The sequence below is a fragment of the Zonotrichia leucophrys genome, chromosome 6, assembly GCF_028769735.1.
Source record: "Zonotrichia leucophrys gambelii isolate GWCS_2022_RI chromosome 6, RI_Zleu_2.0, whole genome shotgun sequence".
Classification (NCBI taxonomy): Eukaryota; Metazoa; Chordata; class Aves; order Passeriformes; family Passerellidae; genus Zonotrichia; species Zonotrichia leucophrys.
The window spans coordinates 17886643-18030821 of NC_088176.1; the positions used below are offsets into that span (position 1 = coordinate 17886643).

The window sequence follows — 144179 nt, forward strand, 5'->3', positions numbered from 1 at the left end:
TTGTCTGGTTATTGTTAATTAAACATGACAGGAGGTTCCTGGAATAGATAAAGTTTTACCACAGCTTCACCTGTGCCATCCTCCCAGCCTGGAATATCCCTTCCAGTATTATGCAGGCAAAAAAACAAAACGGTAAAAACTTTTCAGTGAAAAAACCCCAACATATGCTTTAAAAAAAAGCAAAACAGCCACACTTCAGAATAACAAAGAAAACTTCGGTAGTAGTGGCATTTCTAACACAAAAAGGAACATGAATTAATAGCTTAATGACTCATCTACATTCACATGAGAGTTCCACTGAAGGCAGCAGCATTCAGGAGTGTTTCAGTCCTGAGGCACCAGACAAATCCTGGGCAGAGCAATGACTCTCTCTGGCCTTGCTCTGTAATAACATTATCATGGGAAACTGGCTGCACTTTATGCTGATTTATGCAAATAAAGAAGAATATTTCTGAGTTCCCTACCACATTCCTAGAAGCACATTCCACAAATTGGTGACCCAGATAAACAAAGCTGCCTGCACTGTGGTCACAGTCCCTCTCCCTTGAAACTGGGCACAAAGGCACCACCAGCACAGCTCAAAGGCAGCTGCAGTTGTTAAGGAAGCACTGAAACCCTGCTGGAAGTGACTTTTGTTGGGACTTACCTGTGGGAGAAGTGCCAGTGCAATGGGTGCTCCAGGCATCCAAGTCAGCTCTCCAGAAGTCAGATCCTTCAAGCTTCTGCAAGATGCAGTGCTGAGAGATTCTCCCTTACACCAGGCAGCCCAAGGCTTACCTCTTTCAGCAGCACAGCTCTCAGCTGTATTTCCAGGAATTAAGGTGGCTGCAGCTGGCAGCAAGGGAGCAAGAATGGATTCCCACTGGTCACAAAGACCATGAATATTGTTATCAGTCAGTGGCACATCCAAAGTCCATGGGAATGAAGAAATGGAAAAAACATGTCACTTTGCCCACAAGTGAGCTCACACACAAGCCAGGATAGTACCATTAAAAAACAGATGAATGCTCAGGAAGGACTCTCACTAATAAGATTACAAGTGCAGCCCTAGTATGCAATCCATATGAAATCCACTGCAGGCTGGCAATGAAGAAACATTAAATGCATGGTGGTCAAACTTTTTTTTTCTTTTTTATTTAAAATATCATTATAACCAACTGACATACTAGATAACAATGTATACATTCCAGTGGTGCACATGTAATGACCTATGGCATGAATGAGTTAAAAAAACCCCACAATGTTCTCAGTAATGCCCACCAACAGCTTATTTGGAGGGAATAAAGGAAAAGCAGAAAAAGGTATCAAATGTGGGGAAGAAAAAAAAAATTAGTTTTCCCCAGTATTTTTAATGGTGTATCTTCCCCTTCGTATTTCTTGGGACATAATAAGAATATACTTCAAGAAGGGCAGAAGGAATGATCACAATAATTGGGGTGGGATTTTTTTCTCAACTTTAGTAATAAAAGTTAAAGAACTCTCAAAAATAGACTAGATATTGGGCCTACAAAAGTAATTCATCTGTATGCAAAGCTTACCAAGAATTATTCCTTTTGTAAAATGTAAAGGATGAGCTGACATTACTAGTAAGCTATTTTTACCCTACAAAACCAGACTACAGTAATAAAATCACCAATTTACAGCTAACACAATAATCTAGATGTACATTACTGTACACAGGCTATATATACATTACACATGAACATCCTACGTGAAATAGATAAGAAACATACTGATATTGTCTCAACATTGGCCAATAGGTTTGTTTTTCTAAAGGAGGTGTATTTTCTATTCACATTCAGTGTAGTTCCAATAGCAAGGGTTAGCTTTGCTTACTTAAGAAACGTAGAAAGTTTGTGTGAGGTAGATCAAGAAAACCTAGCTTAAATTTTGAACTGCAGAAATAGAAACACAATGTGATCTGTAACACAGACATACAAAGAGAAGGGAGTGAGAGACCATTTAAAATACTATTATCCAGTGCCCTTAACTAAGAATATATTAAATTAATTGAAAATTCGGGTAGGCAGTACAGTCTTATCACATGCTTCAATAAAAACCTCTTTCTAATTCTGCTGAAAAATACAGACAGGCTCTCCTTCAACTGCTCCAAACCACTGACAGGAAAATGAAATGTAACAGTATGGACAAGCTGCTGTCAAAAGCAAATAACAATATAGCTACAGACTGTAATTCACTCCCTTTAGCAACTTGAAAAAGTAAGACAAAGTATAAGCTGAACCTTCTTCTCCACTTTTGCCCATGATCTTTATCAAAAAACATTTATTGTCATACTCTTCAGATTATTGGCTGCGTAGGACCATCCTCCTGTAGGAGGTTTTTGATGTTTTCCTTCATGCACTGCTGAGCTGAATGCTCCATCCATCCATCCCCTACAGAGCCCTGGCCCTGGGCAGCAGGGCCCTACTGGCATGCTGGTGCTGGGGACACAGGACACTCCCACCACACCACTGGTGCTGATGCTAGGTCCACCTGGAATTCCTGCCTGGAAAGATGCTGCTGCATCTCACATAGTGAAAGTTCTTCAAAGCTAAAAGCCCAAGCTTGGCCAGGGCAAAGTGCCACATCTGCTCAGCTGAGCACTGACCCAGGGATGAGCATGTTCCACCAGGCAGTTGTGCTCGGGCAGCACAGCTGCTCACACACACCAACACATCAGCTCTGAGCCACTGACTTGCACCAACAAAGGGCTTCCCAGCACAGCATCCCAGTACTCTCTAAGGGTACTAATTCCCCCCCAACCATCTCTATTTCAAGCCCTTGAACAACCTACTTCTACAGGAGGAGGGAGCTGCTTTACCCATGGCACAGCTTTGCCCATGAAAGGCAGACATCAATCTCGCTATTACTGCCCAACTTTGAACCTCACCTGAGATAAGGGAGCAGACAGCTCATGGTAATTCAATCCATATCAACTCCCAGTGGATTGGAATGGCCTTAGAAAGTTGCATGCACTTTAGTGAAGCCTGTTGTCTTGAGAAGATTCCAAATCAAAGTCTAAAATAAAACTTACCAATATTTTAAAATTGTACAGTGTATTGTATAGCATATAATCTAACAATAGACAAAGACAGCTGAATTCCAGTTACCCATTTGTTTGCTATCTGTGGCAGTGTACATCTATCTGAAAAAAATTTATATTTCAACAAATAAAAAGGGAAGTTAAGACTAGGATGCTGTTGTGATAATTTGATTACTGAATATGATTTTGTCTTTGAAATCTGCCATCACTTTAATTTGCCTAAAATGCAAACAACTGAAAAAAAAGAAAAAGCAACACTCCTGTGAAGATGGTGCCAAAAGTGAACTGTTGCCACAGGCAAAGCTCTGACCCTGCTGAAGCAATACCTTTAAGCACAGCTTGCACACACATTGCAACAGGCTGCAGTGGGCAGTTCCACACATTCACTAACTTTGCCTTGAAAGAAGAAAAGCTCAGTTCTCCTTAGCCCTTATCAGCTCAGTTCAGTTACTATATATTTCAGAAACTGGAAAGCAATAGCAAAAAATATTTTTAAGTTTCAAAATATTTCAATCATCACTGCAATCCAGTGGGGTCTAAAATAAATTTAAATAGAGACTAGATTTACCAATTTATTTTTAACAGCACTGAGAGGCATCAGAAGTTACTGTCAGTCTTAACTTCATTACACTGTGCAGACCACACTATCACTTGACCCTATAAAACAATGGAGTACTTTTGTTTGACCAAAACTTTTGGCTTAATTCACAGCTTAAACTTCGATAAAAAAAATTACAAAATAGACTGTTCCATTGGTCTCTGTTCAACATATTCTACATTCCAGTGCTAGATGAATCCAAACTTGTCCCGCCTGTTCTGAGATAATATACAATTTGGCAGGATCTTGCAAAAATAATTGCCTTAATACATGTGGCTTAGGAAGGCAATATTAAAATATTAGATATAAACAAGGAAAGCAAAATTACATGCACACAGCACTTACCAGCAGTCTAGCCAGGCCAGGAAACAACTGTGCAGTTTGTCAACTTAGTTATCTTTGAGACATTACCATTCCTTGCAACCCTGCATGTTTTTCAAAAAGACATGTTGGACATCGACATTACTACCACTTCTGTTTTTCTAATACTTACTGCAAAAACAAATTTTCCTCTTTCAGTTAAAACTTCAAAAAGATGCTTATTTAACCCAACAAGCAGAAGGAACCACACTGAAGACCACCAGTCACTCCTGGATGACCTCTGCAGGCAGTTACATTATTTGCTTATGCTCAGTGCCTGGCAAGACTTCTGTATTTTTTATGCTCATTTTTGTGAGCTTTACTAATTTGAATTCCTCTTCACATTCTAATTCACTAGACAAAATATGCATCTACACAAGGCAATCAATTATACAGCCTAGCTTCACTAAAAATCTGCATTTTCCAAAGAAATAAATTCTGAATGATTGTTTAACTCATACATAAACTTAAGTCAGTTATACATAAATCATTCTGTAAATATAAAATGTAAACAGTTAAAATACTTCTGTGAGGAGCAGCACCATCTTACATGACTATTTATTAACTGTTCTATATATCTCAATATATCTTTTGTTTAAAAAGTGTATTGAAACTTGGAGCTTCGTTAATGAAAACTACTGAATATTTACGACTTAAAATGAACCACTGCTAAGATTTCTGCTACACTGATCTCATGGTGAAATGAAAGAGATAAATATTAATTTATACAGCACTACTTCTCCCCCCTTTGGATGGCATATATTGCTCAATTAATGCATTAGCTACAGAAATCCTGAGGTTCTCCTACCACTTCATGGTTTTTAGCAATCAGTTACTTTTGGTGGAGAAAGAGTAGCTGAAGTTTTGCCCCTATTGCATTCATGTCATTCCCTCTTTGACCCAAAAAGCACTCAAAAAGTACTTGCCTTAGTAGACAAAACTAGTAAGAACCAGAACTCCCAAGAATCACATCTCACATGACAGTATAGCTACAGCATATTGATATTCCCTCTTGTCAGTCTAAACATCCTGGATGCACTTCATTTTGTGTGTACAAAAACAGGCTACGAGCTAGAAGTAAACAGTTTATTGGCATTGCAATGTATTATTCATGAAGTATCCTCATGTTTTATGGTGATCACAAGATTTGGCATGCCACAACTCTGCAGAAAACATGACATTACTCTGCTAGGCTGGATATTTCTGCAGCTTTGAAGATATGCTTTGCTTTCTTAAGTTCATAAACCCATTCAGATAATGTTACTTTGCAAAGGCTTTTTCTGTTTCTCTAAAAAAAACCTCACTAATTGTTGCTTTTGCTGAAGTACTATAGGCAAGTGGCCAAAATAAAAGAGGATTTTGTTCACTATCCAGCACCACAGTAGTATGCCTGAAACTACAGCTGGCTGCACTGAATTCTCTCCCCCTCCACCTGGGACACAGATGTATGACCAAGCATAAAACTTTGAAGGATATCATGAACAAAACATCTGGAATAAATTCTAATTAAAAAATTGAAAACCTATAAAATCTTAAATAATTCATCATATGGTAATGACCACAACATTAATATGTGCTTTGATAAAACAAATCTTACAAATTCAGTAAAAAAAGATCAGCAGCATAATAGTAAAGCAAATATGCAGATTTTAAAACGACAATAAAAATTACCAGGTTTAATATTTTACAGTTAATTACAGCAAAAAAGTGGCTGCTTATAACACAACTTACAGTTTGAAATTACAGCACTTTATGATGAATTCCATGATTATTTTTGAAAAAACACTCAAAAATACCACCAAATTTTAAAAGTGCCCTATTAATGACTAAAGGGACCCCCCTCCCACCCCCCAAAAGACCAAGTAGTCATCTACAGCAACCCAGAGGTCCAGCTGAGGTTTCTAGACTGCTGTCTGTATCAGAGGCCAATGTTGGATCTGTTGACATTGAAGACACATCGTTGACAGATGATGATGAAGATGGGTGTTGAGAGCCACTGATCACTGCTGCACCTGTGCTATGAGAAACAAAACAGCAAATCAGTTGCAGATACAGTTGCACAGTTCAGGACTTGCATTAGTCTGCCTATTCCTAATGGCTGTTACTTTTCTGTTTTGGCAAGTTTGAAGAGATGTGTCTCAATCTACCATCAAAATAAATAAAATCCACAAGTCTTTAACGTGGGGCTTAATAGATGGTGTGTCAGGAACTGAAATAAATGAAATATCAGTTATACAGGGACAATGATATGGGGATTGAACAGATCAGTAAAATGATGTCAGCCCTGAATATTCCACTCAAATATACAACGTCTCAATTCAAGAACCCTATTCTTGAGTTAGGGTTCTTTGATCAGCTTTACTCCCTCCTGACCTAAAACTCAGTGGAGCCTTGTACTGTGCTTTTATTGTAACCAACCTAAAGGGGCTGGCTGGCCACGTATAACCCCGTTCTTGGTTCTTTCCTCCAGGTCCATGACTTCCTTGTATATCAACTCTGAAAATGCAAAGAAGGAAAAAAAATGAATTTGCAACCCAAAGACTAGATCAGTAATACATCTCCTATTAAAATGTCCACTAAATTTCACAGGTCTATTACTGTGAAGAATTAGTTTTGAATAACAGATTAAACAGATTATAGGCTACACAACAACTGGCAAGTGATATAAAAAAGTACATTCTTTTCTGTTGGATCTGCAGTGGCCTGGGATGCTTGAGAACACACTGGCATTGCTCTAGGGCTCTTTTATTCAGGCTGCTTGGAGACCTGAGGCTAAGCTGAGTCCTAAGGCCCACTCAGTTTTTATCAATGATTTCTTTGGTAAGGGAAACTCGATCAGCAGTCTTTGAAGGAAGAGCCAGGACCACTTGAAGACTTGTCCTTCTAGGTCAGCATAACATACATAGCTCAAGCTTCTGCATCTTTTTCAACTGTAGCAGCTTGTCCAGAAGAGTTACCCTCCCTATAAATGCTGTCCTATGGACTGCAAAAGGTGACTGAGATGAACAGGTCTTTAGTTCACTTCAAAGGTTCATCTCCTTTGCTTGAATTGTTTGTGTCCCAACAATTGAGAGTCTGTGAAGCACTGGTCTGTTCCCCTGACATCCAAGAAGATGAAGTAAATAGTATTAAGTTGCTCAGAAGAACTTCAATAACAATAATCACTGGGGCCCAGCATATTCCCAAAAGGCTTATTATACTTCAAATGCCTTTCTTACCTTTCCACTCTTCTATTGTGTGCTCCCTCTCATCTAACTGCTTATCTGGTATCTTTGGTGGAGGCTGAAAAACAAAACTAACTCATCATAGAGTAATCAAAAGGGATATAGAACCAGTATAAATTAAAAATGAAAGTAACCATTCAGAAAATGAACCTCATTTAAAAATAATATTTACATCATTTTATATCTGCTCATACTTGGACTTATCCTGTTTTTTAGATGCTACCACATTTAAAGTTCTTCTGATTAACAAATTTGCTTACATTACTGTAACAGAGAAACAGTCTGGTAGAAGAGCTCCGAAGTACAGTAGTCTCTATCACAAGCAGCTTTTTTAGCTACTGTCAATTACTAAATTCTCTATCTAGCCATTACAGAGCAGCAGAACTATAATTGCTCTGTCTAAATCAAATAGTTTTTTCTATTCTTAGTGGCCATCACTGAACTTTTCTTTTTAAAAAAATAACTTTTCTCATAAACTGAAATTATCCTTCAACTTATTTCTCAAGGAAAAAATTTACATTAATCCCTTTGTTCATTAGTTTTAATAACTGAAAGCTCAAGATCTTGTATTCAGATTTTGCTGAAACACTTATTTCTAGTTGAAGAATAGTATCAATTCGTACAACTGATGAAAGCATTTTGCTTCCCTAAGAATAAATACCTCAGAACCCCATTAAGGGCAATCAAATCACACTGAAACTACTGAAGCTCAATACATTAGAACCTTATAGAAAAGATTTCAGATGCATGACTACATGTTCAGGAGATGATAGGCAATTATACACCAACACAGAGATACACAAACATAGAGACAGGTACCTCAGCCCATTCCTGATGCTACTTCTAATAAGCACATTTATCATTGTCAATAAAAACAATTATGGCTCAGTTAAGCTTCTAATGAAACGTGCAACTATCTTTTGTCAAGAAGTTGTTCCAAGCATCACAGCAAGATGGTTTCATACAGCAGATTGCCAAGCAGAGAACTAAACCAAGGACTTACAGCTTCTGCTTCTGATGGATCATACCAAACATTGATGTATGGGTGCTGCAGGGCTTCATCCACAGAGATTCTTTTAGAAGCATCTATAACCAGCATTTTTGATAACAAATCTCTTGCTTGACTTGCTGCAAAAATAAAATTTTCTGTTTAGATTACTCCCATATACAGAACACATAACACAGTGTTTCAAACTTTTAAAGAGAAGGGTCAGAGTAATCAAGTTCTAATTACATATCTATGCAACCCTCACATAATATAAGGTTTAGGAGAGTGGTCCATTTGATGACAAAAAAAACCTGAAGAAAATGACCCAGGTGGGAAAGGGGTCAAACATGTTTCATTATCCATTTTCAGCATACAGTGTCCCTTGCTGTGACAGCCTTATGTGAAACAGCTCAGGTGGCAGTGCAGCCTTGTCTCAAATAGCAGCAGGCAAGCACCTACTGCCCCTTTGTCACACGCTTTTAGTCACAGAGAACACGGTGAGAGATTCCACTGAGTAGGTGGCCTTTAGAACCAGAAAGTCTCTGAAGTAACTATAGGGTATCTATATATTATGAACATAAATTCTTTATTCTCATCCCTAGAGAACAAAGATCTGCTCTGCCTACACAACTTCTATTCCAACCTCCCCCCATTCTTCTCTAAACTGCTTTGGCATCTGCCATTGAGAAGAATATAGATATTTACATGTCTTTATAAAGACAGCTCCAAGAATAGAAGCTGTCTCATGAAGATATGAAAATGGAGGCAAACACATGTCAGCACGTTCATCCACTCCCATGATATAAATATGTAGAACCTAAGCAGGATGATTCTATAGTGAACAAAACCAAGCTACATTTCTGCTCAATATATCAAAGTTTTAAAACTTTTAAAACATACAACACACAGAAGACAGACCTTACCTTTAAGTTTATTGTGTTCAGAGTCAGCTGGGAAAAGGACATCTGGAAAGAGTTTTTCAAAACTATATCCAGCATATTTAGGTCTGTTCTCCACGTAAGTTCGGACTGTAGGCTGTAATTTCTTCATAAATTCGGGGCATGGTGTTCCTAGCTGCTCTATAACTTTATTCCATTGATCAATATCTAAGGTTATGCAGCTAAGAAAAACACTGTGTCTGGTTTTCAGCTACAAAGTTATGTTAAAACCACATGAAATAACCAACAGAGAAAACAGAGGAAATTATAATAAAGTATCAAGTTCATCATCATGACTTAGGACTACTTTCTTACATGGTGAAACAAAGCAAGACTATGACAGTGTAGTCAAGGCAACATGTATTTCACTCAAAATCATTATTGGCTAGAAAAGGATATAATTCTGAGAAACAGAATATTAGAAGACTCACAAAATATTTAAATACTACAAATTTAACTTAAGTCCTTGTTTGGGTCCTGGAGAACTTGCTCCCTGATCTGAACATACATTGGAAGCAGTCAAGCTACTACACATCACCAAGGCACTCCTGAGAATGACCCCAAGTGGGTGCTTTGTCCTTCATTCTCATCTTGGTACCTCAGCCCAATCCTGGGCAACCTCTCACCAAGGATGTGCAACACTCAGCACCAGTGGGCAGACAAAGGACCAAGGCCTGGCCCACACAGGTCAGTGACAATATTGTCAGGGACTTGAATGAAGTTAAAGAGTTTCAAGGATGCATAAGGAACATCTTAACTGAGAAGTTCACACACTGTAAAAGGGAGACTGACCACTTCAGGGCAGAAGTATTTAATATATTTTACTGAAACAAAAGAAGTAAAAATTGGTTCAGGAATTCCTAGTTGCAGATGGTTAAATACTGGGGAAGAGCTCAGATAAAATTTTATATATACTAATTCAGATTCTCCCCAACATTTTCTCTGTGGCTGCCATCAAAGACTGGATACCAGGCTACCCAAATCAACAGTGGGTTGAAGCAGGCCCTCTCTTATACTCTTAAAACTCAACAGCAGATCTCTATATAAGGATTCCCAAGCTCTGCTGAGCCTTAGTACAGGCCTTGACAAAAGAAACTATTTACATTGTATGGCACCAAGTCTAAATTAAAAAGCCATGCCAGCAAACTAGATGCATAAAGCAAAGCATGGTGCAGCTCATGCAATGACAGAGCTGTGTGAAAGTAAGAGTACTCTGGATTTCCTTACCATGGCTCAAAAATCTCCACCCCATTTTCACCCCTAAATGGTACTACATCAAATTTTAAACAGTAACCTGTACCAAAAGCAGGAAACATTTCTGATGACATCTAAACAAGACACTCTGTAAGTAATAATAAAACAAATAGGATCTCAAAGTCCAATGATTTTCACTAATTTTAGCAAGGATCTAGAAGTTTTAGTTCTGTTTGTTTGGAGCAGACTCTGTGTCTGAAATACTGTTCACAGGACAACCCATATAGACACCACCAAACCATTCACGGAATAGAAAGACAGAAATACCAGATATTTCTGAAAGCTCCTTGCAGGATCATTTCTGCACACAGAAAATAAATCTCGAGAATGTAACTAATGAAGATGGTTAGGAATTTTGGTAAACATTCTCTATAAACGCAAAGAATAGTAATTACTGTCATGCTCAGGCACTAAACAAGATTAGTAAATTACTACATAAAAATGAATTCCGAAGTAAAACCAATGCATGTGAACCAAGAAAACACCCTCTAAACAAAAAGAAGTCTGTCCTAATTGTGACAACATTCAAAAGTAATGAAGAGGGACTATATTACACTGGAAAAAGAAAAGACGAGGGGAAAAAAATGAAAAGAAAAAATAAGGCTGTTTGCCCAAGTGGTATATAATGAACTTGCAAACTGGTATTTGAAAAGGCAGTTTAAAACCAGTATTTTAAAAATTAGAACTACCTTAATCTTGAATTGTATCACTGCAGTATCTTTTGACCTTTTACAACTACATCTCAGGCCAAGGGTAAGGATACGATCTGTACCAGGAAATAAAACACCACCTTTGATCATTTCTCCCATGATGCACCCAACTGACCAAATGTCAACTGAAAACAAAATGCAATGATATTAACATAAAAGATAGTTATTAAAATAAAATAAATAAAAATATCTAGACACAGACATACACATGAAGTGACTATAAAAAGCATGTGCAATGAAAATGAGTGAAGGTGAATGTATGCTAACTACAGGACCAGCAGAGACTATGTCCTACTGCTAGGTGCAGCCTGAATATAAATGATTTTTTTTTAAGTGTATCACAAGAAAAATCCATGTTCATTTAATAAAAAAAAAAAATTGTACAATATGCATCTTCATGACACAACATCAATAAGAAGGTTAATGACTTCCTAACTAATTCAACCTGCTGCAGCAGCACAAGGATACAGTCCCTTCCTGGAAAGAGGATTTTGTGGCAAACCATTTCGCCCATAATGCACCCCACAGACCATAAATCCACTATGTTTGTAGCACAAAAAGAAGGAAAAGCAAAGCAAACGGTCATTTAAAATTAAAAGAAGCATAACATGACTGCATCCTATAAATTGCAGAGACAGCACAGGAAGAAGAGCAAGTCTTGTATTAACCAATGAAAACAGTTTAACATACACCATGTGTAAGGATTAGCTTTTAACTGTCTCAAATACAAGGCAGAAAAACATCCTTTTGTTTAATATAGTGCTAGAGCAAGAGCTTGAGCAGAGAGAGAGAGACACACGAATCAGGCAGAGTAAAGGTCTTCTCCAAGGCTGGAGGCTTCAAAGCTACCTCTGCCAAGGGAACAGATTCAAGCATCAAAGACAGATTGATCCCTTGAAAGTAATTCCACTGTATTTGTAGGAATAATTCTAAAAGTAACTAAGTAAATTGACTTGTAAAAATATTGCCTATTGAAACAGTTCATGCTTTTTATGAGAATTACATAGGAATTACAATTGGACATCAAGTATTTCCTAGAAGTCAGATTACCATGCATCTCTCTCTCGCTTTAAATAAAAAGCAAACAGAATCAGTAAAAGATCACTTAGAATTTTAGAGGATCAGTTAATGACAATGTTAGTATGCTCCTAGATTTTCAGTTCAAATAATTTGTTTTAAATTGTCTCCAGGTACACTGAAATAACATTTTATACAAAAGAAAAACTTAAAAGCAATTTTTAAAAAATGAAATACGCATTTTCTACATTACCTTAAAATAAATCACTCAGAAGACATAAAGATGCACAAGTTTACTTTGTACAGGTAAGCCAATTTCTTTTGCAGTTACTTTCAGAAAGTATTGTTAATTCCATATGCAAAACTTTCTTGAAGTCATAACAATGAAATTTTATTATTATAAGGACTTTTATGTCAAATATGACACTGGATTTTCAATTAAGCAGATAAGAGGGGGATTTAAGTGACAACAATCTTATAGTAAGAATTATATGTGAATGTTCTGAAGGAGCTCAACAATGTCAAGCAAACATTATTGCTTCTTATTTTTCAATATTTCTTCTCCTTTATTTATTAAAGTTCCTCTAAAATAGCATCTAGATAATATGATAGGAGATCAAAGTTGTGCATATTAATAGGTCAAAATTAAGGGCCTTGCTCATTTAAAAAATATTATCAACAGCTTAGTTTAGTGCTCTTTTTCCTTTAAAAACTTTTTTTCAAATACTTAAGTACATATTATTTGGCTTAGAGACCCAAAGAAGCCAAGTTTTGCATTTGACTTTTTAAATAAAATTCTGAATGTTGACTTTTTGATCTTTAAACAATCTGCTGCCATCACAACCCAAAATATACCCAAATCTCTTGTAATTAGCTTGTGTCCAACACGATAAAGTTACCATGCTTCTGGTATCCCTACAAAACCAAACTCCAGATGTTTTGTGGTGTTTTGACTTATTGCTTTCTATAATCAAACAAAAACCTGTCTAATTACATTCTCTGATTTTGTAGCAAGCTGAACCAACGATACTGTGAATACTTTCACAGAAGACTAATGAAGAAGGTTCTGTCATGCACACTAACAATCCAAACAAATAAATATCTCAGTCTTGCAACAGAGGTCCACTCTCATTCCTCTGAGCTGGCTTTTTTTCATTGCTAGCACCATTCACAGACAGCCTGAAGTCCCTTGCTGCAATGGGATGCAGTTGCCAGGCAGGTCTGCAGACTGTGTTAGGAATGCCGAAAAGCAGAGCAAGCTCCAATTGTGTCAGGAGGTGAGGAGCCACACCTCACACCCCCTGGAGACAGCTCAGGGCCTCCATGGAGGCCTGGCAGCAGAGTTTGAGACACACAGGGTGACCTGTGGGCACTGCCAGCCTGAGGTGGTGACAAGGCAGCAGAGTTTGAGACACACAGGGTGACCTGTGGGCACTGCCAGCCTGAGGTGGTGACAAGTGAAAGCAGGGAGCTGCCTGAGCACAGGGACAGCACAGCAGTGAAACGGCGGCCAAACCAGGCCACTCCAATGGAGCATCAGCAATGACAGCACACTTGGCTCTCCTAATGGCTACCAGAGCTGTTTCCTTGCAGGTGCAATGTATTTGATGATGTGTTTCTCTCAAATGACAGATCTTTTTTTATTTTCCTGAAGAAGATACTGAGAGGCAAACTGGTCACAGAGTGAGTATGGTCAGGAGGAAGTGTATGCAAAGTAAAATCCCCCTGGAATTTGTCATGGACCTCAAGAATCTATGATGCATGAACTGTCATCTTGACCGCATTGTCTGCATGCTTGTCTCAAGTATATTATTGAGATTTACTTCAGCAACATTAAGAACTTAGTGCAAAAGGCTTAAAGGAGGCTGATTTTAATAAGAAGCAATGCTATAGTAGGTAATCTTAACTTGTTTGTTCCTCAGTAGACTTTATGCTCCCTATCCCCTTTTATGCTCTCTACCTCCTGAAAGGCCATACCAAATATGGTTATTTAGCAACTAATTCAGTACACATATCTACTGAAGAATTACAATTTCTTCTTCACCAGGAATAAAGTCAGATGAAGATATATCATAGTACATACCACATATTAAGAAAATATACTTCCAGTTCTTCCTGGATGTCATATAATCTACCAAGGAAGTTATTTAAATTTTTAAACAAACAAGGCCCTCAATTTCTTCTCCTATTAAATGCAAACATTTTCTAATGCGTTGAGTTGAATAAACAAATTGGTGTATCCAGAATCTGCATTTTGGTCACAAGACTGATTTATAAAATTTCTACAGCTTGAAAAAAACATTAACATGTAAAATGTGGTGTGCCAAACAAAAAAAATAAAGCTATGCCAAAGAAAGACTATATTTGCTGACCGTTTTCTTTGTATCCCATCCCTAGGATGACCTCTGGTGCTCTGTAGTAACGAGTCACTACATAAGGCGTCATCATAAAACTAGTTCCTGCAGTTCTGGCCAGTCCAAAGTCAAGAATCTTCAAAGTGCAGTCTGACTTTACTACTATATTACTGGGCTTTAAATCCTTTAAAAAGAAACATCATAGATGACTGCTAAGACAAGCACAAAGTAGCCTGTGGTTCACATTTTAAAAAGATAATACTGGTAACATTAAATCCCACGCACACAACTAGGTTATTGCTATAACTGCAGCTTTTTTTCCCTTGCATCAATTTATGTGCATTCAGCAGATTACAGAATTAATTCCTTTATTGTGCTTGTAGATTTATATAGCAATTAAAGAAGGAAAATACAACCAGCATTATAAGATATGTTAGCAATGTCTGAAATAAATTGAGGTTAGTAAGAAGTGTTAGCTCTCGGGAAAGGTCTAGAAACTGCTCACTGGAACAATAATTATTACTACAGTGCAGTACAGAAGTAACATGACAATTACTTGATTCAATAATCATCTTGATACAAGAATTATTAGAATTATAATGAATGTAAAAGGTTCATTTGCTAGTTGAGGTTACATTACCTCTTTTGAATCAATGTATTTCTCTGAACAGAAATCTCCATGCCCACATGGTTTTAGTTTCCAATTTATGACTTGGTTTTATATTAAGTTTGGCAACCAAACCCAAAAAGACACCATTGAAAAACTGCCAAAAATTAACACAATCCTTGAATTGGAGTGGAAAATGCTGACCCGACTCCAGATTGTTTTGGTTAGCAACATGGTAACTATTCTCTACACTTGAACCCTATTGACAATAGTGGCTTTGCAACATTTATTTATACAAACACTACACTGGCTTTCTCTGTCATCACCTCAGCAGGATCTTACACACACCTGAACGTCACAGAGTAAATATTATAGAGTAACTTCAGAATAACTTTGCAATCATAAAATCATCCACAGCACACAGGACAACACAGATAAGACTAAGATACCTCCTCTCCACACTCTACTGAGATTAATGAGAGAAAAACCTGAGATGTGACAGAGAACTCCAGCACTTGAGCAGTAAGCATTTAGTAAGTAGCCCTGTCATTGTTTCCTAAAGACTTGAAGGTTGATTTCTGCCAGATTTATGTAGTTTTCATTTGTATTTGGATGACTTTCAGCAATCTCCTCATAATGCTAAGAAAACTGCATTAAAGATTGAGAGGAAACAACAAAAAGAATTCCAGTACAACAGAATTTTAATGACTAGCTAAAAGTCTTGCATACATACATATTCACATGCATTTCCACACAAAGACTCTGCCGACAACTTCACCTTAAAACATTCTCAAATACCCCAAATTAATTTAAGCTCTATAAGGCCTTCTGGCCATTTAATATGCATGTTTCAGATTCTGCTACATTCCTTTTTATTATCAGCTTTATTTCTACACACTTATTATTTTCAGGATGTTCACTGCAGAATGCCAGGCACATGCTCAGGGTATTAACTACACGCACCCTCCCCAAAGCAGCAGGATTAGCACTCAAAATGTTAAGAGATCTTCTCTTTGCTTACCAAATGCTGTCCATTCTTATTTCTGAACACCATGTAGCTGTCATGAAGCCTAGGATCAAAATGATGAATTGACTTACACTACATTAAAATTCATGCAGAGATGCAAAACCTGCATCTCATATATATATATATATATATATATATATATATATATATCTTCTGTTAAATAAACAGAAACTAAAAAGCTCATTTAGGAGTGATGAAATTAATTAGGATGGATAAATATAACCAGAACCTATAGCAAAAATTTTCTCACTGAACCTTGAAAATGTAAAATGTCAGTGCTTACGAAACAGATTTTGCATGGCCGTCTCTCCATTAGCCAAAGGAGACAGGGACATCTCTGGAGGGTAATTCATGGCTTCTTGGGGGCTTTTCACTTTCTAACAGAAGATTTGTGAAAGGCTTCCATAATTAGGCCCCTTGTTAAGTAGTCAAAATTGGGCAGAATTCAATGTTTCAGAGCCTCCATGCGAGACTAACGAGCCACTCTGTGTCCCTCAGAAAGTCAGTGAGGCACAACTCTGCAATGTTCATCATTCATCCTCAGACTATGAAATATAAATGAACATGTACTTCTATATTGGCTGGAAATTGCATCTCTGCAAAATGTTTGGAACACAGTAATGTTGACTGGCCAACATTTGGTAAAGTCAGTGCAAAGTTATGGTCAAATCTTCACCATTGATATGGCAACTAAGTTTGCCCCTACGACTTCAAGATGAAACTGAATGAAACTCTTTGTGTTTGATCTCTGCCTTGTTCCATGCCTCTAGCTTGCTACCAAAAAAACACTTAATTCTATAGTACAAAGAGTTACCACTGCAGCCACATGGTCTGTGTGACACATGCCCTTTGCAGGATATCTTCCTTGTACTCCAAGGTTTTGTACAGCTTCCTCCACAGAGAAACAAATCTGTGACACTTTGCATCTTGATGCAAAAAGGCACAATGAACTTATCAGGTAACTCTGTGCCTGAATATCCTCAATCTTCTAAAAAAGTCTAAGAAGAAGCTGTAAGCTGAAAATCTACCAGGAAGACATGCAAGTGAAATGTCCTTCAAAAGCATCTGCACATGTCCTTTAAAAGCATTCATGCATACATATGGTGCTATTTACATAGCAATTGTATTTAGTTTCCTTAGGACAGTTTATCCCTGTATGATAGGAAGCATTTCAAAGACTTAACCCATATTTACAGAGGAAGGAATTCTAACCTCAAAGCTGTCTTTACTCTTGCCCAACTACCTAAGTAGTTACTTCTTTTCTGTAAATGTAAAAATGTTTAAATTAATCCACAACTTCTACAGGATCAATGCCCACTTCAGAGGAGTACAAACCACCCTGAGGCAAGCACACTTTTAGAAGCTCCCTTAAGCTTGAGCTAAGATCCACAGAGAGACATTCTTACTTTACTTACTGTAGCATATCCAGACAATACACTGTTTTCTGAAACTAAAAAAGACCTAGGAAAATCCACAGCATTAAACCTGCACACGTAAATATTGAGGAGGAAATGTGAAACTGTATGCAAACCATTATTTCAGACCTACAGGTACATGACATTAAAACAGGTGAGGCTGCATATTTTCAGTCATAGGCAATATGGTACCACAACAGTAAGTGGAACAATCTAGTTTTGCTGAGCATTCCCAGAACAGGGCAGAAGGCCCAAGTGACCTATCTCAAATGCCCAAAAGCAGACCAAGCAACCATCATTGTCTGGTTGCAGGCAATGCATCTCCCTCCCTTGCCCATCTCTTCCAACACAGTTCAGTGAAATTGCATGCAAGAAGGAAGGTTTCACCTTCATTCCTTGAGCTCCTCACTGGAATGAAGCAGCTAATGAGTACTAGAACTAGCTGAGCAAAAGGAAGCAGCATTGGCTCACTCAAGCTGTATTTTCCATTCAAATAATCATCCCTGTTTCCCTGGGGAAAAGATGGCACACTGAACAGAAGTGTCAGACTGCAGATCCAGCTTGCAGACCATTCAACACCCCAATCCCAATGGCATCCTAACATAGCAATTCCTGTGGCAGTGCACAGGAAGTTATAACCAGAAAATCTCAAGCAATTTTTAATCTCTATACCATTACATACAAGATGCTCACTTGAACAAGCAACCTTAAATTCAAAATTTCTTGACTAGATTGCAACATACACATGCCATTTAAAAAGCTGTAGTCAGTTTTGCCTGTTAACCATCTGAGTGAATAATTTGTGACACACAGGTATTATCCAAGTTCCAAAGACAAGTCTTTATCTGGAGATTTCAGATAGTTATTCATTACTCTGTTAGTAAAGAAGAAATAAAATGGGCAGTTCTTTCCAAAGATGGAATTTCAGGTTTGGTTACCAAAACAATAAAGGCAGAGACACTTCCAGATATCCTTTCCTGCCATGACTACTGAAGTAGAATATTATACAGAATTAGAGGAGGTAATGCAACTCACTGCAAAAATCTTCAGTGTGCAGATTGTTACCAAATCATTTAAACATTCAAAAAGCTCATTACAGAATTATCCTGGAAAAAAATGTGATTTCCCTTCAGCTTTCTCTCCCTGCCTATGGGACAGGCTATGAAACACCCTTCATGCTTCTATTTCTAACTTCTTTTACCTTTTAAATACTCAAGAAAAAAACAGAACAGGTGCAATGCAAATTATACATTTTAGTTTGCTTACCCTATGAATAATCCCAGCTGAATGAAGATGTTTGATACCACACAGCATTTGATATAGCAGATAGGACATTCGTTCATGGTCCAGCTCCATCTGAATCACTTGGCAGAGATTTGCATCCATGAGCTCCATCACTATGTAGCTTACCAAGAAAAAAAAATAATCAGATAATACTGCCATTTTGTATTCTCTCTCTTAATCATCTTTTCATAAAATAAATTCTCAGCTTTAGCTCAAATCTGACTTACACATCTTGAAATTCTTCCAGGGATTTTTGTGGTGTGAACACATTCAGTAGGCCGATTATCTGCAGGAAGGGGGAGAGGAAGGTAATTGTACCACAGCAATAACAAACTTGCAGAATCAACATTTCAAAACTGGTAACTATTATTCTGATATGAACCTCCTGGCATACACTGAAGCTCAAATGATTTTGAAAGAAGCATTTTTCCTCCACAAATGACATAATCTAAAGACACTCCATGTGTTAACAAGATGATATTCAAATCTTAAAACCTAAGTAGCTTAGTCACTCTTTCCCTTCTTCCTACTTTCAGTTTGAAGACCTGGTAAGATTTTTTTTGTACATGAGGAATAATAAAATTAAAATCAATGAAGACTCCCTAAAAGATACCCCATTGCCACTGACAGAGGTGAAGAAACAACTTCATCCAAACAGAAAAACATGTTCTTACAAATGCTTTAGAACATTTTGCATTAAGAATGGATAGGACATAGAGAAAGAGGCCAAGCTACTACTCATCAAGAATCAGGCAGGCTTGCAATAGTTAATCATCATACAAATTATGCTGTTAGGTGGAACATCCTTCAGTGAATCCACATATAAACCACCTGTGTAAGAAAAATTACAAAATTTTCCCAAAAAAGCCAGAAGATCAAGCAAGTTTCCTATGACACTCTCCCTCCCTAGCAGTCAGGAGAAATTTTATCTTCCTGATGGGGGATTAAAAGAGAAGGTAAAATAGGCTGCACACATCTGACTCTGAAGGAAGAAAATGGCCAACATCAGCCTCCTGCAGTTCAACTCCAATGAATTTATCACCTATTCGCTTCCCATTTCTGTGATCTTGTCTACTGCACAGCTTCATAAATGCTTGGACAGCAACTGCTGTCACAATATATGCATCTAAACTCATTCATCCACCAGGGGGAGAAAAAAGAGGTATTACAGCCTATTTCTTTTTTCTCCTATGTGTCTAGCAGCAGGATGCACTTACCAGCCATGGTACTCTTACTTGACAGCTGCTTGTAAATTTTAGCAATATAACACTGAGTCCCTTGCTGAGTTTGAAGGGGGTATTTAAAGACTGGGCAGGTATTAAAACTAGTCAATAACAGCTCTTCTGCAAGACCCTTCTGTACTTATCATGGAGATACAGCTGTGCAACGGAAATCTCCTCTGAAGTCACTTTCCACACTTTTACAAAAGATAACCTCCCAGTTAATTCTTCAAGATGTGAAGGAGGACACTGCACTCACGTTTTTGTGATTAACACACTTCATAAGAACGAGCTCTCTGTAGGCTCTTTTAGCATGGGTTTGGTTCTGAAACGGTCGACTTAACTTCTTGATTGCAACATTCCGCTCCAGGATGGCATCATAAGCTGCACTGTAATTAAAAATAACATTACTACATCTCTGGCATCAAGGTCCTTTAAGCTGTGGCAGTTGCAAACATTTTAGCTAATTTGTACCATGTCTGCAGAAACCCCAAATTTTCAGTGTTATCCAGCTTTAGGAATGTGATATAGCAAAGTGCTCTTGTATGCTGAGTGATTCAAAATTTAAAAATATTTCCCAGCTTCAGAGCAGCAACACATGACAATCTCTACAATATAATGCAGTATTTCTCCTTCCAAAGATACCGAGTTCTTGCCACTCACTGGCACTCAAGAACAGACCATCTACAAAAGATCCAAAACACTTCAAACATAAAAGGCACATCAATTTTACATAAAATCTTCACACTAAAAGGGAGAAGGCAGGAAAAGTAGGTTATAAAAAGGCCCCATGCTTTAAATTATGTATTTGCTTAATATCTTGATGACAATGACAGCATCAAAGTCAAGACAAAAAAAAAAAGCTAAGAAAGCTTTAACCTCTAGATGTCACTGGCTTTAACTTGTTGGAAAAAAACCCAACACTTTGTTTACAGACTAATGCCAACATTGTCATACGATTCAGTGACAGAGGCTGTTTAACTGATGAAGACTGTTATTGGAGACAACTCCCTTACATATCACATTTCCATGACAGGAAGTCATGGCTTGTTTTTCCTGTAAGAGCTAATATAATAGATGACTGCCATGCAGACTCGGGAAATATTTATCAGTTACTAAAAAAGTCTCAATAGAGAAAGTATTATTTTCTTGTCTCTTCTCAATAATGGTACTCCAATCTAATGAAGAATATCTGCCAGTAAACAGTAGGATCTATTAAATCCAACTCACTACTTTAAGAAGTGGATTGTATGCATGTGGGCTTGAATGATTTGTAATTTATCATCAACAAAACCTCTAGACACTACTAAAGAAAAAGAATGGGAACAACATGTACTGGTAACTTTCTTTGATGTACATTTTCCACTGTAACTGGAATTCCCCCACCTGCCCCAAAGATAAGGATTATTTTAGGAAAGATGGCCAACATAGGACTTCTGTTCTAGTACTTAAACTTCTGCATTCCCTGTACATAATAGAAGCCTAGAGCCTATTTCAGTATCAGGCCATCTATTTAATATTCCCCCTAATCAAGTAGGATCAGTTACAATAACAACAAAAAAGAAACAAATACAAACCATGACCACTGACAACAAAAACTCCAATCCAAAGAACTGCACTGTATGGAGACATATGAGCAAGATTTAACCACAGTCCTCATCAGGGAAAGCTGCTGCAATTTAACTAAAAAGGCCTCAATTACACCACTAGCAGCAACTACAGAATGGTCCTAGAGTAACTACATGGTCAGCTTTGGGATCTCTGCTCTAGGAAGGGCAACATATTTGGAAAACAGGCAGTAGTTAACATATGACTGGCCATCAGAAGGACAGTAATAATATCTAAAGCTTTTACTGGGATTTCCATAGCAACTAAACAAACTAGTCAAGCAACTGTCTGCATCCTCAGTTTGCTAACACACATGCAAACAAAATTCAGATCAGTTACTTTGTTGCTGCTAGTTAATACCAGTAATCTTAATGCCAGAAGTTACTATTTCAAAAACAACTTTCTAGTGTTTTTTTTTTCAAATTTACATTTACACTTTTCACACTGTTTTGTTAATCCTGCTAAAATACAAACATGAATTAAAAACCCACCTATACCATATATTCTCTTTACACTGATCAAGAACAAGATCAAGGTAGTAAAGAGATGACAGAACTGAGATTACACTCTCCCCTTTCTCTTCCTTTATGCTTTTGTATTTTTATGTACCTGGTTAACATCTTAAGAGTTAAAATAAACTGAAAAACTGGCTAGGTCCTGTGATATTTACATCCTTTTCAAACATTCAAAAAAGCTTCCAGGAAGGTTAAGCCAACATTTCTCTCTGAGGCAATACCAATGCACAGGACACAGTGCCTACAAGCAGCTAGTTGTCAACAACTTAAATCAACTGGACATTTTTCAGTCCACACAGCAGAGCTCTTATTCAAAGAATGACATTGTCAAGTCATACTTTCCCAAACTGCATCAGGCACTTCCATATGACAGCCAGCATCCCAAATGCTTACTCACTGGTATCAAGGACTACTCAGATTGTGACACAGACCCCTATCAAGCCATTTCAAGTAGTGCAAACATTTACAAGCAGCAAACATTCTACAGAGTATTTCTGCCTTTTGTTTCACTGCAAGCAGCGTGGTTTAGGATTAGTTTCTTTATCCAGTTTCTTTTTTCCCCATTAATTTACAGGACTCAGCACAACTGGCTGAATTTGCACAGAAGGGCATCAATTCCAAAGTTGAACAGGTCAAAAAGCAACAGCAAGCCCTTGCTAAGGTAAAATGGTCATCAGTTACCATTGCTGTTTTGCCTGTAAAAGGTAATTCTCCACACTCCTGGCTCTGTAACACCCAACACTCAAAAAACTATGTTAAGGAAACCTAAAGGTACATTTAAATTTTAAAGAAACCTTACCATACTATCCCTTGTGCTCCTGATCCTATTGGTTTCAAATTCTGATACCGTTTCAATACGGTGAAAGTTGAGTCTCCAATTTCAACACTGTAAAAATTGTTGTCACGCTTGCTCCTGCTCATGACGGCAACTTGGTTACTTCACTTCATCCAAATTTTGCTTCTGGCCTATGAAGACATAAAATTGGAAAAACTAAGATTTCACAACTGTGTGGAACCTGACATAAGGCAAAACTCCTTTTAAGACACACAAGACACTTCCCAAATAAATCCCAAGCGCACATTTAAGTTATTTCTAGTGACTGCAGGAGTAAGATGGCAGGTGTTTGAAATGCTGTAATGGATGATAAAAAAATCTGAGATGGAAATGACAGAAGACCAAAAGGCAGGAAGCTCCACAGCACCCAGAGAGCTTCAAGAGTCCTACCATCCCTCCATCCACACATGTACAGCACAGGAGCAGGGCCTGGGCCAGACACTCTCCAGAGGCCCCATTCCACCTGAATCATTGCATAATTTCATCAATAAAAGTGTGATGGAACATGAACAAGTCTTCCAGACATTGCAATCATTAAAATACTCTTGGTCACAACCAGCAGGGATACCTGACACTGATATGGAAATACACACAGTCAATTGAAGCCAGAAAAGGAAAACTGGCCTTGTCAGATATCTTTCATGAGGAAAAAGTAATAATCACAGCAGTATTTAAAAGAACTCATTGTTTATTTTTACTAATAACACAAGAAAGGAGGGAGAGATATCCCAGAGTGAGGAAGGAGAATTTAACTTGCTGTTAAATTCTCATTCCTTTCTCTGCAGCCCTACACAGTGTTCATCAAAAATTGTCAATCTGTACTGTGACAGCAAGAGGTACAGTCTCTCTCTTCATTTTAAATGCATGCTCTCCTAGCATAAAACAGATTTACTCAGTGCTTCAGAAGACATGGAGCCAATTCTCAGAAAAGCCATTTCTCCTTGCACATTTTGTTTATACCTTAATTGGAAAACACAACATGAAAAGCCAGGATTCATCCTTTGCTATAATGCATCATCTCTTACTCTAAGAGTATCCTTTTATGCAAGAAATCATACATACTCAGCTTATTTCTACTTCAGTTAAGAAGTACAGCTGACAAGATATTTTCATATCCCAGTACCCTGAAATACAATAAACAGAAGAAATGAGAAAAACCAGAGATGGGAACAACCATCATTAATTACAAGATTCACATTAAATCAGACTTGATTTTCATGATCATGACTTCTAAAGCAATCTTCTCCTAAACAAGCAAGGATCAAGTGGGCTAAGTCTTGGAAGAAACTTTGGATGCTAAGCCAGCAAACAGTCTCAGGGACAAGACATGTCTGAGGTACAACACAAACACCAACTAACAGTGATCTGTCTACATGTGCTGGCACAACTGTTCTACAGTGAAAGATTACTACAGGAGCTGCTCTGAAGTAGGACTGACAAAAAATAAAGACCATGACAGTCAAAGAGATGAAGAAATGGAAGAAGGCAATTTTGAAATAAAACAGTTACATATATTAATACATTAAATAGTAATATAATCAACATAATATAACAACATAAGCTACCTATCAATGATGATTCAATAACCCATTTTCATGGTGTTAGATACTAGAAGGCATCTAAGATCATGAAAATCAATGTTCTGTAGGAATCTGTTGTTGACCTAGAAAATAGAAAAATCCAACAGTTCTTCAAGTACATGCCAGTTTGCTACTGAATGCAAAACAAATGGACAGTGTATATAAAGCTCTTGCATTAATGACTCTTATTTAATTTCTTTGTGAAAATATAGTTCACACATAGCTGATTTGTATGCATCATGTGTTTTTGAATGCTTGTCTAATTTTCAGCTGTCACCTTTAAAGGTATCTGGATAGCTGCTAAATGGATAGTTCAAACACAGCCTAGAGTTTTCACAGATGCTTGCTTCAAAGGCTCAACTTTAGAAAACAAAAGAATTGTTTCTAAAGGTAACTTCATAGCTCATTCAGTTAGTCTCAGAAGTAATTACAGTTTTAATGTTTTGTTTGTCCATGTTGCCCTCGAAACTGAATGTTGTATTTTGCAATACTTCCAGCTCTGTTAAATATTAATGCAGATAGAACATTTGGATAAAGGAGTTACCATTATCTGGGTGAAAACTGCAGCAAGATATTACTAAACCATTACAAATGCAAAAGATGTCTAAAAACCTGAAGCTTATTCAAGAACGGAATATTCTCACTGATGAGACTCTAGGACTTGCATGGCTTTCACAGATCAGATGGTTTTAAGCTGAACAACCTCCAGCTGCCTGAAGCACTCCTAATGCTGCCACGTGTTTAAGGAGGTCTCCAGCTGCTGTGCCCTGGCAGTGCCTCTCCCCTCAGCTACTGCACACCTGCATTACACAGAGCCCTGCCTGCCCACACCACTCACAGCACAGGAGGCACAGCACAAACTGGAATTCAACAGCTCTGATCTCAGGAGCTATTTTCTGCTTGCAACTATTACACAAAACCACAAATATACTGGAGTGATTCTTGTACAGCTCAGATCAGAAGGACAGTGCAGGTACATTTCTTAAAATAACTACATTTTAATGTATCTTTTGTCCACCAAGAAGTCAAACTTCACTTGTTACAGATTCAGTAAAGCAAAAGTGAACACTAGATCTCAGTGATCACCAGAAAAAGAAGTACTGAGGCTGGGGAAACCTGCATAAACATGACAAGGGCACATTTAGACTTCTATGTTATGACTTGCCTACTGCTTTCAAGTTCAAACAGAATAAGGTAGTGTCACCCCAGTTTGCTCAAACACATGAAATTTAAGGCACATTTAATTTTTTTTACACTTTAGGACAGCTACATTTTTTATAGCTTTTATACAAGGAGAATTCAAAACCAATTACTTGATTTCCCAGAACCTGTTGAGTATTCAACAATAAACAGATGGCTTTCTCCACTAAAGATGGTAATTTCAGAAAAGATGACAGGCTCAGTATAGACAAATAAATTTGGCTATAAAGCAAAATATTCCTGAGTACACAACAGCAAATGCATCTTAATAAAATGTAATATGGACTGTTTAAATCAAGGAATTACTTCATTGGTTTGGCAAATACTGTTGCCAGATTGATATATCTCAGGGATATAGAGCCCTCTCTGTTAATCTAACTCTGTCCTCAGTAAAATTTAACAGGGAACAACTACGTAGAGTCCTAAATTCATAAACAATGGACTAAATCCACTAATATGAATGCAACCTTTGCCATAATTTAATGTTGCAGTTTACAGGCTCATATAGTGACTAACAACATGCTCCAGCTGCATCACATGATGACTTTCCAGTCATCTAGGAAACTAGATACAGTTTTCTTCATATGTATCTGCCACCTCACTTATTAAGAGAGTGTAATTGAGGAGTCTACTAGAAGGGGAGAACATACAGGGAAATGAACCACCCCCTTCTCCACTCCAGCAGTCTTCTCTTGGCCAGGAGTCACCTCACCACAGTTTCCACAGAAGAGATGATAATCTATTTGAAGGTAATTGCAATCGACTGAACTTAATTATGCACTCCAAAAGTCACCTGGAGGCCCTTTTATAACAAGGAGGTACCTACTACTTAAACAGCACAGGTTCACAGTGTCTGATAATCTAATTTTAGTCTTCACAACTGATGTCTTTGACCAGATTCCAGTTCTGTTTGAAACAGACAAGTAATCCTATTATCTTTCATAGAGGGAGCTTTCTTGCAATGCTCAGCTCCAGATATAAGCACATAAATAGCATAAAGGGCCTCAAGAGCCACAAGGTCCTCAGAGTTTTCACCCTGATTAGTAGTGACTGTGGAGTTTTTCCAGATCCTGATTCAAAACAGAAATATTTATTTAAAATTTACCAAGGAGAACATGAAAATAAAAATAACAACAAAGCAGAGCCTGAATTAGTAGAGGAACATCTGGGCGGTTTTTAACCCCATCTGTAACACATGCAATGAGGATGATGCAGGAGATCAGAATCCAGCCTTGAGGATGAACTGAGGATGCTCTAGGGAAACACTAGAGGTACTGATAAATGCTACTCTATTTATCAAAAATTCATCAACAGACTCCATGTTCAGCCCTCTATTTTTTCCTCTTACAAAAACAGGTGAACTTTTACCCTTTATAATGCTGTAGTAGAATTTGAGGGGCAGGAAAGGAGTAAACTTCTTCATGGGAAAAAAAATCAGCAACTTTTTCTTTTTAATCTGAATTACACTTAGCAAGCTTCCTGCATTTTAAATCTTCCCCACCCTAATATTTATGTACTTAATAAACTACAATAGAAGGGGGCAAAATGAGTCAAGAAAATTTCATATCTACTGAAAGCCAGCTTCCAGCTCAGAGACAGACTAGAAGTCATAGAAAGAAAATATACACACGCAAAAAAAGGACATATCTTTTTTTATCCATGCAAAAAATGCATGCTCTGTTTTTCATCTTAATTCAAGTGACCTGCTGCTTTTTTCAGTCACTTCAGTCAGCCCACAAAGGGGCTGTGCCAGCAGCTACAGCACCTGGGTAGAGCACAGGTTAACAGCCTGATCCCCAACCACTAACACTGGGAGCTTCCTTGTTTGCTCTGAAGGGAGGGACAGGAGAGGGGAATTATTCCTGACAGCCAGGCAAGAGGAACATTCTTATTTCCCAAGCAGAGCTTCCAGCAGCAGCTGCTGGCAAATGCAGCCCCTTGAGTTTTCCCTTTTCAGGCTGTTACTCGCCCTCTGGTGAAAAAGCCAATTTCACTGACACTGAGGACAGACACGTTCTGTGGTGTCACTGAAGCAGGATGCCCCAGGGATTATATCTGCACAGTCAGTCATACAGACAGGAACTTGAAGCTGGCATGTTCTCCACTGCCTCCCCTGTCAGATCCCTCTGATCAATACTATAGCAACTAATCAAAAGCAAATGTTTCCACTAAAGATTGTGCTATTTTGGGAACCTCACTCCAAATGGTTTCAAAACTCACAATAAAAGCTTAATAACAAAATAAGGAATGAGCTCAAACAGCTAATTTTCAACATGATGTCTTCTGCACCAGTGCTGGAATTCCCTGCATCAAATTACATTCAAATACATTCAATTCAGCCTGAAATAGCAATCACTCACAGGTGCAGTCACCAGTGCCAAAATATTAACAGCTGAACCTGAAATTAGGGAAACCTGAAGTTGGAGACAGGGATTTTTGTATAAGGCAACTGGAACTGGAGCTTTTCCACTTCCATGTCACCAGTACCTTGGAACAGTCGATACACTGTCAGAAGTAACTAATGACTGAGAGGCTGTTTAGCTGTAAGGAAAGACCTCCAACTGGCAGTGATCAAATTAAGACTGTAACTAGCAAAATACTGATACTGTCTATAAACAGGCAGTGTAAGATCACATACAAACATGCAGAAACAGCTCCTGTCGTTAAACACTGCTCCAGGTGAGCCATTCCCTGGCACTGCTGGCACAGCTGGAAGGGACAGAAGCACTGAAGGTCCAGCAGCAATTTCACACACTGCTCCCCATAGAGCACAGGCAGAGTCGGCACCTCCACACCACATTTCCCTCAGAAGCTCAAAGCAAGCGTTTATGCAAACCAAGTACAACATACCAGTGTTTTCTCATCCTGCCTGCTGAACAAGGGTCAGCTGAACTGCTGAACCTGCATTCACTGCTTCTGAGTATCCTCTATATAAAAATCAATATTACTGCACATTTCTAAAGCAAATTCTCATATTGTGAAATATCTCTTGCAAAACATCGAAAATAAGCCAATAATTTCTGGTACCACTAAAACATTAGCTTTGTTTAACATCAAATTCAATTAATCTGAGAACTGAATTCTTTATAGTCAGATAAAACACATCACACACCTTGCACAAGCAGGATAATGAAGAACCAAGTAACAAATGCACCACAGTAAATTACTTACAAGCAATGAAAGTTTCGCAGTGATTCTCTTTTCAAAACAGATATTTTTTGGTTTTTATCAGTAAATTTCCTATTGAGAGAATTAATTCACCTTCTTCCTTTTGCACCTACATTTCTCTACACTCTAAGACATTGTCCCATAATGCCATTAGTCTACAAATTACAGCCCTTTTACTACAAAAAAAATACTAAAAGAATGCATATAATAGTCATTCATGAAGAGTTAAGGCATTATTTGTTAATGGCACAAGACAATTAAAGAGACTGCCATAAAGCACAGGAAAAATGCCACGTGGGCTGTATGTTTATCTTACACACACAAATATTACCTAAACCAGTCAGGTAACTGATTCACTTCTAGCACTTTGAGCTAGTCAGTTTTATTTTTCTTTTACAACTGTACCTGGTCATAGAATAAATTTTTACAACTAAAGCAGCTGGTCATAGAAGAAATTATCCATACTTATGGTTTAGGGCCTGCTGGCCAATTAGGTAAAACACACATTACAGCCACCAGCAGCTCTAATTTCATCACGAGGGAAGTTAAACAAAATTAAGATTCAGAAAAATGAGAAGTCAAAACACAGAGACTTAAAGTAGCCTGAGGACAAGGAAAGAAAGATGCACAAGTGAACGCATGCTATCAGCTCCATGAAAAGGTGAAAATTTGTGCTTGCTTATCTACCATTCCTTCAGCCATTTCCCTCTCCCCTCTAAGCAAAGAGCGTCTGCCAGTTTGTGACAGGGAAATGAAACCTCACATTTCTTCATCATCTGTGATTATTACACACCAAGTGCTATCCAGATTGCCAGGTTTCTGAAATATAATATCTTTAAAGGTACATAATCTAAACATGAAGCTATCTCTAGAGAAAGACACTACCATAAACCTTAAACCTACCTCAAACCTCCTGAAAGTTGCACCATGACTTACAAAGCTTAAGAATTGCCCAAACTTTATCTGAGGCTTTCAAGTTGATTTTGGTGATAGACACAGTCCTGGTGATCCAAATCAGGAGCAAGACAGCAACACTTACAACTTCCCAGCACTTCTCACTGTCAACTCCTACAACACAGCTGCTCTGGAACAGGAGTGCACCCTCTCTGGAAAAACCCCACCTGTGGCCAACAGCACTTAACTAATTCTTACCCAGTTACAGATCACTTCTAATCCAGTTCACTACAGAGCCACTCTGCTGCAATATGGTATTCTGTATTACATGTTTTCCAGGGGGCTGCATTTTGTGATAAGGCTACATGTGACACAAAGCTTATCACAGGAGGTTGTACAGTGAAATTATGTATTTGCAATAGAATACACTGCGGAGTTCATATATTCTTATATATTCTTGTTTTATTAAGTCCTTAGACATCAGCAGAGACTGTTTCAGAAAAGTATGCTCCATTCCCTTTAAAGAGGGTTTTAGATTCAAATGCCAGGAGGCTGTCAATGAGGCAGGCTGCAGCATGCAATACTCACCAGCCTGAAAACTGGCATTTCTAATGATGAAGATTCTCATCCAACATTTCCTCTTGACTTTTTTTATTGACTCCTGAACTGTGACTTTAATTAACCATGAAGGAATTTATTAGGTAGCATTTTTCTAGAACAAGCATTATCAGAATGAGTAGTGCTATATTTACAGCAAAAAATATCACTCTGCAAACTCTGCTGTGCTACACTAGATAGGAGAACAGCTCTACAGCTTCTTCATTGTAATGTCATACGAAACTCCACTACAGATTGGTTCCATGACAAATCCTATTATCATAATATATGGTAATATAATATGTTGTGTCTTGCAGGTCAGTTTTGTCACAGAAATCATAAACCACAATAGCTTCAACAAAAGAAAACTTGTGTAACTCTACATTTTGGTAAAGAAGCTGTTATGACAAGAGATTAAAAGACTATTCTTAGCAAAACTATCCTTTTCAGAAATAATAGGATAAGACAAGGATCTTCCAATTCCTTAATCCTTTTTCAAATAAAAGATTATAGAAAAGAATGGTAAATGGGGAGAAAATCAAGGTATGCATGTTTTTCAAAGCTTAAAATATTCAGGTTTATTGCAGGACACTATTTTGCAATTTAATTTGGTTTGGTTTTTTGTAAATACTACTCTTAAATTCTGAAATCAGTGAAAATTCAGTAAAGCAACTGTTCAACAAACTGTTCTATTTCAAGCATCTGATTTAACTGTCAGAAGTGCAATCTAAGTGCCTGCTGCTGTACCTTGAAAACATGTTTAATCATAATCATGCCTAAACCATGACTGAAACCACTGCATTCTAGGGAATGCCATTCCCTGTTGCCTTACGTAGATCCCTTTACACACAATCGTGTCCTGGCCCATTCAGCTCACTCAGGTACTTGAAAAAAACATAACTATGTATAACTTGAAATTGAGAAGAAAATAATAAATTACTAATCTGGGCACAACACTGTTTCTGCTGACTGCCTAAGGCAGGGATAATTCCCACCATTCCTCAAAGGCCTGCCTTCGTATGGTAGCTCTCTGCACATCCAGTGACCACTGCCAAAGCAACAGAGGGAAACCACCAGCAAAATAAAAGTGAATATAACTCAGAGTGCCTCAATGAGATCTGCACAGGTTTAGAAGCAGAATCCTGCCCTGAGAGTAATCCTGAGTGGGAGGAAATGCTTGTTCTTTAACCTCTTTTTGCAGGGGGAAAAAAAAAGCATATAAAAGCTAAATGTTTCAGCAAAAAACAAAATTAAATGGTTTTTTAATTGTTTTAAAGGACAACAGTAAACAAAAGATACCAGATACCAAGTGACCTAAAATAGTAATTAAATATCAGTGATCAAGAGGACAATAGCTATAGAACATTAGAGGAAGGAAGGATTTGGGTAACAGCTGGGAAAAAAGTTTTCAGATTGCTTTAAAACTACATTGATTTTAACTTCTAATCCCAGCTACGAAAACTGAGAATCCAATTATGAATGTGCTACTTTTGTTAATTCATGCATTTATCTGTGAAATACAAGCAGATTAATGTGCTATGAAATCCTGTCTAAAGTATTTGGCATAAAATACCTCTATAATAAGAGCTTTAGAATGGAACAGAAAACTTGAACACATGACAACTTCAACACTAAGAATTCCTTCAGATACCTCTTGTAACACAATACAGTACTTTGCACAATTTCTTGGGAGTAGGGTGGGAAGGAAGGCAGCACATTTCTAAATAAAGCAACTACTTTGTGGGTAATTTGTAGGAAACTACACCAATAATTACTAACAGCAACAGTGTGTTCTGTTGTCCCATTTCTCTTAGACTTCAGTAGTGCCTGATGCTCTACCCCAGGGCAGGTGTTGGTAGCAGGGGGCTACAGGGGTGCTGCTGTGAGAAGCTGCCAGCAGCTTCCTCCATGTCCAGCAGAGGCAATGCCAGCCAGCACCAGGATGGACACGCTGTGGCCAAGGCTGCCCAGCCAGGAGCGCTGCAACACCTCTGTGCCAACAGCCTGTACTGGGCCTGGCTCAGCTGCAGCTCCTTCTCCCACGGCAGCCTCACAGCGCTGTGCTCTGCCCTGGCAGCTACACAGGGGTTGGTAACACACCTGAGCTCTGGCTCTTACTGAGCAGAGCTGGCAGCACCAGCTCTCCAACATTCCTCTCATCAAGGGGCTGGGTGTGGGCAAGATCCTGGGAGGGCACAAAACTAGGCGAGCTGACCCAAATTAAAAACAAATATGCCTTACCATATGGCAGAAGTTCCCAAAAATAGGAAGTGTTTGAGAATTTCCATTCTTTAAATAAGAATATTAGCCTTCAGAAGCACTGCTGTGCACCATACACTAGCCCTGGTGGATATGCCTACAAAGAGTTGTGATGAGAGATTTTCTGAAGAAAACTAAGAAGAATTTCAAATAAACTAAAATACAGGGAGAATAAAGTATCCCTCATCACATCAAGGTTTTGTGATTTTCCCACAATGCCATGCTAGTATTAACAAAACCTTTTTATGTCCAATATAATCTTATTATAAACTGAACTGCCTTTTTTCTTCCACCATCTTGACACTTAAGTGGCACAAGAACCTTGTAATGTTTTTTTTTTTTTAAAGGCAAAAGAAACCCTGTCTATTGTTCAACAAGGATGAGTTCTGTACTGCCGCAACTGCACAAATAAAAGTCACCCACTGCTGGAAGGCTTCGCTGCTCATTAAATGAGCCACTGCCGTGCACAAGGACCTTCCTCTTACTGTGTGTCTCCTGAGCATTCACTTCTTGGCATGAAATTAAACAAGCGAACCTAGCCCACAGCCTTTCTAATAAACCTCTTATAGTTCATCATGTCACTACTTTTCTGTGAAGGTGACCAGGATGTTTGACACCACCCAAAACACAATGAACAATGCAGAATTTACCAAGAGTTATGCTGGTTGGCATGTCAGCCATGGCATTCACTTTTACTGTTTCCATAGTAAAACTTAACATTAGGATTACATCTTCAAAACTGTGTCTTTTTATATGGTACTGCAACATCATCTTAGGTGTTAAAGCTACTAAAGAACACATCTAGGATTCTAAAACACATGTCATCCTTAACACCAGATTTCCTACACAATTCTCTCAAGAGTCACACATGAGCAGCTGCATTCACATATTAAAATACTACAGGTTCATACCAGGACAGCTGCTTTGTTAAGATACAAAACACTCACTCTGGGTTGCAACTGTCTGTAGTGCTCACCTCACTTTCACTAAGACCTCTGGTTGGTTTTGCTAAAGAGACAAATATGTAAGAACTTACAGAAACAAATGAGATGCAGGACATCTTCTCAAGGCAGCAGAAGCATTGAAGAGAGATTTATGGCCCTGTTCCTTTCTTCCAGCTGCCATTAGTCCTGTCCCTCTGCAGTGACGGATTGCTACTGTGACTAGCCGGAACTCAGAGCTGGTTTGCTCCATGAAGCCACTTGCTGGGATAACCACACTCCAGCTAAGCACAAGGAACCATCACCCACCCAGAAGCTGCTAACTTGTTCCTCCAACACAGAGAGCAAGACCTGGACTAACTTCAGCTGGCTACCAGGCTGTTGACTGCCTGCTGTTTCTTTGGAGATGGGTTTCTAAATTCATCATAGTGATCACAGGCATGACAGGTACCATAAGCCTTTTTTTTGGCCTTTATGCTAGCCTGGAAGCACTTCTTGCCTAGTCAGCTGGAAAGTTCAATGCAGGGCAGAAAAATACGTATTGCCACCATCAGACTTGAACTAAGATGCTCATCTCAACTCACAACTCCTCCCTTCACAACTTGTAACAGTGCTGAGCAACCTGGTTTACCTAAATCACTGTGCCTTTGTTTTGCCAACTTCCTCAGGCTACTTGGAAAACAGAAGCTTTAAAATCCATAAACAGTAGAATTAGAATATTAGGCTTAGAAGCAACCTCTGTAGATCATCTATAAAGCAAGTAGAACTTCAAATTTGTATTCCCCTCATGGCTGCTTGTTGAGTCTAAAGTCTGTATGGATGAAGACTTCATGGCCCTTATGGGCTCTTGATCCATAAGAGGGGCTGACTGCTACACTAAGACATTAATTCCCTCATAACCTACTGAAACTTCCATTTTTATGTCTTGCAGCCATTGATTCATTCAGAGGGGCAAGTGGCTCCATCACCTCTCTAACCCCTTCCTAAAGCTGGTAAAATGTAGCAATGATGTTCTCCCTCAGGTCCAGTCCTTTGTGCACTCTCAGGTACTCGAGCCCTCACCCACCTGCAGAAGCCAGGGCTGGACTGCCCTGTGTGTCTCCCCACAGGGGGGGTGTGTGTGACCCCAGCAGCCCTGCAGGGGAGTGTCACAGCTGGGAACAGCTCCTCCCGGTACCTGCTGCTCAGACCCTGCCCCTGGCAGCCCAGGCAGTAATCACCCTGCAGGGCTGCAGGGGCACAGTGCTGACTCCTGCCCAGTAGGAACTCCAGATCCTCTTCTGCCAGCAACCAGCAGCTGAAGAACCACTTTCATTTTATAAACCTGGGCAATTCCATGACTTTTGAGATTCCAGCGAGAAACAGGATAGTCCCTGTTCATCATTCGTATTTCACAAATATCAAAACACCAGACTTGAGACATTTCAACATTTGTTCAGCAGATAAGGAGAAAGGTAAATGCTTCAATGGATACAGACTACAATAATGGGACACTTTAGCAATCGTTCACAGGTCAAAGAATAAATACTGAGTTAAGACATTTTCCTGCACACTTTTTATACATATATATATATATATATATAAATTCTTAGTATAGTATCAGTAAAGTAATGGAAGGTTGTCAGAGTTGTGTGCTTGTCTCTTTTTTCTTAAACACTCAAAAATCAATAATTACAGCAAACAGGCTGTCCAGTAGCGCTGCAGAATCAATGTGTGCCCTTTTGGTTTAAGTGTACACACAAATAAGCTCGTATACAGTATTTGCTTTGTTACCAACACAAGTGACCATTGAGTTGAAGTATATTTTTCTGTCAGTCCTCATTTTACCATTAGTCTGCAATATTCAGCTAAGAATGATTAATAAGCATCCCATCTGTTCACATATCAAGTAGCATTTATCCAACAATAAAAATGACATTACAGGCAACAATAGTTTTAGTATCAAGCTTACAGGCAATCAATTTGAATAGAAAAAGAATCAAGAATTAGTCCTTAATAACTTAAAAGAAAAGATCATTTAAGGAGAAATGTGTAGTTGTTAATTATAAGCTTGGCACACCAAGATCGTTATCTGTTCACACACAAGAATACCTTTAAAAGTATTTCAGAGTCCATGGCAAAACTGTGGTAAATTTCACAGCAGGCAAGCAACATAAGTAGGCTCAACTGGATTTTTAAAGAGCTTTCAAATGCCAAGACATCTTTCCATAACATAAACGGAAGCCTGTTTCTGCAGGTTTTGAATTAAGGACTAAGGGGTTTCTTAAAGGAACCATTTACAGCAACAAACATTTAACCTTTATTAAAAAACAACGAGGCTCAAAACAAGATTGGTCTAATTTCCAAACACTATATATAGAGAAACATATAGAGAAAACAACAAATACAGTAAAACTCTATACATACATCCCTTTTGTTGTCAAGGAGAGGGATTGGGAGGGTGGGAAATGAAGGTTAAGAAATAGCACACCATACTTTTCAGGAGACTATTAAAAAGGACATATATATTTGCCCAGAATGCTGGATCAATCTTCAGAAATGAGGAACTAAATGTGCAGTTTCTATGCATCTTTTGTTCAAATAATTTAGGCAGTTGAGGAAGGATGAAAAGAAAACCAAAACATATATATATATATATAGTAAATAGCCATTTCGGGTAAATAACAGGCAGAAAATAAATTCATTTGTTACCATCTTGAAACATTTATTCTTTAATATTTGCACAACAATTCTACCCAAGGCATTTGCAAAGAAGCTTACACCTGCACACCTAATAAGCCACCAAAAGACGTGGTCTTTAAAGAGCAGGGTTAAAAATAAAAATACAAAATCCACACACAACTGCCTAAACCACACAGTCCAAAAACTACAGGACCTGGAACCCTCTTAGATCACCTTACTAATATTTCTGATTTAGAAGTCTCCATGAAGTATATGGTAGCCTACAAGACTACACTGAAAGCTCATGCAAGCCACTGCTCGAGAAACTTTGGGAACTTTTGCAGTAGAAAACATTAAAATGCTTTCTTTCAGAGTACAACTTTGTACATCCTCTGCAATTAGTTTTGGTTCAGCAGACACTTCTCTATTTCTCTTCTCCTATTGCACTTTTCCCCAGCTAGCCTTGAAAACCATCAAGATCTGCAGGCAGTCTGCCCTGGCACCCCATGTTATGCATCCCACCATTAAATTAGCCTGGATTACACATCTTTGAATCAAGTGGGGCAAATGGGAAGATGGCTGTGCCAAGAGACCGAGATCAAAGCAGAGGACTATTTGAAATTCAACATTTTTATTAGCTGCAATTAGAAGAATCAAGAGCTTCCCTTCCTTATATACAAGGAACACTCCAGTCAGTGAAATCACTTTGACAGCACCCTTAAATAAGTTTGGCCCAGATTCATTTCATGTTACAGTTTAAACCATTTCCAAGTTATCTAACACACGGATATTCCCGCAGACATGCACGTCAGTTCCTATTCTGCCCTGCAAGTTCATTTGTTGGCACCTCCTCAACTGAGAGGTTCTCAGAGGTCTCACCTGACTGCAATACCATCTCCACACCTGTAAAGTCTCCACACCTGTAAGTAAAACCCAGCTGCAATGAGTAGGCTTGCTCAATTGCACATGCACATACCCTAGGGCAAGTAATACTTTCCATCCTCGAACAAGCATAACACCCTTTGTGTTTGTATTATCAGATAGGCCAAAGCGTGTAGGATTTGTCGATTGCCTGAAAGCCTTCAGCAAGGCTGTTCTGTACAACAGTTCTGTTCAACACCACACCATATGTGCAAAACCATTATTGTAGCTAGGGAGTGGAACAAATAATCAAGTGGAATTTATTTTTGTAGGTTAATAAAGAAGCTCAGATCAAACTTCACTGATGGAACTGCTCCAGGCAGAAAGGCATAAAGAAACAGGAAGGAAAGCTGGATGTAACGACACAGAAATCAAAAGCAAAAGAAATTCTGCAAAGGGGCAGCTCATCCCCTTTGAAAGAAATTTAAGATTTAAAAGGCAAAAGAATCACAGACATTGCCGGTCACCGCCAGCCCGTGCATCTAGAGCAGCTACATTATCCCAGAGAAGTATCTTCTGCTTTAAGAGGCATTTTTCAGAACAAGGTCGCGGTGGGGCTGCATTCCCACCACCCCGCCCTATAACGCTCCTTCCCCGAGCACGGAGCGGCCAGCCCGGCCTGCCCGGGTGCCCCCGCTCCCGGGAGGAGGAGGAGGAGCCCCGCGCCGAGCCTCCTGCCCCTCCTGCCACACCAACAAAGAGGTCCCCGCCATTATCCACCCGCACCTCTCCCGGCCCCCGGCCCCGAGCAGGCACGGAAGGTCACCGGGCCGGAGCGCCCCGCACCGCCGCCCGCCCCCGGGCAAGGGCACGGCCGGTCCCGGCTCCCTTCCCGCCCGCCGAAACGTAAACAAAACCTCCCGGGCCGGCCCAGGCCCCGCGGCGCGGCCGCTGTCCCGCCCGCCCCGGCATCGCACCGCCGCCCCGCTGCCCTCCGCCCGCCGCCGCTCCCGAGGGCTGCCCCCAGCCCCGCTCACCGACCACCGCCTCCGGCCTCGGCCGCTGAGTAATGAGCCGGGCCCGGGCCGCGCACAGGCTCCGCGCTCCGCCCGCCGCGGCTGCGGCTGCGCCGCCCCTGCGCTCGCCCCGCCCCGCCCGGCTCGGCGCTGCTCGCTCCGCCGCCCGCCCGCCCGGGGCCCCGAGCCCGGCCCCGCCGCCTCCAGCCCGCCCGCCGGGTTCCCGCTGCCCCCGGTCCTCACCGCCCCCGGCCCGCCTGGCTCCCACCGCGTCCCTGCGGGGCTTTGGCATCCCGGCCCTCGCATCCCCGCTGGGCAGCACCATCGCTCTGCCTCCTCCGCGCCCTTTCCCTGGAGCAATTCCTTTCCTGGATTACGCCGGGTAGCCAGAGCTCTCTTCCTGCTGGGGCTTTCATGAAATATTTGCGTGTTTTCAGGCCTTTGCCCGGCGCTCCGTGCCAGTGGCTGGCACGCTCCCTCGCAGCCTGGCATGGGTGCTGCTCGCTGACACCGTTCAGGCCTTGGCAGCTCCAGCTGCACGCTGGCATGGCAGTGCTTTACTCATCACTGGGCTTCTGGAATGGTGTAACCTCCTCTTGTTTTCTGTCTGGTTTAGTGCAGATTTTCCTCTACATCTTAGGGGAATTCTCTTGGCTTTTTCATCCCATTGCCTTTGGTTTCTGGCACTTGACATGAGTACTCACTCCTTAGACTTTAAATATTTTCCTTGGTATATCATTGTGGGGTATTTTTTTACTTGTTTGTTTTTGTTTTTCCTTTTCTTCAGGAAGGTCCCTGCTTAGAGACAAAAGGAGGCCACTCAGTAAGCTGCAGCACGCCTTTGTATATTTTTACTGCAAAAAACAGGCCCTAAGACCCTATGAGCAGTATTTAAAAATACATACAGTCTCTCAGTTAGGCAAGGTACAGTGAAAAGGACATTTCACATTTAATTCACTGTCAAACATGTGGCCCATGTCACATTTTTGAAGATGCCAATCAATCAAGATTTTTGTTGACGACAGCTTTTATCCCTCCTTAATAAGCATAGACTTTTACATGCTAAAGGCAGTGCTTTAGAATATTCCTGTTTTGCCCACTATCTTGGTGCTAAAAGTTTCACCTCCATAATTCTGTCCATACACTACTCATACACCCATTTTGGTGAGACCACTGCATGCTGCCCTTAAAATTCTCACTTAATTTAAGCAATTTCTATCCATATGTTAAAGTGGTTCTTCTACAGATTTCCACAGGCAGCTATATGAAGCCTCCTTTACATCTACACATAAAAAAACCCCAACAAAACAAAAACTATTGCTCAGACTCTGTACCAGTCCTCCTCAGGTGCCTCTGGGCTCTGTGTGGGAGCACACCTCCCACATTACCTCTGATCATTTCCGTGGGACATCCCCCAAACAGAATTAACCAGATTTTAGCTCCAAGGCTTTTACTTATTGCAGTGTGTTAGATCAGACCCAGGCATTTCATTCCCTTCTATTTTTACCTATGCCAACAGCAAAGCTCAGAAGGCACAAAGGGCAATATGAATGCCCAAAGTACACAGCAGGCAAAACTTTATCTGGATAGGTCATATTCATCTTGGCCAGGTAATTAAAGCAGCCTGCAGATTGAGGTCTTGGCACCTTCAGATGTTTATTTGTGTAGGCACATAGACTTCTAGTGTTAACCTCTGGTCTCTGCACAGTAAGAAACAGGTGAGGTGACATCATGTTCAGCCAGGTCAGTTATTTGCAACAAGTCTCATGCCCTTACAGAACTGATGTTCTCCAAATGATTTTGGGGGAGTCATTGTTCCTGATCATCCCATCTGATGTAAAATTGCACTCAGATTTGCAAGTGAAGGACAACAGTCCCTTTAAAGTATGATATGGTGTTTTGCTGAGGATCCAAGTTTGTAACATTTCTTTTTTCCTTTAAGGTATAATCAAACTCTCCTTAAGATTTTATAGTTTACAAACATAATTCTTTTAGAAAGAGACATATTTCTGAGTGAATTTTAAAACTAGTCCTTACAACTTTATATACAATCAGCATCTATTGCCATCTTGAATGTAAACCTGATAAGCAACAGAAACAATGATGCAGAAATTACACAAAAAGATCAGATTGGTGTTGTAAAGCATGATAGTAGAGGCTGGAAAATACATAAAGGTAATATGAATGAAAATTCTGAAAAGAAGAATTTCATTCCATAAATTTGCTATTTACCATTATATTGCTTTAATACTAAAGATAATGTGATAGATAATCTATAAAGTTCCTGTACAGAATGGAAAATTTTCAGGACATCAAAATAGTAATTCTTCAAGTAAGAATGAAAAGTTCCTTTGATTGTCTGTATAACCGATTTTCAAAACAAGTCCCTATATAAGAAAAGGAAACTTTGAGAATGTCATTGAGCATCACTATAGTATTGTTTTCATGCACTGCAGAAATATTTTCTTATAAACATTATGGCTACATTATAAACTCCTCTATTACATATGTCTTTGTGGAAAAGTGTTTTCTGGATTGTCCTGACTGATACCTAAGAAAATACAAAACTAAATTCCTGATAACCATGAAAGTAAACAGATATTTTGTAACAGGCTGCAACAAAGTCATCATTTTTCTCTGGGCCTCTCAACAGATCAGAATACAGTAGAGAGCAGGAGCATGAATTCATTAGGACAGAACATACAGACAGCCAGACAGAAGATTCATACTTCTTCATAGAGCATCAATAGCTGAAAGGGGAAAAACATTTGGAGAACAATATAAAGAGAGAAGACTGTGAAGAAAAGTGTGGCTACCTGCAGGGGTTAGGTCTCTCCAGCAAGGACTGGCCCTGCTGAAGCTCCAGAATCACATAAACTCGACAGAAGTTTTGGTGATGGGTTTGACAAGGTGCATAGTAAATAGTGAGAAAAGCTGAAAGGTGGTAAGGGTCTCTTTGGAAAAATATTGGGACTCACCAACCTCAGAACTTGAATCTTCCTTTTCAAAATAAATATGAAATTTTATATATAAGAATCTGATGAGCAGGTTTGTTTTGTAATAAAAACTCCACAATTGAATTGGTGAACAATCTGAGCCTGAAAATCAACCTCATACATGCAATTGTCAATCACTCTCTTATCTCCTCAGTTTCAGTGTTTATGTAGCAGTAGTCTTGGATTTGGACTGCTGCTTTAAATTAAGTATTATTGAGTGTTTAATAAATATTTGGATTTTAAAATTGTCAGTAAAATCTGAATTATGTCAAAATACTGCAAACTTTCTCACTCCCCTGCACTGGTCTACAAGTAGGTTTATGAACATTAAGGTGTTTGGATTTAGCAGTCATGAAATTACATCCAAAATGTAGTTTTGTCTTTTTTTAATATTTTCATTAGCTTGTCAATTACCATACTTGCGGTAGTAAACAACATTTTAGCATATTGATGTTTATAAACTGCAAAGCAAAAAATTCAGGCTCAAATCTTTGGAGACAAGGAAATAGATCTGAATGTCTGACACAAATTTTGATGTACAAAAATCAGAATGTCAAAAACGAGATTCTGTAACATAAAATAATGTGTCAAAACGTAGAAGGAGTATTCATTTTTGTTCACAAAGCATCCATAGTACAGTGATTTATATTTGCACAAGAATGGATTAGCATAATACACAGAGTAACTCAGCTGGGTGGGACTGTAGTGAACATCCTCTCAGTCAAAGGAAGGTGTTTGAAAGAGCTGCTTCAACAAGAGGAGATCAATAGGAATTGTGGGTACTCAGGGGACACATTTTTTCCTAGTTTGGGCTTGAGAAGCCACAGCCAGGATCAACATCCATATCCTCTTGTGCAAACTGATAAATATTGTCTGATGAGCAAGACAGATATATGAGGAAAGGCAATACTAACTATGAACATTTTTAGAAAATTCTGGAAGCAATACAAATATAAATAAATAAAGAATTTTTAGTAACAACATATTTCTGAAACATTTTTTTCATCATTGGTTGTGGCAAAGAAGAAAGAAAAAATTTCCATTTCACTTCTTCATAGAATTATAATATTATAGAATTATTATAATAGTAATATTACAGAATTGTTATAATAATAATATTACAGCCTAGAAAGGTGTACAAAAAAATCACACATACTAATTGCTGATGAATACAGCTGATGTTAAAATGTCCTTTTAATATTGAAAATAATCTAATGAAAGAAATGTAACAGCTAGATTTTAAAAATTAATTCTGTCTTGCAAAGCATTATGAAATCAGCTCCTAGTAATAACTAGAGTGACCTGTATTCCCTCTTTAAAAGGAACGAGAAATAGGCAGTAGTTGCAAAATGCAGTTATACACTCGGATTTTGACTATTAGTAAATAATAATGAACTGGAGCAAATGTTTTTCTTTATTAGTAACCAACCTGAATGGAGCACTTGCTGGCTTGAGCAAATGTAGGAGGAGGCAAGCAGCCACCATGGGGCACCCTGCGACAGGTTACAGAGGGAATGGCAAGGTGGGGCCATGCTCACAGCTGATCCTGAAGCTCAGACATTCCTGCACACCTAGTCAGAAATTTTGTTCTCTCAAGTACCATTAATGCCATTCACCCCTTCTTTGTTGTTCCTGAAAAATTCTTCCTCAGCTGCCATAATTCCATGTACAGACAATTTGTATTAATTGTTGCACTGAGTAAATAGGCAGTAAAGTATCTGCAATCCTTAGATATATTCAGCCAACTGGAAATTGTTTGTGGAGGCATGTGTAGGTAAACTATTAGAAAACAGTGTTTATGGGGTCACATACCTCATATTTCTACACACTGACATTAACACAGCATAGGATGCTCTTTATTTATACTACTATTCAATAGAAATTATTCATAGGCAAATTCAATACAAGTTCTTAGGATTTGGCATTACTTTTGTAAATTACATACTGGCATCCCTTCCTGCACCCTTATCACTGAAGAGTTAGTGTTTGGCTTTCTAAGAATAATTCCAGAGCAAAGGGCATTTTCAGGATTCAGAACAAGGCCATAGGAAATTTTGTATCAGCTTTTTCTTCCTTGTTATCACAAAGTGATCATAACTGGAAAATCTCCTGTATCATCCTCTCTTCATGGTTTCTGCTACATGAGACCATCCAAAGTTGACAAGTCTTACACAGAATAACACCATTGATGACTCTGACACTGAACACAGGGTAAGGTAAACTTTCACTAAATGTCTCTCCAACCAGCATTCAGTGTTCTTCATCCAGGAGTGCACCAATTCTTGTCAAAGTTTTTAACTTTCAACTTCTAAATGCAAAACACCCATTTTAGGTTAGATAACCTATCATACATTATCTCTGAAAAGAGCTGGAAAATTAAATTGGCCAACACTAGTTTTCTTACATCCTGTCTAAATGCTAGTTGAATCTAGCACTACATGTAATGATTCCAATACAAAACCTGAAAAGTTCAGAAAGTAGTTTTGAAAAACAAGAGACAGTGAGCTAAATGGTAGGTAAAGGAGGAATATAGACAACTTAATCTCTTTTGACTTTGTAAATCTTATGATTTTACTAAAGCATTTTGAAGATACTTGATAGTGTGTGTTAAGTCTATACTGCATAAAACCTTACTTAGCACTCAGTGAACCACATTAGGCAGAATAAGGAGGGCAACTTCAATAGTAAATGATCCCCTGTGGGTGAAACTGTACCTCTTTATGCTAGTTTGGTGCCTGCACACATCTCTGCCTTATGGAATAGCATCCTGTGACGAGTTATGTACACTCCTTCTAGGATTTTGAAATGAAGATATATTTTGATCACTTCAGCTATTGTAAAGAAAAAAACTACTTTCACTCTATAAGTAAAGTGTTCATATGATATGCACAAGTATATGTTAATGTACACAGGCTTCATTGTGGTGACAAAGCATAAAATATAGAAAATCTCTGTTGCAAAAGAGAGAAAAAATTTTTTCCCCTTACCACCAGTGTCCATGTCCTTGCTGGGTAAAATGGCTATTTTCCATGAAACTATGCATTGATTATATACATGGAACTCCTTCCCATATCCCAGAAACCTTTAGAACTTCAGTCTTTCTTTCCTCAGATTAATTGCTTGAACTTACTTTTGTAATTTAGAAAGTGGTTCCATTACAGTCTGAGAGCATTTGGCATTAAACAGTAATCACTTCACAGCCTCTCTTCTTGTATCCTAGAGGGAGGCATTGGAGGATGTATCATAGGAATACTGGCCTCCCATTGAATTACTTCTGCGATCAGCAGAGCTGTAATCAGGTGTCACAAACAGGAGCTATTTGTTCAATAATGTTTTATTACCTCACATCTCAAAAGCAGTGTAAGAAGCAAAAGCAAATAAAACATACTGAACTATAAGTGGTATTTTAATTGGGTCTCATCCATTCATAGAACTTTCTAAAGATTTAGAAACTCCCAGAGGTTTGAGCCAGACTTTGCCAGCTAAGGACAATTTTCTTAAGGAAAACTGGTTGCTGTCATGAGTGGCAATAAGAGTTATATTGCCTTCCTGCGCTCTTCAAACACAAACTTAGAAACAAACTCCAATACACCTCCACTCCCAGTTTAGTGGTATTTTTTAAATTATGTTAGGAATTATTTCTCACAGGGAAACAGGCTGTTCAGATACTGGCCTCTTGCCTTTTTTAAACTGAGCTTAGGGTTACACAAATTAGATATAATTCCCCCAAAGATACTGCTGTGAAACACCCCTGACAGCCACGACCAGAAGGAGAGCATAAACTCACCTCCCTGTATCACTTTGCTAAGCTAAATATAGATGATTGGGCCATCTGCTTAGAAACCGTGATGGAAATTGAACTTTATTAGCACATCTAGTAGACACAGGGATAAAGCATGGAAGTGGTTAGGCCCTGTTGTATGACATAAGAAGATCCAAAACATAAAGGGGGATTCCCTGGTTTTTCTGAAAGCTCAAGCTCTGACAGCTCAAGCAGTCCATGATCTGTTCCATGGGACCCCAAAGTAAAACTAGTTAAAACTTAACAAAAGCAATTCTGTTTAAGAGAAACCACAGCCCCAAGCTGTGGTTGTAGTTTTGACAACTTGCTTGTACCACCATCAACTGAGAAGTAAATAGTAATCTTCACCTTTATGTAAACTTTAAGAGCTTCCCACACTTCAGCTTCTGTGGGATAAAAAGGCATTAATGTCAGAGAATAATTGGATTCTGGCCATTGCCAGTTCTCAGAAAGCAGGGAGGAACATAAGGGAGATCCTAAGCCTCCATCCAGCAGTTCCTTCACTGGGATAAATAGCCTTTCATCTTGTTAACCTTCTTTCATAGTGATCTAGTTACATAAACTTTGCTGCAATTGCATACATGTCACCTGTACACCTATCAATACATGAACAGAAGGAATTCAGCTGAAGCTCTCATACTGTATATTTTGAGTTTATGAGTCTGAAATACTGCTTTGGTTCAAATCAGTAGGTTGTAAGTGATTTTTTATGGCTGCTTTCAATGACTGCTTTCAATGGCTATTTAGAATAAAGAAGAAACCATGGGTGAGAGTTTTATCTCACAAATCTGGAACTGCTGCTTACACCAACAGAGTTACCACAGGTTTGCAATTGCATATTTTCATGAGTAGAATCATCAAGTCTTTTCTTAAAGTAATAGAACATAAAGCCTTTAGGAACTTTGATTAGTTAATCGAATCAGGATTTCCACCTGATTTAACAGGAGCATGTTCACACAACACATTATTTCTAGCAAAATGATTCAACAAGGCACACACCCAGTTAACTCTGCAAACAGCATTATACACACACCTACTTAAATCAAATCTGGTAGGTACAAATGCATCTCTAAAAATAACTTCCTGTCTCCTCCCCACTCATTACCTGGAGAAGGAGCAGTCACAAACTTCTGTGTTGATTTTGTCCTGTAGTGTGACTGTATCAGACAATAAGCAAAATGCTTCCTGAGCTGCATCAATGCTCAGATTTTATTTTTTTCATTAATAGCCTTTTTGCTGATTTGTTGGTATCTGGATCGACAAATTCAAAACATGAAGAGCAGTATCAGTCTAATGATCACAGGAGAAGGCAACAAATAGTTTTTTTTGGTAAGGTCTATCAATAAGTGTTCATTTTCCAACTCCAGCATGTTCTGTTTGGGATATCTCAGATGTGAGACCTTTCATTCTATTTTTATTCCTGCCTGCAGTCCTGTCAGACTTCCTGTCAGATCAGATTTATGACTTCTGGACCAAGCCAGAATTTATAAAAAATAGATTTATTTTGCTGCTTATCCAAAGAAGGATATGAAAGGATGGGTGATGTACCCAGTGGGAGAATTCAGCAAAATATATGTTTTCTGTGATATTTTGGATAAGGCAATATTGCACTTCCAAGTGTCAAAAGAGAGGATTTACAGCCATTGAGATGATGAAAACCTGAATAAATTTTCTTTAAAGACAAATAAAGAAGACCATAGCTTATATATTTTCCTCAAAAGCACACATCAACACTCATACACTGGAAGGGTTGACTAAACTCAATGTGAAATCCAGAGTGTGGGCTAGGAACAACAGTGGCAGAATTCACAGTGACTGAGAAAGGAAAAAGGAAATATGAGGCTGGTTTCTTCTTTTTTTTTTCCATGTTGAACTTAAATGACTAGTTGCATGCAGTTAGACAATGAAAGAAATCAAAGATTTTCATTTTGACATGAACAGGGAAATCTACACTACAGCAATCTGTGAGATATTGCCATGATGAAAATGCATTTGCATATTCCATTGTTCAGGGACAAAATATAGGGAGAACAATTAAACAAATGAAGATTTTTGGACTTATAAAAAAAAAAAAAAAATAGAATTAAAGAGAAACAGAGCTGGGAAAAATGCAGGAATAACTCATGTGAAGAGCTTACTGAGTAAGTCCAATAGAACTCCCTTCTGTTTTACTAAGGTTTCGTTTTCCCTTCACTTCTTACAGCCAGCTCACAGTTGCCCTGCAGCATCCCAAGAGCTCCCTCTTTCCTGCTCTGAGCATAGCTGCACCCTGCTGTAATTAACAAAAAATTTTCAGACTAGACAATATTAAAAAATGATCAAATTTCCTTCCTTTAGTTTTTGGTTCGTTTCCTTTCCTGCCAGGTGGACCCATCAAAATCTTATCTGCATTGTTTATTGAGTCTGGAGGATTTTGCTGCTGATAAAAGACACACTCACCCCTCAGACCATCAGTCTCTGCTTTGGCTGTGCTGTTGCTCCCTGGATTGGCCGGGGGCAGAAAGTGACATCAGCCTATGGGGCTTAGACCTAATGCTCCCGTGTGCGTCAGGTAATCCAATTGAGCCCTTGTAAGTTGACAGACCCAGAGGTTTATACTGAGCCACTTCCTAAAAGCTGATTCTCATTACCTGGCAAGTGAACTACCAGGGGAAAAAAAAAAAAAAAAAAAAAAAAGAGAAAAAGAAAGAAAGAAAAAAAAAGGAAGGAGTGTAAACAGCCTTAGCAGACATGACATTGCCCTCAACTTCAAACCAGGAGCTGCTAGGTTTGGCTTGCAAGTGAGAGAAGGAACCTCACTGTTTACTTGCTTAGCCACTTGCCAGACCACACAGTGCTTAGTTACAGATACAAACAAAGCAAGAGAAAGAAGGGAAGAAAGGGGGAAAGAAAGAGAGAAGACAGAAGGTAAGAAAGAGAGAGAGAAAAATCCAAGAAACAGAAGTCCAATCAAGACCTGAATATGTTTAATGATATATTTACAACTATTATGGTCTAAACAACCATTATTAGGCAAAAACATAGAAGATTAGAGACTGTTCTGGATGCGGCATCTGTCCAACTTGTACAGGTAGGTTCTTACGTATTTCTTTTAATCTCATTATCAATTAAATAAGTATTAAATCACTCATTTTCTTGGCTTTGTACAGCAGTATCTAGTATTTACCATGTTGTTTGAGTTTTTTACATTAAATTTCATTTAATTTCTCTTAAATTATTAGCTAATTCTGATTAGTAAGCTACTTGTTTGTATGATAATATAGAGCTGACTGGATTGTCATCCAGAATGTCAGTGCTCAGTCCCTCCTGCCTTCTTTGGGAGTTAGAAACATTCACCTACCATAGAATTGCACTGTAAAAAAATCAGGGTACCTCAGCATAGTCTTGTTTCCTATTGAAGGCAAAGAAGTCGAAGGCACTAAAGTGTTCCTGCTCTTATGGCAGGGATAAGTGCTTGTTTGCATAACACAGCTGACATGATTCTGGAAAATATGTTTAAGTACATTATTTTTTCATGGATTTGTACTAAGTACTATTATTTTGGAAAGAGCACTGAACTCCAAACAGCAGAAAGATTACCAGTGATTACAACCTGTGACTAAAGACTCTTAACTAAGAAACTGCTTTCCTAATTTCTCCTCCACTGCTCTTCAATGTTTTTTAGCAAGTCCCTACGTAACAGTTTGCAGTTTCTAAAATAAAAGCAACCTTATTTTCTGGACGTTTTCTCATAGGCTTCATAATCATTACTGATCTAGAAATTTATAGATGTAGATTCCAGACAAATACAAATACTGATAATTTACCATTAACATGTGAAGTGAATTATTAATGATGGGAAAACACATCATCCTCAATGATGTGGTAAAATAAGAGTCTTTTATTGAGTCTTTCTTAATAAAAGAACCAGTCAACATTAGAATCAAGATCAGAAGCTTTGAATATCTCTCTTCTGCAAGCAAAGGTGTAACTGTGGCACTGTCAGAACTCAAGAACTCGCTTTAACAATAAGTAAACCATAGCAGCATTGACTACAATAGGATTAGATGTGAGAAGCTATGGAGAGACTTTGGGAAGACTGGACAATATAATCTAAAATCTTAGCTCTTCATCTTTCATTTAGTACCTGAAGAAGCTGGTGTACAGCCTGCTCAGGTTCTTTTACCTGTGTTGTGGTGTTACCTATTAACCTCAGCATCAGCATATCCCTTGACCCTTCATTCCCTGTCCCTAGTCTGGCACAAGGCTGCCTCATTTCAGAGAATTATAAGGCCTTTAAAAGGACATAAATCAATCAATGTAAAGAGAAACATTACCATGGTGTTTGAGTTCTACTGCCCTACTATTTCTGGCACTGCAGCAGCAGAGAGCTTTGAAGCTTCAATCTTTGAAGTGCTAGAACAATGCAGATAATGTATTAGATGTATTAGATTGAATTCTGGGCCACCAGTCCGGTCTACTCTTATGTAGAATAAGCTTTTATGAAAGGTGCATGTAAAAAAGCAAAGAAAAAAAAAAGTAGCACTGGCTACTTTAGAGGCAGGAGCTGTCTATCATAGACAGATATTCTATGAGGTCCTTGGCATTTGGCATCAGCTGGGGCAGAGGAGAAGGGGCATGTAAACTTAGCAAGAATGAACATAGCACAACTTTCTTTTGATTGCAGTTATCCAGTGATATCTTTGTAAGGCACTTCTATTGAAAGAATATCTACTTGCAAACTGACTGCAGACTACAGTGTAATATTTTTCTCTGAAATTCACTAGTAGGTTCCTTTTGAAGTAGAGAGGAAATAGGAATTTGACCCTAGAAGTCTGATTTTGTAGGATGCTGGGTTTTTCTAAATTTTCTTTTGGTATCAATAATATTTTGTGTCTTTAAGGAACAATGTCCATAGGTCTTGTAATAAAGTCAAACTTTTAGCACCCTTACCACCCAGCTCATGAAATTCCCATAGAGAGGCACATACCTTCACTATTCAGGAGCTAGATTTCAACTCTCCCCTTCAAAGATTAGACTGTCCAGAGACTGCTCCACCTCATGTGAAGTTTATGATTTCCTAGAAAAGAAATTAATCTCTCTGTAGCAGTGAAATTTTATCCCCCTTCAGTGCTGAATAACTTGCAATAGTCTGGTTAATTGTCCTATTTATTTAAGTACATTCTTCTAGAAAGGAAATAAAATAATTTATAACAGAGAGTGAAAAAATACCATATAATGAAGGCTTCACTTCAGCTATAATTTCTGGGACACAATCTTTACAAAGCAAGCTCACACTTTAGCAACAAGGCAACTCCCTTATTGACTTGTCATTGTTTGCAGATTTGGCTCTGCCTTACATATTTGAACAGAAGTTTTAAACAGCATTTTAAGTGTTTATTCCAATTATAAACCCACACATTTCCAGCCCTTATTTCAGAGAGTTAAATCTCATATTTAATGAGATTCATCTCTCTGGTATGAGGAATATTGTGACTTCTCTCCAAAATTATAAAAAGTTTACAGTGAGTTAGAGTTTAAAATTTGTATATGGAATATATGTGAATAAATGAAGTTATGATGCAAATTAATTCTAAAGTATAATTTTCAAAAGATGTCCACTTTTCAGCATTTTCAAACTTTGCACATAGTTAAATTTTGTTGTAATAGCATGGACAAGCAGTAGGTTGTTCTTAAGTAAGAAATTAGAAAATATTCAGCTTTTTTATCCAGTTACTACGCTTATGTATCCAGATCAAAAACATAATATCATGAATGATAGCATGTATCCAGAACTCTTTAAATGTATATAAAAGGGTATATATATATTGGACGTAGCCCAATATGTATTATATACAGAAGAGGCTCAGAGTTTAATGCAGACATTTAAGAAAGTCTAAAGCACACAAGGCAGGCACCTTCTATCCCCAAAGTCTTTCCCTTTTCATTTCTCTAAAATATGCATACACTTATGACTGAGATACTACATTTATTATTTATTACTACTTAAGAGACTACATTTATTTCCAATACAGTTTTTTCTGTATTTCCCCTAAAATTATCAGTAACAATCTGAATTTAATTACCTTAATTCAACCAATTGAATTACCTTAATTCAATTTAAACTGTAATTAAATATATTTTAAGAATTTACTTGGGTTTTCATTTTACATGCTCTAGATGAATATTGCCTGTAAAGCAAATCTATTTAGTTGTCATTTCTTAGTAAAATATTTCTATACTATATTTTTATAACTTTGATTTTCCTTATGGAAGAACACTGTTCTTCAAGAAGAGAATACAACCTGAAGTATTAAATCAGAACAATCATCAACATAATAGATGTAATCAGACAGTATTCAAAGCTCATGGCTACAGGCTGATGTTATCATCTTCTTTCCTCTTGCATGTTACAGTTTTGTGGGTTGTTACGAATCAGATAAAAAACAAAAAAGATTTAGAGTTGTCATTTGCAGTTTGGTCACAGCTTTCATTGATTCTTCAGGATCTTCTAAAAACCTAGTCCTAAATATTTTGGAAACCAACATCTCTCAAAATCTCAATACAGTATTCAAATTTTCAGGACTTCAGGTGGGGCTTTTTTTAGTGTTTCAGTTTTTTTAAGAAGAAAAACATGAAGCCCTGAGCAACAAAGAATTGTGATCCTCATGTGAAAACTGTTCATTTAAGAATATTTCAGTCTAGACACTTCAGTGCAGCAAAATTATTTCACTGATCCCAAACTGCCCGTGGAGACCCAGAATCAGATTAATTTCTGTTTTGGAATAATCTTTTGCCTCCATAAAAAGCAAGTCATATCTTCCCATTTTAATTCAGAAATTATTATCTATATCAAACATTTAATCTGTGTGCACGCTAGGATAACTTTAAATTTCAAAATTGTCTCTGCATTCAATTTTATAACTATATGATTTTTAAGGGTACAAAGGAAATCAGTTAAGTATTTCCCTGGAGATACTTCCTACTGAATGCAGGTTTATGCCAAATGCTGTTCCTGCCACCATGACTCAGAGGAGTCAGAGGCAGAGAGATTGATACATAATTCCTTTTCTATTGGTGACCACAGAAGAGACTCAGGACAGGTTGTTCATAAATTCTGTAAATTTATTTTGAAATTAACAGAGGTTATTTCAAAACTATAGCTCAATCCCATTTTTATCCTATTTTTAATTCTCCTAATTTTGTATTCCAAATTTGATTTATTATGCAGCCAGTCTTGAGATAGGCTGCAAGAACTTTTCTTAGTATATTAGGAATACTTGATATTAAACAATGATTTTCCTCCCTTAGTGAGATACTATTTGTGTTTTGATTTCAATCTATTCCTCCAGTCCCTTTTGATGAAGTTTCTGAACTTTTGTGTCATAAAGATGTAAAGATTCAAATTTATCCCTTCTCTTAAATATAAGGCACTTCAAAGCAATGTGTTACAGTCAGTTATTAATCTTTGATGGGGAGAATCACAGAGAAAAACAAGAGGTAGGAAAGCCAGACTGATTTTATCTTGGTGGAGGTCTGGGTATGGTCAGAAATTACATTGCTTGATATGTAATTAACCCACTGTCCAGCACTCTGGTCAAGTAAAAGGATGTTGACTTGCTGACTAAAAAAGCATTTTTCTTTTAACTTTTCATTTTAAAAGATCTTTCAGAATTGGCAAGCCTGCCTTATTCATCTGCCTCTATGGAACTCTTTTCAGTACTTGTTAGCCCTCCAACATCCTAGTTAAGTGTCACTTCAAGTTTCCATATTTCCTGGTCTTGAAAACAGATTGCTTGAAGTCTTGCTGACCAGCACCTGAGGTCCTCTGGATAATTCCCTTCTTTCAGAAATCTTTCTTTTCCCCCACTGCATCTTGCTGCCACTAATACAAGAAGTTCTGCCTTTTGCTATCCTGAGGATTGAGCAGGACCTTGGGTATGGTCATTTTTAAGGTGCTTTTAGACTATCAGGTAGCACCTGAGACTTAACAGGGACTGCTAACATAGCTAAGAAATTGGAGTACAACAGATGAAAGGGATAGAAGCCTAAGGAAAATACCATGTCTAGAGAAAGATGCCTAAAGACCATCTCTTTATAGACTTGTGTCTAGTTTTATCAGTATGTCCTTCAATGCCAACTAGAAGAAGCAATTCCATGTCTCTAAAGTTGCTCTTGCAAATGACTGATGGATCCTCAGGCACTGCAGGTAAATTAAGCACAATCTGTATTAGCCAACTCCAGGCATGTCCAAGTGTAGTGGGTCACACCAGCTTCCATGGACTGTTATGAGTAGGGAACCTTTCCTGGATACAGTGGAGCAAATGGAAGAAGTTACACTCCAAGTTCCTCTCACTTTTCTGTCAGTAGACACCTACACTCGTTTAGTGAGGTTCATGGCCAATGCCAGCAACCTCTCAGGTCTTTCAGAGCACCTGGTTAAGTGGCCCCTCTCTGGCTCAATCTTGTCAAAATCAATTAGTCATCTCATTATAATAGAGGGGCTGTGATGGGCATATATGTCCAAACCATAAATGGGCCTTCCTAGACAGAATTTTTTACAAAACTTACATTTGTTTACACCATCCAGCAAATCAAGAGTTTGGTTCAGTTTACAGATAAGTATTTTGCAATATACACACACAGAGCAATGAAGCAGAACTGGAAGTTCAGTCACACAAAAGACAAGACCTGGGCATAAACAGCTTCCAGGCAGTAAAAATTTGAAAGGCCTTTCTGATTTGACAGAGGCCCTTCCAGTTCACAGAATGCTTGATTCCTCCCAAGGTTAATCCTTTGTTATTGTTGTAATTGCTGTCGTTGTGTTTATACACAAACTATTTTGCCAGAGTTGTCATTTCCAGTTGTTCTTCAGGATGTCCAGATGGGACAAATCTGTTCTTGCTTCATGCCTTTACAAGAAGACCAGAAACAAACTTGACTCCATATTTTCAAAAACTAAATGTGATTTCTCCTTCCTCATCATCTTCTTCACTGGTGTGTCCTATGATCTCCTTTCATCTTTTTTTCACCACCATCCAGATAATGGATTGACTTTCATGCCATAAAACTTACTGTACAGCCAAACCTACTCCCCAGTAAATTCCCTCTGATAAGTGGGAAATGAAAAGGGCTCTCATGTAGTTAGAGATCCAGCTGACCCATTCCTCTTGAGGATATTTAATGCACTTGACTGTGTTTGATAAGGGAAGGTCAGTTTTCCTACAAAAATAATAGTTTTTAGCTCTTTTGCTTTCTTTACACAGTAAACAAAATAGCAAAAGTAAAGACAAAGATTAACCAAAGCCAAGTTGCTCCTTTATATTTTACTAAAGAAGACTGCCAAATCCAATAAGGTGACCTTGACATATGAAATTAGTAATGCACAATTGTTGCTAAGTCTAAAAAATTTTCAGATGTAAAGGTGTAGATCATTTACTTTCATGATGAATTCAATTTCTTTCATTGATTCCAGTTTTCAATGACAAAAACTTGCACATATGATAAAACAAATGCACCAAAATGTACCAACGAATTCTTTAAGAAAAATGTGATAAATAGACAGATGTTGCTGGCAAAATAATGGGTTAGCCTCATCCCAATGAAACTTTTTATATCTATGCAAGAAGAGTTGGAAAAATCTGAGGACTTTAGAGAGGCCACATAATAAATAAATGTGTTGCAAAGATTAGAACAGGGAGGATATTTTAGGCTAATTTGGATGGTATTATCTTCTTCCATAGACATCAGCAAAATCAGCCTTTGACCTCAAAACACAAATTGGCACTGGAAGCTCTTTGCTACTTTTTCCAGTCACAAAAACATTAACCTCAATATCCTGGCCAAACTCCAAAAGTGGGTGATTACATTCTGGTGCTCTAATTTTCCCCTGCAGGCTCAACCAGATCCAGCATAATTTCCTGATATGTAGTGTTACTGAAAAAAAAACCCCTTTTTTCAACGTTCCTGTCAATTTCTCCTTCTTGCCTCCTCATTTGTATGCCTTGTCTTATGAGTTGTAGGTTGTTTGAAGGTCAGAATTGTTTGGTTCTGGATCACAGATTTTACTAAACTGAGGGACTATGAACATGGCCGGTGCTGCAATGATAACAATATCTTTCCATCCCTTTTACTCTCTTATAATACACATAGTGTAGCCTGGCTATAGTTTTTTCCCCAACCACTCACGCAGTCAGGCTTTTGTTAAATATCACATCATCTTGAGAATCAGAAGTCAAAACCACAGCCTAGAGATACAGGGCATTCTGAGTGTGTTTAAAAACCAGTTGCCAATTTGATTGTAAAATAGCACATTGCCTAACTCCACCTTGTTTTAAAGCAATAATTTGTTAAAGAGATTATGATTTCCATGGCCATACAATATAATATTTTTTCAAGAAGTTTGGATATAATTGATAGCAGAATTCATTTAACTCACATTTTGTATTGATCTGAGACATAACTTACTCTTAGGAAAAAACATTCTCTACAAAAGCATTTCTGATGTAACTGCTGATTTCACTTTGGTTCTAAAAAGCTGCACACCTGCACTTTGGGTAGTTTCTTACTGAGTAACTTAAACTAGTTAGAAATATCAGCACTGAGATCACTTGGTACAAGCACTTCTATCTAAAACAGAGGATGCAGTGCTTCTTCCCCCAGCAATCTCAAATAAAACAGCACTAAGTGCAATCTGGTGGATTACCTGTATAGAGAAGCCACACAGATTCTGCTCTGGGGACGTGAATTTATTGCTTAGTCCCAGTACCACAGGGTTAAGTGAAATGCTATCACAGTAATTTATTATTAAGAGAAACGGTGATGGCTTAGATTAAGAAGATTTGTCTGTCTCTTCTAATTAAGGTTAGGTTTGTAAGAAGCTTTACTGCCCTTTGAAGCTACAGAGACTAAAATTAGGACTCTGGTTCCGTTTAAAATGTCACTAGGTTGGTCTATAATCCTGTGGTGGTTTCTACAAGGGATCATTCCTTCTATGTTGTGATTCCTTGTTTGCAGGATAGTGAGCCGGGACAAGACCACATGAAGCAAAGTCTGAGCAGTCTGTTAATGAGCAACCAGCTGGTCCTACAGGACACTGTGAGGCTCTTCCAGTTACCCCTTGAGGAGTCCATACTGAACGGGAATTTGGCAAAGCACCCAGCTGTAAGACACAAAGAGTTCTATTGCTGGCACAGAGCAAATGGTGGCAATAAATGGGCTGTGTACAGAGAGTGAAAAAGTTTGGGGGGGCAAGAGCCGTCCTAAGGCTGTGAGTGAACTCATTTTACAGTGGTGTTTACAATCCTATATGTGACAGCAGCATCCCAGGCTATAGTGTCCTCACTGCTGTAGTGTCCTCACTGCTGATCTACAGACAATGTCAAAACTCAAATCAGTAAATGGATCACTTCTAACTTTTCTTATTATTCCCCTATTTACACAGCATCAAATGAACCTGTGGGGCTGTTACAGGAGAGAAATAGCAAAAGCTGTTCAAAAATTTTTAGGAAATTTGAAGATTGGATTCAGTTTTCTTTAGTGATGCGTAGACCTAGAGCAGCTCTGACTAGAGTAGTTAATTATAGAAACAGATGGAAAGATCAGGTGCATTTATGAAGAGCAAAGCCCTCTTTGAGAATATTTAGCATGACAGAATATTTGAAGGAAAAGTAGCCATGGTGCTTCAAGTCAAAACTCAGTTTCTGGTTGGCTGGGTTATTAAAATACTCCAGTAGGTTGGACATGAAATTATGATTCACTACAGAGTGCCTTTCTCTAAATGATCTGAAGCTGTGTTTCAACTGAGACAAAACAGTATAAGTGTGTGGATGCACATTCTTCTTCTAGGTCTTATGTACCTGTCAGATAGGACAGGGTGCTGGGAGCCACTAAATTGCTATTCAGTAGTTTAAAAGGAGAATAATCTTTTAATTTGGTTTAGTGAAACAAAGCAAGTTTATATGTGTATTGGAAGGGATGAACTGCAAGCACTGAGTCTCAGATATGTGAGCAAGAAAATCTCTAATCAATTAATTCAGTAAGAATCTACCAGCTTTTACTGATCAATCTGTTGAGCAATTAATGAAATTTAATTGCTCTGTTGCAACCTTAATAAACTTTTTATGTTACAGGGCATATCTTTTGCATTGTATTCTTTTTTTCTTAGATAAACTCTGTAATGTTTTTATAGACAGGAAAATCCAATTAAGCAGCAAAATCAATCACCTGTCATTCAAATAACCACTCATAAAATCTGAGCAGCACATATTCATGAAGGACCTCCTGAGTAAAAGCTATTTACTCTCCACAGAATCTTATGACTGCTTTCAAATGAGGAGTGAAAGGGCTCAAAAAGATTACAGGAAGTCACTTAGTTCAGTCCCCTTTATTTACTCAGATTAAGACAGGGATAAACAATACCCACCTATTCTGAACAAATAGAGCAGGGTGGTTCACAAAGTATTTCTTACAGTGAGAGAAGGGTACAGGTATAATCAGTAGGGCTTGTCTTGAGCAGTTCAGTCTATTTTACTGTGTCCAAACCCCAGTGTCTACTGCAGCAGGCATGAGCAGTTCCTGTGTGACACTGGCCGAGGTCCTGTGGGCAAAAGGAAGCTCTCTGGAGGAAGAAGAAATATGGGCACTCCTGCACCTGTCCACAAGGCAGCTTCTGGAGGATCTTCACAGAGGTGAGGTGACAAACATCTTTATAAGAGTTCTTACTGTTGGAAATTAATTATTGAGCTATTTCAATTCTTTTGAGTTTGTTTATTTGTGGGGGTGGGGTGGAGACAAAAAACCTAATGGCACTAACAGCATATTGCTAACAAAAGTAAGAAATCTTTCAGTGCTGCTGGGATTACGTGCAGATTGCTCTGCCTACACAGAAGATCTTCACACAGTTTTGGCTTTTTTTTTTTTCAAATTAAACATCAAGTAGTAATTAATCTAAGTACAATTATATGCAGACAGAAGAGTCCTTCCTGAAGTCTGAATAACATGCACCCAGAGAAAGTGCAGTGCCAGCTAGGCTCATGTCCTTCATGGACTGATAGAGAAGGGCAGACAAATCCACATGGCTCTCCATTCAGCTAGTAAGAGATTTTATCCTTGATGATAATAATGTAACTTATCATTATGATGTTTGCTTGCCAAGCAGGCCAGCTTGAGAGAGCACAGAGCACAACTGAGCAACAACAAGAGAGCACAGCTGAGCAACCTGTCACATTTTGAGAACTGTTTATGTGAACGGGTATTCTTTTTGAGGGGAGAATGGATGAGATGTGTTCTTACCTCATAAGCATGTAGAATCAAAATAAAAAATAGAGCAAACAAGTGATGTGTAACTTCTACTATAGCTGGAGGAGTGAAAAGTCATAAATTCATTACCAACTAGTTTTTAATGGGCTGGAACACTATAGCAGGTTGACTATACCATCAGTTCCCTATTAACTGGTGTAACAAGGGGATAGACTAGCCCAGGAAATACAAGCACCATAATTGTGCAAAGGAGTGAAGCACAGAAATACCCACCTGGATAGGTTCAGCATAGGTCCATCTATTGACTCAGCCAGACACTAAGCAGACACTATGCTCTTCTGATTGCTCACTTACCAAAACATTTTTTTTTTTTTTAAGAGATAATCAGCCTATGTTCCCTATGCTACACCAGATAAATTTAGGGTATCAGAACATGAAAACTAAACCAAGAAGAAGTAGGGGTGTACAACCAAACTGGGCTGCAGGCCAAGTGTTAGGCTGCTAAAACTTGTCTTTAGGGAGCTCAAGTCCAGAAGTGATGTCAATCTGGAGTCATTCTGAAGCTGAATCCACAGTGTTCCAGCTATTTTGAGCACAGGGAAGGTTACCTGCCAGTGCATAGCATCATCCCAGTTGAGTAAGGCATATCTCTGACTCCACATCTCCCAATTGCAGCTATATTGTTTCTGTAATCAGCCTCTTTTCAAGGCTAATGCTGCCACATTTGCTGTGCTGTGCATGGTGCAATAAATCATGCCAGATCTCATGATGATCAGCACCACTTGTCACAGAATATTCCTGGTGTGCTGGGGCACTGCCAGGTTAGGCAGGAATGCCACTCGTTGGCTGGCCAGCCCTACAGAAGGCCAGGTATTCTCCACTAGGATGAAGTACAAGCTGGCTGGCTGCTCCTCAAACAGACAAGCTTCCCAGCATGTGTGACTTGTGTTTGCGTACAACACTACAGAAAACATGCAAGGAGCAAAAGAGAACACTAGCTGAAGATTACCATGGTCAGAGAGCCCAGCAATCACCAGGCAAGGCCACAGTGACAAGGCAGGTCTGAGGTCAGGCTGGGAAGTCAGTCTGTGGCTCAGGACCAATAAGGTCCCCAGTCAGGCAAGTCATTCTGGGTCCATCTCCAGTGATGAGTTTGGTTATACAGGTGAGATGCCAGAAATATGATTTTCTGAGTACAGTGAATTAAACGCTAAGATCTCCATTTTATCAACTTCAACATTTTTCAGACCCTGCCATCTGTGTGATTTGCCCATGGTCAGTACTACTGTCTGCTGAAGGAAATTTGTTTTTCCAAAACAATGCATCTCAGACAGAAGCTGCCCCTTTCAGTGCACCAGAATTGCTCCACCGCCCAAGTAAAAACCAGCACTTTGGACTAACAAAGGTGAGGAATATTGCAAAGTGCATCTTGACAGCACCTCATGAAGACAAGTTTGTGGGTTTTAATGCAATTTGCCAGGCATCTACTGTCACATCCCATTTCTAATAAAACTAATCAAATTAGGCTATAGTTAGAAAGATGTTACATGTATCTTGCAGCTTATTGCTGGATTAGCATGCATGTCAACATCAAAATCAATTTTGAACATCAGTCCCACAGGCCTGAAGAAATGTATTATTTGTAAAGGCCTACAGAAAAGAAGAATATTTCTATGGAATGGTGTTCAAGCAGATATGGTAATTGTAATCTCAGAAGCAGCAGGACTGCAGTATCTGTACAATCAGAGGGTAGAAGCAGTCCCAGGAAGTCAGAAATTTGTTCAGCTTTGTTAACAAATGAGTCTGACAAATGAGTCTCTCTGGAAAGACAGTAAGATATAACATTCAGGCACCTCAAAGTTTTAAATACCACTCAGACCACATACTCCCCTCAGGCAGAACACAGTATTTTCAGCTTCCCACACAACTGACCACTTAGACACTAGGCAGAAAAATGAAGCTGTGGAATAGGCAGCCTTATTCCAGTAATTATTTTCCTGCATATAACAGCTAGTCAGTCCCACAGGTAGGGGGGAATTTTAATCAGCAATGGGAGAGCTTCAAAATTAAGAATGGAGTTCAGTTTTCTTTCCCTACTTCTGGCATCTTTGAACAGAGGGCAGCCTGGTTCAGCCCCTCAAGCTGAACAGTACTAATGATGCCAAGATGAATTTTTTGCCTTTTCTTTTACATACTTTTTATATAACTTTTGTGTATCCTCAGAATTCTTAGCATGCATACTTGTAACTCCTTAAGTCTGATAACTTAGCATAGCCCTAGTAATTTATTAAGCCAGGAGACCAGACATCCTAAAGGCCTCATAGTAGGAGACCGGAAAACCATACGTTGTCTTGGGAAACCAAGGTCCTGTCTAGAACATACCCTGTAAACTACAGATTCAGCCCATCCATGGGGTAATTCATTGGATGGGGTAATATCATACCATTCATCCAGCCCTCCCATTGGGGCACCCCTGTGAGATATGCAGATTTGTAAGGTCTATAAATTGTATACCAGTGATCTGTCGTGTGTGTGCATTGTGGCACAGCTCGCATTGGCAAAACGGTGCACCATAAGGATCCTTATTAAAACACCAAGACAAAAACTCCTTATCATCATGTCTAGCTCTCAGTTTTTTAAGACCAGGAAAAGACATCACTAATTGCATGCAACCTACTCCATAAGCTAAGAGTCATTATTTTACTTTTAGATACGTTTACTCTAGTTTTTTTTAAAAAATCATCTATATGATTCTGTGACTTCTGCCATTTTGTGACCATAGACACAAAGAGATGGTGTGTCTATTATGAGGCTTTCCTATACTGATTTCCTGTATTGATTTCACACAGGGTTTCCTTTTCTGTTTTGACAGATGCTGGTGTATTCCTTAGGAATGACCCTCTATTGGTCAGCAGATTACCAGGTTCCTCCAAACCAGGCCAGTAACACAAAAACTTTTGTTTTCATTTATTCTGGTAGGTTTAAAGAATGAGAGGCATAGTCTTAAGTATCACTAAGAAGAGCTTTGTGTTTTGGACCACTAGAAAAGAATTTAAGAGCTTGTGTGAAGGTCAAGCTTCACCAAAAATATCAGTTCACACAAATCAGGGAATTTAGTTGGAGCTCATCTTTTCTTTCCTTTCCTTTTTTTTTCTCCCCTATGTTTCTTCAAAAACTAGCAAAGTGGTTGAATCTTATCCTTGGAGGAATTTAAAAGATGTGTAGTTGTGGCACTTAGGGACATGACTTAGTGGTGGACTTGCCAGTGCTACATTTATGATTGCACTCAATGATATTAAAGGTCTTTTTCAATTACTCCACAATTCTATTACTCAAAGATAGACAGGACTAAAACAAAAACATCATGTTGGCATGTTGGCATGTGCTGTGCACATTTATGTGCTTTTCCAAAAAATAGGATGGAAGAATAAAACTAAACAACTCCCCTTATTTCTGAACAAATTCTATCAGTATCTCTGCAAGCTGAAATTACAAGTTTCTTGCTTACCCAGAATCCTTCCAAAGACTTGCAACATACATTTTGCTTCATTTCTATATTGATGCTTTTGGTTGCTTGTTCTCAATTTGGAGAACACAGATTTCTAGTAGATTTAACCTCCCCTTCACATTGTTCTAAGAGAAAAAGCTTTATAAGCTAAATGGCCTTAAAATATAAGTATCTGGTCTCTATGACAACAGTTGTGGCTGGTAAAACTCCTCACCTTTTTGAAGCTAATGCTACCACATACCTTACTTCCATGAATCTTTGATTCACAGTCTAATTAACAAAGCTCTGGAGCAAACTGAACTGTCTGTCACCAAGAAGCCCCTATTGGGGCAACAATCATTCTTGGAGATGTTAATTCCCTCCAAGGCTATCCTGGATCCCACTATAGGTTCATTCCATGCTCTTATGCTGCTTGTCTGGAATTCTCCCAAAGTCTAAAGGAATTCAGTGCATGTTCCTCACCCAGGCTTACAGAAAGGCTTACAGAAATTCCTGGTCCCAGATTACACAGGATTTCAGTCCCCTGGGAGATGTCACTTAACAGTACCTCTATTTTGACTCAGTCCCTCCAGCTGAGTGACCAACTACATACACTCTTGCTGACACTGTGTGAAGATCTGCCACACAGAAGACTTTCTCTGGAATCCATTCTGGAAGCATGTGAAGCACATCAGAAGGAATCTGCTTCCTTACCAGCAAAATTCTACATAAAGAGAATGGTTCAGTTTGCAGTGGGAAGTGTCAGTGAGGTAAGTACTACTCTCACACTTCAGTCATCTCCTTTTCTGTTGTTAGAGAGGTGCCCAGCAACATGGGAGACAGGTGAGTGATTGCCAGAATTAATGTTTGTATGGATTAAGGAAGTGAGATTTGGTTCTAGACTTCTAAGCAGGAAATTGTGTGGGCATGTGTACAAGCAAATAAAGCAATGAAGCCATCTCACACACCACTTCTACACTCCTGGGAAGTGATTGAGCTTTTGTATTTACAGTATCTTAATTTCTTTAGTTAGTACTGAAGCAATGATAACCTTTACAGAGACCTCATATTGGCCAAAGTAAAGCACCTTACACAACAGTAAAAATTTCTCCATTGCCGTTCTGGTTTCAGGGTTTCTTGATGGAATCCAAAGAAATCTCATTTACATCACGTTAGGAAGTTAGGTCATTGTCCTTGTGTGGAACTGAATATTTGCTGTGCAATCAAACCTGATCACATGAGATCTTTAAAAAAGAGCACATAAGTTTTTTCAAAATTTGAAATATCAGAAACCATTTTTGTTGACAAGCTGAATGACAATGGAAGAAAACACACCAGAAATTTTTTGTTTTCAGTCAGTATTCAATATGATTCTGAGAATAATTTTTCCCTTGCACTCTTTCCTACTCTCTTTGCTACTGCAACAGAGGGTGTCCTCTCTTAAACTTAGCTAGCACGAGAGCATGGAACCAACATACTCAGTCCCACTTTGTGTTACTCTGAGAAAATGAAGGTGCTTATCCAAAGCAGATCAGCAGCCTCTGACAGCCAGAGGGCAAGGATCGCTTCACTTTGAGAGTCTGAAGTTCACATATCATATGACAGTGACTTTGAATATTGCTGCCTTCCAGACAGAGCAGGTGGTCACTGAAGACAGCACAGCCTCCCAGCTCAACAGAAGTCATGTGATAAGGAAAAGACTGCATGAAAAAATATCCGACACCTCAACACTGGCATCCCAGATGAATTTCCGCCAAGGTAAAGAAAGATTTATAACCTGAACTCTCTAATAAGGATACAGACAGCCTTTACTGTGTCTTTCCCAAAGTAGATGGATTGTTTAATTTCATGCTGTAGTGATTACATGTAGTGTTAGATAGGATAGTTACTGCTGTACATATAAATTACTTCATAATGGAAAGACTCTGAGGCAAGTCAGTGAGGTTTCTTTTCCTTATTTTCACAAAAGACAGTAGTCTCAGGGCTGTGAAGCAACAATAACAAATCAGCTTGTACAGATTTGACTCTTAAAGCACTTTGCATAAAACCTGTGCATATAAAACTCCTCTACTTTCAAAACTGCTTTTGTACTTTGCATACTCCAGTGTATTTTTGAAGGTGAGGTTCTGTGAGATTATCTTCCTGCCATTAAGGAATATATATTCATCTTTCTTATTTGATCATTCAAGCAAAGATTTGTGGTTTCTTTTTTTGATTTTAGTTTAATTTTCTATTCAAAAGATGTTTTATTAATTCATACATGAATTGCTGGAGTGATTTCAAGACAAGGCCAAATCCTGCTCACTATATATATAAAACAGTATATACCAATTTTTTATTTAATTTGACTAAGATCAAGATTTATTCTCTCTCAGAGTAATTATATAACTCTGTAAGTAATTCTGTCTTTTTTTCTAGTGTCCACAGTGTACTGTTCACTTTGACAGAGATCTCTGATTTTGGAGCAAGGGGAAAGCTGGCCCAAGCTACACAGGATTTTTTTTTAATATGCTCAGCATTAGGCATATGAACAATACAATTCCTATTCAGTAAATCACACATATGCTCCGTGAAATCAGCCAGAACCAAACACAGACTTAAATATATCTGGAACATTTTATTAGGTATTATTGCTTATAAGAAAAGGGGATTCTTTTGGAAACATACAGAAAAACTACTCCCCAAGGCATATTGGTTCACTCACTCAAGAACTGAGCTTATAGATTCACACTTGCAAAAGTAAATAGAAATTCTTCTGCTGCCAAAAGGGATGGCCCCATTTTCAACCTCATATTAGTCACAAATTCCTGCCAGTTTTCTTACACTGGTTCTAGGGATAATGCATCTGATGAGATCTCTGTGTTTGTCCGTGACTCAGGTCACTTGACTTACACTTGCCAAAGGACTTCAGTGAATTAGAGTGTCAATTATATTGAAAATGTGTGAGCTGCAGTTTGCAAGACAGCATTCCATTTCTTCCTTTTTTTAAATTAAAAATTATGTTTCAGAGATTCTGTAAAAGGACAAGAGAGAATGAAAACAAAGTAAAATCATTGTGCAAGAAAAATATGTACATCCTAATGAATTAGGATGACCCATTTAATGGAATTTCTGCATTTGACTCTGGTAGTGGATTCTGTTTGGACATTGTCCAACCAGCACACAGAAAGAAGAAGCTGTAGCTCAAGGTTTTGGACCTCAGAGTACAAGGAATAAGAACTTTGCAGGCTATCTGCACTTTGCAACCTTTCAGTTAAATATATAGAACAGAATTAATGTATTAAATTTGTTTTATGTGGAATAGTTGAGAAATATGAAAGCAAATTTTGGTCAGAATAAGATTAGGAAAGTAATAGAATTAAGTTCCCAAGCTTTCCTCAGTCTTTAAGGAATTTGAGTCAGGGTTAGAATACAGAAGGATGAGGACTATATAAAAATTAGCCCATCCAAATGTTATTTACATTAACATGCAAATACAATGACTTATAATCAAAGTATATGATTCACCACATTTGCTTCCTGTTTCCAGACAAAGGGCCCAGATTAATGAACTATAGTCAGTCAACAGAAGATTACAGACAACTGTCTGTGGATTATAGTGACTCTAATAGTATTTCTGAAAGTACATCTTTGATACTGTCTAACCGAGGACACCGGAGAGGTAAGATTCTTAAAAAAGATTATGTTTGTGAATTATGTATTTATCTCTTTTGTCCCCTGAAGTGTGGGACTGACCACATACTAGGTGACAGATATTCCTATGCAACTTGGGAGGTATATTTGTGCTAAATTGTAGAGAAGAAAGACACTTTTATATTAGATTCTTTTTCACTTGTGTCTGACAGTAAAGCTATATATTCCCTGGTTACCATGTAACCCCATCAGCTCTTTCTTGCTTCTTGCCCCCTTTGCCAGGTAAAGCTGCTCAGCAGGTCACAAAGTTTGACATTATGTTTTTGGCACATGGGGTCTTGACACAGAAAAAGTGGAACTACCCCTCAAATGCAATGCGGTGGGCAATGTCAAGATGCCAACTCCAAAATCAGTTGAATCTATAAATAATACCTAAGAGTGAATGTTCTATGAGGACATAATTCAGAGAGAAATTAGGCACATCCTGGGGAAAAAACACATCATGTCTTACCCTCAGCCCTAAGCCCTCAGCCCAAGGATGAGGAAAGCGAGGTTACTCCTGTTAATACTTTCCTCCTGCAAGGTGCTTTTCTGAAGCTCCAGAATTGCAATCAATACCAGCAGCAATAAAAACCTGAGACTTCAGCTGCTCCATGAGTGACACATATGCATGAGTCACACACACAGTCACACACAGGGAAGGTAAAGTCAGAATAGAAATCTGTTTTGTAAGCAGTTTAAAAGACATTTTGGTCATAAACTTAACAAAGGCTCATTCCAGTGACTTTGTGCATATCTCAGTCTCCACTGAAACACTGGTAGCTGTGCATACTCAGGATTTTTTAAGACAGGATTCTAAAAATACATGAGTAAACACAGAATGTGAGAGCTTGTTTGTCACAGGCATTCTTTCATGACATAATATATTTTTAAAAAAGCATTCTTCTATGAAAAGAAATATTACCTAGAGCACCATTATCAAAGGAGATGAATATCTCTATCAAGACTGTACATTAGGAGCTCCTTTAACATAAAGTAAATCTATAGCATCAACTTCTTTGAAGAATACATGTTAATTTAATGTCAGATGTGTCTTGGATTTGTGATCAAAGCATGGCAGTCTGGCCACTAAAAGTAACCAAGTTGTCCCACTGCTATAACACTTGATATAGAAAGACTAAGGGGAATTTTATGGTCTTGTCAAAATATATTTATGCAATTATTTTAATACCACAGTGCAAGCAGAGAATTTTGTGAGGTTTTCTCATTAAAAAGCATGCTTCAGGATTGAATCTTAACTTTGTTAACTAGCTTATCTCAAATCTCACATTTTGTCACTACCATCTGCAGCTTGAAAAATCCCCACATGTTTATGCTTATTTTAGCAATGAGACTAGATTTTCTAAGTTTCAAAATTGCAGTTGGTTGGTTGGTACACTAGAATTCAGTGTCACGTTTTCATGTTGGAATTCAGAGTGAAGTCTCAGGGTGTAGTGCATGAATGTTTTATCAAAATTATTACCCTTCCATGATAAGCTTCCACACAGCTTATCTTACCACCTCTATCATGCTACTTATGTAATAGTTTGATATGCAATTCTTCAAATAAGATCAATGAAATGATCCAAGTGAACAAAAATTTAACCTTCTCATCCTTCCCTAAAGATTTCAAACATCTCTGCTGATACAGGAAACATTCATAGAACTACCGCTTGAATAACCCTCTCTGGTTCTCCCTCTAAATCTCAACCTTCATGTATTTGGACAAAGCACACCTGTTCACTCCGTAGCAACAGAGATGCTGAAGGTGAAAAACAATGCAATCCTTATTTGCTAAGGACCTACAAACCATCCACTGCTTCTACCGTGTTTTTAAGTTGTAAAAACATTCACAATATATTTAACATAGAAAGAAACCAGGGGAATAGACACCATCATTCTCATTTCATTGATTTCATATTCTACTCTGATTAAGCCAGAGAAGTTTCATGTCTTTTTCTGCCCATTTTATGCCTGAAAATAGAATAACAAAAATTGGGCATAATTTTTGAAGAGAAAAAGCTGATTCACAAATTACCCCCATAGAGATGGAAATGACTATTGTACCTATACAGCCATTGTACCTAGACAGCTGTTTTCCAAATTACATTCACATAAAGGGTTATGAAGAGGAAGTAACAATAACTAGGGAACTGGGAATACTGCTGGTATAGAATTCACTAATCCTATTAAATAGCCATTTATCATGTCCAAGCAAGGACACAAGAGAGGAAGCTGCCAGTCTAAATTTCTTCCCTGTTGTAATTGTCCCAACATCTGATGCTGAGTGCTGCTATTGTTGCTTGAATATTGAAATTTCCTTTATTTATTGAAGGAAGAGTTCCAGAGACACACAGATCATGTGACACCACACTTAGTGGATCAAGGACAGAAAGCAGCTACAAGCTCTTCATAAACAGGTAAGCTCAATTCAGATTCTACAAGATGGAAGCTGTTTTATAAGCAAGTGGAGCCAGGAACTAGTGTGGCAATGACAGTATCAGAAAAGGCCTGAATTGCATTTGAGACTGTTTTGCTTATAGATACTATTTATATAGAATAACTAATAAATACATATTATTCTATTATGTAGAATAAATAAATAATATTCACCTATACTTGGTTTGGTTCCAAGTGGAACAGTCCAAAAGCTCCAGTGAATAGAACTTGAGCCCTGCACAATCCATACCAAACAAATTCAGGATTTCCACATTTACTCTGCACCACTGTGTCCTGCCAGATGCCACAGGCCCCCCAGAACAGCTGCCCCAGCTGTGTCTGCACCAGGCAGGGAAGCAGCACTATCCCTCCCTCTGTGACTGAAACAGATGGGAAGCTGCTCCACAGAGACTGTGAAAGGATGGATTTGATGATCGTAGAGGTCTTTTCTAACCTTACTAATTATATAGTTTATTAAGGGAAAAATATCTTGAGAAGGTATGAATAGTCATCACTTTTCGTGTCAAGGCATTCTGTCAGAGTCCTTATTTGTCCACATTCAGATTTTGAATGTGGTCTTGCCTTGCTGTCACATTAAAGCACTGTCACACCTTAAGTGTTCTGGAGTGGTTATGTCAGACCACGTACGTAATGTATAATTTTCATTTGCATTTCCACTTCAGTGCTTATACTGATTTTTCTCACTTGTGTCAGTCACACCCAGCCCTACACCACCACTGTACTGGTAAGTTGCAGGTAACCCAGGGTCACCAGCAGTAAAGACCTCTGCTCCGTCATGAGGATTAGCCTCATTTGAGCCATGGCATGGACAGCAGCCCTGTAGACATTGGCAAAGAAAACTGAGGATTGTACAGCTGATGCTAACTCCTTTTCAAAAGCCAGGGAAACTCCACTGCTGCCAAACAAGAGTTTTCTAGACTGGTGTTAGCACAGTGCAGCTATAGTCATGGCTGCTTCCAAAGGAAGAAGAGATGTAAGTACTGTCAGCCTCTAGGCACCACAAAGACCAGAATCCCACAGTTAAGCACCATGTAATCCCTACAGACATCCCATTTAATTTGGGTTCCTGACCCAGTTAAACAGGAGTTTCTTCTTTTAACACGAGTAATTCTGTCCCACAGGAAATGCTCAATTTAGATCAACTCCCAATTAAATGTGTCCCAAGTAAACAGTTTGAACTTCCTGATAAATCAGCCATGATAATCTGGGCAATATGAGATATCCCAGTACACCTGTAAAAATGCAACAAGAGATTGCAGGATAGTGGCTGCTTTTGTCAAGAAAGAAGTTTCTGTCTACTTGTCTAACTACACACACACACACATATTTATACATGTGTTCACCAGCATCTATATATACTCACATGGAAAACATCATTACTTTCTACATTAAAACTATAGTACAAAGACAGCTTTCTGATCTGAGATTTCACACACCTTTCTCTTAATTAAATTGAAAATTCCCTCAGTTCCCTAGGACGTTAATTTATCCTAAAGAATTAGTATTCAAATAATTTAATTCCCATTCTTGGAAAATTCTGAATAATGTAACAACAAATGTTAAGGCTTTCTGAAGCTTTTTTCTTGAGAAAATAATAAATAGGAATTTGCTTCATCCTGTAGAATTCACAGAAGGGAATGGGGCTACAGTCTTTGCCTGTTGGCTTCACCAAAGTTAAACCAGCTGGATCTGGCTCACCAAATGAAGAAAAGAAACAAACCTGACTCTATTGAATCAAAGCAGAGTTACGATTTATGTATAAAGGGCACCAGTAATATTACTCCTGTTAAATTATTTCTCTTTTTCTCTAAAGAAACATTAGGGAGCTTATAGCAGACATTGCCCTGGACTTCATAGCATTCCAGTAGTTACTGTACCTTAAGCTCTCTGTCCCCAGGTCGCTGTTGTGTTGACTGCATGTTTTATATTTTCCTCACTATGCATTTCCCTTGGAGGTCGGTGAGCGCTGTAGAAGAAATCCCGGCTGGAACTCAGAGGAACGGCCGACAGAACCTGCTGAGCTTGGGCTCCACCTTCTCCGTGTCCACAAAGGACTACTCAGCAGCTGCTGCATCACAGAAATGCTTCTTCCACAGGAAGGAAAAGGTGAATGATGAAAAACATATAAGCTGATTTCAAAATGTAAATATCACTAAAGAGAAGCCTCTCATCTAATTTTTGTTTGACAGTGATGTGCATAATAACTACTGACTTATCTTATTAGATGAATATTCTAAATTGACAGACTCCAAATTAGGCATAATCCAGTTGTGCTGTCAGAACTGAAGGCAGTGAAAGCAATTGTCCATAAGGACTATGCAAAAGCTCATAATTGATCCCTCTCTGACCTACATATGATTTCTGCCAGCATCAAACACCATATGGACTGTTTTCACCAACCACTTTCACAGCAGCTTCAGAACAGCAAAAAAATTTACCGAGGCACTTTACCCAAATGTCTGCTAGCCAATGATGCTGAAAGGACTTAAAATTTTTTTACAGTGCATGTCTGGACAGAAAGCATAGGCTGGCAGTGAATGTGCCCAGACAGTAGTTCTCCTAATTGACTATTTCTACTTGATAAGTTGTGGTAGGACTCTGTTAAATGGAAAGGATAATGTTTCTTTATATGGTATGTTGTTTTGCAATCTTTTCCAGATTGCAAAAATTCAGAAATAACTGAATCACAGAAAACTCCACCATGATCCTTCATATGGAGTTTTCTGCTGTGGAACAAGAAGGGACAGGTTTCAGGCTGATGAGCCCTTTCATCTCCTCCCAGTTCAGAACCTCAATAGTGACCAGTGACAAAAATTTGGTCAAGAGCTTCAGTTAAATACTTTGGAAAATTATCTTTTCTCATATAAATTTTGTTTTAAATTTCCTTATTATGGTTTTTGTGGGGAATATAACAGCCTTTCACAGGAGTTCAGCAACTGTTACAACATAGTGTTAGTCCCTCTTTAATGTGATACAAAACTGCATTGTCTGTTGGTAGGACCATAGTATTATTAAACTATTTTTTTAAAGTATCTAAATGGGTCAAGTTACTAAGTCGTGGGAACAGCTGGAAGGATTCACATCTTATTACTTGAAGACATTTAATTATTTGTGTCTGCTTAAGAGATCTAAAAGCATAGATGTATCTGATGAAAACTCAATATATAAAATTAGTTGAGGTGGATACTCAGCAAGAAAAAAAGACCTTAAAACTGTTGAAGTTTTTTGAAATTAAAACAAAAGAATACAATGTCTACTAATAAGAACCATCAGTCAGTCCTTATTATGGGGAAGAAAGCAGCTCTGCATTCCAGTTTAGTTCACAGGGAAGCTGGGTTTATTTAATCACAGCAGTGTGTATGTATGTGTTTACATGTCAGTGACTGTCCTCAGAGAATTTGGGAATCAAATGAGAAAAGGTCTCAGAATAAATTAAGTTTCTATAAGTGTCATGAAAATAGGTGCCTTGCAAAGGAAATGGATCTTGATTAAGTGCCTTTACAGAAGAAAAGGTCTCAGCATGAGCTTACCTCTACTTAGACCCTGGAGAGTACACACAGGAGGGACCCCAAACAGAGAGAAGCCATCAGTCATCATCTGCACCTTATTAGACACTGAAGTCAATTAGGTCCAGAATATAGAACAATAGAAATGGGTTTTATTGATACTTGTGCTCAAGATCTTAATTCCATTAAAAAGACTCACTAAATTTCTAAATTGCCTCCTTGCAGTTTTCAGGTCCAGAATTTGTTATTTTGTCTAGTGAGCCACCAGTGACCTTACAGCTGCCTGGATCAATTGTGGTAAGAATGAACATTAAGAATCTAGAACTAATCCAGTGACATTTTAGTCAGGGTTCTTTGTAAGTAGCACCTGAGCCTCAAGCCAGCATTTTCTCCATGTCCTCCTCTCAAAACTAGCTGGAGTTCCTGCAGAGGTATTGAGACTTGAAAGGATGTGCTTTAATTATTAGTGCTTTTTAGTTATTTCTGTTGGTGCAAAAAAAGCTTAATTTATCCTTCTTGGCTAAGAATGCTCACTTTAGCCCTAGAGCTATGAGACAAAGACTGTACAGCAAATCTGCAATATGACATCTAGTTCCAATGTATGGAACTTCTCCAGCTTGCAAGCACATGCTTTACTTTTCATCAAGATAAGATAGAAAGTTGACAGAGACAGCAATAAAAATGAGAGCAAAGCAAATTTGGAATTAGCCCCAAATCTAGAATAACCCTGGTGACTGGAGAATTTGAGTATGGTCAGCTGTTTTGTTGTGATTCTTTGGGTTTTAAGAAAATTAGAAAGGTTTGTGATATTAATTTATGATAGGGAGACAGAGAATAGCATGATGTGGTGCCCAATTCCATCAGGTTGCATAGAGACAGGCTACTTGTGAGCCTCAGTAATAAAATGCTGTGGAACTTGCACTGCTTGTACTTGGCACTCATTCTTCATTCTTTCTTGCATGTTCTTAGACTAAAAAAGGGAAATCCTATTTGTCCCAAAGGGATCTCAATGTGATTCTACTCAATGGGCAGTGCCTTGAGGTGCAATGTGACATCAAGACCAAGGCAAGAGATGTTTTCAACACTGTGGTGGCATATGCAAACTTGGTGGAACATTTCTACTTTGGCTTGGCTTACCTGAAAGGTAATGAGACAGTTAAGTACAGCTCTGTCCCTCAGTGCCTCTGTAGTTACTTTATCAATGAATTCCAGTAAGAATTCATCAAAGAATCATTCAAGAATTCATCAAAGAATCATTCATCAAGAATTCATTCAAAGATCCTTTAAGATCCTTAGGTAGAAGCAGATACAAAGCTTGTGCAGAAGTAAGGTATGTTGGATTGAACTGCACTGCACTGATGTAAAGCCTGTCTGCCCTAGGACTGTGCATCAGCACAGCCATAAAACATTTACAGGTTGATACTCCCAGGCAGAAATGGCTGTGTCCCAGCCTTGCACTCAAATAACACTGAGCCATGCAGCTCCAGCAGAAATTCCAGGAAGCATTGCACTGGGAAAGGCTGCCTGTGCTTATTCCTAGATATAAGTGGGATACAGGCTCAGCTGTGTTATCTACCAGACCCACTCTCCCCAGTCCCCTTCTGATGGCAGGCACAGCGGAGACACTGGGAAAGAGCACACCTTGTGTGTAGGGCATGAGGATTACAAAGGGGTGCAGAACCTGAATGGTGGGAAGAATGCAAGCCCCATGAATCCTTGAGTGATTTCTCAGATACCGCACTAATCCAGCATCTAACATTTGTAGTCCAAAATTACATACTGTCCTAAGTTCTACATCAAATGAGGAATAAGTTAAATCATGACACAGAGAAGTAAATCTCAGCTGACATCCCAAATCCATTTTATTTTTTATTGCTAGTGATGCACTCTATGAAGACAGCAGAACTAAGCTGCTGAAGTATATCCAGGTTTATCACAGAGCCCAAAATTCTCATTTCAGGTAAAGAATTCTTCTTTTTGGATGAGGACACCAAACTCTACAAAGTGGCCCCAGATGGCTGGAATGACCAACCCAAGAAGAAAATGTCCATCATTAATTTCACTCTCTTTATAAGGATAAAATTCTTTGTCAACCACTTTAATGTTATTCAGTAAGTGCAAAATTCTGCTGACTGAAGAAAAACCAGTAGCATTTAGGGATACTATCCAAAGCTCCTCCTGAGTTCCTAAATCCTTTTCTATTCCAGGCATGGCTTGACAAGGCATCAGTTTTACCTGCAGCTTCGTAAAGATATTTTGGAGGAGCGATTATATTGCAGTGATGAGACTGCCCTGAAACTCGGCGCTTTGGCTTTACAGGCAGAGCTTGGCAATTATGCTTCTGAGGTGTGCAGAAATAATACAGTATATCTCAGAGGTCTCTCTCTACAACTTTTTCAGCTTTTGTTTGTGACATACAGTTTAAAGAAGAAATGTGAATAGCAGAGAACTTCAGTTAAGTCCTCCAGATAAGTCCTTCAGACTCAATTATAAAAATTATTAAAATATTCCTGATTATAGAGTAGTAATGAGCCAGGTGAATTTACCAGGAAATATGGCAGAATGATGAGAGAGTCTAGGTCCTTCATAATTGATAATATATCCTAGAAACTCCAGAAAATCTGTAGAAAGTTTCCAACACAGGGCCAGCTTAGATGTGCAGAGGGGCTTAAAGAGGTTAGTAAATAAGGAAGACAAAAGCAAAGGCACCCTTCAGAATTCACAGCTATCTTATGTGTAGGCTCAGATCCACAAGCTGCAAAGACAGGGAGGTCTCTGATTGCATATCTGAACTAGCTGTCCTAGTTTCAAGTGTAAAGAAAACACCCATTTATGTTGGCTTCCATTTCTTCAGCTATGTAAATCAGGATAGCTCTGTTGATTGAACTCTGAGTGGTCAGATCCACCATGGCAAGGGGTCCCCACTGTAGGTTGTACTGATGCAGCTGTAGCTGTCAGCTCTAAGAGCAGGACACACCTGCAGGCCCAGCTCCTTTCCCCCCTCTGCCCAAAGAAGTTTGAGCAGCTGCCTGAGCACAGGGGCAAGAGGCAATTTGGCTGTCAGGGCACTATGTGCTGTTCCCACTTTCCTTTGGGAAATGGTAGCAAGGCAACTTCTGCATATGGGTCACCCTGGAAATGAAATGCAACGAATAAGAAAAGTCAAGAAAGAACAAAAGGCTCCTGTCTCTCTGTTTTTTTTCAATTTTTTTGCCCCCCAGATGCATGGGAAGAGCTATTTTCGTGTTGAAGACTACGTCCCAGCCAGTCGAATAGAGAAAATGACCCTGGCATACGTACAGCGAGAGCTTGCTAAATTACATCGCATGAATCGCTCCCTTTTTGAGGATGAAGCAGAACTGGAGTTTTTAAAGGTAACTTGCCATACCCCAAACACTATTAATTTTGAGGCAGAAAGCCCCTCTCTATTTAATGTTGTCTATTTTCTTCTTGCCTGACACACTGGATTTTAGATATGGTGAAAAAAATTTGAATAGTCAACAAAAACCTCAGAATTTCATTCTGCTGTAGATACTGTCACTTATCACTGAGAGTTTTTATAGCACGTTTTGGTGTATTTGCAGCATTCTAAGGTTTGATGTAAATTTTTGGCATGTTACCAACATGTCTGGGCTCCAGAAGATTATAAAACATGAGAATAAGCACTTTTTTGACTTCTGAAATTACAGCAGCTGTTCAGCCACTTCCTAAACATGTAGCAATTTTTTGTTTAAAAGTATCTGTGAGCCCTGGAAGTGAGGAAGGAATTATCTGAAGTATTTTCTCACTTGACTATTTCTCTAGGGCTCTAAAGTGTCATGATGATGTGGGATTTCACTTTTTTCCTGCTAATTTCTCTTTCTCCCCAGACGTCTTTGCATTCCATCAAATGAAAAATATCAAGGATTAGATAATGGATAAATACCAGTAGTCATTTTGCTGCAGTGCCCCATGCTGGTATTTATAGCATCATCTTAGTTTAGTTGCTATTTAATTATATTAGTTCCTCATCTAACACTGTCAGTGCAATTGAAGAAATAGATTGAAGCTTAGCCTTAATGACAGTCCCATCATGTGTGGCAAATCCCATGAAGAAAAAGCAGCTTTGTTAGTATCTGTTTCAATGAATAAATCTGTAGAAGGAGCCAACTCATCATAGAAAGTGAGAAAGACCCCATGGCAAGAACATGTAAATTCCAAATATGAAAGGGATTAAAAATTAAAACCCAGATTCAGCTAGCGATTATAGATGCCCCAGTTTTCAGGACCTGAACATTTGTACTTTGGTTACTTTCTGAGAAAACAGATCTTCTTAAAGTGTTTTATTTTGGTCACTGAAAATCTCTGTTCACAATTGAAAAGTCATTTGAGGATTCTACATTAGCTTCCCAGAAAGAAAATGTAGGGTTTTAGGATAAACTCACATTGGTCTGCAGATCAGACAGTAAATCCCAGTCATATTCCATAGTTCTGTAATGTGTCTGAGTCACATTTTAACACTTTTGTGGCCAAGTACAGGAGGTAGAAAGACAAGCATGAACACCCAGAACATCTAGGTGAGTTTCTCAGAATATCCCCTACATGGTTAGATGGCAGGGGCAGACACTGGCTCCTCAGACACTCAGAAGCATTTTCTCCTCTATCTACCTTTCTTCCCATGAATCTTTCTGAGTAAGGCATGGTAAAAGCACTTTTTCTCTAAAGGTGACTCAGCAGCTTCCTGAATATGGAGTGTTATTCTATCGTGTGTCCCAAGAGAAGAAAGGGACAGAAGGGGACATCATCCTGGGAATCTGTGCCAAAGGCATCATCGTCTATGAGAACAAAAATCACACCAGAATCGCCAGTTTAAGATTTCAGTGGCGTGAAACAGAGAGAATTTCAGCTCACGTGAGTTGGAACTAACTGAATCTCTTTACTGCCTTCCTGTTGCTTTGATAAATTAATTGCATTCAGAACAAGAATTAGATTCACTCCATATGGGCAAGTCCTTTCTGAAAAGAGTTTAAAGTCAAAGCTGGATCTGGATGTGCATATGAACATACTGAGTTCTTTGTGAAGTATAGTTCTGCAGTATTTATGCCAAGGCCAAAGACAAATTACCATAAAACTGAATAATCTGGTGCTGACTATTACAGAGACTATGCCAAATCTCTCCACAGCATGTTTCATATCCATTCCTCTCTTGTCTTTACTGCTCTTTTCTTCTGTTTTTCTGTCTACATCAGGTCATGGGATGATGTCTTCCACTTTCCAGATCTCATTATTCCCACCCTCATCTCTTAGTATATTGAAGACTGTTAACAAATTAGTATTGGTGATGTGACCCATTTCTAAATGGGATTTTGACATTAGAGGTATATCAATGTACTGTTGTACGGTTTAGGTGTCAAACTGGATCACACATTTCCCAGTTTGTTTGCTCTCCAAAAATGGTCCTTCTCCCCCTTGAAGATATGTTCCTTTTCATATTAAATTTGTTTAATAATTGTAATATCTGTAGGGCCAAATTTTGCAGTTTTAGCAACCTGCTATCACTGCATTCAATGTCCTAAGGATCTTGACTTTTGACATAGAAGAGTTCTGATCCCAATGACAGACACCTGGCTTACAAGTGCTGAATTTACAACAGGCCTTTACTGAGAACAAAAGGGATGCAGTCAGGCATAAATACAACTGAACGAACCAACAAGATATAAATGAACTGTCAGTGCCTCAATATAATGACTGATATATACAGCAACCTGTGCTTTTTTTTTCCTCTTCAGAGAAAAAAATTCATGATTGAAAGCAGTTTCAGTGGTAAGAAACACACCTTCATTACTGATACAGCAAAGACATGTAAATACCTACTGGACCTCTGCTCTGCCCAGCACAAATTCAATGCACAGATGAATTCTAGGCAACTTCGTCAAACCTCATCAGGTATATTTTAAGCTTATGTTTATGCTAGTCTGTATCAAGCTGAGTTTTTGTTTTATTTTTCAATGTGTCTCCAATTTCTTGCTGTCGCTCCATCCTCCAAGTCCCCTCTCGAGCCTACCCAATGAGAACCTAAATAAATTAATATCTTCTTCAGCACCACCTTGTTTCAGAAAAATGAAATCTTTTGAGGGGCCAGATTTTTATATAGCAGAGCCCAAGCATCATTAAGCAAGTAGTAGATTTCACAGAAAGGTAGAAAACTGGACAGCAAGTGTTACCACCAAGATGCTCCCCATTTGACTTCACTTGTGCAAATGACTCAGTTCCTTGGTGTCTCTCTGAACTTTGGAGAGCACATGTTCCTAGAGCTCCTGTCTTCCCACATATAAATATGCTGGAGTGGAAGGCCTGTGAAGGATGAGAAACTACCAACCTGGATAATTCAGACTCTGAAAGACAGACGTTTCTTATACACCAATCATTTACAAAATACACTTCACAGAAATATTCAGGTTTAAATTATATAGGGTTGTACATTTCACCTGTCTTTGTGGAAAATGCATTTGTAGTATAATTCACAGAAATTAAACCTAAATGCAGCATGTACTTTTTATGAAAGAAAACTCCTTCTACTCACCCCAAGGCCTAGGTATCCTTAAGGATAAAAGAACAAATATATCTGTAATATAAAGGATAAAAGAACCAATATAGCTGTAATTTTTTCCTGGCATATTCAAAAGATTTAATTTAAATTTCCTTTAAGCTTAAAAAATGCAATAATATCAGTGGATTTATCTTTGCTTCCCTTCTCTTGCTTCTCATTTAGAGGACAGTAAATTTGTGGAAATAGACAAATCGAATTCTGCATATGCAGCTCAGCATGAACACCTTGCCCTTATTCAGAGACTGTCTCGCTCAGAGAATGTGCTCTATGGAGCAAACCTGGAAAACCTTTCTGCTGGGATGATGAGCAAATCTTGTGATAACCTCAGTGTGGAAACCAACAATAGGACTAGACACAAAAGCAATCTTGGCAGGTAGGTTTGCCTTTTCTCTCTGAACATGTGTAAGACTCAGGCATAAACTATTTTTTTTAAAGTTCTTACTATGGTCACACCAAAAGGTCTGGGGCTCCATGGTGCCAGCAGTAGTGCAAATGCAGGCACGAAGTTAATAGACTAAGAGAGAACAACTTGAAAAAGAGTGACATTTAAATTTTTACCAGACTCAAGAATAAACCACTAATTGGGTTATGAGGAAGTATAAAAATGAGGAAGAATAAATGTAAAATCTTCAATGTCTGTATCTTCACTGGAAATTACAGCATGAGAATTAAAAAACCATCAGGAGCTGGTTTTGAGCAGGAATGCAGAGACCATTACTTAGTTGATTCCTCCATGTCCAAATGTGTAATCCATAGGGGAATAGTGCAAGAACTTCTCCCTCTTTGTTTTGGTGCATTCACCTGTGTAGGTGGTTACTATAGCTACCCAGGCTCAAGATGAATTCTAGTGCCTTTTAGAGCACTAAGAGTTAGAATAGAGTGGAGGAGAACATGAACTACCAGAAAAACTTTCAGATATGGTTTTGTCTAAATGGACTAAATGAATGATGGGGAAGTTATGCAGTGTTTTCCTGATACCTGCACTCAGCTCAGAGCAAAACACAGGAGGAATCAGTCATGATGAGTGGTCTAATGGCAGCTGTTATTTGGAAGTAAATGTTGGCAAGGATAAACCACTTCTCCCCTAAAATGAAATATGTGCCAGAAATCAGAATACTCATTGAAAGGCCATAAACCTGTGCATTCCCAACTCTGATAAATACCACTGCTGATTTTTTATTGTAACAGTCTTCCTTTCCTGCCCTGCAGGTCTCTATCAGGGCTATCCCAGTCAGAAATGCACATTAATTTGAATGGAAAGCAAAGGAGTTATGATTTTCTCTCTATCCATTCAACTCAGAACACCATCAGTGGTAAGTATATTAATCATAAAGAGAGACAGTACCCTTCCATGTTTATTGTTTCAATAGAAGGAGACCAACATGTATTTTACTTACAGATTAAAGACTATCTTTTTTTCCTTCTAGTAATGGAAATTAGTCCAGAGTTTAGCAAGACAAGCTGTTTTCTTCTCCTTAAGCCCCACTTTGCATCAGGTTCAGTGGTAAAGGACTTGGTGGTAAAATGATTCTATAATGGTGCCTAATGCTCTACAGAGATGTAGTTCAGTATACCCAGAGACTCTTGCATGGGACAATATCCCTGTGCTCAGAGGTCATTGTTTGGTTCAAAACTGAGATCTACAACTCAATAAATAATGCATGGGACAGCATGGACCTGGATAAAGGCTCCAGGTCTTTACTCTGCTCTTGCACTTGCATGATACTAAGGACTGAATATCTAATTTTCTATCAGAAGCCAGACTGCATGCACATGGGGAGCCAATCTATGGAACATGAAGTTATGCTTATCTGGTTAGTCTATTTAAAAATTAGAACACTACTATAGACACACTGTGGCAATTGCCCAATGTTAAGTAGTCACCGTTGCAATCAGTGTTGGTTGGACTGCACCTTCAGGTCCCATAGGGCCTAAGGCTAGAGCCCACAGGAGATTTTGTGTCCAAATCACCCTCAGTTTCAATGGGCACTACATGCTTGACTCTTTAAATATTCTAGTCTTAATAAAAACACTGCAGAAAAACATATATTGTCCCAGAAAGGAACATTGTAGGACAAGGTCGCACAGCTCTGTAAAGAGTTTTTTAGAAAGAATGAAAACTTCTGAACACTTGTTTGAGCTTTCTTCCAGAATTATATTGATTCAAAGTAACAGTAATGTTGAGGTCAAGGATAAAACATATATTAATTTTGAAGCCTTAGTTTTGCATAGTACGTGAATATTCCCAGCATGCTGTATTCCTAGCATTAATCTACATTTATTCTAGCTGTTTTGTTTCTGCAGCACCTGGATCACCAGCCACCCAAAAGGAAGTTTTGCTAAGTGGTCTAGAAAGAGAAATCATATGTGTCAGCCTAAAACGTGACCCTAAGAATGGATTTGGTAAGTAAAGAACATAAATGTTACGTTTGTTACTGGGACTATCAGGTCCTGGTGCTAACACTGATGCTTGCTGACTCAGGCTGGGCAAGACTGTAAAATCCTTTAGTCCATTTATTCTTCTTATAGAGTAAGAGTACCAATCTCTGTGAAGGACTCAGAATTTCCAGGACTGAAAAGGACTAAGAACAAAAATCAAGACTGTGACATTTTCAGAGGATTAAATAAGGCCACAGAGACCAAAGGAACCAAGTGCTAAGAGTAGATTGAGAAAACCATGGTTTTAGTTTTGTATCTGAAATACACATGTACTGATTTTATTTATCTTAGACCTTACAGGTGGTGCCTGTGAGGGTGTAAAATATTTACACCAACTTTGCATAAATGTTTCCCAACTTTTGGATTATTATCTGGATAATATTTTTGTTATATATTACCTTAATCACACTGTATCAAGTTCTTGTGGATAACTTCAGAAGTTCAGACCATCATGTTTTACAAATGACCATTAATACAATTAAAAACCAAATTTATGAATGGTGCAGGTCCGTGTGTAATATCCTAATCCCAAATTCAACTATTATAGAAGTGAGAAGAATATATTTCAATAGTCAGAGTTAGGATAGTGAAACTGAACTACTGAACAATAGATTTCATTTTCTTAGATCTCTTACATTAGAAGTTTACATGGCCCTCCTCAGGTTTCCTGTTTGCATGATGTAGAATGATGTTCAAATTTATCTCATGAGCTTTTATACCATTTCCCTCCTGCAGGTGTTAAATGCTGCAGGTCCACCTAGTTCATGACTCATGAAATACAGTAGTTAGAGTCTCTAAAAGTACTGAGCCAGGAAAACGTTATTATTGGGAAATTATATCTAAGTAGTTATCAAAGTCACCAGCACACTTTAATTATAACGTAAGTTTAAAGCTCTCCCAAGTCAAGACCTTGATGCCCTGTAAATCAAAGCTCCCCATCCTTCAGATCATGTACAAAAGGTATGCCACTGGAGTAAGAGCCTTTTGTGCTCCTAAGATTCATCTTTTTTCATACTGCCAGTGTTTGCATTCTCATGCTATCTCGTTTTTGCAGGTTTTGTAATTATTGGAGGAGAAAATGTAGGAAAATTAGACCTCGGTATCTTTATCGCTTCAATTATCCCTGGGGGACCTGCAGACAGAGCTGGAAATATCAAACCAGGTCATTTTCTGCACTTTTTAATTAGAATTAAAATACTTGCATAGTTTAAAGTTAGCTTATCTGGATTTATTTCCTTATTTAGATGTGCTTTCTCTTGCTTTTATCTTTTTTTTCTTAAGGAGGACGACTCATCTCTGTGAATAATATCAGTCTGGAGGGTGTTTCATTTAATACTGCAGTTAAAATCATACAGAACTCTCCTGATGAAGTGGAGCTTATCATCTCTCAACCCAAAGGTATAAAGGCAAAGGCCTCTGCTGGCTCTTGGATGCTAATGGTTAACTCAGGACACTCATCTCTAATGGGCACTGGGATGTAGTACTACATTCCTGCTACTGACTGCCATAGAACAACCATACACTAAAATAGTTGACTTCTGGTAGGTATCATGTGATGTCTCTGCTACATCAGTGTGAAAAAATCTATTATGGGCTGCCTCGCTGAAGATTACAGGAATTTTGGCATTTCTTTCTCTGACAGAGAGGCATAGTCCTCTGCAGTGAGGAAGCAAACACATTTCTGAACACCTACAATAGCAGTGCTCCATTTTACATTGACTAACTCATTTTACAGATCTGATTTCACAATCAGTTGAAATAAGTAGCTACTTTGCCCCCTTGTGCTGGGTTATAATAATATTTTTCTTCAAGTTTACTTGCTACTTGCATTTAACGATATTTTATTTTGGTATGGCTTTACAGACATGTATGAAGAAGGATTAAATGAAGAAAAGAATCTATCAAGAGGAAACAGCACTAGTGGATCTGAGATCTCTTGTGTAGACAGTGGGAGAAAAAAGATTCAGGATTGTCATACAGCTCTCCCCAAAGAACAGGACACAAATACAGAACTTGAGAAGACTCTCCCTTGGAATTTAGCATCAAAATTGGGCCCTAGGATTCCAGTTCCTTCAGCTAATAGCCTGGATATAGAGGTAACTGCGATTTTGATGCTGCTCAGTAATGTTACACGCAGCACACAACACACAACATACCAGATACATGTAGAAGGGAAAGTCTTTGTGAAGGAAAGGAGATAGAAAACCTCAAAATAAATTACATTGGAAATGTCAAAATGATGGACTATCTAAAGTATGTGAATAAATGGGGAAACTGTTCTACAAAATATTTTAAAAATTCTCCCTCCTTTTTCCAGTGGAGGGACAAAATTTTGATTATATTCTTGCAGTCTTTTAAGTTTTCAAACCAGTCCCAGAACATGCCATGTCTAATTTCCTACTTCTAGATATCCTCCCTATATATACTCAGGTTATGTGCATTTAGACAGATTGCATTTTGAGTAGCATAAGCTTAAGTTTCCAATAATATCAGAGATATAAATGGTAATGCTCCAGGTTTATAATCAAACCTTTTACATCTTCTGGAAATGTTCTCCTTTTTTTTTTTTTAAATTCCTTCCCCTCCCCCTTTTCTTTTTAAACCAAGATGCTGTAATCTCATTAAAGTTTTTATTTTTGAGACAGGCAGTTGATTCTTCCCACTTACCATCTCCATCAGAAACCAACTCAAAGGAAGTCTACACGGTGGAGCTTCTTAAAGAAGATGGGACTTTTGGAATCAGTGTGACTGCAAGTATCACTGTTAATCTTTAATTGTCTGTCAAATTGTTACCTGACTGAGAACAAAGACAGGAGAAGATAGGCTGGTAACAGAAACTGTTAGCATGGCACATTGTGAACCTAAGTGTCCACTGATTGACACAGAGTGCATGAAGTACTGTCGCTGCTCATTGCCTGGTTCTCACCCACACCATCTGGGAAAGAAGTGTCCTGGCATAAAGCACGTGGCAGTACAAACCCTTTTTGTCCTGACTTGATGTGAGAACAAACCTACCACTGAAAGCAGAGTTTGGTCAGGGAGGACTAGAGAAGGTCAGGGAGGACTACAGAAGAAATATCTGCCACATTTGGATAACAAGTTCTTGTCCTAGCTATTTAATTTGAATTTACCCCTCCAGGCTGAGATGTCTCTACAGTCTTTGCTGAAATGGAATGTAAAGCAACATCCATTTCATTGCCTGCAGAAGAAATTAAGGGTCATCTTTTTCATCTGAATTTGGCCAGGGGATGTAGATGGACAGATCATGATTCTTAGGTTAATCTGAAATTTCTAGGAGTGCTCAAGTTCAGGTCCATGCTTAATATATTGTTCAAAAGATTAGTGTTTGAAGAATGGATATTGCATAGCTTAGAAGCTGAGCTAGAGAATAACTGAAAGATGCAAGACCATTTTATGTGAGCACAGGGAGAAATTTATGAACATTTAGTAACTATTTTTATGTAGTCACATTGAAATACATTGCATTTTCCTGAGAAAATAAGATTACTGCCTATGGAAGTATATTACAACTAGATGGGGTTTTAGAGTAATAAGGTTTGGAGTAATATCCTCTTTTCCTTTTCCCCAATATTTAAAGAAGAAAGCAATTCCTGAAGCAGTTACTTTGCAGTGCATGTGTAAGTTGCTTTGATGTTTACCACAGGAAGAATATATGAAGACTCTAATCTGTGGGCATGTTTTGCAGGGTGGAATTAACACCAGTGTGCGTCATGGTGGGATATATGTGAAGTCAATCATTCCCAGGGGACCAGCAGATAAGGATGGACAAATAAAGATAGGTAACATGTCTGGCAATAAAACCCTGGGCTGCAGTGAGTTCACTGTTAGTGTGGACAATGAAACACATTTGGGATTGGAGGTGCTACAACTGCAAAGTGTAATATATGGTCCATCATTCCTCAGCCTGTCCCTGTACTACATGAAGGGATGCCACTGAAAAAACAGAAGCCTCACATTAACACTGTAGAGTTACAGTTCTGTGGCTGCCATCAGGCTAGTGACTCTGACATCATTGTTACTGTGCTAACCAGATGCTAGCACTGCATTTACTTACAGAATACCCTGGAATGCTTTAGCTGCTGGTTATAGAGTGCTGTACAGCAAGCAGTATTGCTTTCCTATGAATTAATATTAATTTGACACATGTAAGAAAGAAGATCTATTGTAATGTGGGCAGCCTCAAGGTTTACACCCTCTGAACCTGAACATCAAAGCAACTGGATGTTCTTTTTTTTTACCTCAGGTGATCGTCTGCTGGAAGTAGATGGCATCAGCCTCTGTGGCATCACGCACAAACAGGCTGTGGAACACCTTAAGAAATCTGGCCAGGTTTGTGCAAGAGCAGAGATCAATAAGACACACAGTACACTAACCTGGACTTAGTATGAGGCATAGTAGCCAAGCCTGGCCAAAAGAACCATCCCTCCCTCTGCTCCCACCCTATTCCTCTAAACAGAAAAGGAAAAAAGGCTTAGGACTCACTGTGTCCAATGTAACTGGAACCTGTTTATCACTGTTTTAGATTGCCAGACTGGTTTTAGAAAGGGGAAACTACCAATTGGCAGAGCCTTGTCTGACTGCTAATGACAGAAAGGAGGACCAATGTGCAGTTGTTTCTGTGGCAACATCCCTCACAGATGGCACCAAGGACTGCTGCTTTTTGACAGATGGTAAGCGATAAAGAAGGAACTCAGGGTGACTTCCTACGATGTGCAGGAAAGGAATGAATGAAAATAATTCTATGAAATTTCTTTGGGTTGGAAGGAAAACCATATACTGAATAGAATTATAATATTAAATATTAATGACATAATCAAAAATAAATTCTGAAAAATATATTTCTAATGTTTATAGAGTTATAGTGGCTAGATATAGCTGAATTTGCCCTAGTCATCAATACTGTATCTCTCAGCCTTTGTGAGACTGGCCTGGCAAGGGACACACTGTCTGTACCCCACAGCATCCTCGGGCAGGAAGCAGCTGTGTGGATGTGGCCAGGCTGTTACCCAGGGAGAGCCTCACCAGCACAGCTGCTGATGCTCTGACAGTGATGAAGCTGGAGGGAACTGGAGACTGTCATCACTTAATTTCTCAAAAGCACAAGATTTACAGATCACTTACACAGAATTTACCCAACAAATAAAGGCTGTATCATTAACTGAAGGTTGTCTCATAAGCACCAAGTCTGAACCATACTTTTCCATGGGGCAGTTACTCCACTGGAATTCAGCTACAAGCATGGTGTTTGGGAAAGGCCTAAACTAACTACAGAAGAGTAAAATCTATGCAACACTTACAGAAGAATATCAGAAAAAGATAGCATGTGAATCTCTTTATGTTGGTACAAAAAGCTTTTCCCCTTTATGGGCTGGTACCAGACTGTGAGCACATGGTGGAATAGATTCCAGTTCTCCCTATTCTGACTGTGAGATTTCAAAGACTTACATAAGATAGAGGAACACCTAAACCTTCTTTTGGCTTTATTATTAGTAGATCTACCTCTGCAGCACACAGGTAAAAAGTCTTTTGAGAGTATAGTTTATATTGGCTCCTCAGGGGGTACATATGCCATGGTTCCCACTTTTTTCCCAATCTCTGATTTGAGCAGATAACACATTTGAAGTGAAATTAACCAAGAATTCTGGAGGCCTTGGATTTAGTGTTCTGCAGATGGAAGGAGATGCTTGTGAACACCTTGGAGGAGCTATTGTCAGGATCAAAAGACTGTTTCCAGGGCAGCCAGCTGAAGAGAATGGAGAAATTGAAGTTGGAGATGTCATTTTAGCTGTGAATGGGAAACCTCTCAAAGGGCTCCTGTATCAGGTAGCAGGAAGTGTTATTACTGGGGCTCCATCTGGGTAACAGGTTAATAAAGACAATGCATTTAAACTTAATTATCACCAGAGGGAGGCAGAATTTGCATACAATTAATCTGATTTCTATGTAGGATTCTCCTCTAGAACTCCTATGTAGAATTTCCGTTCTAAATGAATTCTGACAGTGAATTTCATCTGCTATTTAATTTCTAAGTTTCTACCATTAATGTATGAATTCTATTGTTAGATGCACACCAGTTGTTAATTAGTTGGAATCTTTGTTGCTTTTATGCATGATTGGAACAATTTTACCCTGTGGTCATTTGTGCTTTGTAATGTCATTCTAAATATAATGCCCCAGATTCAAATTTCTACCAAGATTGGTAAGTCCTGTGTAAGTTTTTAACCTGGAATGAGAAATTCTATACTCAATTAAGAAATTAAATGGTAATGGCCTACATGTGGATTTATTTTTCTTCATTGGAATATGGCAGTTTGGGGAGTTATGCTGAAATAATTGACCAAAGATGTTACTGCTACACATGGTTTGAATGAATTTTCCTGAAAATTCTGTTTTCTTCAAGAAAAGAAAATTAATTAACCTAAACCTGTTGTGCCTGATGGCGAAGCGCAAGTTTATAAATAGAACTGACTTTACATTAGATACATATTCACCTATAAACTATGGTCCATTTGTATGACAATCCTTCAGTGGTGAATGTTGGCCCTCATACCTCTGGTATGAGAGAAATATAGCATTCACTATAAAAATTTTCTCCATCTCAGTTGGTAAAATGACATGTAAGATTTACTCTGTCCCATCAGAAATATAACATTCCTTCTTTCTGTTTAGGATGTCCTGCACTTGTTAAGAGGAGCTCCTCGAGAAGTTACGCTGCTACTTTGCAGACCACCAAAAGGTGTTCTTCCAGAAATAGAGCCGATTGCCCTGGTAAGGCAAAGCTTCTGACAGAAACTTGCTTCTGTAAACCTGCAAAGACACTACTACATTTTCTATCCAGTCTTGAACAAGGCAACTTTCCCTTTTCTCCAAGGCCCTCAATTCCATTTCTTTCCTGGTTTCAACTCAGCCTGCGAAGTTCAATTTATAGTTTCTTAGCAACCAAAATAATACAAATCTGGCAGACATTAAACATATTTATCCTAGTTAAGTTGCTGTACTATCATTGGAGTGAAACAGCACGTACCCAAGCAGGTCTTCTAGTGGTGCTTCTAAAAATGCTCTATCAGATCCTCAGCCAGAAACTACAGATATTCTAAAATGCAGCTATTTTAACTCCCCAAAGTGAGAAGAAAATAAAGAACTTTTCCTATCCAGACTATCTCTTAATGAAGTTTAAAAAATGGAATAATAGTTTCAACTGGTTATTCAGGTTCTCCTTCTTCAGGAAGAAGTGACAGTCACAACCATCTCCAGATATCAAACTGACTCCAGGTGCTCTTCTGCAGTGTGCCCTTGGCTGATTTCTATGGTCAAGTCGCATGGGAGTCAAGTCTGGAAACTCCTTCCATGGAATGAAGAGAATATAGACACAACATTGAGGCATGATATGAACGGATACATTAAAAAATAACCTCTAGCAAATAATTCATTAGGAAAAGTGACCTGGTGGAGTAGTTTTGATTGGAATTCTTGTAGAATGTGAAAAATAAGCATTAAGACAAAAGTGTTATTTGGTAAGAGAGTACCTTCTATTTTTTCTCCTTCCTCCCAGCTACCATTTGGTATTTTCCCATTCAGAAGCTCGTTAATATTGCCTTTTCAAAATATTTTGCTCTTGAAGGAAAATGATGGGAGATTATAAATGAGTTACACTAACTTTTCTGTTTTTTTAATAGACTCCAGCACCATCTCCAATTAAGGACTTTGTGGCAGAAATGCCAGGCAGCACAGGGGCAGGAAACAGCATGGATCAATCTACCAGTGATGGAAGTAGCACCTCTCCAGACCTCGAAGACTGCCTTGATTCTCCAGTGGGAGAAGATTTCAGTGAGCCTCCGGAGGATGACAGCTCAGCTTACGAAGAGCAGGAAGCTGAGTTTCAAGAGAAACCCATTCAGAAACTCCCAACTTCCAGAGAAAGTTTCTATAAGCATCTTTGGAAGATTCATCAAGAAGCTTCCAGTTCTGAAATCTTCCACTCTCTAGAGGAGGAAGTGAAGCAGAACTGCTACTCACCGTGTGAGTTTGGGCAGGCCAAAAGGTAGGGAGTACCAAAATCTGTTCTCCAGCCTTTCCTTTGACTCTTAGGACTTTGAAAGGTAATTGCTTAGGTTTAAGTACAGGGCTCTCTGCTTCTAATCACTCCTAATTACTGAAGGTTTTGTTTTATTATCTGATTCTGACTCACCTAATCTGCTTTCCCTATTTACTCTCATCTTATTAGAATTTTGCATAAGTCTGCATTGAGAGTTCTGCACCACTGTAATCATTTATGCTGTTGAGCTGAAGGTGTTGCCGTTTGAAATCAGTGGAAAGATACCTGTTCACCTCAACAGGAAACAAATACTTTTATTGATTATATGATCTTTTGCTTTAATTTGTTTTCAGAGTTGACTTAAATAGGGCACCAAATTTTTTTCTTAATTGTGCGATCTCTTAATTTCAATTTTTTTCATAGGAAATAAAAACACCTCAGAAGAGAAACTGTGATGAAGGAGGGAAAAAAAGGGTTATTTCATGTTTTCTGGCCTTCAGAAGCCAATAGAACCCCTGAACCAGAGGAATTATACAATAAAATACAGTGCAAATGGACTCAGTCTCCTTTCACATTCCTTTGAATATATCAGACACTATCAGAAGACAATTAATTCCATTTTCATCATCCTTCCCAGTACAAAAAAGTATAAATTATCAGAACAGAAAGGATTGATACAAAGACAAATTGGAAGTCTTCTAGAGGCCTTTAACTTACAGCTTTAGTAATTTTATTGAGAATCTAATTTTTATTTCCCCATACAGTCACTTGAAATGATTTTGTTACTTTTGACTCTCATCAAGCACAGCCCCAGACAGTTGTGTCTGGGGAGGGACAGCACTACCCGGCACTGCAAGCCAAGTGGGATCAGAGGGGCAGCTCATAATTTTAGCATTTCTTTGTCAAGTGCAGAAGCTTCACTCAATTCATGAATGAAGCTCCTGCTTAATTTTCTGCTTCTATACTTCTGAGAGTAAAATCAGCAGAAATATGTCTGCAGCAAACGTATTTGCCAAGAGATAATACAGATTCAATGAAACTAAGTTTATGTGGGAAAATACCAATTCCAAGAAAAATTTTGGATTCTTTCCAAAAAGGAAGTTCTGAAATAAATGTTTTTGTTTGATACATTTTCAGTATCATATAGTATCAGCTTTTGCATTTTTAAAAGGAAGCCAGAGAAGTTTAGGATGCCATGCATTTTAAACAATATATTAAATATAATCTCAATTTAAATCTTTCCAGCTAAAACCAGACAAAATCCCCAGAAGGAAATAGGCATTAATAAAGGACTTCCTTTTGATTAATGAAGAAATTTCTCCAGATTACTCAAAATATTTCATGCAAATGTATAAATTTTCTGATAAGAATTTTACAGAGATCTTCTGTGATTTCATACAGGACATGGAATTTATTTTAATTTTAGTTGTCTATGTTTGCTTAGGAGACAATGGACAGTTCACTTCTATCAAAGAGCAAACATCCTGGCTGACATAGATGTGAATATGCCATTTTAGGTGTTTTTAAGATGAATGAATGTTTAGCAATATTTCAATAAGGATTGATATGAAGAAAACATACTTTAAAATAAAAGTGTTTCTAGCATTTTTATGAGCTTTAATGGTAAATTTTTGGGAGACGATGCCAGAGACGTCTACTCAGGCTCATGAAGGACAACAGCCAAAACTATTAAACACAGCATTTGTGATTACAGTTTGGGCTTGAACATCAAAAGTGCTGAATATTTTGTTTGCAATATAGTGGAACAGAATGAATAATAATTTTAATTCAATTAATTTAGTAAGTCCATTGGTGGTTTTCAGACAACTCATATGCTTCAAGTTAAGCATAAGAATAAAGGCAAGCTTATAAAGAGGAGTATGGACTTCTTTTTAAGAAGAAACAGGAACCACTTCATATTTCATGTTTCTGGTCAGTGCCCAGTTACCCAGGAATGACCTGTAGAAGCCAGAGATGTGGCTGGCATTTCTTTTCCCAGAAAAATGCTAACATAAAAATTGTAAGGGTATTTTAATGTCCATACTGCTTACCAGAAAAGTTAATTAATTTGTTTATGGAAGATTAAATAATTAATGGTCTGGGCTTTGTACAATTAATCTTTTTGAGAAGCAATCAAAGTACTAATTAATGCCTTAAAAAAATTAAGAGTGCAAGATTTTGCAAAGGTAAATAATGGAAGCTTTTTAATCTTTCAAGCAGCTTTGCAAAATATTGATTACTTATTTGCTTTTGTACTACCATTGAAGGATTCAGACAGCAATTCAGTACCATAACCAGTAATTCAGTTAAAATGAAAATAAGGTAATGCATAAATAGTAGACTTTTCAGTGGCCATCTAATAAAGCATATGGAGGAAAACCCCAGCACTGAAATCTTTTTATTTTCCAGCCACATATTTAATAAGAGTCATGATGACCTATTGAACACAAAATGTATGCCTGAAACTCTCTCTCTAACCCCTATTGATGAAGAGTATCTCACTGTCAGCTCAATGTCTGTGACCTCCCTTCCACGAGGAGGAAGCTCCAAGACAGTCTCTGCAACCCCACAGCCACGTGATTGTGGTCCCTCATCACCATCCCTGCCTGCCAGAGAGGCACATGACAGTGACAATGAATGGGAAGACTTGGAGGAACCCGAGGAAGAGAAGGAAGAAAATGAAGAGTGTATTCAGGTATGTGATGGGCACCAAATGACTGACTGGTAGAATACAAGGGAAAAGAAACAATTTTAAGAATGTTACAGTCTTAAACAATAATTTTAACCCATTTTCTATGCTATTTTCACATGACTTTTTTTTCTTTTTTTACTTTCCTGAATATTCACAATCTTCAAATAAAGCAGACCTTTCACTATGCCCTGCTCTCCAGAATTCTTAACCATTTGCCTTAAGGCTATTTCTTTTTTCTTGGCATCTTACTATTTCTCCAACTTTCCAAAATTCTGCATTATTATTCTCAGTGTACAAAGACCTAAAAGCTGTCTAGTAGCTTCTAAAATTAATTGGAGTCAGCTACTTGGATTTTTCCTGCCATGTTTCAAGGCCATGCAGAAAATCACTTTGTTACAGCGATATTGCTGTAATGTCCTGATAAGAAAGTATGATTCTTGTGCTAATTACTATTCAAAATATAAGGCTCAGTCCTGCCAAATGCTGAACATCTTGCATTCCTATGACACTAATGAGCTCTGAATTCCTACTAATTTGAGAGCTCTGTGGACAAAATTTAGCTGCAGGCATTTCCTTCAGTGGGGCAGCAATAGCAGTAATAACAGTGATCTTGCACCCTGCTATCACAATGCTTGTCAGCTCAGAGGCCTCCATGCCTTTCTTTACACATTCCAAATGCCTAATTCCAGATCCTGGTGGCATTCTTTGCTTTACTAGGCCCTATAAGTCAATCAACATGAACCTCCACAATTATGGGATGTGGCAGAACACCTTTTACATACTCTTGTACCATCTGAGGATCTGATTCTTACCTGCATATAAAAATTATGGAATATGTTACTGAAGCAACAGAAAAGCCTACATCAAAAGAACTGTGCTTGTTTTAACAGGAAATGGAGATCTTTGTGACTTTGACAAAGTCAGAGAACAATGGTTATGGATTCTCTGTAGTTCTTAACAAAATGGACACCTGCCTGTATGTTGATGAAATCTTGAATGATCCTGCCCTTTCTGATGGAAGATTGAGAAGGGGAGACAGAATCATTATGGTACAGTAATTTTTTGAGTTTATGCAGAGGAGAAAATATTTACAGATCAATGTCATCATTGGCATTCTTTGTTTAGTATCACCCATTTATCACATACTTAGGTATGTAAATAAATAATATAATAAATCTAATTCTGCTGACCTCAGTTGGATAAATCTCAGGCTGAATAGATTGTATGATGAGGCAAATAAAATTAATCTAGGAACATTCAAGACAAGTGAGACATTAAATGCCTTCCAAATAAATTATATAAACTGAATTAATGTAATAAGGTGATACGTGACACACAAAGGATGCAGGAATTGTGTCCTTTGTAATGTAATAACAAAACCTTTTTTCAGCCCGGTTCATGTTCAATTTTTTTGCATAAAACCTTCTTCCTTGTTTTTTGCAACAAGATCTTGAGTTTCAATGGGAGAAAAAGCTATTTTTATTAAAGCTCTGCATTCAGAAAAATAAAAGTTCAAAAAAGAAATATTATTGCAATCTTAATTGTTAAATGTATTGACATTAAATATCACAGCAAAGCAATAAAAAGGAAGTAAAATCTAATTTAAGCTCATATGCAAAATTCAGAGTAGAGGGAGAAGTAAATGATGGTCAATGAGATGTATGACATGATTTTACTGGTTTGTCATTTAGGTGAATGGAATTGATGTAACATCTTTGCCATGCAATGAAGTCCTGACTTTACTGCAAAGCTCTCCTCCAGATCTGCACCTTGTGGTTGGCCGTGCTGACACTGACCCACGTCCCTCAGTTAGGCCAGATGAGATTCCTGAAATTACTCTCACAAAGGGTGCTGATGGACAGCTAGGTGTGTACTAAATGTTGTATTTGCTATTTTGGACAGGAATGACAGCCTGAGATAATCATAGGAATGACAGGATAATCATAAGCAAACATGCATTTGGATCAGTAAGATCCAAACTGACCTTGACACCTTTATGCTCTTCATCACCCATGACCAAGGAATGAGAGCTTTTTTTGTGGGCAACACCTAAGAGGGAAGACTAATATCTCTTGTTAGACTAATGAAGGTATCTGGAAAAATGATCTTTGGATTATCACCCCACTAACTGAAGTTTCTGGCAGATTTCCAGTATCATATTTTTATGTTACTTATATACATAAGTTTTGGGTGGTTGGATAATAATGTCTACTACCTGCAGAGACACATAAAGATCTATTTGGACGGAAAGAAAATAATTGAAGAAAAGGTAAAGTTTAAGAAGGATGAGCCATAGGTTGAGACTACACTTTGCTATTCAAAAAATCTCCACTTGATTCACCACAGACACAAGGTTTTATCTACAAACAATACAAACAATAAAAGAAATCCCCACAATGTGAGTACCTTGATATTTCTGTAGCATGTTATGAGTACTGCACACAGATAAAACTGTAGCCTCAGGAAGCAGTATGGCTATACGTGCTCATGTACAGCAGGTAGGAACTAGTTATTTCAGAGATTCTTTGAGTGTAGTTTGCACTGTGTAGGTCCCTCCTCAGCTGTTGTAGGCCTCCTTTCCCATGGCACTCTGAAGACTGCAAGGCATTTAAATGTGCATGTAATGAGGGAGCTGCTGCTATGCAGCTCAGTGTCCTATTGCAATGACTATTGAACATCAGGGGAAATAAAGCACTAGGACAGCACTGAAACACAGAGATGGACACCACCATTTAAGTTTTTCCATACTTTTTAAATATCTAATGGCATTTCACTCTTTCAGTCAAGCTTATAAATCCCGTTTTACTGGGGCAAGACTGTTATTTATAATGTCAGTGATTTCTTCAGCCTATCTTTCAGTGACTCACATTTGTTCCACTTTCAGTCACTGACAGTGAAATTCTAAACACACTGCCACAAAAGATGCTTTCTCTGCATTATTCTAGGCTTGAAGCTGACAGGAGGAGCTGGAAGCATGTTACAAGGTATTTATGTGCTAGACATAGTGCCTGGCTCTCCTGCCAGTGTGGAAGGCAGTTTGCAGCCACGAGATCAGATTGTTTACATCTGTGGACTGTGCACTGAGGGCATTAGCCTGGATGATGCAGTGAGAGTGTGTGAAGCTGCCACCCAGAATGTTCAAATCAAAGCCACAAGGTAAATCTGAGCATACCTCATCCTCATGCTGAAGCAGCTTTCTAAATTTTACATCAACAAGTCAAACCACACAAAACTAAAAAATGCTTTATCTCAAAGGTCTGAATGTTGCAACCTGATAAATAACATTCATAAGACATCTTAACTCCTTGTAATTAAAACTGACAGTGCAAGTACGAGTAGACTCACACAAGACAAATGAAAACTCTTCAAATTTCATCATCCAAAACCAAATGTGAAGCCTTTAACTGAGGCTGAGCATCATTTTCATATGTCTTGTTCTCTAGGGAAAATCTTTCTATTTCTTCACTAGTGTGAACTTTCCCTTTATAGTCTCAGATTCACAACTACAAGGAAGAAACTATTTCTGATCAGAAATTCTGAGATAATTCCAACAGATAAAACGTTTTAGAAAGGTGCTAAAAATGCAGCATTTAACGTGCAGCATGACCAGAAAGTCTTTCCAGACCTGAACAATAATTGGCTGTAAAGGATTTTTCTCATCAGTTCATGGCTGCACTTTTGATTCATTGTGTTGCACACTCTGATATCACCAGCTCAGGTCCTGGACTGATGCAGAAATAGCTTCCAAAGATCCCAGAGGAACAGTAAAATATTAACTCAAAGCATGTGAGTAACTGAGTTATGTAACCAGACCCTGTGACAGAATGGCTGTCACAGCTGCCTTAACATAGTTCAAACTTCTATTACTGTTTTATTAACTTGTGCTTATCTAACAGAAGAAGAAACTGCTGCCTCCTCATACATCTTGCTGTACAACAAGTTAGTAGCAGCACCTCCTGATTGTCAGAATTTACAAACTAAGGAGCTAAACAGAAATAGGGTAAAAGAACTTACAAAAGAGCATTCCCACTTTATACAGGGGGTAACCAAAGCTGAATTCAAAATGGACCAGAAAGCAGCTCTGTATTGAGCCAGGTGATTTAACATGCTTATTTTTTTCCCCAACACATTTCAATAAAATGTTTCACTACAGTCAAATATTTTCATATATTGATATCAATTCTCTTTAGAAAAGTACCACTAACAAAATTGTAGAAGGACAACTACAATTTAGATAATTGCATTTCTAAAAATAATTTTCATATGTGCTTTACAAAGCATACAGCGCTTAATGGCTCATATATTTCACTTTTTCTGCCCCCAGAAATGGCAATCCAGTGGTTCCTATAGAGCAGGAAAATAGTAAGTAAGGCTAACGTTTTTGGGTTTTAGTTCAAAACTTGCTGATTTTGAAAAAAAGCATAAGGTATTGATTAATTGCATTTAAAACTTATTAACAATTTGTAATTTGCCATTCAGTATTTCTGTTATGGCCATTTTAAGAGTCTGAAGAAAATTTGGTAGCCGTTTAAAGATAGAAATAAAATGTATAGTTTTCTGTAAAAAAAGTAATTTATTACATCTTCAGTTTCTTTTTTTTAAAATTTGTTATTAAATAGGAATTTTATGTGGTCATATTTCAAGATCTGTTTGGACTGAAACTATTCTATAAGAAGTTTTCCAGCACTTCTTGAGCCACTATTTAATATGAGTGACTACTTCATCATCTAGACCACCTTTTTATACTCTTATTAATGAAGTAAATAGAATCAGCAGGCAGCACTAATATCTGTTAGTTAAAATAAAAGCATTCCTATAAGGGGAGATATTTAATACTCTAACTGATACAAAACTTCAGCAATCATCTGAGCCACAAAGATTTGATCAGAATTGCTCCAGCAGCCTAAGGAGTCTGAGCAAGCACAGGCTGCACCTGCACCCTCAGGTGGAAGGGAAGGAATCACATCTAGGTCAGCACATACAAAGGGTGTTAGTTATGCAAGTAATACTTTCAAATGCACTTTTGGCTGCAGCATTAAGTCAGACCTAACCCCAGTTTCATTTACCTGACTGGATATCTCAGTGGTTTTTGAGTTTTTTTAAAATTATGCAAACATGACTTCAAAAAGTACCTCTGGACCACAATTATTCACATGCCTACACTGATCTGAATACTGGCATATGGTTACCTGAAGAACTTTTTTCAAGTCAAGTTAGTGACAGATTTCCTTAGACATGTAGCCATGTGTCTGTTTCTATAAACTGAAGCAATTTTCTACAAGATATGGATAAAGTTATGTGTACCCTCAGTTAACACGATAGAACTAAAGCACAGTAAATGTGTAGCCTGGTAGGATTTTGCTTACACAGCCTTATGTGAGCTTTGTAGATTCCAAAATTTCTCAAGACACCTTCAAATAGGAAATGAGACCTGCTCCATCTCTGATAGCATTATGAATGCTGTACTGGCACAGTTACCTGCCTCTCCTATAAAACAAGATGTGTAAGGTCCTGCACATGCGTCAGAGCAATCCCAAACATAAACACTTGGGCAGAGAACAGACTGAGAGCAGCCCTGAGAAGGACTTGAGAGTGTTGGTTGATGAAAAGCTAAACATGACTGAGCAATGTGCAATCACAGCCCAGAAGGCCTGTCCTGGGCTGTACCAAAGGCAGTATGGCCATCAGGTTGAGTGAGGGGATTCTGCCCCACTGCTCTGTGAGACCCCACCTGGAGTGCTGCATGCAACTCTGCAGGCCCCAGCATAGCAAGCACATGGACCTGTTGGAACAATTTAAAGGGGAGGCCATGAAGATGGTCACAGGGCTGGAGCACCTGAGCACAGGGCTCTCCTTTGAAGACAGGCTGGGAGAGTTGGAGTTGTTCGGCCTGGACAAGAGATGATGCTGGGGAGACCTTACAGCTCCTTCCAGTTCCTAAAGGGTACTGCAGAGAGACTTCGACAAAGGCATGTAGTGATAAGACAAGGGGGAATGGCATCAAACTGAAAGAGGGCAGGTTTAGATTAGATAGTAGGGAGAAATTCTTTACTGTGATGGTGGTGTGACACTGGATCAGGTTGCTCAGAGAAGTTGTGGACACCTCATCCTTTAAAATCTCCAGGTCCAGGCTGGATGAGGCTTTCAGCAACCTGGTCTAGTGAAAGGTGTCCCTGCTCATGGCAGAGGGTGGAAACTAGATGATTTTTAAGGTCCTTTTAAACCCAAACTGCTCTATGATTCTATGATTCTTCCATTAAAAAGGCACATTAAAAAACCTATACTAATTTTGCATTTGGTGTTCCATTTGCTATCACCACTCATAGATTTATTGATGAATCCGTAATAATTTGTTATTAAGAAAGCAAGCCTTCATTTTTATAGGTTTAGTTACAAGAACACATACTAAAATTGCAATTGCAAAAGGCAGCTTTTTTAAACTACAGGGCATTAATTCTTTTCAATAATTCACACATTAAGAGTACTTTGTGGAAGACAGCTAAGATCAGAATATGATAAAGCAAAACCACAAAACTGGGGGGCTGATAGAGGTGGGAGTGTTCCTTCATCTGCCTGATCATTGCCACATGTCTAGAGTGACTCAGTCTGGTCTCTGATTGTTGCTACAATTTTTAAAATAACAATGGCTAAGATGCAGTAGCTCTGCAATTCATGACTGAAATGTTTATATCTCTGTGCAAATTGGCAAACTTCATCATGCAGTGATCTCACACTGCTTCGTATAGCATAAATATTGGATATTGATGCTTTGTTTAATAATCTAAGCACAGAGTTTGCATTCCATGGGTACATGAAGTTTAGCAGGAGGCCTGTCAGAGCAAACATACATGTTTGTTTTTAGGGCCACCAGCTGAAACAGAGAAAGCCAATATTTCTTTGTCAAATGAAAACCTGAACTCCCAGGAACAGCATCTGCTGCATGAACATGGTAAGGAACTTTGCATTTTTCAATTAGGATTAGTAAAATTGTGTTCTTTGAAAGAAAAGTAAGTTTATAGGTGATAATAGCATCACCTGGGAAAGATTAGTCTTCATAAAAAATCCTGCCTCCCTCAGAGTTTCAGAGAACATTTATACATTACTGCTCTCCATCTGGTGTCTCTGTAGGATGCAATTCTTAAAGCTTCTTTTGGAACCTGCTCACGGGGAGGTAAAAAGGTCACAGTGATTCACATTTCAGGAGTTTTAGGCCACATAAATCCGAGGGATTTATTTTGTATTTCACATATAAAATATCAAATGTTTTATTATGTCTCTGAATGAGATTTTGAGTGTTATACTGTAGAGTATTTTACCATGAGTGTTATACTGTAGAGTATTTTACCAGGACAACTATCTAAAAATTGTTCTTCCTTTTTCACAGAGAAACATTTGGAGGAAACAAACTGTGATGATCAGCAGAACACTCCTGATTCTCCAGAATGTAAAGTAAGTGACACTCTGAGGTATGAGGTGGTTCATCAAGTGAAGTGAGCTATATGGAGAGAGGTTTTTTCAATAGTGGTATTTAATGCATTTTCTTCCTCTCTTTGAAAATGTGAATATAATGCACTTGGAGAGTGTCCTGTAAGTGTTGAATTGTATTCAGCATTCACACAGTAGAATGCACTGGGCACTTCCTGGGGACAGACTCTTCTGTTGCTGTCTTTCAATGCTTAGAAAGAAGGCAGCAAAGGAAAAAGACACAGAATGTCACAGCATGGGATTCTGGGGAAAATACGTGCAATTGTTAAACATTTTCCACAACAATCTTTGAAAACTGAGATTAATGTGTTTCATTCTGCAATTTTCAGACAGACATTTGAAAATAGAGTAAAATTAGCCCAATCTTTGCAGTACTATGCAGCACTGATATAGACCGATATGAACTTGGCAAGAGTAATGCATTTTTCAAGTTATTTATTATTTATTATCAATTCCTGAATGCACAGGAATGTTGTTGTTCGGGGAAGAAAAGTTATTTCCATGCTCAGCATACAATGCTTGAAAATTCTTACAAGCGCAAACATCACTTCTATTGGCGCAAAGGCATGGAAAGTAACTTTAATTTAAATGACCCAAAGTGGGAGTGGTATTTCATGTGAATAGATATAGATTAAGTATTTTTCTCTTTATTGTGTAAAAAAGCTGTTTCTTGTTAAAATTAGACCTCCAACCTGGCAAAAAATTTCAAACAATTTCCTAATTTTTTATTATGTCATCACTATTTCACTATTACTGCTTCTTCTGCATGATTTAATCCATGACGGCTTATCTGTTCCACCTGCAAAAATATTTCAGAAGGCTGATACTTGTGGCAGTGGAACTAGTCATGCTGCAAGTCATAAACATTTCTAGCTTGCTGCTATTTCTGACATAGTACTTGACCCTAAAAAAGCAGCTGATTTTAAAAGCAAATGAAGTGCTAAAGTAAGAGATGGAAATGTTGGGATTACAAGATTAAGATCTAAATTAGAGAAGAATAAGAGAATAAACTATGTACTGCATTACTGTCACGCCGGATGTAAGAATGCCTTATTTGTCAATTAAGGTGATTTATCTGATATATTATAAAAGGATTACAGAAGTACACATTTCTTTGCTCTTAAGGGTTATTTTTCCCCAGCAGCAATTATTAAACAGAGTATGAAAATAAGTATGTACTATTTTTATTCTGATACATACATGCAGCTCTTATCTTGATTCCTGGAAGTTCTGTAGATCTATTCAAGAGCAGAGTAGGAAATATCCCATAATCCACATCAGACAGTGAGGACTGTGGAAATAATGGGAATCTTGAGTAATAAAAATGCAAACAAAATACAGCCCTGAATAAATGTCACTTTAGACTGCATCCTTGTCTATTGTAGGACTTCATTATTAAGATTGAGCTGGAAAAAGCAGAAAATGGAAGCCTGGGATTTGCACTGGTAGGTGGAAAAAATGGCAGGGCTATCCTAATAAAAGCCATCAGCCCGGACAGCAGTGCAGATCTGGATGGGAGACTTCAAGTTGGTGACATCTTACTGAAGGTAATGTTCGTTCTCCATTGCTTTGGCTCACATTTTCTCTACTTTATAATGAGCATCTGTCCAATACAAAGTGGAGCAGATTGGAAATCTGATGCTGCTTTGCACAGTAACATGTAGGAGGTGCTGTCCCTTGGCTCCTGGTGGTCAGAGGGCTGTCCTGAGACCCCTGTGTCTTCCCTGGAGTTCAGCCTCCTGTGGGACTGGGCCTCCCCAGAGCTGGACACCCCAGCAGAAGCAGACCCAGAATCACAGAGCAAGCAGCCAAGTGCACCTACTCCTGACTGTAACTGTGCCTAGTGAGGATTCCAGAGAAACTTCAGGGAAACCAGAGGAACTGGCCAGGCATGCAGGTCACAGCTAACCAGGAGACTACAGGGAAGAACCTGTCACGTTAGGTATTATCAAGACAAACAAAAAGCACTGGAATTAGGGCTTTTCAGTCTTTATTTAAAATCTTACTATCCTAGCCACTCTGTCACCTTTTAATATAAGTATTCCTTTTTGTTACACCAAATTACTTTTTCTTCTCCCTCCATGAGTTTCAAAATTGTTTGATTTTCTGGCTTTGATTTACTTCCATCTCTCTTTCATCTTCTCAATGAAGAATGGGGGAAAGCCCACTTACTATCTCAGATGATAATTCTGTGGTGTCCTGCTGGCAATCATGGCATAAAGATAAAGAGGTGAAGGATCAAGTGAGTCAGGAGAGAATGAGAATTCTCTCCCACAAATGGGAGAAAATGATGACACATGAAGTTCAAAGAAGTTATATGAAGATTTCCCAGTGCTAGAGCTTTGTGCTACAGGAATGTGGAAATACACATCATTGTATTTTTCAGGTGAATGAGACCTTTGTGTCTGGTCTGCCACGCCAAACAGTCACAGATCTGCTGCGCAAGGCGCAAGGCACCGTTCAACTCACTGTCTGCCGAAGCCTGGCTTTGCACTGGGCCTATTCAGGCAACCAGAGCAACAGAGCTCCCACTCCAAACACAAAGGCAGAGCCTGGTAAGCACCCACATCCACTCATCATATGACAGAAGTGGGAATATGGTTGCCTGAATTCAACTTTGGTCTTAGTGAAACAAGTCAATTTTACAGTCAGTCCTGTCTCATAGCTGTAGGTACAAACACATTCTTCACCCTGATTTGCAGCTCTGGCTAAACTGCTCAAGACATAGGACCACAGGGAAGAAATGCCCAAGTGTGATTTTTAAATCTAGGAACAAAGCTGTAAGACCCTCAAAGATGCTTTAATTCAGTTTAAGCTTTTTTAAGTCGTGAATGTTGGTCTGATTTCACCCCATTTTATGCAACTCATTGATGAAATCACAGCCTGGTTTTGGCTCAGTTGCTAAAATACTTCTCCCACAAATTTCACATCCCATCGCTCCTACTTATCTCCTGGATGCACTACACCTCCTGTTCTGTCTGGCAGACAGAGCCTCTCTCTTCTGTGGTGTTCATGCTCAAACACAGAAGCCTCTGCTCCCAGGTCTATTGTTATTCATTTGAGAGCAAACCCATCTTGCAAAGGGCAGTACTTACAGGCATGACTAACTCTATGGAAGAACTTTGTGCTCTATGCTCTGCTCTATTGAATTCTCAAAAAAATCCAAACTAATTAAAGCTGGGAGTGGAAGCAAGGATATAAAACTACCAATAGATTACATAGTTATAGTCCTCAACGTTTTATTTCTTTGAATACTGAAACATTTCCTATAATGTGGAGAAACGTAAGTGGGAAGGATATAGAATTCCTCCTTCTGGCCTGCTGGTTATTGAAGGCTTTGTTTCAAGTATTCATAATCAAGATACTGCCATTGCCATTTTCTTCTTACATGACATCAGTGAATTACGTAGTTTCTGGGAAGTTTGAACTGTTTTCCTGAAAAACACAATGGTATTACAGAAGTAGTGGCAGCAAAGTTAATTTATGGTATTTTTCCCTTAGCACTGTGAAGGAATGAGCTGGGTTAGGGAGAGCAGATTTAAATTGTTTCATGGTTTTTTATAGCTGCTGTTGATACAGGGCTTTCTTTCAGTGTATCTTCTGGCAGTCTGAATTATGCTGGCTTCTTTGGTGGCGACATATGGCATTTGTGCACTATTAACCCTCCCAGGCATTCACAAGAGGGAGATTCCATGCTAGTTTAAGGCACCATATTTCAGTGCCCCATCTGAGGTCAAAGTCCTTTGGTCTAAGCAGCAGAGAACAAACGGACCTATATTTTCATGCATTTGATTTTTTTTTTGTTTGTTTGTTTTCTGGTATTCAGCAAGTGGTGGGGAAAGCCTGCAAGCTCAGCCTGTTTTCAGTTTCAAGCAAGAAGGCTCCAACCAAATGTGCAACAAGGTAAAATCAGAGAAGTTTTCAGAAGTTATCAGGCAATGTACTCATGTTTGTTTACAATGTGAGTTTGCTGCAATGTGGGCAAGAACCAGACCTTCTTGATGAAAAAAATATTTAATCTGAGGGAAGTGTGCTGCCATGACTGGAGCTGCTGACATTTGAGTGAGTCAGGATTCCACTGAGACAAGAGCATATGATAAGTAGAATACATATGCTAAAAGGGTGGAGGGAAGAAAGGCTGCATATGCAAGTCTTGTTCTGATTCTTTATAATACTGAAATGAATAATTTATTAATTTTATCATCCTTTCAGTACTTCTAAACCATGTACATGAAAAGATTTCTATCCAGCTATCTCCACTACTATTCAAAATTCAAATGCATCTAAATTTCTTCAAATATGACTATTATTTTGAATCTTAGTAAATCCTGCAAGACATTCCACATTAAATTTCAGAGCATTTATTATTTATAAATTTAAAACTGTAAAACTCCTCAGTAAATGTGAGAAAATTAGGTCTTATCCTCAAGAAAACAAATGAAAAACCCAAACCCTGATTCAAGTAATGTAATTGAACCAGAAAAAGAAAAATGGTAATTTGAAATAATTATTTATCAAGTGTTACAGCTGAGAAGAAGCTGCTTTCATATACTAATAGCAGATATCCTGCATTATTATTTAAATGTAGGACCTAGTCATTACTCTTTAGGATGGATAAACAGCCACCAGTACTATTGCTTCTATTGCATATGGAGGATCATCAAGGGTCTGCCTTCTCTGTTAGCTGAGTGCTTCTTCAGCAGAGCAGCTGCACCCTGCTCCTACCATTAGCATTGTTGTGTCTAAGATAAAAAAGGAAATTATTACCAACAGCTCCATCTCAGGTGCTGGTGCTTCCTGCTGCCAAGAACTGGGAGAAGAAGAATGTGACTCATGATTCCTGTGATTGCATTTTCTTTCTCAGATCAGAGAAGATATAACCAACCTTTCAAAGTCAGTCATGCATGCTGAGATGTAGAGGTGTCTCTGGACTGTGCTATTGCTCAGAAACTTACAAATCTAATAAGGCTTTTTACTCCGACTAGTTACTGCAATACACACTTTTGTCTGAAAGTGGAAACTATTTTATTTTCCCTTTCCTTCTTAAGCAAAGGACATGTTTCTGTCAGAAATAAGAGTGTTGATGAAAGTAACTACATTCTTGATGTTTCTGTGTACTGATTTTTCACAGCTTTTTCTTATTTGAAATATGCAGGATGCAGAAAGAACAGACAAATCTCCTCTGCAAGGTCAGCTGGCTGGACAAGACTACAAGGACCTCATCAGTAATGTTTCAGACAGGTAAGTCTTTCAAATGAAGTAAAACTATTAAAATAAATAGTATGGATAAATTATTTGTATATTTCCAGCTCTGTCCTAGTGTGGTATGAAAACGACAGAACACGGGTCTATTGGAACGCAGCTCCACCTTGAGGAAGAGCTGCTAAACAGCTTCCACACAACTACTAAGATAAGAGAATTGAAGCTTTCAGGTGTAAGGCCTAACAATGGAAAAATATCCTACATGAAAATACTCACTAGCTGTGAGAAACCTTACTTCCAGTCATTTTTGAGCATCTTTTTATTCAGAGTATGTTCTTACCTCTGAAAAAACCAACAACAATTGCATACTGAAAATAGTATTTTTAGTAGCTATATTTGCAAACAATACGCCAGACAAAATGCTACTACAGCACCTTGAACTTATGATCTTCAGAGTTCTGATTAATTCTTGTAAAGAGCTGCCCAAAAAAGTTAAAAATAAGCACAAGCAGATTAAACACAAAATCTTTGTATGGTTCAGATTATCTAAGCTTCTGTCACTTCAATTGACATTGTTTTGCAGGTCACAGAAATGTGTAGAATGTGAAAGCTGCAGAAGAGAAAATCAACAGTCTGAATCAGGCAGCTGGAGCAATGAAGATGATGTTATGCCCCACAGGATTCCTGTTCTACCTAGAAGTAATCATGCAAAAACTTCTCTTGTTTCTTCAACAGTATAGCCCAGCATCTCCATACATGTACACTGAGAACAACACTAGTCCCTTGTACACAAGCTAAGGATTTGCTCTTTCAGTCTAAAAGATCAGAGCACTCAGGACACAATTTTTACTACTGATGCACAGATAGGCCATCCAAACTTTTGTAACTCTTAAAGGAGACACGAGGTCTCTCCTCTCTCCCTGACTGTTCCCATACAACTTCCCAAAATAAGTAAATAAACACTTAAAATGCAGAACAAAGGGTCAAATTGTCTCTCAAGACCTCTTACTCAGAATCACTGAATTTCACCCCTCATGACAATTTCATTAAAATCTCTAGAACTGATGTGCTTAAGCAGGTACTGAAGCACTTTCATAGCTCAGGTGCCAAAGCCCCTCTGACACCCAGAAGAGTTTACAGAAAGAATCTGCCTAATTGTTCCTTTATGAAAATTAAGCTCCTTCTACTCCAAATGAGAATAATTTGTGAAAGGAATGATACTGAAGATGCTGCAGTATCTCACAGATTCTGTGAAATACAGATTGCTCTCTCTGTCCTTGCTTCTTCTCACCCAGTGGAAGCAATGAGTTGCTGATGGCTCTTATTAGAAGTAAAACATAGGTAACTCCCTCACACTAACAAGCCTTGCTGGCCAACAAACAGAACATTATAAACAATCTATCATCTACTACCTGCTCAGAGTTTGGGATTTTTTAATTCCCCTTGATCTGTAAGGAGAGGTGTGTGGGAAATAACGTGCTCTGTCTGGAGTGGGGATCTGTCTTCACTGCCACCCTCAGCTTGATAATAGGAGCCTCTTTGAGGGTTAGAGACTGGAATACAGGCAGAAAATGTCTTAAAAGCTCAGGCAAAGTGGGGGCAAGTTGTAGCCCAGACATAAACACAGCAAGCACAACTCTATTGGAACAGAAATTAATTAAGAGTAGTGATGATACAATACAGGAGGAGAGCAGAGCAATGCTTCTTGTCTTCATCCTGCAACAAACCCCTGGGACACATCATCAGCTTTTCTTTGAGACAGCTGGTATGTTATCCTTTGCAAACAGCAGCCTATGACTAAAAATCCCAAATTCCATAATTCCTCTACCTCAAACCATTATTTTTTACATAAAAAGCTACTGTTTTTACTCAACATGGGAACAGAAGTTTTTCTATCACTCCAGTAGAGTAGTGATATTTTTTCAGGTGCAATGTTTATCCATTTTCCTAATCTGTCAAGTACTGGACCAGAACACACATTTCAGGATGAGCTAAGTAGTAAAAGTGAGTCGTGACTTTGGTGCATCAAAGACAGTTCATATATTGCTCTTGAAGGGCAGTATGAGTTAAGATGAGAAGAAAAATGTATTTGCTTACTTCAGGAAGGAAGAATTTGCCGTGATTATTCCTAGCAGTGGAGTGGGCCAATACTAATTGGTATGGAAATGTTGGAAATGCAAAGATGATTCTCTGTAAAGATGTGGCCAGTCTCCTATACCAGTATAAACTAGCATTAAAGTCTCCAATTCTGCAAGAACAGTTTATTTAGAACAGACTGTATTTAGAAACTATGTGAGGAAATAACTTGCAATAGTTGGATCTGCTTCCAAATAACATGAAATGTGGTGCTAGTTGTATCCATGATGTTGACTTCTTCTTTCTGCTGTGAACATAAGTAAGTTGAAAATATTTTCTTCCATTTTCTCATATTTCACTTCCACAATATAAGCAGCAAAATATATATACACACTGCAGCTCCCTAGTTTTCAAAGCCAAGATTCTGCACTATGAACAATAATAATTAAAACTTCTTGCTTTTTTGTTATTTCTTTTGAGTTTTTGTTTGCTTTTTTTTTTTTTTTTTGTTGATACATAGACAGAACCTTTGCTTCTGGAGATGAACTGACTCAGTTAATTAACTTGAAACCATCACAGAGTGGAGTAGATCCAAGGACTGGCATAACAGGTCTTATTCAAGGACTTCAGCTGCAGATTGAGAATCAAGAGGTGCTAAAGGAGTTTATGGTAAACTTTGATCACTTCTTAAGAGTTAAAAGTTCAGCAAAGCTAAGAAAGTGGCTTTCCATACAATGCATACTGTATGGGAGTTCACTTTGTATATCTTTACTGCATCCTTTTCCTCTGACATTTATTCCTGCCAAAATGGGGTTTCTGCTCTGCTGTTTGGGTGGTAGTACAGTATTTGCATATCTCTTTCCACGTCTATCAGTCTTACTATGTTCCCTGTTCAAAGACACTTCCCATGTAGAAGGAAAATAAAAAATGTAACATTCAAAATGTAGATTAGGAATTACTTTTTCCTAGACTGACTTCTTCTTACCCCCTCAGCTCTGCTGAACATCTACCTAAGAACTATCCTAGGGGCTGCACCTAAGCAAGAAATCCATGCTGCTAAGGATTCACTAAAGTAGAAACAGTTGAAAGGAAATTGTTCCACTCAAAGGAACACCCCACTTATCCATGTAACTCATTGCCACAAGATGCTGTTATGATCAGGAACTTTGTAATGAAATTACAAAGAAAAAGTAATGTACCTCCACAGATAACGAAAACACATAATTATATCTGATTGCATATAAATAATGAAAAAAAAAGTAAAATTAGGAAGGCTTGTAAAATCTCTTGTTTCAGAACATAAACAGAATATGAAGTTATCATCAAATTCCCAAAGAACAGATTATTTCATTATTCTTCAAGATATTTTCCTTTAAAGGACATGCTCATTACCAGTGCAATGGATTGCTGCCACTTTTCCATAGTAATTGCAATGTTATCAGTTTCTTTCACTTGCCTTTATATCTCTGACTTTCTGGGTACAAAATCCCACAGGCTGAAGTGTATAGGATTTGCTGGCATTCCCTAAAGGCTCAAGGGCATGTATTAATTTTCATTCATTACATTCCATTACTGATGTAGGTGTAGCTTACTATGAGCTCAGTCACACATCTGCACAGAAAACATAAAGATCTAATAAGTAAAGTGCTGGTTACCAAAGGCAGTGGATATTTTATCTGAGTAAAAGCCGTAGGAACTGATGCAAGTGTTCAAGAACTGTCATATGTATTTCAGTTCTTATAAATGTATAGTGGCAGAATGTGATGATTGAGCATTGTGCAACGCACAGAAAATAGGTAGAAGAATAACAAAAACATCGAGGTAACACAAAAATTTAATGAAATGAACTTGCACATTCCTGCTTCTGACTACTCTGCATTCAATTCCTCTAAATTTGCTGTGAAGTTCTTCATGACTGTATGATTTGCACTTAATATCATTGGTGCTGTTCTCTATACTTATCACTTATTCCATCACTGAAAAGTATTCAGTCATTTTTGCACTGTTCATAGTGCAATAGTTACTGCTTGTGTTATCAATCATAAATGCTGACATTTGGCCAACACAGTATTCCAAACATCTATAATACAGCAATATACAAAAGGGACTTGTAACGATGGGGTCTGAGGATGAGGGTTGGAAATATCACTTGAAAATGCAGAAATAATATATATTGCAGGGAAGAGAAAATACAAAGCAAATTGAATTTTTTGCCTAGAAGTTTAGAGAATGATGTACTGATTCTCTTCTGTAACAAGTCTACTTGCCAGCCTTGGGTTATACACAGCAGTAAAATTTGTTGACACTGACACTGTAAAAGCTGTCTGTTGAGGACGGGAACAACATAGATTGACTATTTCTTTTTGATCTAGGCTTTAGAACATGTGAAGCCAATAGATGACTGCAGAACTGGCAAAGCACCAGAAAACCAGAATAAAAACAGATACCGAGATATCCTTCCATGTAAGTATGCACAGAAATGAGAACATACATTTGGTGAACAAAGTCATCAGAGGAACACAAAAAAAAATTCTGGACCCTTGATGTCTTCCTAAACTGCAGCAACAGGACAACACATGCAAAAATGTGTGTCATCTCTATCTTCAGTGATGCAGTATATATATTCTTAGAGGTTCTTCTCCTTTATAACACCAATATCCAGTGACAACATTCCTATGCAATACATGAGAAGCAGCACTGGGTACACTATGTTGGAACACTGGAAAACAATTCTATAGTAATTAGAAGGCTTTTCACAGTGTTACACAAGTACCTCAAGAGAAATAGAGCTGCAATGAACCATAGAATTTATCTGTGGGAATTCCTACTTGCAATGGTTAATATTAGTGCTACTAGTCAAATGTGTTCTAAAATCCAGAGGGATACTTTTCTGGAGAGACTGAGGTCTCTTCTTTCCTGAGTTCTGGAGATGGTAGAACTCTGTTTCAGTTCCACAACTGAAATAGCATCTTTCTATTTCTGTACAGATGATAAGACACGAGTTCCTCTGGGAGAAAAGAATGGCTACATTAATGCAAGTTACATTAGAATGAATGTTGGAGAAGAGGAACACTTTTATATTATAACCCAAGGGCCTCTTCCATCCACTATGGCTGATTTCTGGCAAATGGTCTGGGAGAGTGAATCAGATGTGATTGCCATGATGACAAAAGAAGTGGAGCTAGGGCAAGTCAAATGCCATCGATATTGGCCTGAATCTCCCTATAACTCTAAAGAACTGGCTAATTTCTATCTCAGGCTACACAATTACCAGCCTCTGGAATACTTCATAATTAGAAAAATAGAAATTATCAGCAAGCAGGTAAGTTGATTTAATACTTTCATATATGATGAAATTGATTACATAGTTTATGTGAGTAGATACAAGTAGTATTGTCTGCTTCTTCTATAATATGTGCCCAGTATTTTTGGGGGATGTAAAAATCTGAATAACAGGCATGAAATCAGGATTAATGAGGTGCTTTCTTCTCGCTCATTGCATAAGCAATGGATATAATATTGCATATGTTTGGACAAGGACTTCCAAAAATGAGACCTCTAATAGTCACAGAACTGGTGTGTTCAGTGTTTTGCAGAATTGTTTACTGTTCTCATCAAATCAGATCCCCACCACAGTGGATTCATATTTGTAATGGTGGTTGAATGGAAAGGGGGAGAAGGTGGCTTTCATCCTAGAATTTAGGACAAATGATACATTTTTGTTCATGAAAATACACAAACACACATGAAACTGCAAATCTAGCAGCAATTTGTTAGAAACTTAACAAATACAGAATCCAGGTGGAAGAACACAGAAAACAGGGCAGGTATAAGTCCATCATTCTTGCCTCAATATTAAGCAAAGCTTTGCAAAAATTTCTGCAGGGCATATTATCTAGTGGCATAATTAAAACATCTGTGCCAGACTAAACTTGGTGCCTTTTCCATCAAGATAACATTTGAGGAAATGCACCTTATGTCACTGAGTGTGAAGCATTGTAAAGCATTTGATAGGAGTCTTCCTGAAAGACTCTTAAAATGGCAATATAGAACACCACATGTGATTGTTTCAATGAACATGCTAAGTTTGCTATGTTTGTACTAAATCAGTAGCAACTACAGAAAGCCACAGGTCTACTTCAGCAGAAATCCAGATTTACATTCAAATTCATCTGATAGTAAAAATCAAGGTAGTTAGCATTCAGATTTTAACATGGTTTTGTGAACTGCCAACAAGAAGCTTTGACCCAGGAAAATTTAGTTAATATTACCAATAAATGACATAACTACATTCTTTCAAGGCAACTGAATAACTTAAGCATCTCATCAAAGTCATGTGAAGTAAATTTCCTAGGCCTGTGTTCCTGAGTGCGTTTCTTGAAATCTAAAGAAACATTAATAGAGTCAAGTATGAAAAGCTAAAGAACTGAAGAGTAAAAAAACAATTTTAGGAATGAGGCTGTAGGAAAATTTTAGTGGAATTCCTTGAAAATTGGTTTTGGGACTGATAATTCTTATGCTTTCTTGTCTCTCTTTTCCAGACAGAAGAAAAGCGCATTATAAGTCATTTGCAATTTACCACTTGGCCAGACCACAATACTTCCAAACTGGCCGAGCAGCTTGTAAAATTTATTTGTTACATGAGAAAAGCTCACAGGAGAGGACCTATTATTGCTCACTGCAGCACTGGCATTGGAAGAAGTGGAGTTTTGCTGTGTGTTGAAATTCTTCTCAGCCATATAGAAAAAGATTTATGTGTAAGTATCAAACAGGTCATTGTTAAGTATTACAAATTTGGTAGGGATGTCAACGGCATGGTGGGAACATCTTAGAACAGAATAAATCCTCTAAGAATTCACCCTAACAAAACAGAATAAACCCAGCTTTCATTGTTTTAAACCACAAAGATAGTAACTACAAATATACTGTTTCTAAAAGAGCTGTCACAGCCTCCCTATCTGAATATGCTTAAATTTTTCTTTCTAATTTGCACATCAACCAAAGTAAAAACAATTCTCTTCTGACAGTTCAACATCAAGCAGATAGTGAGAGATTTGCGAGATCAGCGTTTTGGCATGATCCAAACTAAGGTAAGTTGTAAATATGCAACTAGATCATTGTTTTTTAAAAAGCCTCAATCCGTGGTACAGCTCCATATGCTATGATAAAGCTGGGGCTTAAACTATCATTTTAGTGCTCTCATTGAGGAAAATAACAGCCCTCTAGGCAAGGGGTGTCCAGTTTTAAATATGAAAGTCTGTGTATTACTCAATAAGTGAAATAAAAGTAAAACAGCAATACAAGACAAATACAACACACCCCCTTTCTTTTTCTAAAACAAGAAGAAAAGGAAGTATCACAGAAACAGGGATTTACTATAAACCCTACCCTGCAAAATTATACCCTTTAGTTGAATTCTTGCTATTGATGAGTTATCATCACCAAGTAAACTCTTCTATCCTCAGCTAAACCCACTCCTGAAAACATTTTTCACTCAAAAAAAAGAAAATATGCTGCTAACTCACCTTAGAGAAAACACCTGGTGGGAATAAAAACAAGAGAAGACTCAAGTTCTTCCTATAGGCAAATATTTTAGCACATGCTTTGATAGATTTTCCTTCAGGGTAATGACTGAGCATGAGACTAAAATTAAGCAAATATATAACCTTCACTATCCTTAATGACAGTTGAGTACATGCTTAAACTACAGAGTCCCTGTACTTTTACTAGTGATGGAACAAAATGAATAAGGATTCTCTGAAATATGTACGTTTTGTATCCATATGATATAGATGTGATATTATATAACATTTAAACATATAACTTCAGCTAGTCCATCCTTCTTTGTCTAGAATTTATGTTGAATGTAAGCAGGTGTTTCACACTGGTGTCTCCACACACAGGATGAGTATTTATTCTGTTATGAAGTTGTGCTGGAAGTCCTTCAGATCCTGCGAGCCATGGATTCCTACTGAGTATGATTCCTATAGTATGACTCTTCCTGTTGCTATTCCACTGGACTCCAGGGACTGCTCTGCAACTACTTTAAAGAGATATCATGCCAGCACAGACAAGTGTTATAATATATGCTTTTTTAGATTACAAAGTAATTTAAAAACCTTGCTTAACGTGTCCTGTGCAAGTCATTTATTTCTTGGCTCAAAGTATGCAGAAACAGCCAGCCAGCACTGCAACACTGCTGTGTCAAACTGCTATGGACAATTTTTGCATTCTGTGTAATAACATATTCATTGTTAGGAATATGTGTTGGGACTGTAGCAAGGATGTAGCAGCCTTTGGAATTAGCTTTAGTATCCAGAGGGCAACTATAAAGATCTAAGATTCTATTGTTGTTAGGGTAAGATTAGTTGTCCCTCATCTATTGTTGTGCACTGTTTACTTCCGGACTGCAAATCAGTGTTTACTCCGCCAGTTATACTTTTGCATGGAAGGACTCAGTTTGGTGACCTTTGGTTGCTTGAACAATCTAGACCCATTTCCTGCCCATGAGTTTATACCACTATCACCAGACATCTTAAATCAAGAAATTGACATAAAAAGTAGGATGCCTTTAAACCCTGGTCCTCTTCAAAGGAAGAGCATTCTAATAATTGGATGGAATATTAATTTTTTCATAGCAATATGAACAGATGTAGATAGCACCAATATTTTCATTCCTCATCCATAGAAAAAGAAATGCAATACTAAGCCCAGTGAAAAAACTGTGTGTGCGTTGTGGTACACACGAACATTTCATCTTTCCCTAATCCTTTATATTGATTAACTATTGTCTCATTCTTACCTAGGATCTGAAATATGGGATGTCCTGCTGGTTTCAGTTGGGGCTGAATCAGATCTTTAAATTAAAGAACTCTCTGTACAGTTTATTTTTCTTGTAAAAAGTGTTTCTGTTCGTGTGGGTGGATTTGAACAGAAATCTGCTGTTCAAGGTGTAAGATTGTATTTTTTTTCCATTTGTTGTACTTCTAAGTCCTTATCTAGAAAGTGACATATGGAAGTGATTAGATATGCATTAGAAGATATGCATTATTAGATATATTTACAAGGAATGCCTATTATTAGATATGCATTTCTTGTAAACATAGGAAACTGAAAATATCTAACTAAATTGTATATATTTTTAAAACTTGGTTTCTGCAAAAGAGAAAAGATTAGGAGGTATCGGGTATAAAACAGCAGTTGAAGCAAGAAAATAAAATAACTATTTATTTTATTACCTATTACGAATTAGAGGTTTATAATTCAGAAAGAATGGGGTATTAAATAAAAATTTAAAGTATGGCTTTTAGAAAAAGCCACTGTAATACAATTATAATTAAGGACAAGGCCCATTTTTTCTTTCTGCTCTCCAATAGTCTGAAGACAGTCTCCAATATAGAAATGCAATTATGTGAGCCAGATGCCAATTTCAAACTTTATTAATAAAGTTCCAGAGCAATGCTAAATAAATTCAGGAATAACCCCAGATTTATATTTATATAAACATATAAAGAACTCAATGTTTTGTCTTAAATTCATTGAATTTGGTCCTTCCTTGAAGCATTACTCTCCATGTATTCTGCATTTATTATCTCTATGTTGCATACGAAGGTCTGTTCACACAATTTTGTCAAATATCAACAGCCAATTTTTTTCTCATAACTTTTTTAACTTAATTTGGTATTTGGCCTTTCACTTTAATTGCTTCACATGTACTAGGCAATCAATGCATTACACTGTAATGAATACACAATCCATCTTTTGTACCACAATAATTTAATAAGCTTCCTAGTAAAAATATTCCTGTATTTTATGCAAAGGTATTTTTTTTTCTGTGGCTTAGAACAAGTATTCTGGACTTAGAAGACAATCCTCAAAGGTCATTATTTGTACATCATCTTTGCAGCTGTTTGACAGATGTGCTTGCTGTTTGACATAAGTTTTTCCTGTTTTACAGAGATATTAAAAAGATTTATTAAAACAATCTGCTTAATTTCAATTTCTTTTTATAAAAAAAGCAGCTGCAATACCTAACTATTAACCAAGTCGAGCTCTAGGGAAAATATTTTATTCATGAGGGCTTGTCTGTAAACTTCCTCCAAAGGCAGATTTTGTGATGATGTATAGTGGAATGTGGCCACATCCAGCGGCTGATAAGCATTTCCCCACACACACAGCACAACTGAGTGTCCCACCTCTGTGTTCTTTATTCATGCACAACTCCCTGGAGATCCAGGCTCACTGATGTGAACTCATTTCGAACAAAAGATAACCCGTCTTTACAGAGCTCACACTACTTGACAAGTCAGGATACACTGAAAAGAAAGGAAAATCTACTGTCTCATTTCATTCATAGGCAAGTGAAGCAGTGGTTGGTGATTTGTCCAAGGTTTACAGAGTTTTGTAAAACTTAGGAACTAAACACAGATGATAAAATCTCTCATTCTTTGCCTACACACAAAGCTATCTTTCCTCAGTTAGAAAATAGGGTCATACTGCTCTGGATGATTTCTGATGAGATATTGTTTAGCACATGAAGTGCTCTGACTGGAATTTGCACACACTGTAATATGCAGATGTGTTATGGCACAGAACCTCAGTCTGTGCCAATGGTCACCCTTCTTACTTCAGAGAAGTGGTATTGAGATCACCCTTTGTGCTCTAACACCTGGTTGCCCATCAGGACAAACTGCAGTGCAAATGTGAACAAAAAGAGTACGTTTATTGAAGATATTGCCTGCCATAACAAGCACACCAAAGAAGTAAACATATGCTAGTCCTCAGATTCATACTGTAGTACAAAACCTTGTCAGTCATAATTTGTTTTCAGCCAGTACCTCTGTCCACAGAACAGCACAAATTGTAATCATATTTTGGACAAGTTTTACCAGCACTGAGTCTGCTGTTAAGCTTTTTTATAGCTACCATTTTATCTCAATTTAAAAGCAAGTACAGCAAGAACAACCACTGCATAGCTGTAAGGTTACAAAATCATGTGTGTAGGGGAAAACAAATGTCCACATTTTTCTATTAACATTTTCATTGAGTTCCATGGACCCAGAACTGCTTCATGCTGATGTCTCTGTGTACTCTAGTACCCCATCTGCAATGGAAAAGATACCTGAAAATACCCACATCTGACAAAATGGGTGTTACTGTCTTCAGGAGCATTGTCAGGTATAAATAACTGACTTGTCCTAATATAATCATGTTTCCTTTAAAATTTCTTAGATAGCCTGAGCGACCAGCCAGTAATTTTTTTCTGTCTTTTCAGCTGAAGTTTATGGCCTCACTGAGCAACAGGCCCTTCTGTGTCAGAACTAATACAGCAACTGCAGAGGGTCCGTCCTGAAAAAGAGCAGCAGTCGCTGCCCCCTAGGGGCACATCGCGACAGCGACAGGGCCAGGTGCAGCCGGTCGCTCCTGCCCTGGGCACAGACCCACACCGTGCCCCTCAGCTGCAGAGTAAACACAGCCAGATAAATATAACAGGGGGCTTGCGGGCAGATTCCAATTGCTAACTGAAATTATGCCACTGTGACTTCTTGCCTATACCTACAAGTGCAGCTAGAAACTCTCACAGGAACATTCTTTCTATTGGATAACAGAAATACTGAATGGAATTATTTTCTGAGGAAAAAATAAAAATCATTCACAGGACTAAAATGGGGCACCCCTTCCACAGACAGGGTCTTCACAGTGTGTTGCACCCACACTGGATGCTTGCTTGCTGCAGCACAAATCAGAGTTCCCAACATCTGAAGGAATGTAAATTTATCTATACTATTCGCTCTTCCTTTAAAGTGTTAGCATTAATAAATAGTACTTTGCATAGTCTCAGTGCCTTAATTATTGGAATTACACAGGAGCAGAAACTCCAGCTTCAAGACACTCAGTTACTCGTGAATGATAATGCTACTTCTCACAGCTTAAATCACAAAGCTGGACTCAACATGAAGATTCCCTGCCTACTGCTTGCAAAGCTGACTAAATATTATTGTAATTGAGCTCTTTACACAGAAAAGAGAGCTCACCCTTGCAGGCTAAGCAGACAGAGTTAGAGTCCACTATTAGATGAATCTTTTAAATGTCCAGTAACGTGTGTGATGGAAAGGCACAGCACTTATAAGATATGTGAACCCTGAAGAGTGGTTTGCACATAATCTTGCATGGGTGTAGCTTTGTAGGGTTAGAATTAAGCTTGTGAAACTAGAAAAGTATTCTGTATTGTCATACTGATACATGAGAATATATCACTTTGTGCACATCAGGAATAATAGAACCTCATACTTCATTCATGCTTCTCCAGGCCCAACAGCATGAACAACTAACACTGGATCCCAGAACCACAACTCAGAATAGCTGAGACTGGAAGGAAGCTCTGGGAACCATCCAGTGTAAACCCTCCAACTCCCAGCAGTGTCACCTTGAGCTCAGAACTCTATTCATATGGGTTTTGGGTATCTCCAGGATGGACACTCCTTGACACCTCTAGGCAACCTGTTCCGCTATTTGGCCATCCTCAGTGTAAAAAAGGTTTTTTCTGATGTTTAAAGGAAATTTCCTGGATTTCAGTTTGTGTCCATAGCATCCTGTCCTGTCTTTTGATACCACTAAGAGAAATCTATTTCTGTTTATTTATCTCTTTACTCCCCCCCATTTAGGAATTTGTACAGATTAGTAAGATCCCCCTGAGCATTCTCTTCCCCACGCTCAACAGCCCAAACTCTCTCAGCTTCTCCTTACACAACAGACGTTTCTTAATTACAATTACTTAATCATCACAGTGGCCTTAATATGCAAGTACTGGTTTAGAGAGATTAGAAGATTCCATCCAACAGCTACATCCAACAGCCTACTGAAATTAGGAGGTAGAGTTTTTGGTGCCTATTGACAAGCTATTGATAGCTGCAGTTTTAATACTACTTAAGGACCGATCAAGGCCTGAGGAAACAATGCAGGAGATAAAGAAAAGATGCAGAGTATGGAGCATGTCTTTGATGTCAGTCTGAAATATCTGCCAGCAATCATCTCTACTTTTTTACATAGTCTTAACAGTTCAGTGTCCTCCCATATGAAGTAGGTGGCTATTCAGAATTCACTGCCTTTTCTGCACAGTACCAGTTACACATTCACGCCTGAGGGACAGTGAACTTTTTGCAATCCTGTTCTGAATTATACAGCTATTTAGCTTTCTCATTAAACCATTCAAAAACAAAACCCCAAAAAGCAGTTAAAATGCCTGAGAGCAGTACACCCCCAACCAGGCGACAGACACAATGGGGACTATACAGTAGCTGTCCAGCACCCCGGCTCATTACACAACCTAGCAATTAACTGAGGTTGCCTGTGCTCCCTCCCCTCCCTGCATTTGTTCTCTTGAGAGATGACAATCCCTTCTTCTCCTTCCTGTTCAACACTCTTGGAAAGACATGCCAATGACTGTAGGCTTTCCTTTCCCATCACACTGCTGTAAAAAGCTTCTAACTACTTCCATTACCACTTCCTTCATGGCTGAAGCAGATTTATTCCAGGCAAGGCACCAGCTGCAGTATCCTTGGCTCATTCAGCACACCTACCAATAGTTCCCAAGGCAGAAACAACATGCTGGGAGTTTGCTTAATGCCAGCACCTTTGGATAAGTGACAAGGACACTACGAGAAATAATGAACATTAGGGAAATGTAGCTATAGCAACACAAGTATTCACAAAGCAAATCCCCACCATGAGCACAAGGAAACTGCTGTTATTGTATTTGTAAAAGTGCTGATAAAGCAGGAGCTTGGGCTACAATATCAGGAGAAGGCATGCCTGGCCTGCAGTCTTGCCACAGATGGTAACACATGCAAAAGCACCCCTACAGCAGACAGAAACTTAGCTCACACACTTTCAGAAATGCTGGATGAAACAACAGATCCAAATTTGAGCCTTTGTAAGAAAATCCCAAACTCTCCCCAGCTCCTTATTTTCCTGCTTCAGATTTTACTGCAGGTTTAGCACCATGTCATCAAAGGAACCATCCTGATGACACTGTCATGCTGATCAGAAAGCTGCCATTGTTCCAGAAGCAGGAACTGAACCTTGGTCTCTCATTAACCTATGCTGCTTCCACCCTTTTTTATCCACTTAAAGCAGGCAAAACTTGTAGTTGAGTCTTCAACAGGAACACAGACATTGCTTTCTGACTTCTTTTTTTAATCATAAGATGGAACAACTGAATTACTCTCAAGGAATTTTGACTTCCACTTGATATAAGAAATAAAAAGTTAGTTTATTTAACTTGGAATAGCACTACACATATTCCTCCAGAACTCCTGGGTTCCTCTCCTCATCATATCTATAATTCACTTCAAGAAAAGTTCCTTAACAGTATCATGCCTCATTTTCTTTGTCTACTGCTCTGCTGTCTTAAAGAAGATGCATGAGGCACAGGTAATGTTTGGGAAGAGTTGAGTGAGTACTCAAGTAAAAGACAATACAAATACATGAAATATTCTTCATGCTTGCACTTTTCAGTTACCACACACTCCCCTTCACCTCTGTGAGTGAGTTAGGACACACGTAGCATATATCTATCTCTATTATTAGGAAATTACACTGAATCATTAAGTGGAAAAATTCACTAAGGGAAAGAGTAGGATTCTGCTCAGGTATTGTTTGAAAAAGGAGTAAGAACAAAGTGTTATTTGACAGCTAGAAATTCTGCTAGTATTACTTACTTGAGTCACTTAGCATGGACTCAACACCATTACTTTTGCTTGACAGCAATTTTAGATCAAAAGACCTAAAACTCTATGGGATCTCTGTTCCCATAGACAGAATCCACACAAAGCCTGGAATGCCAGCAGCCTGGGATGACCACACCTCTCAGCTCAATACAAATACCCAACTCCTTCAGAGTAACATTGCTCTAGGCAAAAGCATCCATCTCCTTCCTTCCAGAGCACTCCATGCCAGCCCCTGCCAAGATTTTCAATGACACGGAGATTTCTCCACCTACTCCTTCTCTCAACAACATTCACTTAGATCCCTGGCTAAAAGCTGGGTGGCTGCTGGGTTATGCTCCTCTGCTAGACTTGGTCAGTGGCCCAAAAGGTTCAATTATCCCGAGTCCTCCTGGGATTTACATAATACTCCTTTGAGGTCTATCAAAGCATCTGATGAAACTCAGTTACTTCCTTGGAGCTCTAAGAAGAACACAGATTAAACTGGGAACACAAACATCAAGTTAGCATGTTAAAAATATCCAATGAATAAAATATCCTTTTCATTTTCCTTTATCAACAGTTCTCCTCTCTTATTAGTTCCATTAATAGGGCAAAAGGTTTACACACCTCGCTTATGGCTGTGCATCTTAACTCTGAGTTTTTTCTAAAGTCCTTGAGGAATTCAAATTACAGCTAGGCTACCTCCAGGTGGTCGGGACTTGACTGATCAATGGCCCGTAGCCAGCTGAAGTGATTACAGCCTTGGGCAGGAAATTATTGTTATCAAAGTTGCTGCTTCCTGTAGCTTCAGCCCAACTTGCCTCAAAATCATTACACAGCACAGATGGGGATAATGTGCCCATTATTCCCATGTCCATATGCTCATAGAGGAGCTATGTCCTCTCTGTAGCTTTATACATGTTCAGTTCCCTTCACAGTTTCCCTCCAAAATGCCAGTACTTCTGTTCCTGTATGGCTGTTCTTTGAGCACTGATTGGGATGTGGGTGATCTGCTTTTAACTCTCAGTTACTTCTATAACACTGAGAGAACCAAGCCTGTATATTGCTATTGTCTTAATTTCTGGTAGAGGTAGAACATTCTTTCTCCAAATTCATCCCATGTCCCGAGCACACATAAAGTGCACCAGTATGTGAGAAAGCTGGCAAGATTGGGAAGGGCATCTGCATTAGTGTGGATGCATTTACCTGCCATGGGAGCAGGCTGATAATGGATACAGATTGCCAAAAAATCAGGCAGGAAATGGGGCTAGCTGGGAGAATATTCACCTTCCATCCTTCTTTAACATTTTGTGGTAATGTTCTTTTTTCCTTTTTTCCTCACCTTCTGCCAAATGACAGAATAATCTACACTAAAATCAGATATCAAGACAGAGTAAGGTATGTGTTTGCATGTGAGTGCACGTATGTCACACTGCTTTCTATAGAACAGAATCAAAAATATTCAACCAAGTGTCCTTCTACAGCTAGTAGAGACTTTGTAACTGTGGATTTTACCTTCATTCCTGTCTGGGTGAATCTTTCAATAGGAGAATCTTTCTGACCCAAAAGATGATATGTGTATAGCATAGTGTTGAACAAGGCTTTCTGTGCATGGACTTAACAGCTTACCTCTATCTCATAACAGTTCCATGAACTCCTCATTGTCAGCAGAACTGCATCCAGCTCCAGCATTGGCCAGGGAAGCTAAAATAATGGTCTCGCCCAACCCTAAACTCCAAAGGTTCCATATAGCCTACCATGTTAAAGGCCTAAGGTCTACCCAGCTAGTTGTAGGTTTGTGCCCTGTGCTCATTATGCCTGTGCAAGCAGTCCCTCACCAGACCAGCTTCCAGCAAGGGCCCCTCTGTGTGCAGCTCTGTGCTTGCAGAGTCCTGGCAGGATGGGTGCTGACAATGGCCTGTCAGAGGGCGAAATCTCCCAGTGGAAATGTGTGTGATGGACCCACTGGAGTGAATTAGGTCACCTCGTGCTGTCAGAAACAATAGGGACAGAGCTCATACAATGGCAAGCAGCCTCATATATGAAGGTCTATGGACAACTGGTTCTGCTAAAAAAGGTTATCAGCAGTGATACTACACAGCAGGACATCACTGCAGACATGAACTGGCATGTGAAGAGAGGCAGAGGTCTGAACAGCTCAAGGCACACAAGCAGAATCCTCAGATTGAAAAAATTTTCTCTTGAGCAGCTAAGAGAGCATCTGCTTTGGACTTGATAGGCTGAAAATCATCCCTGCTTTGTCCTCTAACCTAACTCTTTCTTACCAAAGAATGAAAATATAAAGAAGCTGCAGTAACAGGCTGCAATTTTTTAAACTTACCAGTAGCTTTAAGGTTTTCAGCATCCTTCAATGCTCATCCACATTCTGGATTCTCAGTTGCAGCTAGATCTATGGTGTAGCCTTCATAATTGCTTCTGAAAACTTCGACCATCATTTTACTGATTCCCTCCTAAATTCATTCTTTTCCATTACAAATCCTAAAAAGGGAGGAAGAAGAAAAGGAGGTTGATTAATAACCAATTGATTCAGACTTTTGTCTCTTTATCAAATACCCCATAAAACCTCTGGCAAAAGCAGGGAATGCTCTCTTTGAGCCTTTGCAGGAAATGTCTCCCTGCAAAAGCAGGGGACATACTGTTCCAATATTTAAGACACTCAGAGAAAATCTTGCTGGTTATTATTTGCTCCATCATGTGAAGGAAGCTGCAGAAATGCTGTACACAGCTAGATCCAAAAAGTGCACTTGCAAAAATGAGAGGAAAGGCAATAGTGCTTATGTTTATAGGATTTGAAAGAGGCAGAAAAAAAGGGAAAATCCATTCACAAACATATTCATGCAGATCAAATGGGATAATTATTTTGAACTTCATGCAATATCTTTCATCTTTCCTTATCAGAATTAGCTTTAACTTCACTACCTTTCCCTTTACTGAAGTTTTGTGTCCACTGCCAGACCCCACCCCTCATCCTAACTCTGGACACATATATCTAATTGCTCACTAGTGGGATGCTGAACAAATCCACAACAGTACATTCCAGCTAAGGTACTATATGTGCTTTCTGCAAATTTAAACACGATGGAGACTGGTTATATCATGGGGGCCTAGAATTGCATGCTGAGCATTTATGACCTGCATAATTTGGGTTTTATACTGATACTCTGACCAGACTGATAAAAAGATAGCATTTACATTCCTGCAAATTCCTTGTATTTCAGCTCTGTTATGTCCCACCAGCATTTCAAGCCCTTTGATCTCTGAACTAGATAGCATTCAGCATGTATCATTATAACATCATGTTTAGATTTTATACTATTGTGTTTCTGAGCATAATATAAATAATTTTTTGCTTGTTTTTGGGAGGCTGTTTTTAAAATTTGTTTTTATAAATTATTATTTGCAGTCATCACAAAAGGGTTGCGATCCTTCCAGCTCCCACCAGATGTCACCAAGCTCTCAAGGATCTTTGGAGTTAGGGCAGTAGAAGCCTCTTGCTTGAGTGCTAGTGCAGTGTCTTTCCCTTTTCAAGAGAACAGGGTAAGGAGCTGAGGGCAGTCTTGCCTTGTCAGTGGATGAAATGCTGCTGAATCACCGGTGGGCCAAAGCTGCCATGATTTCACTGCTGTTGAACAGTTTTATCTGAAAGGAGTCAATCTCTTTTCACATACTACCAGGGAATAACACCATCACAGCTCTGCTCTCTGGCTGACACACGTGTCAGAGCAGGAAGCCATACAATAACATGCACAGGAAGCAAGTTTGTGTTACTGCCTTCCAGGCTACCCACTTAGGTGAAGTGGCCTGCTTGTGGCCTGCACAGGGAGTACTGAACTAACTGGGCACTGAAGCCAGCTTTCCATGCCCATTTTGAAAAACATTTCCCAGTAAGCATTTTGATTTTTTAGACAGTGGTTCTCTTCTGAGTTTTACTGAGTGCTGAGCATTGTGGTCTCCCACACAGTATAAATGCCTGAGGTCTCACTACTCAAATATGCCTGTTCCTCTGGAATGAGCCAGCTTGCCAAGAGGCTCCCCTCAATGCATCCCAATTGGCAGAATAGCACTCTCAAGGCTCTGCCATCAGAGGAAATATTCAGACTCAAAGAGATTAGATGCACAGACTAAGATGAATAGAAGTTGACAAATATCCAAGATGTATTTTTGAGAATGAAGAGGCTGAACTGAAAATGAATGGATTTTAATGAGAGAAGGAAAGGAAATTCACCATGAATTGCAGACATCTATTGTCCTGAAAGGACATTGTTCCCCATGGCCCCAGAACAAACATGAAAGGAACACATTTCATGAGGTATTGTTGGGGCTGGCTTGACTATGGCAGCTTGGGCTTGGATAGAACTTTTTGCGGAGGGTTTCAAATAATTCCACTTCTGAGAGCATTATTTATGGGCCTTTTACAGACACTGAAGTACACATTGGGACAAAATTACTTGTCCTTACAGTGAACAGCTCCCAGAGCTGGGAAAGTGAATCCTGATCAGTATCAATGAACCTCTGCCCTAGGCCTTATTTCTGCAACCTTGCACATGGGGAAACTTGGCAGCTGGTTTTCTTACACCAGCTCTCACAAATGACATTGTACTGAAGCAGTTATTGTCCATAAGAATAGCAGAGCCTGTTTGTCCTTTGTAGCTGGGAATGGATTGGACATTGCTCCCTACAGAGTCCACAGCAGCCAAGACCATGCAGATAAACACAGTTTTGGCACACTTGTTGGTGCCCTGATAGGCTGACAACAGTCTCAGGGTGATTCAGCTCAGGAGATAATCTCATTCCTGTGCAAGTCACCCTAGTTAGTCTTGTGTCCTGCCCCCTGCAGCTATCAGTGTTACGTTCTCCTCCTGGTCCAGCAAAATAGCTTCCAATCTAAACTGGAATACCCTCAGACCTAAGGTGTGAGTTGTCTCTAAGAACTGTGTATATCTTTTGAAAAGTTCATGACTGCAGATGGAATGTGCACCAACTACTCACCACTTCATGATTCTATGGTCCCCATTCTTATTGCTGAGAAGGAGAGGGGAAATAAAATTCCAGCCTGGGCTTTCTCTCCACTTTTTTTCCCCTACATCAACTAAAGTGATCTATATAGTTACCACAAACACCTCTTCTTCTGGGAACATTTTCCTCAGTTGAGACAATGACTAAAAACAATATAATTGTATTTCCAATGCTTTCTTTTCTGACAGAATAGTAATTTCTCATCCTGCCATAAACATCACACTTTGACAAGTACACAGAAACAACCAACATTTAAAAGGCAAGGTAGACATTGTAACACATCGTCATCTAGTACAGAATCAAATTACCCTTCTTTCCTCTCTCCCATCAGCATCCATTGTCATGACATACTCTACTTACGCACATGTGACTCTGGGATTAGAAGCACAAACCTCTGCCATTTACTGAGCATTGCTTTTCTCCTTCACTACAGGCAGACATGATCACAACTGACACAATGCCTTTGCTCACACAGCAGCCAGCCTTGTTCAGTTTTTGTGCAGCCCATGCTAGTGAACGTTCACTGCTTCTGGTACCCAGTGCAGCTACACAGTAATTCTAATAGCTGGCAGCTCTTTTGCAGCTGCCTGAGCTGCAGTCAGATCCATGACCACAATGTTGCTATGAACTTGAAAGGCCATCTGAGTATTTTGCTTTTTATTTGTTTCATAACTGATGGGAATTTTTCCACCTTTGATGCTATTGTAAGGAATTCAAGCCATAAAGCAGAAGGGTAGCAGGACTCTGGTCAGCTGAACACTAACCAATTCCAATCTAAAAGGTCTGTATTTTACTTCTGACTCTTTTCTTGATCCATTTGCCTTCTCAATATTGTTCTATTTCTCATCTCTTAATTATAAATCATCATTATTCCCAATTAAGAAAAAAAAAAAGAGATGAAGGGAAAAGAATGAAAAAAGAAAAGCAACAATGAATTTCAAAACATATCTGAAAAGCCAAAACTTTTTTGGTTTCCTGAAACTGTAGAAGCCCCCAGGAACAACTCCTGTTTCCAAGCACTTCAATAAGGAATTTGAGCCAAGAGATACTTTGATTCTTCATTAAAAAGAACTCCTTAGAGGTCAACTTATCTTGAATGGTCCTGATGTAATAAAGTATTAATAGAGAGAAATCAATTTCCAATATTACTGTCATATCATGCTGTCAGAAATAAGTGCACCTACCTACATGGCTCAGGTTTAGTTACCTTAGTCCTGCTGTAGAGAGGCAGCCCTACCTGTTGCCTGGCCCTACAGCAAAGAAGAATAGCACATGCTATCCCACACAGAAATATCTGACTTCTTAGTTGCATCGAGGGTCCTTATTTGTCTGTATGTAATTCCTTAACAAAGAAATGAGGCTCACAGCAGTTGATCACAGAAATCTCCTTGTAGTGAAGATTTGTGGTTTCTCCCAGTCATGTAGCCCCTTCAGACTTAGCTTCATTCCAGTCTGGGTTTAAAAAATTGCTAATGGAAAATACTTCCACACCCAGTGGCTAATTACTTTCTCCCTCAGAAGTAAAATCTTGGGTTGGTTATGAATTCACTACTCTTAACTGTTAGTTTCAAGGGAGAGCAGAAAGGCCTAAAAGGGACAAAGGAGATCCTGCAGTACCTATAGGATTGTTCTTATGCTTTTGTCTTCTAAATCCTACTTCTAAGTAATTGATAATTAGGATTTGTGTTGATTCATGTCTGCAAACCTAGAGCATAAAAAATGTATTAGTGATATTCACTAAACTTTCTATAATTTCCTTTACCACCTATAAGGTTCAGCGTTGCTGACATCAAATGCCTGAAAATGAGAGAGGCCTTTCTTCAAAAACTGGAGATTCATTTAAAAAATAACCGTTTATTTTTTTATTCAGTAGTGTTCCAATTGTTCAAGGTTGTATGTTCAGATTTTCTTCCTCAGCCACAAGCATTTTTTACTTCATAAGCAGATGACTCCATGACCAAGTTTTTCAAGGGGAAAATAGGAAATAATAGGCAAAATAGTTCTCTTTAAAACACAGGACTTAGTGTTGCTGACAGCTCCTACACAGTTCCAAACGAAACTGCACACAGGCCACAAGTAGTAGGAAGTTTTTTGCTGACACCCTAAAGTTCAGAGGCTATGCTTTCCTTCCTGTCTTACCACCACCAAAGAGGAAAAAGATATTAATATAAATACAAACTGTGATTGTGTTCCTGGAAGGAAACATATCAGATTAAGCATGCAGGAAGGGAGCCTTGGTGTTCTCCAGAAGGTTCCTCAGTTTCCAATATGAGAGGCACCGGGTGTTGTACAAACTCCAATATCAACAAAGCAGTTGTGACCATCTAAAATGCACTATACAGTCTGGAAAGCCACATTCAGAACCACGGTTAGGGGCAATACACATCTAAGGAAACTACTCTGATCCTTCTGATTCCCTCACTGGATTCTGAGATATTTAAGAGCCAGAATCTTACAGACCTCATCTCTGTCCAGATTTTGGTTCAGCTGCCTCTTCTGGCACAAGACAAATCATAATGAGTTCTAACAGCCTCTCAGTTGCCCATCTTGTCTGAAAGAAGGTCACTCCAACTGGGGCATCTGGCAAAGCTAGAAGTAGCAGCAGAGATACTTTGAGTGTGAAAGGCAATGCTGAGAAATTGAGTCATTTGGTTCCCAAGCACAGCTGGCTGCCTTCATGTCCCTGAGAGGACTAGGGCCTGGGGGAGGGGTATAAATCGCATGTTTCAAACTGTCCCTATTAACTAGACATTTCATTTAAATTGCACTTAGCACCTGCCTCCAATTACCTGACTCCAAGGCCCATGTGTGACAGAAGCTGGAGCTCTGATTAAATCCGTGCTTCGTACTAGTGAGCCATTAAGCCAAATCAAGGCTCACCGCTCCTTTGAAGGAGATCATTTGTCTTCATTAAAAGTGTCCATCCTTGATTGCCCTGACAGGAGCTTCTCTCTGAAAGATAATAAGGTCTGTTATTGTTGAGAGGGAAAATAATGTATTTCAGCCCTCTAGAGAGTGATTTGTATTTATTAATGTTCTCACAAATTACTGTACCCTGATTAACCTGTGATTGTGACAGGCAGCAGGGTGTGCTGCTCATCATGGCCATTCATGCTGGCCACTGTCTCTCCTGACATCACTAAGGGGCAACAGCGCATAAGAAAGTGGCCTCCTGCCCCTCAGTGATGCCTAAGGTCCATTAGGGAGTGATGGACAAAGCTTTAGCCAAGTTGTGAAAACCCAACTAATCACATCTTTGATCAGATCCTAATCTTTGGTCCAGATATAGAGGACTACACAAACATCAGCATCTTTGATATGAATATAACTATAACGCTACACATGTGAACCGTGTCTTATACTTCTCATCCACAGAGTTTCAAGTATTTTACAAAGGAGCTCATGCTCATGTGAGAAGCCAGGGAAAAAAGCACAGGCGCAGAATTCACATTTTCTGAACCACTAGCCATGCCATTTGGCACAGTGAAAACTGTACAAATCCTATCACACTGTTCTTTTGTGACAATCAAAATCAGACTAGAATCAGTGCTCTTCCACAACAACATCATAAGTAAACCTTCTCCAAAGGTCCTGTGCACAGTTTCCAGGAAACATGCAGGAGGCTTAGAAGTAGTTAAATAGTTGCAATTCCTACTGCAGTAAGAGTGTTTGGTAGCTCATCTCTGGGTTCAGTCCTGAGTGTCTTTTGTCCACCCCCCCAGAAATTTAGAGCTTATAGTTTGATACAATAGCCAATTCTAGCTAAAATAAGCTTATTCCATTCCCCCTGGCCTTTAGGTAATTCTCATCAGACCATTATGCTGGGGTTCATTTTCTGTGAGAAAACAGTGTCAGATAAACACTTCATAGTGCCCAGGTCAGAAAATAGGAATGTGTCTGAAGATCTGCTCTCATCTGTGCCATCAAACTTCTGTTAGTTCAGCAGAATTCAAAAAGGGACATTTGAGTCAGTCCTCTACAAATGAAGGAGATACAGTGTGGGAAGAAGTTGAAAGAAAGCAGAATTTCAGAGCAAATTCAAAAGGGATTTTCCACTGAAGCTTCAGGGTATAGCCAGTTCCAGTAGCTTCTAGTATATCTCCAAGTCAGAGAACTCTGGGGTCATATTACTCCCTAAATTCAAAATCAAACTGAGCTTTTGATACAGTGACAGAAAATGGATTTGTGCTCTGAGTTCTCTAAAGCAGAGACAGAAACTTCCCAAGCAGAAAGGTTCAAAAGGTTCCATGGCCTTATTATGTTATGGAGGCAAGGGCTGTCAGGCCACTGAAGCCATGCCCATGGAGCAAGCAGAGGCTGATACTCCCCAGAGGAGCTGAGCCAGCAGCACTGCAGGGTGTGCAAGAGCTCTGCTCATGCAGAAAGCACACCCAGGCTCAGATGAGGCCATACTCTGCCACGGGATGTGAGAGCCAAGGAGAGACATCGTATGCCCTTCTGTAAAATAGCCTTTTGGTCTGTAATAGGAGAAAGCACTTGGTTGCCAAAGCAATTTAGACTGCCAGCATAGCTGAGGGATGGCCAGGGAGAAGTTTCAGTAGCCTGGAGGCTGGTAAACTACTCTTGCAGATTGAAGCTCCAACTTTTTTCTAAACTTTGAATCTCTTGTTTTGGTAAGTCTTCTCATTTCTTTAAATACACACTTAAACAGTCATTTGTTTAGAACTGATTTACTAGTGATATTAGCCAGACGAAGAAGCAGAGCATGTGACCCTAAAATTCCTCAAATGTCTCTTTAAAACTCTCTTCCATAAAGATCTGTACAAAACACTGGGTAATGTTTAGACAGTTGAAATGCCCCCACACTTGTTTTAAATATCCAACGGTCAGGTCACAAAGAGTCGGAGTTTGCTACAGCCATCCTTTGAGTATGGCTCTAATTCATTAAGCCTAGCAGCTCAGAAGCCATTATTTTTATGATAAAATTCTCTGTCATACTGGCCACAAAAATAGCCAGCACTTTTTTTACTACACGTATCCTTACTCGTTGCCTCTTCCTTTGTACATCTTTCCTAGTGTTTCACTTTACTTTGCTTTGCAAATGATATTTAGCTGTCATGTAGAACTACTTGCAGCATTTCCACTGGAAGTTTCATTGTTATCTACTGACTTCAACAAAGTAACAGTGAAAAGTACCCAGAAAACCTTTTTTTCTTAATTCCAACTTTTAAATTAATGAGGTTTGGACTTGAAAAATTGTATTAAGTTCATCCATCTCATACAGCACATACTCATCTCTAGGTGAACAGATATGTGAAATAATTTAAAAGTGCTGTATTATAAAGTATGTTTGTTGTTCTGCAGTGAAATTTTGTATAATTCTCTTTTCCTAGGAATTTCTGAAATTAAACATAAGTAATACCCAGAGAGATCTAGGCTGTTGAGCTCATGTCTATAATAAATCATGCATATGATTATTCTGCAGCTCTATTTACTAGCAGTAGAAGTGATAGGAAGGCATTTTATCTAAAAGTACACACTGAGAAGAACACAGACTTCACCTTCATACTGTACTTTACCTTGCCATCAGAGCTCTTTGAGCCAAGACAGTCAAACAACTGAGAGGTCAGAAAGAAGAGAGCAGAGACTGACTGACTCACATGTGGTCTGTCAGTACCTTACTGAGAGCAAAACCTCTGCTCTCATAAGCAGCCTGGATTCCTCATCATTCCTCACAGGCAAGTAAAACCTGTCATCCCTCTTAATGTGTGGCTGAGAACTTATCAGCCACTTATCAGAAGCTGGTTGATCTGGCAGAGCCATGTTTTATGGAATGTAATGTTCAGGTGGCTCTGATCATGCCTGTGCCATTGGAAATGGGGTCGTTCTGTGTATCCTGTGATTCTCTCTGCACCACAGCATTCTGGATTTCTCTAGTCTGAGCCTGAAGTCTTTAATTAGTCTATTACACCAATCCTCTGCCATTTCCTCACTCCCCAGGAATCCTTTGGTATCCTGTCCTGTTATCTCCAAGGCAAATATGAATAAGGGTCTCGATGATTGGGTAAATAGTGCAGAAAACAGATGTGAGGGGCTGCAAAGTGTATACATTATGAATAGTATTGCAATAATATCTTTAATCCCTTAATGAGGGCACTTTGTCAGGGTAAGGGAAGATAGACAGACTGAGGGATTTTGCAGCTGTACACAGAAGCCTAAAGAATGCTCTTAAGCTAACAAACGTAACCAACATCACAACATGTTCTTACTTACTATCTTCATGAAAATTAATACTCCATGAAAATTGCACTCATTTGCACATGTTTTCAGAAATTGTGCTTTTGTTTTCATGGAAGGACCCTCTTGCTTATTAATAAATTTATTTGCTTTAAGAACAGCAGAGAAGCAGAGAATGAGAGCTATAATCTGAATGACATCTGAGAATGGCTGAGACCTACACACCTTTGTTGGGCATTTTGGGCAATACTTTTCATGATCTGCTTACAGAAGTTGCCCCAAACTGGCACAGTGCTATGTGTGGAAAGTCCTCAAGTGCTGCCTACAGTTACATGGAAAAGTGTGCATGAACCCAGTAAGCAAGAAAATACAGTCTAGGGAGCTGATGGTCTGACACTGCTTTCCTTCCCAGAGCTCTGGGGGATGCCTGCTAATGCTGTAACACATCTAGGCCCTTCTGGGGGCAGGCCAGATTCCTGTCCATGATTAGAAATAGCATGCAAGAGGCTTGTCTTGTGGTATTCTGGCATTTCTGCCTCCAGACCCAGATGGAAACCAAACATGAAAGAACATCTTATTCCAATAGTTTAGACACTCCAAAGGTTTGGGTTATGTTTGGTACTAAAATTGTGGGATGAAAGTGGGCAGAGAGAAGAAGGATTGACACAAACAATTTTTCCCTGCTACCATCTAGACTTGTGTTATGGAAAGATTTCTTTACTTAATCTTTCCTCTAAAGATGTACACCTGACATGTCACAGAATTTAGCACTACTGATATTGTGGCTGTTAGTGCATACTCACTTATCCCTGCTGTAATATGACAAATCAGCACTTACACTCCCAACCTTAGAGGCAGCAGCAGCCTAACACTAAACTAGGCATACTACTGGATAGAAAATACAAAAAAATGCTGGAATAAAGAAGTAAGAGCAGCAAGGCAATCCAGTATACTATCTATGCAATTGTTTGGAACAGTGGGGAAAAATGAAGTACTTAAAGTTTCTTAAACTCTCAATGCAGTAATCTTTAGCCCTCTCCTTATAAGAGCAAAGGCCAGGCATGGAAAAGATGAGTTCTGTTTTCTCAATGCATTGACCAACATAAACGATCTGACACAAGAAAAAGCTACCCAGAAAATAATGGTCGGTAAAGTTAAATACAATTTAAATACAAGGGTAAAAGAGAAGAAGCACAGCCAGTATTTCCCTTTCAAGTGACAAGCTGTTTTCAGCCTTGGCTTTTACAGTTTTTTTGTGCCATTCCACTCTTTGACACACTGCACCCTGCCATTACTAACCTTAAGTGGAGAGGGTAGCAAAAAAATCAGGGAAGTATCAAAAAAAGTTGTGCCTTTCTCTCTAGATCCTAACCAAACCATCTAAATCTAAATGTGTGAACAGAGGTCTAGTAGGGGGCATCCAGGCCATCAAAGCCAGTCCCCCCCAGCTGTAGACAACCAAGCAACAACTGAGCTGGCAAATATGTGGAGGTTCTTTAGCAAGATTCCCAAGATTTCCAGCTGGAAAACCCCAGCCTATGCTGCCAAGCATTAACACACAACTTCTGCTTCAGACTCCAGCTGGAGCTAGGGATTACAGAGACATGCATGAAAAAAAATCACTGTTAACAAAAAGGGACCCTTTGAACCAAGTTTTTCCAAGCTGCCAAGATGAGCCACAGAAACCATTTGAACACTCAGTGGTTCAAGTAGAACAGAACTGGAAAGATGAGTCTGCATTCATTTGGGTAAAATGCAGGCAAGTGGAATATTATTATCTCATGGCCCTACGGAATAAGGCACTTATATCTTCTTAATATGAAAAAATTTCTGGAATCTCTGTTGTATGTATTATTCTGCCTGCTATCACGAAAATTTACTTGATTTCACTACGAAAATTGTCTTCACCCGCATTGAGACTTCATTCTAATGGTTGCTGTGCAGTCCCTGCCTTCTAAAATTAATCTGTAAAACATATCTGATTTTATGTATGTTTGCTCTGGAGATATATCCAACACTAAATATACCCCATATACCCTGCTCCAAACACTTACTAAGTTTATAATAAAATTATCTTCTACTTTCTTTAATTCTAAGAATGAATAAAACCAAAAGAGATGAAGGAAAAGACCAGTAACATTTAATTCATATGTGCTGAGGTGACTTCACTCAGCATAACCCTTCTGGTTGCTAAAAAGAAGGATTTCCAGCTAGCAGTCTAAGTGACATTGCAACCATTCTTTTGTGAAAGTTTCAATTTCTCCATTTCCTATTATCATGGCAATACAATCTTCAGAAGTAAATTATTCTAAGTCTCAAACCTCTTAAGTTCAAACCAGATATTACAACCCTGCTTATATTCCATTAGCACTTCAGGGGACTTAAGTGAAGTTCCAAGTGTCCAGCGCTATCCAGATCAAAAAGAGAAACAAAAAAAAATGTCCAGCCATTTGTACTATGCTACAAATAATGAGAATTAATGAACTTCGAAGGGTTTTTCCACATTTTATACAGACAGTGGCTGCTTTGAATAGTGCCTGATCATATATTATTAAACCTCAGATTTTGGTGGGGTTTTTGCTGTGCTGGATCCAAACACCATGAGAATCCAAAGTAATTGTAAAAAGTTTTCATTTATTCTATTTGGGGATTTACAAATCTCAGAGCAGAAGACCTTCTTATTACCTGAACTAGTCAAACAATCTTCATCCTTTGATCTTCCTCCAATTAATTTCAAATGGCACGAGGGAATAAACAGGATTAGCCAGTCAGCCCCATTTCAAAGCTTTAATCAGTTTGTAAATGAACTTCAAGACAGCTAACCATTCTCCAAGTGGGGAAGCTCAGCATCACCAGTGATGAATGCCTACATTTCGTGACAAGGTCTATTTCCATTTGCACTGAGACTTCCTAATAGCACACATGTGGCAACTTGTGCAACTGCTGCATTATGAATCGGATTGGAGAAATTGAAAAGCTTTTCAGTCCTTCTGTGTACAGAGTGGGCAAAATGCCAGACCTGGAATAAGGGAAGGTGCCAAGTTTCCAGTTGTCATGAGTCACGACTGCTAAAAAAGAAAACGCGCACACACATACGTGTATGTGTGCATGCGTAGAAAACATATTCTGCACCTTCTCTCTGATACTCTGTACTTTCTCACTTTTACTCAAAGTAGCCAAATTCAAGACAGTTAATTCCTGCCTAAATTTTCTTATGGGATAAGGGGGTAGTCTCTTCCTTTTCATTCGGTTTTGTCAATAGCACCTGTTCCCAAATGCTACAAAGCAGCCATGGAATAATCCATTATCTACAATTCCATGGGATTCATCTGATAAAATTACATCCCATACATTTGATAAAATCAATGACTACAGCATGATTAAGAACAACTGTAAATTTAATTTCATTGACACTCACTTTTAACTTTATTTTAACTAAGTGACACTTTTCCATGGCTTCATTGCTTCCTGAAGCTGACTCAAACATTGCTAGCTTTGGGTATAGAAGAGCAGCACAGAAGGGTGTGAGAAAAATACACACTTATCGCTGTTCTGAGTTTCACATCTGTAGAAATATAAAATTATTTGCCTACTTGGGACATTAGATAACAATTTATTACTTTAATCTAGATATGCATACTATGGCAGAATTCAGAATTTGAACATCATGTTTACTTTACATCAGTTTAAGCTCTCTGAAAATTAGAGCCACACCAAGCTCCAGGGTTCTCCATCTGATTCAGCCCTCTGTGTGAGGAACATTAATAATACTGCATATAGATCTGGCACTGTCATACCTTGAAAATGTGACAATTTAATGGATTGCTACTTAAAAAAAAAAAAATATGCGTCTCTAAATGTTTTGACCCAGAAGCAGTACAAGGAATCCCTGATATTAAAATAAATACATATTTCTCTTTATTTCTGGTACATAATCTTCTGAACTGTAGTAAAATGAGACTTGAAAACTAAGTAACAAAATACAAGAAGGTGATTACTGAGCAAAGAGAGCTGCACTTAAAAAGCAAAGCAACCAGTGATTTTTAGCAACACACAGAATTCATATAGCTTCAAAGCATCAACATAAATCGTATTTTCTGGGAATTCCTAATGGAGCTCTATACCACACCAAGGAAGTCCATAACATTGTCAGAAACATAGATAAGAGATAAAGATATTTTGCAGTCTTTTTTGTACACTATAACCTTTGCTGAGGGGGTTGGGGAGAAGGAAAAGAAAAAAAAGTAAAAAGAAAAGGAAAAAAATGCTTCCAAACAGGGTGAGAAGATGAAGAAGAGGAGGGGGAATGGATGGGTGGGACCCCAGACCGAGTGTCTCTTCCCTTCAGAATTTGTTGCACATGTCAGCATACAACAAGCCAGTGGAATTGTTCAGGGCAGACCTTATTAATTACTGTTCTGTTGGTGGCAGATGATAATGCTCACAACTGCAATTGTCATTATGCCACCAATCATCCCAATCCATGCACTTGCCAGAGCAGCAGCCTTTGAAAAACGCAAGCACAAGCAATGAGCAGGCATCTGTGATGATCTACAGGGGCTGCCCTGGGAAACTGCTTCTCTTTGAATATTCCAGCTTGAATTTTCAGTGCCTTAAGAGCATCCCCTCCTATCCCACTGTGTTCTTTAAACTCCTGCACCTTGTTCTCCTTGGGGTGCCACACTCTGCTGGCTGGATGGATTGGCACAATAAGCTTTCATTCACATAAACCTGTACTGTTCATACAGGTAATGTCCTTCCACAACACTGGCATCTAGAGGAGAAAGCCAAAGCAAATGGAAACTCTCAATACTATTGTTAAGTGAAAGTTTCCAACTTTTTGGCAGTGGAACTGGGATGCTTATTTTTAGAAACTAAAATATTGACTCCATCCCGCCCCCCTCCTTCAAACAGATGGAAAAAGAAGTCAGGCCAACCTATACTGATGAAAAGCATGCCCAATGCTTTGGGAGGAAAGCTCAGGAACAGTTTATACAAGGAAAACACTAGTCTGACATTTTCTGGCCAAATCAGTGGCAGCTTGGGTTATCTGCAGCAAACATGCCACTTAGACATACCCACAGAAATGTCAGGCTTTTCCAGGCTGCTAACTCATAAATATAATTCTAGTCGGTAATAGTGATGTTTTACTCGCTTATACCAAGATCTATTTGCTTAGCCCTTCTGCAACCAACAATTTCTGCCAGTGATGCATTCTGAGATGTAACTCTGAGCAGGTTCAAGTCTAAATGTCATACCTGTGCCAAGCCAGCCTTCTACACTGGAATGGAGTCTAACTGAACCTCAGGAGCAAAGACTATCATGACCTTGTTCAGCATGCTACAGGAAATGTTCAAATCAACCTGAACACTGCAGCAGATGGTGCTAATTTTTTTGGCAGGGTGGGGGTTTGGAGTTGGTTTTGTTTGGGGTATTTTTTTTCATTGGGTTTTTTTTGGTTGTGGGGTGGTGTGGGGTTTTTTTTTTTTTTTGGTTGGTTTTTTGTGTGGTTTTTTTTTTTTTTTTTTTTTTTTTTTTTTTTTTTTCTAATTGCTGTTCTTCTAGTTTCAGGAGTTAATTGAATACAATATTCTAAGGAGAGCTCTGCTTCTCAGGTTTTGTGAGGATAGGCATTTTGGAGTTAAAATACAGACATATGATTCTGATGGCTGGGAGATTCCAGCCGTTGAATTCTTAACCAAACTCTGGTTATTTAGAGGTTCATCCACGACTTGCAGACCAGATGGGGTGAGGAATTCATTTGCCTTGCCGGGAGCTGCTTGTCGTATTCACCTTTTTATTGCTAAGTTGTTCTTCCAGTTCTCAGCATGCTTTTCTGCTGTGTTCCAGGAACAATAAGAAAGTTCTCCCATTGCATACTCAGTGCATGAGTTTCCATGCTTGCAGCCTAACCCCATAAAGCCTAGAAAAAGTCAAGCTGATGTGGCCAAAGATTGCCTTGAAATTTACAGTGCTGCTTAGATTCTGGTAAGTAGTTTCTTCATAACAAATTTTTGTTTACTGACCATGATGAAAGACATCATAGTAAAATTTGTTCTTTGTCATAAGACACACACATGCTGAGGCCTGCTTTTACTGTCCCACACACAGCACCTAACCCAGGGCCTTGTGTTGGTGAAACAGAAGTGTGAACAGACTTTTTTTTCCCAAGTAACACATGTGATACAGTTCATGTCTCATGACAGGTCATGAAAGGGCAAAGGATGAGAGAACAGTTTGTTCATGCTGCCCCATTGCAGCACACATCCTGTCTGTAATCCAGTTTACACCTCCACAGCTCTTTGCTTTACTTTTGATTTTATGAGAACAAACTCAAACTTCAACTGGAACTGGCTTCTCTTTTTAGAGTCCTTTTGTTTTGACACCTTTATTTGCTTCAGAAGCACACACAACTCCTTTTACATACTGTGGGGACCATGACAGAACCTACCTGCTGTGGGTGTCTAGATAAATTTTTAAAAAAGCTATTATCACTATAGTATTTCCTAACTTGCCCTTATCCCTCTATGTACATATACTTTAACATTACACTGTGATCAATACCTAAAATGGTTTAAAAACACAAGGAGGGCCGACCCATTTCAAAATAATACTCCTCCTCTTCCTTTGTGTTGTTTTCAGAAATCTGAGCATCGGAAAAAAGCAGACCATGAGCAAGCTGAGTCAATAGACCAGAACCAGTGCTGAAGTGATACACAATGTCTGTCTTTTCTGAGGGCAACACAGTTCATTTATGTTTAACTTCCTTTGCAGTAAGAGCAAATATGATTCTTTTCCATGCTGCTAAAGAATATTAATGCATCCCTTGAGAAATCCAAACGTAATCTTTATCTTAATCTTTTATTCTGCAATGCAGCCTCAAAGAAAGTTGGTACAGATTAAATGTTACTCTGCCAGTCATGAAGTACTGACCAGATCTATTTCTGTATCATGGACACTTTTGCAGCTCAGTTAAAATGTTTTCATTAGTCTCCTAAATAATCTCAATCCCTATATGTTTATTGTACTAAAAGAGCTTTTGAAACCTTTTCTACCTTTAAAAGACTAAAATTAAAAAACAAAGGCATATAGCAATATTTCACAGATTCCCAAAATGGGTAAGGTTGGGAAGGATCACTGGAATTCATCTAGTCCAATTGCCTTGCTCAAGCAGGTGTCCCAGAGCACAATTGCGTCTAGATGGCTTTTGAATATCTCCACAGGAGACTCCACAACCTGTCTAGGTGATGTCTGAGAACTTCAGAGTTATTTTAAAATTAAATTCAAAAGAATGAATAAAAAAAAAAAAAAGGAAATTGATAAAATAAGCTTTTGTGTCATTGAAGTGAACATTGTTCTGGTACTGTTGCACAGTCTGACACAACTGTAGGATTCACCACTCAGGCATTCTCCAACCTGTGTGGTGGAATATCAGAGCAGGGAAAAAGATGGATACTGGCTGCCCATATGCTGTTGAAACTTAGCTGATAAACTCTTTTGTGTCATAAATCTGGAGAGAGATTATTGTAAGCAATGCACAGACAGAGGGCAGCACTCACGACTGCAGGGGGCACAGCTAGCAAATACCATACCTAGGACATGAGATGATTATTTTCTGACCCCTGCAGACTAACACACCTTGTACAGCACCCAGCCTCTGCTGGGTTCCTTGGGCAGGCTCCAGTCAGATTCTCCAGGAGCATAGTTGAAAAGGAGACACTAATGTACAAAAGAGGAGGAGAATTCACCGTAACAAGCCTTGGCATCCTCTTCCAATCGTGAGCACAAAACAGGTATCATGTTCTAAAGGTTGTTCTTACTTCCTTAATGAAGTTAACTTTGATGGCACACAACAGCACTTGGAGGCAGAAAACCCCAAAATATGTGCAAGTGAGACTAAGCTTTTCTAATTTTTTCTTCTCAATGAGAAATTTTGTTTTGAAAATTTAATTTCTGTGTACAAAGTGCAGGCATTTTAAAAGTTCAAAGTGAAGCAATGTTTTTAAACTACCAAAAAAAAATTTCAGGAAATTCACTCTATTTTTTTTTTGACTAGCAACTTTCTAGATTTCACTTTTTCATTCCAGTAAATACCCAGCTTTTCTTATTCTCTCATTTTTCATGGGAAAAAGAAACCAGAAAACCCAACAAATCAAACACAAAAACCCTGCCACCCCAAAATCCCAACCACAACAGAAATAAATCTCTCAAAGTCCATATAACTGCTAAAGGAGATAAGAAGTAGTAAGGGATTTTTAATAAGAACTGGAGTGCCATAAAGATGTCAGAGTAAGGCTTACAGGCATTTCCATTGCAAGCATTATTAAGCACCAGAGAAACAAAAGGAGGTTGTTTTTAACATTTGGAATATTTATCAAGTATATTTATCTGTTTTGGATCACTTTGAACTTCAGAGGCAGCCACTTCTTGCTACGTTTCAACAATGATCAAAAAAACTAAATGGGACGTTGTGAGCAGATCCCATTTCAAAACATTTGAAGGCTTTGCACGCTGAGTTTGATTCTGCTTAAGTAAATCTCATAAAATCATAAAATATCTTGTAAAAGCTGCCTAGAAAAGAAATCTGTGCTACACTGCCCTCCTAGCCCCTAACTGTGTTCTGTCCCCATGGACAATGTCCCCATTGTCTATCACAATGTCTCCACAACCTCCCAGCCTCTGCAGGAACAAGGAGCCCCAGCCCAATTCTCATGTACTCCAGCAGAGGTTGGAGAGGTTTAAATGTGGGTCTAACTGTCAGTAAATTTCATTTCACATAAATAAATTTTTACTGACATTTAATCACTGCTGAGGTGAACACAGCTAATTTGTTTCTTCCAAAGCCTCTTCTGGGTAAAGTCAGAATTTCCAAACTTTTTGTTGTTTGGACAAGAAAAGTGGCAAATTGCATGATCCTTCTCATCTTTATGTGCCAGGAAAGGATCATGGTGAGCAAGAGAAAAAGAGACAACTGTGGTAAACATGGTTTGGAACAAGCTTCCACTGAGAGTCTTTGGCAACAGATGAGAGCCTTCCACCACAATATCATTATTTCCAGTTAGCAAATTCAGATTTCATAGCTGCTCTCAGGAGACCACTGTCCTGCTACTATGAATCACTAACATCACTGCATGACCTTCTGCAAGTCCAACACCAAATGTGTTCCTTGCACTGAAGCAGAAAATAAGGCTTCACTGGCCACTCTTCATGTCAAAACCAGTAGCACAAAAAGTGCAAGGCTTATTACCCATTTACTTACTTCAAAAAAACATCACTTCATTCCTCCTCCCTCTACAATATTAATCTAACATAATTTTTTTTCATTTAAGTATTATCTGTAATATACTAGAAGCCTATAGCTCCAGCTGAGAGTGTTGTCACATCACAATAAATGGTCTGTAAATGTGCATATTAAATCTTCACTGTACACTTAGTTCAAACTTTTATTCCCAGCTGCCCCACACTGGACTTGTGTCTGTGCAGCTATATTGTGCAATCAGTTTAAGCTAACTGGCTTAAATTTTTCACTTTTAATAGCCTTTAAGCTGAGGCTCCTTGATTGATAAGGGAGGTCCTAGAGAGGATCTTGTGTGCTAGCTCCTCTTAATTTGTATTTAGTCAGCTAGCTGAAACTGGTATGGAAACTCAGTTGCTCTGGAAAAAAAATAAATCAGTGGACTGCATTGCATATTCACTCAGCTCTTTCTGCATGAAATCCCCTTTTTAATCTCCCTCAACCTCTCAGACTCTCTATTCACTCTCTTCCCATACAGAATCTTTTATTTCTTGTCTCTGTTTACTTCCTCCCACTTAAAGGCTTTCTCCTCTCATTGTCTGTTTTATATCCTAAACTTATTTAGCAACAGCCTTTTTCTTGTCTTCCCATTCCTGCTCAGCACTGACAGTCACATTGGATCTCTCCAGTTTCTGGGCTTTCAACCACCTTTTCCATTTCCCCCCCCACAGTCACATACCACTGCACATGCCTTGATCGAAGAATGTTTGGTGAAATCTCTGTATTTTCCTCCTCATTCTGGTTCTTTTCTGCCTGGAACCAGTGGTCCTTGAGTGATGGGGAGTGATGCTGCTGCATCCAATTTCTTCCTCAGAATGTGTGTATGGAAAGACACATCTAATAACCAGTTGCCAGGATGAAGAGGAACACATATAGGTTCTGTCCTTACACTCTGTCTGCCCCTACACGCTGCGTTTGGGGGGCCATTTCCTGCAAAACTGATTTGAAACCATTTGTAAATGAGGCCCAGAATGCAAGACTTTTCACTTAGACTAAAAAGTGAGGAAACATAAGGTGTCCCAATTCATAGACACACATCTGTTTCCAGCTTCCTCCAGAACTGACATGGAACTGGCATCATGCTTTGCTCTGCATCCCACAGAACCTCTGCTGATTGAAAGGGACATAGCAAAGCAGCCACATGGTTTTTGTTTATTTCTCTTTTATCAGTCTCTGTCATGAACCTCTCCCACCCCACAAACAATTGAAGTATCAGAATTTCATCTAATGCTTTCCATCCCCTCATTTCAAAGGCTCTGCGCTCTCAACACCTTCCAGCACATCCGCAGCCGAAGGTTCCCCTGGGTCAGCTGCCTCTGCTCAAGCCTAAGCCTGTCCCAGGTCTGGCTTTAGAACTGCTCACAGCTGTGGGAGGGGAGCAGGGAGAGAATGATCTGCCTTCTCTGGGCTTGAGACCCAGCCAGGAAGCTTAGGGCAAGATCTACTCCATAACAGTATTTGGGAAAATCTTTAAAAATCATCCTTCTGAGTTTGTTCTGCAAAATGTAGAGACTATTTCATTTTGGGGACTGTCTGAAAACATTTCAAAGCATTTATCTGTCACATAGGGTTATATGTATCTCTGCTCCAGATCCCACTGCCTGTGTAATTTCAACAAAGCATTTTAGATTAGGCCAGGAAAAGAAAAAACCAATTTGACCAAGGAGATTCATGTTTTAAGTTAAAGACAGTCCAAAAACTAATGTCTATTTTTATATTGCAGACAATTAGCAAGCTCATTAGGTTAAAGTGTAAATTCTCATGTGCATATTTTTTCAGGGAATGCTCTTGAAAATCCAGTTGTATTAAAGCAACAATAGGGTTTAAGTTTTTTAATGGACCACACAGTAATTGTTATCAACATTTTACCACTAAGGCACAGGATCAAGTTGTTGTGGGCCTGTTGTTTTTCAAAATCACGTTCTCTAATGTTTCTGAGCCTTCTACAATCATTAGGAATTATTCTTAAAATACCCCTGTTTTCCAAGGGGATATTGAACACATCCCAGAGACATGAAGCAATCAACCAATGGTCAGAAATTAAATTTCTGTTGTCTGGAATGCAAGGCCAGATTTCATTCATAATTATTTCCTTTTTATTTTCAAAACGTTTCATATTTCAAATTCCCTAACTCACATACATTTACAAAACAAGTTTAAATAGACCTCCAGTGTGTAGATTAAGACATTTGTCTGGGTTTTGGCAACTATTGTCATCAAACCATTGAGATACGGGCATTTTCTTGTATAAGAGAATGATCACTGTCAAAAACTGGTATAAGGTGTAAGTAGAAAACAAAATAGATTCAGCTGTACAGTTCAACATCTCAATGGGCCTTGAAAACATTTCTTTTGTTCCTTGAAAATAGCTCATGAATGTACTGCTGGCAAAGAACCACAGGTTGTTACAGACAAGACTTCTAACGTGGCTGCAGTAGAGGGAGCTGTTTTACCGGCTAAGGCAGAGAAAGCAGGTTGGGATTCCTGCCTTGGTAGGTACTAAGGAGCATTTTCAGAATGAACTACATCAGTTCTTTCCTTTGACAGCTGCATTCTATTGTTCTAGACTATTTGGACTAGTAGTATCCAAAGGCTGTAATTAAGCACTGATTTCTGTTGAATATCAACTCCCTACTTTTCCAGCACTACAAATACAATAAAATAATGGAAATAAGTAGGAAATCATGGGGTTTTTGTCTAGAGTGCTCTACCCTACATGTGAAGCCCATGACATCCAAGGCCTGATATGCTTGATAGTAGCTTTCAAATATCAACCCAGAGATGCTAATCACCTTGAAAGGATAGAACATCTTCACAATGAGACCAGGTTCTGTAGGAGTATATGTAGTACTGTGATCAAAGTCCAATAGTGATGGAGGATTTTTTGCTAAGCTAGAGTAGATAAGGTACAAGAAAAGCAAAGTGTATAATGTGCCTTGATAGGCAGTGATTTTAATTCACCATTTGGATGCATTGTATTCATGAAGTCAGAAGTCTAGATTTTGTTGGAAGCAGTGTATTAAGAAGAGTACTAGTTCTATCCCAAATACTATGCTCATATGTAGCACATTTGATGCCATTAAATTGTCATGTCATCAACTGAGAAAAATAAATTCTAGGATAAAATGCAGAGGGATTAGCCAGGAAAGAAACAAAACAGAAAAAGAGATGGAAAATAGCTGGAGAGACTTTTCTCTTTGTTGAAGTATTGCCACATAGCATCCTTGTCATATCCTCTCCCATTTCTGGGCATCGAAGTAGTACCAATATCCAAGAATATTTTCTATGTGCTGGCTGGTAGGATATACCTTTTTTCCTGGAACCAGTCATACCACAATAATCCAGGATTTTGTCTGCACTGCTGCAATACATCTACCTGTGACCAACTGCACATGGGCCACCCAGAAGCTCCAGCTGAATCAACAAGGCACAGCACGTTACCTCTTTCAGAGTAAGGGAAAAAGAGATGAAAACACATTGCACTGGGGCTTCTTGCTATATATTGGTAAAACATGGACCCACTTAAAGGCCCTGCCACTGATCTTCAAGGGGTCAGTAAGTAAGCTACTTACTGCCAGCTAAGGATAACAGCTATCAGTGAAAATGTTTAGGCTCTTCAAGGGAAAATAGAGGTAAGCCACAAACTTGGAGTTCATCTAATGGCTTTCTATTAGAAGTTAGGAGTGTCCAAAGATGTTATGCTCTGATCTGTGATGGACTGGAATCACATGAAAATGCGATGTCAGGTATCTGACATATGTCAGGTATTGATATCTGGAGAGACTTCCGTTCATAAGAATAAAACTGGAAATTTAAATTAAATTCAGCAATATGTTTAACCTGAAACAAACAAAGAAGGGGGAAAATAGGCATTTCAAATAGTTTGGATTTAACGGAAAAATAAAATCCTATTTTTCACTTTTAAAAGTGTTACTTTTCAAAATTACCTTAAGTGTTCCATACTTGCAGCAAAATTAAGATATTTCAAACATTATTTGGGCCACTTTACTGCATGGCCTCTGGGCAGTGGACGTTCAGAATGTGAATTGCTTCTCTCCCTGCCCTTCCTGACCTCCTCTCTCCATCTATGGCATTTCCCTTCCTGGATGTGAGCACGGTTCCATAATTCTATGCACTTCCTGCTGCTTGCCACCTACAAAATGGTAAATTACAGGAACTTCCACATACACAAAATTAACAAGAAATCAATTTGAATGATGACATTTTTCTAATAGCCTTTTAGATTAGTTCTTAGGGCACAATTATGAAAAAAAAGGACAGACTCAAGCTGAAATTACTAACTAGTGGCCTGTACAGCCTGATTCCTATCTTAGTGCAGATCTGGAAGGAGTCCAGTGGAGACCAAGAACGTGTTTCAGGGGCACTATACACAAACAGCTGGTGAAATATAATGATGCACTTGTGGCTGTGGGCAGCCTTACATCTCCAATGAGCTAAAACAGAAAATCTGGCCAGGCTGCACTCAGTTTCTTAGCAGTTACCTCCATTGTTAAGATGCTGTTCATAGGTTAAAAAAATCACTAGCCACTTCCATTCACAACACTTTGAAGCCATCTTCTCAGTATATCTTTAAAAATTATTGCTATTTTGATCATTTTCAGCCTGGAACAGATGCTCAGGTTTTCACAAAACATTTATACATTTTACTTTAATCCATCTTTGCTCAGCAAAACACCTCAACATATGTTTACTTCTAAGTGTTTTAGTCTTAGCTGGACTCCCAGCTGCCTGGAGGCACAGCCTCAGTGAGTGCTGCCCTGTTGCCTGCCTGTCACCACAGCAAGGGCATTAAAGCCTCTGGCACTTGGGGAGCTGTGCACACATTGTACATGAGCGAAGAGAAACAACTCACACCAGCCAGACATATACACAGAGATCTGGGAGGAGCACTCTGATATCAGGACCTGATGAAGTTCCTGGTGTTTCAACTCTCCCTGCACAGTTTGAGATGATATTTTGTCCTAGCAAAGCCTTGAGCTTTTAAGAAAGTAGCGCTCCTGATTCACAAGCATACGTTTCTCTTTAGAAAGGTGAACACAAAATATA

General features: G+C 38.6%; 3 protein-coding genes across 9 annotated transcripts; 2 read left to right on the plus strand and 1 right to left on the minus strand.

Annotated features, from left to right (window-relative positions):
• Positions 1 to 1112: 1112 nt before the first annotated feature.
• MAPK8 (mitogen-activated protein kinase 8) lies at positions 1113 to 38286 on the minus strand. Of its 7 annotated transcripts, none has more exons than XM_064716309.1 (13): positions 38196 to 38272; positions 24060 to 24121; positions 22962 to 23128; positions 20299 to 20428; positions 19047 to 19105; positions 18802 to 18940; positions 14505 to 14670; positions 11584 to 11655; positions 9137 to 9319; positions 8229 to 8353; positions 7220 to 7283; positions 6420 to 6497; positions 1113 to 6013 (listed from the first exon to the last, which is right to left on the minus strand). In XM_064716309.1, exons 3-13 carry the CDS (start codon positions 23081 to 23083, stop codon positions 5868 to 5870), a joined length of 1284 nt encoding a protein of 427 aa, XP_064572379.1. In that variant the 5' UTR covers positions 23084 to 23128; positions 24060 to 24121; positions 38196 to 38272; the 3' UTR covers positions 1113 to 5867. The 7 variants fall into 7 exon arrangements, with proteins under 7 accessions (XP_064572379.1, XP_064572381.1, XP_064572382.1 ...); XM_064716311.1 differs by lacking the exon at positions 38196 to 38272 and adding an exon at positions 24563 to 24584; XM_064716312.1 differs by lacking the exon at positions 24060 to 24121 and having other exon boundaries at positions 1113 to 6018; positions 38196 to 38286.
• Positions 38287 to 56049: 17763 nt separating this feature from the next.
• On the plus strand, positions 56050 to 97017 carry FRMPD2 (FERM and PDZ domain containing 2). The gene is made up of 34 exons (XM_064716998.1): positions 56050 to 56114; positions 57512 to 57640; positions 59459 to 59616; positions 61084 to 61149; positions 62283 to 62468; positions 63330 to 63456; positions 65228 to 65359; positions 67706 to 67790; positions 69786 to 69936; positions 71562 to 71633; positions 72306 to 72480; positions 73297 to 73447; positions 73544 to 73682; positions 74558 to 74710; positions 76041 to 76226; positions 77105 to 77261; positions 78088 to 78298; positions 79135 to 79238; positions 80230 to 80328; positions 81419 to 81526; positions 81646 to 81762; positions 82228 to 82460; positions 83010 to 83114; positions 84071 to 84164; positions 84629 to 84714; positions 84908 to 85062; positions 86001 to 86208; positions 87055 to 87153; positions 88062 to 88426; positions 90830 to 91115; positions 92003 to 92161; positions 92804 to 92978; positions 94058 to 94268; positions 96870 to 97017. Exons 2-34 carry the CDS (start codon positions 57517 to 57519, stop codon positions 97015 to 97017), a joined length of 5025 nt encoding a protein of 1674 aa, XP_064573068.1. The 5' UTR covers positions 56050 to 56114; positions 57512 to 57516.
• A 1489-nt stretch (positions 97018 to 98506) lies between these two features.
• On the plus strand, positions 98507 to 111850 carry PTPN20 (protein tyrosine phosphatase non-receptor type 20). The gene is made up of 11 exons (XM_064716999.1): positions 98507 to 98561; positions 99983 to 100144; positions 100984 to 101152; positions 102424 to 102500; positions 103753 to 103838; positions 104383 to 104498; positions 106396 to 106544; positions 108248 to 108338; positions 108863 to 109197; positions 110903 to 110965; positions 111779 to 111850. Exons 4-11 carry the CDS (start codon positions 102489 to 102491, stop codon positions 111848 to 111850), a joined length of 924 nt encoding a protein of 307 aa, XP_064573069.1. The 5' UTR covers positions 98507 to 98561; positions 99983 to 100144; positions 100984 to 101152; positions 102424 to 102488.
• Positions 111851 to 144179: the final 32329 nt, after the last annotated feature.

What these genes read in the sequence shown, in the direction of transcription:
- MAPK8 (XM_064716310.1), bottom strand. Translation starts at nt 23,083, where the DNA reads ATGAGCAGGAGCAAGCGTGACAACAATTTTTACAGTGTTGAAATTGGA. An exon ending in CAGCTGGGATTATTCATAGG is followed by an intron (nt 14,671 to 18,801) that starts GTAAGCAAACTA and finishes TTCTTTTTAAAG; the next exon opens with GATTTAAAGCCCAGTAATAT. An exon ending in ATCCATCAGAAGCAGAAGCT is followed by an intron (nt 7,284 to 8,228) that starts GTAAGTCCTTGG and finishes TTTGTTTTTCAG; the next exon opens with CCTCCACCAAAGATACCAGA.
- FRMPD2 (XM_064716998.1), top strand. Translation starts at nt 57,517, where the DNA reads ATGAGCAGTTCCTGTGTGACACTGGCCGAGGTCCTGTGGGCAAAAGGA. An exon ending in TGGCTTGGCTTACCTGAAAG is followed by an intron (nt 72,481 to 73,296) that starts GTAATGAGACAG and finishes TTCTCATTTCAG; the next exon opens with GTAAAGAATTCTTCTTTTTG. An exon ending in TCAAAGGGCTCCTGTATCAG is followed by an intron (nt 86,209 to 87,054) that starts GTAGCAGGAAGT and finishes CTTTCTGTTTAG; the next exon opens with GATGTCCTGCACTTGTTAAG.
- PTPN20 (XM_064716999.1), top strand. An exon ending in GATTCCTGTTCTACCTAGAA is followed by an intron (nt 104,499 to 106,395) that starts GTAATCATGCAA and finishes GTTGATACATAG; the next exon opens with ACAGAACCTTTGCTTCTGGA. An exon ending in AGGTGCTAAAGGAGTTTATG is followed by an intron (nt 106,545 to 108,247) that starts GTAAACTTTGAT and finishes TTTTTGATCTAG; the next exon opens with GCTTTAGAACATGTGAAGCC.